This window comes from Heterodontus francisci, chromosome 1 (genome assembly GCF_036365525.1).
Source record: "Heterodontus francisci isolate sHetFra1 chromosome 1, sHetFra1.hap1, whole genome shotgun sequence".
NCBI lineage: Eukaryota > Metazoa > Chordata > Chondrichthyes > Heterodontiformes > Heterodontidae > Heterodontus > Heterodontus francisci.
The window spans coordinates 18,468,919-18,613,097 of NC_090371.1; the positions used below are offsets into that span (position 1 = coordinate 18,468,919).

The 144,179-nt window shown below is 44.5% G+C and overlaps 1 protein-coding gene across 1 annotated transcript; it reads right to left on the reverse strand.

The window, feature by feature from the left end:
* Positions 1-22,966: 22,966 nt before the first annotated feature.
* tlx2 (T cell leukemia homeobox 2) lies at positions 22,967-87,405 on the reverse strand. Its single transcript, XM_068040813.1, has 3 exons — positions 86,952-87,405; positions 31,127-31,364; positions 22,967-23,186 (listed from the first exon to the last, which is right to left on the reverse strand). Exons 1-3 carry the CDS (start codon positions 87,403-87,405, stop codon positions 22,967-22,969), a joined length of 912 nt encoding a protein of 303 aa, XP_067896914.1.
* Between the last annotated feature and the right edge of the window lie 56,774 nt (positions 87,406-144,179).

Consider the following 144,179-nt stretch of genomic DNA (forward strand, 5'->3'; position numbering starts at 1 on the left):
ATCTCAAGCGCCGCTGGCTCAGTAGGGTCTATATGCTGGGGATGTTGGCTGCCTCAAGGACTTCTGTGTTGGAGATATGGTCCTGCCACCTGATGCCAAGGATTCTCCGGAGACAGTGAAGATGGAATGCGTTAGACGTCGCTCTTGGCTGACATATGTTGTCCAGGCCTCGCTGCCGTAGAGCAAGGTATTGAGGACACAGGCTTGAAACATTTTTGTGTTCCGTGTCAGTGCGCCATTTTCCCACACCCTCTTGGCCAGTCTGGATATAGGAGCGATGCCTTTCCATGCGCTTGTTGATTTCTGTATCGAGAGACAGGTTGCTGATGATGGTTGTGCCCAGATAGGTGAACGCCTGAACCACTTCCAGAGTGTGGTCGCCAATATTGATGGATGGAGCATTTCTGACGTCCTGTCCCATGATGTTCATTTTCTTGAAACTGATGGTTGGGCCAAATTCATTGCAGGCAGCCGCATGCCTGTCGATGAGTCTCTACAGACACTCTTCTGTGTGGGATGTTAATGCAGCATTGTCAGCAAAGAGGAGTTCCCTGATTAGGACTTTCCGTACTTTGGTCTTCACGCTACATACAAGATTCTGAAGGGGCTTGACAGGGTAGACACAGAAGTTGTTTCCCCCGGATGGGGAATCTAGAACACGGGGACACAGTCTCAGGATAAGGAATCAATCATTTAGAACTGAGATGAGGAGAAACATCTTCACTCAAAGGCTTGTGAATCTTTGGAATTCTCTACCCCAGAGGGTTGTGGATGCTCCAACCTTGAGTATATGTAAGCTTGAGATAGACACATGTTAGGTTCATGGATCTGGGGAGTGGGCAGGAAGGTGGAGTTGAGGCAGAAGATCAGCCATGAACATATTGAATAGCGGAGCAGGCTCGAGGGGCTGTATAGTCTACCCCTGCTCCTATCCCTTATGTTTCTAACATCCCAAGGTTCTTCATTGGACCCTTATCAGAAAATATTTGACACAAGAGACAGGGTTGATATTTCAGGTCAATGATCTTACATTAGAAGCATTAGGACAGTGCTGAAGTAACAGAGAAGGTTGATCAAGCTAAATAGACTATATTTATATAGCACCTTTCAAGAGACTGCAAAGCATTTTACAGCCAAGGTAGCACTTTTGAAGTGTGGTCACTGTTGTAATTTAGCAAGCTTCCACAGACAGCAATGTAACAATGACCGGATAATCTGTTTTTGTGATGTTGATTAAGGGATAAAGATTGACTAGGACACCAGAGATAACTACCCTGTTCTTCTTCAAAATAGTGCCGTAGGACCTTTTACATCGACCTGTGAGGGTAGACAGGGCCTTGGTTTAACATCTCATCCAAAACAAAGCAGGACTTAAACACAAAAATCTTCTGATTCAGAGGTAAGAGTTCTACCAACTGAGCCATGGCTGAAAGCAGTATAGTCATTATAAGCATATGGACCTTTGGGGGCATTCAACATGAGACTTATGAAGAAGACAGAAGTCCATGCAATTTAGCAACTAAATAGATGTGAAATTGGCTCAGTGACAGGAAGCGATATATGGTGGCGAATGGATGATTTCTTTTTATTCGTTACATGGGATGTGGGCATCGCTGGCAGGGCCAGCATTTGTTGCCCATCTCTAATTGCACTTGAGAAGGTGGTGGTGAGCTGCCTTATTGAAACACTGCAGTCTATCTGGTGCGGGCACATCGCAGTGCTGTTGACAGGCAGTTCCATGATTTTGATCCAGCGACAGTAAAGGAACAGAAATATAGTTTAATTGTACACAACTGTTGCCACTGTGCGTCGGTGGTGGAGTGAGTGAAAGTTTAAGGTGGTGGATGACGTGCCAATCAAGCGGCTTCATGAGTGTTGTTGGTGCTGCACTCATCCAGGTATGCTCCTGACTTGTGCCTTGTAGATGGTAGACAGGCTTTGGGGAGCCAGATGATGGGTTACTGGCTGCAGAATTCCCATCCTCTGACCTACTCCAGTTCAGTTTCTGGTCAATGGTAACCCCCAGGATGTTAGTGGGGGATTCAGCAATGGTAATGCCGTTGAATGGCAAGGGGAGATGGTTAGATGGTTAGGGAAATGGTCATTGCCTGGCATTTGTGTGGCGCGAATGTTACTTGCCACTTAGCAACCCAAGCCTGAATGTTGTCCAGGTCTTGCTGCATACGAATACTTCAGTATCTGAGGAGTTGCAAATGGTACTGAACATCGTACAATCACCAGCGGACTCCCTTCTGACTTTATGATAGAGGGAAGGTCATTTTCAGAGGTGGTTTGCAGTGGTGTCCCCAAGGTTAAGCTTTGGGTCCATTACTCTTTTCAATTTTTGATAAAGGACTTAGACTAAATTGCGCCATTTTGAAAAGTGTGTCTGAGCAGAGAGACCTTGATGTCCACATACACAAATCCTTACAGGTGACAGCGGAAGTTGATAAGATTTTTAATAAAGCATATGGGCACTTGGGTTTATAAATAGAGGAATTAGAATATAAAGGAGGGGAGATGAGGAGAATTTCTTTATGCAGAGAGTTATCAGGACCTGGAACATTCTACCTAAAAAAAGGAGTGGAAGAAGATTCTATAAATACTTTGAAAGGGGAGTTGGACAGGCACTTGAGGCTGAGGAACTTGCAGGATTACGGACAAAAAGCAGGGACTTAGCATGACTGCTCTTTTTGAGAGCCAGTACAGGCATGATGGGCTGAATGGCCTGCTTCTGTGCTGTAAGTTTTTATGCTTCTTTGATTCAAGATGACCAAAAACTTGGTAAAAAAGAAATGACTTAAAGGTCAAGTGACAGCTAGAAATGTTTAGGGAGGGAATTCCAGAGAGTCTAGGCAGTTGAAGTACGACTGCCAATGGTGGAGCGATTAAAATGCGGAAAAATGTGAAATTGTCCATATTGGCAGGAAGAATAAAAAAGAAGCATATTATCTAAATGTTGAGAGATTGCAGAGCTCTGAGATGCAGAGGGATCTGGGTGTCCTAGTGCATGAATCGCAAAAGGTTAGTATGCAGGTACTGCAAGTAATTAGAAGAACTAATAAAATGTTATCGTTTGTTGTGAGGGGAATTGAATACAAAAGTATGGAGATTATGCTTCAGTTATACAGGGCATTGGTGAGATCACATCTGGAGTACGGTGTACAGTACTGGTCTCCTTATTTAAGGAAGGATGTAAATGCATTGGAAGCAGTTCAAAGAAGGTTTACTGGACTAATATCTGGAATGGGAGGGTTGTCTTATGAGGAAAGGTTGGGCAGGCTAGACTTGTACCTGCTGGAGTTTAGAAGAGTAAGAGGCAACTTGATTGAAACATATAAGATCCTGATGGGTCTTGAGAGGGTTGATATGGCCTTCGCCTGTGTTGTACAATTTTATGATATCCAATTCCTTTTTGAAACTTACTATTGAATCTGCTACCGTCACCCTTTCTGGGAATGCATTCCAGATTTACTGTGACTGCTCCAATTTCACACTAGGTGGCAGTCTCTTCCACAAATTAACAGCTTGGTAATTTTCATGGTCCAATAAAGTCATTTGAATTTGCTTTGCTTACTTTTCATTGTACTGTATTAACTGCTGAAACACAAGACAGGATTTTCCTTCACCTTTCTGCTGGGATAGACATAGTATTCTAGTGAGGTGGATTGGAGAATGGGGGTCTGTGCCATTCCCAGCGCATTTTACGGTGTTGACTCTGCCAAAGATACCTCAGCAACACTGGGTGCTCGGTATCTGATGTTCCAAGCTGATGGGATGAGGTGGTTAAATAGCCACAGTTAGACCTCAGTTGGAGTATTATATCCAATTCTGGGCACCAAACTTTAGGAAGGATATCAAGGTCTTGGAGAGGGTGTAAAGGAGATTCCCGAGAATGGTACCAGGTATAAGAACACAAGAAATAGGAGCAGGAGTAGACCATATGGCCCATCGAGCCTGCTCTGCCATTTAAAATGATTATGGCTGATCAAATCCACTTTCCTGCCCACTCTCCATATCAAAAATCTGTCTATTCCAGCCTTAAATGTATTCAACGATGGAGCACCCACAACCCTCTTGGGTAGAGAATTCCAAAGATTCACAACCTTTTGAGTGAAGTAATTTCTCCTCATCTCAGTCCTAAATGATCGGCCTCTTATCCTGAGACTGTGCTTTAGATTCCCTGACCAGCGGAAATAATTTCTCAGTATCTACCCTATCCAGCCCTTTTAGAATCTTGTTTATTTCGATGAGATTACCTCTCATTCTTCTAAACGCCAAAGAATACAGGTTCAATTTATTCAGCCTCTCAACATAGGACAACCACCTCATCTCAGGGACCAATCTAGTGAACCTTCTCTGCACTGCCTCCAATACAAGTATATCCTTTCTTAAATGTGTAGACCAAAACTGCACAGAGTACTCCAAATGTGGTGTCACCCAACCCTGTACACTTGTAGCAAAACTTCCTTATTCCTATACTCCAATCCCCAGGCAATAAAGGTCAACATGCCATTTGCCTGCCTAATTGCTTGCTGTAGCTATATGTTAACTTTCTATGTTCCTTGTACAAGCACACCCAAGTCTCTTGGAACATCGACACTTACAAGTTTCACACCTTTTAAAAAATATTCTGCTTTTCTATTTCTTACAACCAAAGTGAATAACTTCACACTTCTCTACATTATACTCCATCTGCCATCTTGTTGCCCTCTCAGTTAACCTGTCTATATCTCTTTGCAGCCTCTCTATGTCCTCCCTGTAGCTTGCCTTTCCACCTACCTTTGTATCATCAGAAAACTTAGGTACATTACTCTCTGTCGCTTCATTTAAGTCATTAATATAGATTGTAAATAGCTGAGTCCCCAGCATTGATCCTTGTGGCATTCCACTATTTATTGGCTGACAATTTGAAAATGCCCTGTTTATGCCCACTCGTTGCTTCCTGTCTGTTAACCAATCCTCTATCCAGGCTAATATATTACACCCAACACCATGAGCCCTTATCTTGCCCATTAACCTTTTGTGTGGCACCTTATCGAATGCCTTTTGGAAATCCAGGTATACTACATCTACTGTTTCCCTTTATTTACCCTACTAGTTATATCCTCAAAAAACTCTAATATATTTGTCAAACAAAATTTCCCTTTAGTAAATCAATGCTAACTTATTCTAATCATACTGTGCTTTTCTAAGTGCATTGTTAAGACTTCCTTAATAATAGATTCCAGCATTTTCCCAATGACTGATGTTAGGCTAACTGGCCTGTAGTTCCCTGTTTTCTCTCTCTCTCCTTTCTTGAAAAGCGTTGTAACATTTGCCAACTTCCAATCTGATGGGATTATTCCTGAATATAAGGAATTTTGGAAAATCATAGCTAGCGCATCTACTATCTCTTTTAGAACCCGAGGGTGTAGGCTATCAGGTCCTGGAGCTTGTTAGATTTTAGTCCCTGAAGTTTCTCCAATACCTTTTCTCTGCTGATATTAATTTCCTTAATTTCCTCACTCTTTCTAGCCCCTGGGTTACTGTCTATTTCTGGTATGTGTCTTCTACTGTGAAGACAAACACAAAATATTTGTTCAATGCCTCTGCCATTGGACTGAATTTTGTTGAGCTCCCAATGTCAGGCTCCTTGGCGGGGGTGGGGTGTGGTGGGGTGATGGTGCCAGAAGATCGCAGCAGCAGTGACCTGCCATGGAGCCCGACGCCAGGATTGCTGGGCCCAATCTTCCCGACCGGGGCGAGGCTCCAAAGCGACCACCCCACCGCTCGACGACGGGACCTGACTTTAAATATTTAAATAACCAGCATGAATACATTTAAATCCAATTCCCTACGATTTTACCGTCAGAGCCGGATCTTCAGTGTGACGGTCGGCACTTACGCACCTTCACTTTCCCGTCCAGGGAAAGTTGGCGCCACCAAGTTGGGGAAGGGGGGATTAGAGCATTTTTAGTGTAGTGGGGAAAGGGGTGACCTTTGCACTTTGTGCAGTTGCGGGCAGAGTGGATCAACTCTGTGATTTCAGTCTATTGGGGGGGCGGAGCGGGCCAAACATTTATCTTAAGTGCAGTTGTGGGGGGAGGGGACGGGGGCAACTCTGCATTCTTTGAGCACGGCTGGCAGACCTTTAAAAATGGCGGTGTCACCAAGGCCACCGGCCACCCCCACCATGCGACTGGGGGTGGTCGGGTGGTCGCCCTGCACATTTAAATGAGCCGCCCCCTGGAAGATTTGGCCCGGCAATCCCGGCGTGGGAAAAAGAATCCAGCCCGTTGTTCAGTTACAGTTTTTCCTGTCAGTCTTTGTTTCCATTTTACCCCGGCTAGATCCCCTCTCTTCCCATTGAAGTTAGCCCTCTTCCAATCTAGAAGTCCTACTTCAGAAAGTTCCTTGCTCTTCTCCATTACTAATCTAACCTTATGGTATGATGATCACTCTAAGACACTTGGTTCACTTGGCCACATCATTCCCCAGCACCAGATCCAGCAATGCCTCCTCCCTAGTTGGACCAAGAACATATTGATCAAGGAAGTTCTCCTGAACACATTTCAGAAATTCTTCCCCCTTCTTACCTTTTGCTCTAATAAATCTCAACTGATAGTTGGGTAATTAAGGTCTCCCAATATCACCACTCTATCCTTCTTGCAGATCTCTGTGATTGCCCTGCTCATTTGCTCCTTTATCTCTCACTATTTGGAGGCCTTTCGAATACCCCCAGCCACGTGATCATACCCTTTTTGCTTCTCAACGCTAACCAAATAGATTCTACTTCTTCCCCTCTCTTTCCAACACTGTAATGACTTCCCTAATCAGTACTGCCACCCCACCTCCCTCTTGTCCTTCCCTATCTTTACTGAAAGCTTTGTATCCTTGACTATTAAGTGCTCAGTCCTCATCATTTTTAAACCATGTTTCCGTTATTGCCACTGTATCATATTCCCACAGGGATATTTGTGCTTGTACTTGTAGTCCATATCCTAACTCACAGCAAGTTTTGTTCATCTATCACCCCTGTGCTCAATAACCTACATTGGGTCCTGGTCCAGCAATGGCTCAATTTTAAAATTCACATCCTTGTTTGCAAAGCCGTCCATGGCCTCGCCTCTCCCTATCTCTGTAACCTCCTCCAGTTCTCAACGTCCGAGATCCCTGCACTCTTCGAGTTCTACCTTCATGCGTAACCCTTCTTTTAATCATTCCACCATTGCTAGCTGTGGTTTCACTGCCCAGGCTGTAAACTCTACAATTCCTACCGAAACCTCTTTGCCTCTCTACTTCTGTCTCCTCTTTAAGAAGCTCCTGAAAGGTGGAACTCACTACCACATGGAGTAGTGTGGTGCAGGCGGTAGCGTAGTGGTATTATCACTGGACTCGTAGCCCAGAGACCCAGGGTATTTCTCTGGGGACATGGGTTCGAATCCCACCACAGCAGAAGGTGGAATTTGAATTTAATTAATAAATATGGAATTAAAAGCTAGTCAAATGATGGCCATGAAACCATTGTCGATTGTTGTAAAGTCCCATCTAGTTCACTAATGTCCTTTAGGGAAGGAAATCTGCTGTCCTTACCTGTTCTGGCCTACGTGTGACTCCTGACCCACAGCAATGTGGTTAACTCTTACATGCCCTCTGAAATGGCCTAGCAAGCCACTCAGTTGTACCTAACCGCTACAAAGTCAATAAAAAGGAATGAAACTGCATGGACAACCTGGCATCGACCTAGGCAACGGAAACGACCACGGCAAACCCACCCATGTTGACCCTGCAAAGTCCTCCTTACTAACATCTAGGGGCTTGTGCCAAAGTTGGGAGAGCTGTCCCACAGACTAGTCAAGCAACAGCCTGACATAGTCATACTCACGGAATCATACCTTACAATGTCCCAGACACTGCCATCACCATCCCCGGGTATGTCCTGTCCCACCGGCAGGACAGACCCAGCAGAGGTGGTGGCACAGTGGTATACAGTAGAGAGGGAGTTGCCCTGGGAGTCCTCAACATTGACTCCGGATCCCATGAAGTCTCATGGCATCAGGTCAAACATGGGCAAGGTAACCTCCTACTGATTACCACCTACTGCCCTTCCTCAGCTGATGACTCAGTACTCCTCCATGTTGAACACCACTTGGAGGAAGCACTGAGGGTGGCAAGGGCACAAAATGTACTCTGGGTGGAGGACTTCAATGTCCATCACCAAGAGTGGCTTGGTAACACCACTACTGACTGAGCTGGCCGAGTCCTAAAGGGCATAGCTGCTAGACTGGGTCTGCGGCAGGTGGTGGGGGAACCAACACAAGGGAAAAACATACTTGACCTCGTCCTCACCAATCTGCCTGCCGCAGATGCTTCTGTCCATGACTGTATTGGGAGGAGTGACCACCGCACAGTTTTTGTGGAGATGAAGTCCCGCCTTCAAATTGAGGATACCGTCCATCGTGTTGTGTGACACTATCACCGTGCTAAATGGGATAGATTTCGAACAGATCTAGCAATGCAAAACTGGGCATGCATGAGGCGCTGTGGGCCATCAGCAGCAGCAGAATTGTACTCAACCACAATCTGTGACCTCATGGCCTGGCATATCCCCCACTCTACCATTACCATCAAGCCAGGAGACCAACCCTGGTTCAATGAAGCGTGCAGGAGGGCATGCCAGGAGCAGCATCAGGCATACCTCAAAATGAGGTGTCGACCTGGTGAAGCTACAACACAGGACTATCTGCGTGCCAAACTGCGTAAGCAGCATGCGACAGACAGAGCTAAGCGATCCCATAACCAACAGATCAGATCTAAGCTCTGCAGTCCTACCACATCCAGCCGTGAATGGTGGTGGACAATTAAAGAACTAACTGGAGGAGGTGGCTCCACAAATATCCCCATCCTCAATGATGGGGAAACCAGCACATCAGTGCGAAAGATAAGGCTGAAGCATTTGCAACAATCTTCAGCCAGAAACGCCGAGTTGATGATCCATCTCGGCCTCCTCCTGAAGTCCCCAGCATCACAGATGCTAGACTTCAGCCAATTCGATTCACTCCGTGTGATATCAAGAAACGACTGAAGGCACTGGATACTGCAAAAGCTATGGTTCCTGACAATATTCCTGCAATAGTACTGAAGATCTGTACTGCAGAACTTGCCGCGCCTCTAGCCAAGCTGTTCCAGTACAGCTACAACACTGGCATCTACCCTGCAATGTGGAAAATTGCCCAGGTATGTCCCGTACACAAAAAGCAGGACAAGTCCAACCCAGACAATTATCGCCCCATCAGCCTACACTTAATCATTAGTAAAGTAATGGAAGGTGTCATCAACAGTGCCATCAAGCAGCACTTGCTTAGCAATAACCTGCCCAATGACGCTCAGTTTGGGTTCCGCCATGGACACTCAGCTCCTGACCGCATTACAGCCTTGGTTCAAACATGGACAAAAGAGCTGAACTCAAGAGGTGAGGTGAGAGTGACTGTCCTTGATATCAAGGAAGCATTTGACCAAGTATGGCATCAAGGAGCCCTAGCAAAACTGAGATCAATGGGAATCGGGGGAAAACCCTCCGCTGGCTGGAGTCATACCTAGCACAAAGGAAGATGGTTGTGGTTGTTGGAGGTCAATCATCTGAGCTCCAGGACATCACTGCAAGAGTTCCTCAGGGTAGTGTCCTGGGCCCAACCATCTTCAGCTACTTCATCAATTACCTTCCTTCAATTATAAGGTCAGAAGTGGGGATGTTCGCTGATGATTGCACAATGTTCAGCACCATTCGTGACTCCTCAGATACTGAAGCAGTCTGTGTAGAAATGCAGCAATATCTGGACAATATCCAGGCTTGGGCTGATAAGTGGCAAGTATCATTCGCGCCACACAAGTGCCAGGCAAAGACCATCTCCAACAAGAGCGGCACAGTGGTGCAGTGGTTAGCACCGCAGCCTCACAGCTCCAGCGACCCAGGTTCAGTTCTGGGTGCTGCCTGTGCGGAGTTTGCAAGTTCTCCCTGTGACTGCGTGGATTTCTGCCGGGTGCTTCGGTTTTCTCCCACAGCCAAAGACTTGCAGGTTGATAGGTAAATTGGCCATTGTAAATTGCCCCTAGTGTAGGTCGGTGATAGGAGAATTGAGGGGGGGGGGGGGGATGTGGTAGTGAATATGAGATTAATGCAGGATTAGTATAAATGGGTGGTTGTTGGTCGGCACTGTATCTCTAAAAAAATAAATAAGAGAGAATCTAACCATCTCCCCTTGACATTCAACGGCATTACCATCGGTGAATCCCCCACTATCAACATCCTCGGGACTACCATTGACCAGAAACTGAACTGGAGTAGCCATATAAATACCGTGGCTACAAGAGCAGGTCAGAGGCGAGGAATCTTGAGGCGAGTAACTCAACTCCTGACTCCCCAAAGCCTGTCCACCATCTAGAAGGCACAAGTCAGGAGTGTGATGGAATACTCTCCACTTACCTGGATGGGTGCAGCTCCAACAACACTCAAGAAGCTCAACACCATCCAGGACAAAGCAGCCCGCTTGATTGGCACCCCATCTACAAACATTCACTCCCTCCACCACTGACACACAGTGGCAGCAGTGTGTACCATCTAGAACAAAGAACAGTACAGCACAGGAACAGGCCATTCGGCCCTCCAAGCCTGTGACGATCTTGTTGCCTGCCTAAACTAACACCTTCTGCACTTCCGGGGCCCATATCCCTCTATTCCCTTCCTATTCATGTATTTGTCAAGATGTCTCTTAAACGTCGCTATCATATCTGCTTCCACCACCTCCCCTGGCAGCAGGTTCCAGGCACTCACCACCCTCTGTGTAAAGAACTTGCCTCACACATCCCCTCTAAACTTTGCCCTTCGCACCTTAAACCTATGTCCCCTAGTAACTGACTCTTACACCCTAGGAAAAAGCTTCTGACTATCCACTCTGTCCATGCCGCTCATAACTTTGTAAACCTCTATCATGTCACCCCTCCACCTCCGTCGTTCCAGTGAAAACAATCTGAGTTTTTCCAACCTCTCCTCATAGCTAATGCCCTCCAGACCAGGCAACATCCTGGTAAACCTCCTCTGTAGCCTCTCCAAAGCCTCCACGTCCATCTGGTAGTGTGGCAACCAGAATTGCACGCAATATTCTAAGTGTGGCCTAACTAAGGTTCTGTACAGCTGCAACATGACTTGCCAATTTTTATACTCTATGCCCCGACCGATGAAGGCAAGCATGCCGTATGCCTTCTTGACTGCCTTATCCACCTGCGTTGCCACTTTCAGTGACCTGTGGACCTGTATGCCCAGATCTCTCTGCCTGTCAATTATCCTAAGGGTTCTGCCATTTACTGTATACCTCCCACCTGCATTAGACCTTCCAAAATGTATTACCTCACATTTGACCGGATTAAACTCCATCTGCCATTTCTCCGCCCAAGTCTCCAACCGATCTATATCCTGCTGTATCCTCTGACAATCCTCATCATTATCTGCAACTCCACCAACCTTTTTTGTCGTCCGCAAACTTACTAATCAGACCAGCTACATTTTCCTCCAAATCATTTATATATACGACAAACAGCAAAGGTCCTGGCACTGATCCCTGCGGAACACCACTAGTCACATCCCTCCATTCAGAAAAACACCCATCCACTGTTACCCTCTGTCTTTTATGACCGAGCCAGTTCTGTATCCATCTTGCCAACTCACTTCCGATCCCGTGTGACTTCACCTTTTGTACCAGTCTGCCATGCGGGACCTTGTCAAAGGCTTTACTGAAGTCCATATAGATAACATCCACCGCCCTTCCTTCATCAATCATCATCGTCACTTCCTCAAAAAACTCAATCAAATTAGTAAGACATGACCTCCCCTTCACAAAACCATGCTGTCTCTCGCTAATAAGTTTGTTTGTTTCCAAATGGGAGTAAATCCTCCCGAATAATCCTCTCTAATATTTTCCCTACCACTGACGTAAGGCTCACCGGCCCATAATTTCCTGGATTATCCTTGCCACCCTTCTTGAACAAAGGAACAACATTGGCTATTCTCCAGTCCTCTGGGACCTCACCTGTAGCCAATGAGGGATGCAAAGATTTCTGTCAAGACCCCAGCAACTTTCTCCCTTGCCTCCCTCAGTATTCTAGGGTAGATCCCATCAGGCCCTGAGGATTTATCTACCTTACTGCTTTGCAAGACACCCAACACCACCTCCTTTTTGATAATGAGATGACTGAGACTATCTGCACTCCCTTCCCTAAGCTCATCATCCACCAAGTCCTTCTCCTTGGTGAATACTGATGCAAAGTACTCATTTAGCACCTCACCCATTTCCTCTGGCTCCACACATAGATTCCCATCTCTGTCCTTGAGTGGGCCAACCCTTTCCCTAGTTACCATCTTGCTCTTTATATATGTATAAAAAAGCCTTGGGATTTTCCTTAATCCTGTTTGCCAATGACTTTTCATGACCCCTTTTATCCCTCCTAACTCCTTGCTCAAGTTCCTTCCTACTATCTTTATATTCCTCAAGTGCTTCATCTGTTCCTAGCCTTCCAGCCCTTACAAATGCTTCCTTTTTATTTTTGACTAGGCTCACAATATCCCGTGTTATCCAAGCTTCCCGAAACTTGCCAAACTTGTCTTTCTTCCTCACAGGAACATGCTGGTCCTGGATTCTAATCAGCTGATGTTTGAAAGACTCCCACATGTACAAGATGCACTGCACCAAGGCTCCTTAGACAGAACCTTGCAAACCTGCGACCTCTACCAGTTAGAAGAACAAGGGCAGCAAATACATGGGAACACCACCATGTGCAAGTTCCTCTCCAAGTCACACACCATCCTGACTTGGAACTATATCACCGTTCCTTCACTGTCGCTGGGTCAAAATCCTGGAACTCCCTTCTTAACAGCACTGTGGGTGTACCTACCCCAAATGGACTGCAGCGGTTCAAGAAGGCAGCTCACCACCATCTTCTCAAGGGCAATTAGGGATGGACAATAAATGCTGGCCTGGCCAGCGATGCCCACATCCCATGAACGAATAAAAAAAAGGTGAATAACATAGATGCATTTAAGGGGAAGCGAGATACACATGAAGAAGAGAGGAATAGAGGAATGTGTTGATAGAAGTGGCTGAAGACAGGTGTCGTGTTGAGGGTAGACACCAGCATAAACCTGAAGGGCTGAATGGCCTGTTTCTGTGCTGTAAGTATTTTGTAATACTGTACAAAGAATGTCTATAACCAGAGGATGCAGATTTAGGTTAATTGGTGGAAGAATCAGAAGGGAGATAAAGAGAATTTGTTTTACGCAGCGAGTTGTTATGATCTGGAATGCACATCCCTGATTAAATAGTAACTTTTAAAAGGGAATTGGATACACAATAATGAAGAGGGAAAAAAATTGCAGGATATTTAGATCCTTGAGCCTGTTCCGTCATTGAATGAGATCATGGCTGATCTGTGACCTAGACCATACACCAGGCTTTGCCTCAAATCCCTTAATACCTTTGGCTAACAAAAATCTATCAATCTCAGTTTTAAGATTAACAATTGATCGAGCCATTGATCTACAACAATGATAACTTATATTTATATAGTACCATTAATGTCGTAAAATGTCCAAGGGTGCTTCACAGGAGCATTATAAAACAAGTTAGTTGTTAGTTGTTGTAGCCATTGATCTAGGACAATGCGGAAAGAGCAGGGGAGTGGACCTAATTGGATAGTTCTGTCAAAGAGCTGGCACAGCCATGATGGGCTGAGTAGCCTCTCTTTGTGCTGTACCACTCTAAGCTTCTACGATAATATTTGATTCTGGTCACTATGAAGTGGCTGTTGTGGAAAGTGTGTGGACAAGATTGGATTTGCAATATCAATAGCCTGGCAACATCCACTATCTTCAACTCACTTTGAAGAATGTTCCTGCACTTATTTATTTGATTCGCCAATGCATTTGTAAGACAACACTGCCCCTTTAATAGTCATCACTGCATTCCCCTACTCATGCTCTTTTGCTTACCTCAGATGTCTCTGTGATGATTGGATGTTTAAGGAATTTCAATAACATTTCCCCACAGCCTAGCTACCTGCTTTGTTTGTTCAGTTGCAAATACTTCATGGTTCACCAACATCTTCTCAACGACCTGCCCCTCTCCAGCTGTAAACATCCAGCCTGCATTTCCTCCCCGACACACATCATTCTTTGATGTCCTCAACAGCCCTGTATCATAACACAACTGATCCTTTTCCATTGAATTCCTCAAAGCTCTGTTCTGATGTATTAGACACATTCTTAACTATTTGTTTCATTGACAAGTGGCTGAAGGATTGTTTCAGAGCAGGTAGACATTCTAGATCAAAGTAAACACAAGCTTCCAAATAACTTGAATCACTCCGAATAAACATGTGCCTGATCCAAACCTACATTTCCAATGGACCAAACTACTTCCCATGTACTTCCATATTCACTCCCATTACATAGAATTCCAATAGACCCCTTCCCATTCACTTCTGTTATATAGAATCCCAATGGACTAAACCCCTTTACATAGACACCCGTGTACATTTCCAATGGGCAAAAAACCTTCACATTAATTTTTATTCTATACAATCCTAATTCCCTTGTGTGTAATATCAATTTAAAAAAAACATTATTCAGTCACAGGATGTGTTCATCACTTGCAAGGCTAGCATTTATTGCCCATCTCTAATTGCCCTTGAAAAGTTGGTGTTGAGCTGCCTTCGTAGCTTGTTAGGCCATTTCACAGGCCATGAGTCGACCATTTTGATGTCGGTCTTGAGTTACATATGGACGAGACTGGTTAGGTTTTCTTCCCTAAGGATCTATAGAGAACCAGTTGGGTTTTTATAACAGTTCAGTAGTTTCATGGTCACCGTTACTGATGCTAACCTTTTAATTCCAGATTTACTTAATTAAATGAATTTAATTCACAAACTGCCATGGTGGGATTTGAAACCACATCTCCAGATTAGTAGTCTAGTTCGCTGGATCACTAGTCTAATATAACCATTATGCTACCATACCCGTAACAGGACTGGGTTCCAATTCTTCTTCATATTCAGATGCATTGTATAGACTTTCTGTATGAAATCTCTTCCCATTCACTCCCATTGTACAGAATTGTAATTCAGCATTTTTCTTTCTGCCCAATGTGTAAATTTTCAGTGGATGCTCAATGATTGGGATGCAGCTCCAATGCTCCAGTTGCATTTTGGTGAGGGCTCCTAATTTACATATTCCCTGAAAACTTAATGAGTCTTTTGAACAGTTGTTGTGCTATCTCCCAATGCTCTATGCAATGTGGGTGGCTGCATTTAGGGTCACCTTTGGCCACCATCCCCAATGTTATGTTGCATTACTTCATGGGCCCCATTGGCACTCCACAACAAACGCTACAGCACAGCAATAAAATGTTACTCAGGTGTCAGGAATAGTTCTATTTCTGGGATTTCAATTCTAAGTAAGTACTTAAACTCAATTTTAATGCAAATACATATTTTCTGCTTTCTTCACAGAATCTTACAACACAGAAGGGGCCATCTGGCTCTTTGAAAGACCAGTCTAATTTAGTCCCACACCTGTGAGAATAGCAAGGATAAAGCAGTGGCGAAGAGAGAGAGAGAGACAGACAGAGCGAGAGAGCACTGCGAGAACAGAGGAAGGTCCGAGAGCACAGTGGGGATAATGCAGCAGCAGAGAGACAGAGCACTGTGAGAACAGTGGAAGGTCCGAGAGCACAGCAGGGATAAAGCAGTGGGGGAGAGACAGCGGAGGAACTCCAGGACACGTCATGTGTCTTGGATGACCACATGTGTAGGAAATGTGTCCAGCTGCTTCAGTTTGAACTCAGGATGTCCGAGCTTGTGGGGAAGCTAAAGTCACTGCAGAGCGTAGACTATCAGGACTATTTCCTGGTTCCTACTTTCCAGGAGGCAGTCACCCCACTGGCAGTAAGAGTTCAGCATACTAGTTGGGTAGCCATCTGAAAGACTAGCAAGAGGCAGGAGTCTTTGGGATGTGTGCCACTCTCAAACAGGTACTCAGCATTGGAGACTGCTGGGAGTGACAATGCCGTGAAAGAGTGCAGTCCAGACCATGGCACCAATGGGCTGTACAGGAGGAAGCAGCAGTGTAGAAATGCAGTTGTTATAGGAGATTCCATGGTCAGGGGGACAGAAAGGCATTTCTATGACCGTCATCGTGAATCCTGCATGGTGTGTTACCTCCTCGCGGAGAGGGTGCAGGATATTCCGCTGGGGGAAGGGAGTAAGCCAGAAGTTGTGGTACACGTTGGTACCAGTGATATATCAAGGGCAGTTATTGAGGTGCTATGGCCAGATTCTCAGAAGCTAGGGAAGAAATTAAAGAGTAGGACCTCAAAGATAGTAATCTTTGGATTACTCCCAGTGCCATGTGATAGTGACAGCAGAAATAGGAAGATAGCAATGATCAATACTTGGCTTGAAGCATGGTGCAGGATGGAAGACTTAAGATTCTTGGGGCATTGGGACCAGTTCTGGGGTAGAAGGCACCTATTCAAAAGGGATGGGTTGCACCTCAACAGGACTGGGATCAATGTCTTTGTAGGGAGGTTCACTGGTGTGGTTGTGGAGGGTTTAAAATAAATATGCAGGGGGATGGGTACCAGCATATGGAAGTAGAAAAGAGGAATAAGGTGCATGACGTGAGAGTGTTGGACAATACAGGAGAAGGGAGTAGTTCCATATTAGATAGGAGCAGGCTGAGAAGGGCTACAAAGAATGCAAAGACAGTATTACACTGCATGTATGTAAATGCACAAAGTGTAATAAATAAGGTTGATGAGCTACAAGCACAAATAGCCGTGAGGGAATATGATGTAGTGGCAATAACAGAATCGTGGCTTAAAAATGGTGAGGACTGGACACTTAATATCCAAGGATATAAAGTTTTAGGAGAAGATAGAGAAGGGAAAAAGGGAGGTGGGATGGCAGTACTGATTAGAGAAGACATTGTAGTGTTGGAAAGAGGGTATGTCTTTGAGAGGGCAAGAATAGATTCCATTTAGTTAGAGTTGAGAAGCAAAAAAGGTATGACCACACTGCTAGGGGTATTCTATAGGCCTCCAAATCGTGAGTGAGTGAGAGAGAGGAGCAAATCAGCAGGGACATCACAGAGATGTGCAAGAATATCAATAGAGTCATGGTATTTGGGACTTTAATTAACCAAATATTGGGATAATTGTGTAGGAAAAGGTAAGGAGGGGGAGGAATTTTTGGATTGTGTTCAGGAGAACTTCGTTGATCAGTATGTTCTCAGTCCAACTAGAAAGGAAGCATTGCTGGATCTGGTGCTGGGAAATGAGGTGGGACAAGTGGACCAAGTGGCTGTAGGTGAGCACTTGGGTAATATTGATCATCGTACCATAAGATTTAGACTAGTAATGCAGAAAAACAAGGAATGATATAAGGTAGAATGGCTAGATTGGAAGAGGGCGATGAGAAGGGATCTAGCCAGGATAAAATGGAACCAAAGACTGACAGGAAAAACTGTAATAGAACAATGGGTTATCTTTAAGGAAGAGATTCTTCAGGTACAGGCTAGATACATTCCAACAAGGGCGAAAGGTAAGGGAACCAAAAACAGGGCTCCTTGGATGACGAGTGAAATAGGCCAAATACAATAAGTTGAGAGGGGAGGTGAAGAGGAAAATAAGACCGGCAAAGAGAGAATATGAGAATAGAATGGCAGTCAACAAAAAAGGGAACCCAAAAATCTTCGACTGGAATGTAAATAGTAAGCAGGTAGAAAGAGGTCGAGTGGGTCTATTAGGGACAAAGAGGATAATAATTGCTTAGAGGCATAGGGCAAGGCTAGAATACTTAATGAGTATTTTTATTCTGTGTTTACTAAGGAAGAGGAATCTGACAAAATATTTTTAGAAGCAGAGAGAGCAGAGGCAATGGATAGGGTAACAATTGAGAGTGAGGAGATACTGGAAAGGCTGGCTATGCTTAGACTAAATAAGTCACCTGATCCGGATGACTTGCATCCCAGGTTGCTAAAGGAATTGGAGTTGGAGATAATGGATGGTTTTGCCATAATCTTCCAACCTTCCCTAGATATAGGGGAGTTGCCAGAGTATTGGAGTGTGGCAAATGTGACACAAGAAAGGGTGTAAGGACAGTTCAAGTAACTGCAGGCCATTTAGTTTAACAACAGTGGCGGGTAAGGTTTTTAGAAACAATAACCAGGGAAAGAATCAACAGGCTCTTGGAGAATTATGAGCTAATTAAGGATAGCCAGCACAGATTTGTAAAAGGCAGATCATGCTTGACTAATCTAATTGATATTTTTGATGAACTAACAGTGAAGGTTGATGAAGGGAATGGGGTAGATGTTGTTTATATGGACTTTCAGAAAGTGTTTGATAAAGTCTCACATAAAAGGCTGGTTAACAAAATTGAAGCTCATGGAATAGGAGAATCCATTCCCAATTGGATAAAAATATTGGCTTAAAGACAGAAAACCGTGTGGTAAATGGTTGTTTTTCGGACTGGAGGATGATAGACACTGGTGTTCCCCAAAGGTCAGTGCTTTTTTTGCCATATATAAATGACTTGGATCTTGGAAGTACAGAGTACAATTTCAAAATTTGCCAATGATACCAAACTTGGAGATACGGCAAACAGTGAGGATGATGCCAATTAACTGCAACGCATCATAGATAGGCTAGCAGAATGAGCAGACAACTGGCAGATGGAATTTAATATAGACAAGTGTGTGGTGATGCATTTTGGTAGAAGGGATAGGATAAAGCAATATAGACCTAATGGTGCAGTTCTAAAGAGTGTACAGGAACAGAGGGACCTGGGAGTGCATGCGCATTGATCTTTGAAGGTGGCAGAACATATTGAGAGAGTGGTTCATAAAGCATATGGGATCTTGGGCTTCACAAAATCAGGGAAGTAATGCTGAATCTTTATAATGCTCTGGTTAGGCCTCAACTGGAGTATTGAATTCAGATCTGGTGACCACACTTTAGGAAGCATGAGAGGGTCTTTGAGAGGGTGCAGAAGAGACCCACCGATCCAGTCATCTACCTCTTCCAACTAAAAGCCTCAGGACCACCAAAGTCAGCTAGAAGCCAGCTGAATCACCAAACCCCACAGACTGTATACCCTTTTTTATGGACTCTAGCTCAACCAATCTACCTTTTGACCCTCTGTAACCTATTTGTGTGTGTAAACCTCCAAAGCCTGTGTGAGTGAAAGTTGACGTGCTGTTTATTATTTTCATTCGTTCGGTTTAGGTATAATAAAGTTAACCTCTTTCTTTGTTATCTCAAGAAAACCTGCCCGATTGGTTCTTGTTATGATCATGGCAAGTAAGTAATCAAACACCTATTGAATTGGTCAGTACATCCACTTTAAGAAAGAATTAAACCTGTTGTGGTCAAACAATGAGAGGGAAAAGAGGGAAGCCCTTCGACCTCTCCTCACTTGACCGTAACACAAGGTTAGTTTGGAAAAGCTGGGGTTGTTCTCCCTGAAACAAAGGAGACTAAGGGGAGATTTGATAGAAGTGTACAAGATTATGACAGGCTTAGATAAGTTAGACAAGGAAAACCTGTTCCTATTTGCTGATGGTACAAGGACTAGAGGACTCAGATAGAAGATTTTGGGAAGAGATGCCGGGAATGTGAGGAAGAACTTTTTTTACGTGGTGGATGGTAATGACGTGGAACTCGCTGCCCATGAGGGTGGTGGAAGTGGAGACAATCAATGTTTTCAAAAGGAAATTGGATGGCAACTTGAAAGAAATAAACTTGCAGGGATACGGGGATCCAGTGGGGGAGTGGGACTGACTGGGGCTCCATGGAGAGGTGGCATGGACTCGATGGGCCAAATGGCCTCCTTCTATGTGTAAATGTCTCTGTGACCTCAGCTTTCTCTCCATAACCATGCAAATTAGTCAATTCCATTTTGAAAGTCTCTATATAATCTGCTTCCACCACCCTTTCAGGTAGTGCATTCTGTGCCTGTGTGAAAAAGTTTCTCATTTTCCCTCTAGTTCTTTTGCCAATTATTTTAAATCCGTGTACTTTGGTTACTGACGCACTTGCTAGTTCATCCCGGCTAACGCTACTTATCTAAACATATGCTAACTCTATTAGGTGTCCCCTTAACCTTAGCTGCTGTAAGGAGAACAGTCCCAGCTTCTCCAAATAGTTTCATTCCTTATCTCTCTCTCTTTGATGACTTTTTTTTGCCTTACTTCCATCTGACATCCATCAATTGTGTTCTGCTCTATGGCAGGTTTTAATTCAAGTATTGCACGTGAGATTCCTGAGTCACTCACTAGGGAAAAGTAGCTGAAGCAGTTTCCTGCTGCCGTCATTATACACTTTATCTTTGGAGAACCTTCTCCTAGGTGGGCTGCAAGCAAGGTTAATAAACCCCACCTACCCTTTACAATTGAAGGGAGAATCCACCTGTACCCTGTGAATGTAGGAACCAAATATGCAGACCCAGTTCTCCAGTTTGTGCCCATCAAGGTTGTCTGGAGAGGGAACCAAGTCCCCCCACATATCCACCTAACATTCACCAACCAAATTCTAGTCTTAATTCGCTGGGATTGTCTGGACCATGGCTTGAAACCTTCATCTTCTGACGCAGAGACAGGTAATGCTGACACTAAGCCTAAAGCTTATTCCTTCTATGGGAGGTAAGCACATACTTGTCATGAGGTCACAGTGTCTCCCACATACATGTAGAATCTCATAGAAATAACAGCATAAAAACGAGGTCATTTTGACCCAACCAGTATCATTGTTCATCATCTATATGATCATTAGTCCTAATCCCAAGAGCCTGCCCTGTTCCCATAACTGTTCCTCCTTCCTTCAACTACATCTTTAAGCTATTCTTAAATGTTGAAATGAACTCTGTTTTAATCACAACAGCAATGACTTGTGTTTATACAGCACCTTTAACATGGGAAAACGTCTCATGGTTCATCAAAGGAGCATAATCAAAATAAACTTTGACACTGAGCCACAAGCAACATATCAGGATAGGCCACCAAAAGCTTGGTCAATGATGTAGGTCTTAAGGAGCAACTTAAATGAGGAGATGGAGAGGTAGGGAAACTGAAAGTTTTAGGGCAACTGAAGGCAGTCACTGCTGGTGGAGTGATTGAAATCAGGGACACAAGGGAGACCAGAATTTGGAGCAGCTGACTCACTAGCTGCGGTCGTACCCTTGACAGCCTTACCATCCTCTGTGTAAAAACACTTCTCCTGTCAGGAACTCAAAGCAGGTCTTAGAACTGCCAGTATGAATCTTACCTCCTGACTAGAGGAAACTCTGGTAAATAGCTGTAGTGATCCTGACATTCGTCCTGGGCATACGGATGAAAGACTTATCTTCTAGTAGCTGAATCCCTCTGAAGTTTCCCTCAGAATACCAGGTACTCATCTACACACAGTTTAATCCGGTAAAGTGAGTGATTAGAGGGCCGAATCGATCTCAACCTATTCTCAAACTATATTCTCCCAACTCTGAAGTGAATTGAGAAGCGATTCACTCCGAGTTCACAGGCTCTCGGCTGCCCAAAAGTGGCATCCATCTGAACATCTTGCAGGAGGTGTCAATGCAGAGATGAGGGACAGAGAGAGAGAGAGAGAGAGAGGGGAGCTTTTTTCCTTCTTCTGATGGAGGGAGGGGTTTCTGAACATTCCTGAATTGAGCAAGAACCCTGATCAGATCACAAATGAGAGAACTTCTGTAACAAGTTACTTCATTGTCAGTGCTGTCATTTTAACCCAAGCTAACCCCACATTTGGGCCACCAGGGGTTAACTGCAGAATGACAATGGGAGTTGCAACATCACAGGTTAGATCGAGAGAAACTATTTTCTCTGGTGGGGGAGTCCAGAACAAAGAGACTTAACGTTAACATTAGAGCCAGGCCTTTCAGGGGGTGATATCAGGAAGCACTACTTCACACAAAGGGGAGTGAAAATGTGGAACCCTCTTCCTGAAGAATGCTGTTGAGGCTTGGGGGAGGTGTGGTGGGGTGGGGGGTGTTTCAAACTGAGATTGAGAGAGTTTTGTCAGGCAGGGCTATTAAATATTACAGAACCAAGGTAGGTTGATAGATATATTAAGGTACAGAATGCCAATGATCTAATTGAATGGTGAAACAGGCATGAGGGGCTGAATGGCCTACTGCTATTCCCTCAATGCTTCCATCCGCCAGATCCTGAGGTCCACCCCGATACCAAGTCCGACCCTACGACCCCAAGCACAAAGGTTTCCAACCATTTACCTGTGGATCTCTACGCTGACACCTGGAGCATCTATCTTGTGCTGCCTTCCCTAGCCCAATATCCGGAGCTCCTACGACATCACCATTTGTGCGCTGGGTAGTAACCCTGCCCCAGGTGGGAGGGTGACCCAAGAATGAGCAGTCCCTGAATTTAACTCTCATGGTTTCCCCAGCCAAGTTGGTTGTCAGCAGTTAACATTATATAAGGTATTAAAGCTTTGAAATGAAGTTTGCTCGGGGGTATATTATCTCATAGTCATTGACTGAATTTGTGTAACTGAGTCATCTAGTTAACACTTGCCATGCGTTTCTCCTCTGCCAAGTGCCTCAGGATATTTTCTACTGGCCTATTATTTAAAGGCAAGTTGCTGTATCTGCTCGATTGACTCACTCATTTTCAAAACAGTGGAAATAAAGTTTGATTTAATGAGTCATTTTTTATTCCCTTTTTTGCATTGCAATAACCCTTTAGCAAGTATTTTTTTGTGTGATAACCTTATATTTTACATTTTAAAAAGAAAAGATTCCAGCCAGTAATATACAGTAATGCGCAGCACTATTTGGTAGCAGGAGTTTCAGCGTCTCTGCCAATGGGGGGAAAAAAACCCCAAAATGATTGTCAATTCATGGTTGCTCAGACCACCGAGGCCACTGAGGTCACGGAGGTGATTTTGCTGCTGTCGTCTGCCCAGGGCTGAAGGTTCTGCAGCGCGTAAAGTGAGGCATTGTGCAGGCACAAGGGGTCCTGCTGAATGGGCTGAGTCAGCGATTTCTGGAAGGCTTCCTGCTGAAGCTGGATCATCAGTCGGTTCGCCTGCTGTCGCTCAGCCTCCCGTTCCTCAGCCGTCTGCCTCCTGGTTTTTAAGATAACCACAGAAAAACTGTGCATTAGGGAAAGTGCTTACTCGTTCTCTTCCCAATACAATTGACATGCTTTTAAAACCCAAGCTTGGCGTGATCACATCGCTATACTTGATTATCTAACATTTTTCTGACTGTTACCAGTGTTAGTGGTGTCCTTCGTCAAGTGTCCTTCCTTATATATGTTTATCAGTCTCTGTATGAGAGTGTGTGAATTGTGTCTATGTGTGTGAATCAGTCTCTATATGTGAGTGCGTATATCAGTCTCTGTGTGTAAGTGTGTGTATCAGTCTCTGTGTTAGAGTGCGTGTATCAGTCTCTGTGTGTAAGTGTGTGTATCAGTCTCTGTGTTAGAGTGCGTGTATCAGTCTTTGTATGTGAGTGTGTGTATCAGTCTGTGTGTGTGTGTATATCAGTCTGTGTGTGTATCAGTCTCTGTATGTAAGTGTGTATCAGTCTCTGTGTGTGTATATCGGTCTCTATATGCTGTGTGTGTGTGTGTGTGTGTGTGTGTCAGGCTCTGTATGCTGTGTGTGTATCAGTCTCTGTATGCTGTGTGTGTGTATCTGTGTGTGTGTGTATGTATCAGTCTGTGTGTGTATCAGTCTGTGTATGTGAGTATGTGTATCAGTCTGTGTATGTGAGTGTGTGTATCTGTGTGTGTGTCAGGCTCTGTATGCAGTGTGGGTATCAGTCTGTGTGTGTGTGTTTGTGTGTGTGTGTGTCAGTCTCTGTATGCTGTGTGGGTATCAGTCTGTGTATGTGTGTGTGTATCTGTGTGTGTATCAGGCTCTGTATGTAAGTGAGTGTATCAGTCTGTGTGTGTGTGTGTGTGTATATCAGTCTCTGTATGTAAGTGAGTGTATCAGTCTGTGTGTGTGTGTGTATATCAGTCTTTGTATGTAAGTGTGTGTGTCAGGCTCTGTATGCTGTGTGTATATCAGTCCCTGTATGCAGTGTGTGTCTCAGTCTGTGTGCGTGTGTATCAGTCTGTGTGTGTGTATCAGTCTCTGTATGTAAGTGTGTGTATCAGTCTGTGTGTGTACATCAGTCTCTGCATGTGAGTGTGTGTATCAGTCTCTTTATGTCAGTGTGTGTATCAGGTTCTGTATGCTGTGTGTGTATCAGTCTGTGTGTGTGTGTATCAGTCTGTGTGTGTATCAGTCCCCATATGTGTGTGTGCACACATTTTTATTCCTTTTTTGCATTGCAATAACCCTTTAGCAAGTATTTGTTGTGTTATAACTTTATATTTTACATTTTAAAAAGAAAAGATTCCAGCCAGTAATATACAGTAATGCACAGAACTATTTGGTAGCAGGAGTTTCAGCATCTCTGCCTGTGGGAAAAAAAACCCAAAATGATTGTTGATTCATGGTTGCTCAGACCACCGAGGGCACTGAGGGGAGCAATGTATTAACATGGATAGAAGATTGGCTGGCTGGCAGAAAACAGAGAGTGTGCATAAATGGGTCCCTTTCTGATTGGCAGGATGTGACGAGTGGAGTCCCGCAGGGGTCTGTGCTGGGGCCTCAACCTTTTACAATTTATATCAATGACTTAGACGAGGGGAGCGATGGCATGGTAGTTAAATTTGCAGATGACAGAAAAATACGTAGGAAAGTATGTTGTGAAGAGGACATAAGGAGGTTGCAGACTGACATAGATAGGTTGAGTGAATGGGCAAAAATCTGGCAGATGGAGTATAATGTGGGAAAATGTGAAGTTATTCACTTTGGCAGGAAGATTAAAAAATCATAATCTTACTTAAAGGGAGAACAGCTGCAGAACTCTGAGGTGCAGAGGGATCAAGGTGTTCCAATGCATGAGTCATAAAAAGTTAGTATGCAGGTACAGCAGGTAATAAAGAAGGCTCATGGAATGCTATCCTTTATTATGAGAGGAATTGAAAATAAAAGTAAGGATGTGATGCTTCAGTTATACAGGGCATTGGTGAGACCACATCTCGAAAACTGTGTGCAGTTTTGGTCTCCTTATTTAAGGAAGGATGGAGGTTTCAGAGGAGGTTTACTTACTAGATTGATACCTGGAATGAGCAGGTTGTCTTATGAGGAAAGGTTGGACAGACTGGGCTTGTTTTCACTGGAGTTTAGAAGAGTGAGGGGAGATTCGATTGATGTATATAAGATCCTGAACGGTCTTGACAAGGTGAATGTGGAAAGGATGTTTTCTCTTGTGGGTGAGTCCAGAACTAGGGGTCACTGTTTTAAAATTAGGGGTCGCCCTTTTAGGACAGAGATGAGGTGAAATTTTTTCTCTCAGAGGGTTGTGCGACTTTGCAACTCTCTGCCTCAGAAGGTGGTGGAGGCGGGGTCATTGAATAATTTTAAGGCGAAGGTAGATAGTTCTTTTTGGGTAAGGGAATCAAAGGGTTAGATGGGAGTGTGGAATTCAAGTCAGAAACAGATCAGCCATGATCTTATTGAATGGCGGAGTAGGCTCATGGGGCATAATGGCCTACACCTGCTCCTAATTCATATGTTCGTATCAGTCTCTGTATGTGAGTGCATGTATCAGTCTCTGTATGTCTGTGTGTATCAGTCTCTGTCTTTGTGTGTGAGCATTAGCCTATGTATGTGTGTGTGTGTACCAGTCTCTGTCTGTGTGTGTGTATCAGTCTGTGTGTGTGTGTGTGTGCATTAGCCTCTGTATGTGTGTGTGTGCCAGTTTCTGTATGTGTGTGTGTGTGTATTAGCCTCTGTATGTGTGTGCTTGTATCAGTTTCTGTATGTACGTGTGTGTGTATCAGTCTCTGTCTTTGTGTGTGAGCATTAGCCTATGTATGTGTGTGTGTTTGTGTATCAGTCTCTGTATGTGACTGCGTGTCTCAGTCTGTGTATGTATGTGTGCATCAGTCTCTGTATCTGTGTGCGTGTATCAGTCTCTGTATGACAAAATTAATATGCCTCATTCTTGGCAGGTGGGGGGTCTGCATGACACTAGAGCTAAGATGAAGAAGGGTGAGATTTTCTCTCGTGCTGATTTTCTTTGCATAATCTCAAGCATGTTTAGAATTTCCTGAGAAATACCAAGCAACAATAACGTGCATTTATATAGCACCTTTCATGTAATAAAATGCCCCAAGGCTTTTCACTGGACTGACTATCAACCAAAATTTGCCATTGAACTGCATAAGGACATAGGCTTGGTCAAAGAGGTGTTTTAAGGAGCAGAGAGAGGTAGAGAGGCAGAAGGGTTTAGGGAGGGAAATCCAGAGAACATAAGAAATAGGAGGAGGAGTAGACGAGACAGCCCATTGAGCTTGCTCCGCCATTCAACAGGATCATGGCTGATCTTCTGCTTCAACTTCACTTTCCACCCGCTCCCCATATCCCTTGATTCCCTGAGGGACTACATATCCATCTCAGCCTTAAATATACGCAATGATGGAGTATCCACAACCCTCTGGGGTAGAGAATTCCAAAGATTCACAACCCTTTGAGTGAAAAAACGTCTCATCATCTCAGTCCTAAATAATCAATGGAGCAATAAAAATCAGGGATGAGCAAGAGGCCAAGAATTGGAATAGCACAGAGAGCTCGGAGGGATTTAGGGCTGGAGGAGGTTACAAAGATATGAAGGCTACGGAGGGATTTGAAAACAGGATTGAGAATTTCAAAATCGAGAAACTGCTGTACCTAAGCTGCAGATGATGTTTCTGCAAATGCACAGAGTGTCGCTAAGCATGAAAACATACTTCTTGCCAAATGCACAAACATTTGCATTGCATAGTGTGCAGAGGAATCTAGTACATATTTGTAAGTGAGCAGCACCAGTCGGGAAAATAAATTCTACAGCAACCCAGAGAAGAAAGGAGCTCAGAAGGTGGAAATGACTACAAGACAGAGAGGTGGATAGAATCACAGCGTGATACAGCACAGGCGCCGGCTATTTATCCAATTGTGCCTGTGCCAGCTCTTTGAAAAAGCTATCCAATTAGTCTAACTCCTTTACGCTTTCCCCATAGCCCTGCAAATTCATCCCCTTCAAGTAATTATCAAATTCTTTTTTGAGAGTTATTATTGACTGTGCTTCTTTTGTCATTTCAGGCAATGCATTCCAGATCACACCAACGTGCTTTTAAAAAAAAATATCAGTCACGATTGTATTGAATAGTGGACCAGGCTCGGGGAGCCGAATGGTCTACTCCTGTTCCTATTTCTTATGTTGCTATGTTACCTGCCAATGGAAACAGTTTCTCCTTATCAAAATATCTCAAAATCTTGAACGCCTTTATTAAATCTCCCTTTCACCTCCACCGCTTCAAGAGGCTGGAGGTTAAAGGTTCACAAACTTGTATCGGGATGGACCTGAATGAGGGAGGGAGTTGGATTCGCTCTTTGTCTTTCAATTATTCTTACATTCTTATGAAATTATCCTATTCATATTTCTTACATGTGCGGCATGGTTGAACACGTCAGCTACTAGCCAGTGGCAAAGTGAGCTGTACTTTACCGCACAAATACTAGTAATTGCTATTTCCTCAGGGATAGTATCAGATTCTATGTCAGTGACAGGCAATTAGACTGGTGAAGCCAGTCCTGAATAGTGAAGATCACACACACACCTTTCCACTGAACCTACAGTGCAAAAAACTAACATAGGGAGGGGTAAATGACTGAGTAAGATTTCCATGCTTTAACTGACAGTCTTCTGGCCTCAACATTGAGTTCAGCAATTCCAGATCAAAAGCACCGCTCCCATTTTCTCCGGACGACAGGTGTTATTAATGGTCTGCTGTAATCATTTACAACTCCTCCAGACCTATAACTTTCTTCTTTTTACTTGTCCCATTACCATTCATCTCTTTTGTTGTTTAATCACTCCTGCCCTCCATCTAACACCCTTCGTTCTTTACTCCCTCCCTCTCCCACCCCCATCCTTTTAAACACCTTTTCCTTGGCTCTGTACTTGCTGTTGAACTGTTACATCTCTAACTTCTAGTTCTGGTGAAAGGTCTTAGCCCAGGAATGTAGGAGGGTAATTCTAGCCTAACCCACCCATCGAGAAACTGAGAGGTCGGATGCAATGCTGGTTTCACACCTGCCCGGGTTTACTCTACTGAAGTTAAGGAGATTAAAATGAGTGTGGTCTATTCCAGTGTTCCACCCGATTCCGTTGGTTTCTTGCTGCAATTATACAAGGCCTTGGTGAGACCACATCTGGAATATTGTGCGCAGTTTTGGTCTCCTTATCTGAGGAAGGATGTTCTTGCTATGGAGGGAGTGCAGCGAAGGTTCACCAGACTGATTCCTGGGATGGCAGGACTGATGTATGAAGAAAGATTGGGTCAATTAGCCTTGTATTTGCTAGAGTTTAGCAGAATGAGAGGGGATCTCATAGAAATCTACAAAATTCTAACAGAATTGGACAGACTAGATGCAGGAAGGATGTTCCCGATGGCGGGGGAGTCCAGGACCAGGGGTCATAGACTAAGGATAAGGGGTAAGCCATTTAGGACTGAGATGAGGAGGGATTTCTTCACCCAGGGTGGTGAACCTGTGGAATTCTCTACCACAGAAAGTAGTTGAGGCCAAATCATTAAATATATTCAAGAAAGAGTTAGATAAAGGGATCAAGGGATACGGGGAGAAAGCGGGAACAGGGTACGGAGCTTGGATGATCAGCCATGATCGTATTGAATGGCGGTGCAGGCTCGAAGGGCCGAATGGCCTACTCCTGCTCCTATTTTCTATGTTTCTATGTCTATGTTTCCAGATTGGCAGGTTAGATTAAAATTACCCCCCTCCCCCCAACCCCAATTAACTCTGTTTCTGTCTTGCAAATGCTGCCTGACCTGCTAAGCATTTCCAGCATTTTCTATTTTTATTTCAGATTTCTAGTATCCACGGTATTTTGGGTTTGTGCTGCCATGCTTAGATCCCGATTCCTGTCTGCCTTGCCTTTGGAGCATAACTCTCAACCTCTTCCCTCTACAGAGATATATCTGATTACCATTGAAATCACTCAGCAATGTAAATTTTGTGCTGCCCTTCATGCTGCTTCCTAAAAGGTACATAAAATCTATAGCTCAGAGACAGGCCATTTGGCCCAACTGGTCTATGCCAGTGGTTATACTCCACACAAGGTGCCGCCCACTCTAATTATATTTGCTACCCTGCCCCCATGTTTCTCTATGCCCTTCTGCTTCATGTATGCCTGAAGCTTGCCCTTTAATACGTCAATGCTATCTGCCTCAACCATTCCATATGACAGCGAGCTCCACATTTTAATTTTTTGAAGAGGAGAAGAGAGTTCAGGAAGAATGGCTAAAAGAAAAAAGATGGAACTTGCATTTCTATTGTATCTTTCATTCAGGACATCCCAAAGCGCTTTACAGCCAATGAAGTACTTTTGAAGTGTAGTCACTGTTGTAAGAAAAACAGCATTCAATTTGCACACAGCAAGCTCCCACAACCATGCAATGACATCAATGACCAGATAACCTGCTTTTAGTGATGTGGTTGAGGATAAATATTGGCTAGGCTAAAGGGGAGAACTCCCTTAATCATCTTCAAAATAATGCTTTTACATCCACCTGAGAGGGCAGACAAGTCCTCAGTTTAACTTCTCATCTGAAAGACGGTACCTCCAACCATGCTTCACTCTCTTAGTCCTGAACTGGAGTGTCAGCACTCAAGTTTCTGGTGTAGGATTTCAGCGTCAACAATCTGCATTAATATAAATACCTTTAAAATAATAAAATGTCCTCAATTAGACAAAATCTGAACCCATGACCTTCTGACTCAGAGGTGAGAGTGCGAGCTAGGGTTGTCACCCTACAGTAGAGAAAGAAGACCAACAGAAAAAGGGAGTTTATAGGAGAGGAGAGCTCCAAGGGTACATTTACCAGGCTTGTATTCCTTGAAATAGAAAAGTTTAAGGGAAGATTTTTAAAAGGAATTATTTATTTATTTAGAGATACAGCACTGAAACAGGCCCTTCGGCCCACCGAGTCTGTGCCGACCAACAACCACCCATTTATACTAACTCTACAGTAATCCCATGTTCCCTACCACCTACCTACACTAGGGGCAATTTACAATGGCCAATTTACCTATCACCTGCAAGTCTTTGGCGGTGGGAGGAAACTGGAGCACCCGGCGGAAACCCACGCGGTCACAGGGAGAACTTGCAAACTCCGCACAGGCAGTACCCAGAATCAAACCCGGGTCCCTGGGGCTGTGAGGCTGTGGTGCTAACCACTGCGCCACTGTGCAGAGAGAAACATTTCTCGCTGGTGGGGCAGTCTAGGACAAGGGGACATAACCTCAAAATCAGAGCCTGGCTATTCAGGAGAAAAGTTAGAAAACATTGCTTCATGCAAAAGATGGTCCCACAAAAGGCAGTAGATGCTAGCTCAATTAATAATTTTAAAACAGAGATCAATCAATTTTTGCTAGCCAAGGGTACAAAAGTGCCAAGGTGGTTGGACGCAGCTAAGAAAGAGATCAGCCACGATGAGAACCTAGGAACATATAAGAGCGGGAGTAGGCCATACAAGCCCTTGAGCCTGTTTTGTGATTCAATAAGATCATGGCTGAGTTTCTACCTCAACTCCACTTTTCCACCCTATCCCCATATTCCTTGATTCCCATAGTGCCCAAAAAGTCTAACGCTCAATCTTGATAATACTCAATGACTGAGCATCCACAGACCTCTGTGGTGGAGAATTCTAAAGATTCATAACTCTTTGAGTGAAGAAATTCTCCTTTCAATCTTAAATAGCTGACCCCTTATCCTGACACTGTGACCCTTAGTTCTGGACTCTATAGCCAGGAGAAACAGCCTCTCGGCATCTACTCTGTCAAGCCCTCTAAGAATTTTTATACATTTCAATGAGATACATTGAATGGCAGAACAGGCTCGAGGGGCTGATTGGCCTCCAACTGCTTCTTATGATGGGTATTACCTCCACTTGGTCCTTCTGTTCTGGAACCAGGTCTTGACTTGGGCGTCAGTCATCTTGAGGGCCTTGGCCAGTGTTGCCCTCTCGGCTGAGGCCAGGTACTTCTGCCGGTGGAAGCGCTTCTCCAGCTCACAGATCTGCAGACGGCTGAACGACGTCCTGGGCTTCTTCCGCTTAGGAGGGGTGCGGTTCTGGTACGGGTGGCCAATCCTCCTGGCTACAGTGAAGGGGGACAGGGCAGCTGGTGAGAGCAGAGTGGGAGAAGTCAGCCATAGGTAGAAAGAAAATACACACTGTCACAACAAGGGATCGGGTGGGGTGGGTTTCAAGGGGCCTTTTTGGGCACAAAGGGAATCGAGGGATATTGGGATAGTGCATGGAAGTGAAGTTGATGCAAAAGCTCAGCAATGATCTCATTGAATGGCTGAGCAGGCTCGAGGATCTGAATGGCCTACTGTGCTCCTATTTCTTATGTTCTTATTGGATGTGAGGTTGCCTTCTGGCTCAGCTTGTGGGAGACCACTAGCTCACTGTCATTTTATTGTAATTTAAGTTTAATTTAATTTTTTTAATTCTACTTTATTCCCCTGCGAATTTTTCACAGGTCTTTATTTGCTTCCTTTTTCTCCCTGCCCTCTCCTGACTGTCGCTGGGCTACTGAGAGAGCTAATTGCAGCAGGGTGGCTCGACCATTTCCCTGCCTGACTGTATTAGCTTCGCAGGCGAGTCCAGACTGCGACTGTTGGACCATAAAGGGCATCACAGTCGAGCTGCTCTTGTCCTCATTTGGCAGGTAAGTTGCGAGCACTCCTCAGAAATCAGGGAGCAGGAATCCCGCCTCAACCTTTCCCACTGTACTGTTACCCAAGTGATACCCCAGCTAAGACCAACTAACGCAGAACAGGGATCTTGCTGATCTATGTGTCCTCTGCTCCTCCTGGCCTCATGAGGAAAGTAAGAAAACCTTTAAAGACGTACGTCTTTGAACCTTTTCTGGCCATGGCTCCGCTACCCTCTAGCATTTAAAATGAAAAGTTCTCATCCTTGTGTTCAAAGCCCTCTATGGCCACAGCCCTCCCTATCTCTGTAACCTCCTCCAACCCTCTGAGATCTCTGCACTCATCCAATTCTGGCCTCTTGCACCTTCAGCTGCCAAGGTCTGAAGCTCTGGAATCCCCTCCCTAAACCTCTACGCCTCTCTACTTCTTCCTCCTTCAAGGCACTCCTTAAATCCTTCCTCTTTGATCAAGCTTTGGCCACCTGTCCTAATATCTCCTTACGTGGCTCAGTGTCAAGTTTTGTTTGATAACGTTGCTATGAAACACCTTGGGATGTTTCACGATGTTAAAGGCACCATATGGGCTGAATTTTGTGCTGCCAGCAGGGCCCCCAGTGCCAAGCCGAAAAGGCGAGTGGTACCCCGTCACGGTCTTTCGGATCCCCCGCCACGATCTAATGGTGCTCAGGGATTTAAGTACGTGGCGCCAGGATCCCCATCCCTTTAAAGATGGGGATCCCGCCTCCAAGAGCTGCTGGCCAATCAGAAGGCAGGCAGCTCAGAAGTATCGGCAGCACCACTGGGAGTGGTGGCCATTACTGGTACTGCAGATGCCTTGGACCCAGACCCAGCGCTGAAGCCCGGACCCAAGGTAAGTGAGGCGGGGTTGCCTGGGCCAATCAGCAGGCTCTGGCGAAGGCGGGGTGGGGAGGGTGAGAATTTAGTGCAGGGAAAGAGGGGTTTAACGTAGGTGGAGTGTTTCCCAGTGGGGGCTCTCCATGGGCCATGGACTGCCCATGGAGGAGGGCTCCGCACCAAGCACACAGCGAGGTCGTTTTGTTTTACTGGGCGAACTCCCCCGATGGCGATGGACCCCCCTGCACCACCCCCCCTCCCGCCCCCAGTGCTGGTTAAATCCCAGCAGTGGTAGCAAGAGGCCCTTAAGTGGCTGGTAATAAATCTGTTAAGGGCCTCAACTGGCCTCTGAGCAGGAAGGCCATAGTCAGCCTATCCCACCCCTGACTAAATTCCGGTGTGACGGGGAGGTGATGGGCCTTCCGTCTCCCTGCCCCGCTGTTGCAATTCAATGGGCTCCCCCGTCTCCCAACCCAACTCCAGAGGACCCATTAAATTCAGCCCGATAAATGCAAGTTGTTGTTGTTCTAGCTTCACCCAGCGGGAAAGCTATAACATCTTTCCCACGCCAGTTAAAATAGTGGTCAGGCCCCAATGATGTTATCTGAGCCCAAACTGCATATTTAAATGAGGACACCAACGGAGTCAGGCAGGCATTTTTGCCACCTACACAGAAGAATGAGTTAAAATTGGAGACTGCTGGAAGGGAGCATTACATTGGCAGGTAAGTCTCTGAGCAGGCTTAAACTGCCTGCCCTCCAGCCTGGGTTCTGCCACACAGGCAGGCCTCACCTCTGCAGAGTTGCCTGGAATAGAAAGATTTCCTGGCAGGACAGATGGAAGAGCTGGGAGATGCAGAACTGAGGCACTACAGCGCCATCATTAGCAGGAAGGTGTCATTACACCGTGACAAGATTACATAGGCACATTCTATTATAAACATGGATATAGGGATCTATAATGGCAAAAAGAATACATGAAAGTGTGATAGAAATCTGACAACAGGGAGCAATGTTTTGTAGAAAGGAAGTGAGTGTGAACAAAATGATTTTTAATATATGTGTATTATATATTAATATGTATGTAATATATTTAGGGTACATTTTCCAAGGTTCTGTACCCAGCATAGCCTTTCTTGACTGGGAACATTAAAAAAAAAACTTGCATTTACAGCTAATGAAGCATTTTTGAAATGTATTTACCTTTATAGGGTTGGGAAAATGCAGCAGCCAATTAGCGCACAGCAAGGCCCCACAAAGAGCAATGTGATAATGACCCACTTTAGTGATGTTGGTGGAGGGAAACGGCCAGGACACCGGGGAGAACTCCACCATGGGATCTTTTATGTGCACGTGAGAGGGCAGACCGGGCACCCGCAACAGTGCAGCACCCCCTCAGTTCTGCACTGGGAGTGTCAGCCTAGAATTTATGCCCAGGTGACGAGAATGGGGACTTGATTCCAATGTCTGTAAGGCACTTTGGGACATTCTGAGTTCATGAAAGGCACTCTATGGGCTGAAGTTAGTGAGGCCGTTTGGAGTGGGAATGGAAGTGTGGGGGGCCGGAGAATAGTGTCAGACGCTTCCGCAACAAGGAGGCATTGCTGCCCAGACATGACAGGAGTGCAATTTCAATCGTTATTTAAATACATAGATAGTTATATTACATTTGCATGCAATTGATAGCGATTCAAAAGGATGGGCTTGGAATTAAGTGGCCAGTGGGCGGCCCTCACATTCTTTTGGATCCCAGGCCGATGAAAGGTGGCGGCACCGAGGTGAGGGAAGGCAGCCATGGGGAGCATTGGATCGGGGAAGGGAGGGGAGAGAAGGCCATTGTCGTCATGCAGTGCTGTGCATGTGTGCGCTAGGTCTCGGGTGAGAGGGTCCATGGGCATAGTATGGGGTCACTCTGCACAGATGGGGATTGTACTGGGTGCAAGAGTTTGATGGGCTATATCTTTGGTGCCCCACAATCAGCACCTCAAAGCCCGACCCCTCATACAATAAAACGGGCCCCTTGCCTCCATTATGTAAAGTGGTCGCCCACCGTGTATGGTGGGTCAGCCAGTTGCACGGGTCACAGGCAGCAAAGGTACCCACTTCCATGGTGTAAGCATGTTCCTCTCCCCTCCCCCGCACCATGGTGTGAGCATGTTCCCCTCACTATCCCTCCCCCGCACCATAGTGGAAGCATGTTCCCCTCACTGTCCCTTTCCCTGCACCATGGTGTAAGCATGTTCCTCTCCCCTCCCCCGCACCATAGTGTAAGCATGTTCCCCTCACTGTCCCTTTCCCTGCACCATGGTGTAAGCATGTTCCTCTCCCCTCCCCCACACCATAGTGGAAGCATGTTCCCCTCACTGTCCCTTTCCCTGCACCATGGTGTAAGCATGTTCCTCTCCCCTCCCCCGCACCATAGTGTAAGCATGTTCCCCTCACTATCCCTCCCCCGCACCATGGTGTAAGCATGTCTCCCTCACTATCTCTCCCCCGGACCATGGTGTAAGCATGTTCCTCTCCCCTCCCCCGCACCATAGTGTAAGCATATTCCCCTCACTGTCCCTTTCCCTGCACCATAGTGTAAGCATGTTGCCCTCACTATCCCTCCCCCACACCATGGTGTAAGCATGTTCCTCAACCCTCCCCTGCACCATAGTGTAAGCATATTCCCCTCACTATCTCTCCCCTGCACCATAGTGCAAGCATGTTCCTCTCCCCTCCCCCGCACCATAGTGTAAGCATGTTCCTCTCCCCTCCCCCGCACCATAGTGTAAGCATGTTCCTCTCCCCTCCCCCGCACCATAGTGTAAGCATGTTCCCCTCACTATTTCTCCCCTGCACCATAGTGTAAGCATGTTCCCCTCACTATCCCTCCCCCGCACCATGGTGTAAACATGTTCCTCTAACTGTCGCCCCTCCCCAACACCACAACTTTACAATTGTGCTTTTCTCCTCTCAGTTACCCAAATGGTGCATTCTGGTCAGACTGTGGAGAACAGAAGAAGAGAGCGATGATGAACATACACTGTCACTTGATTTCACACTCGCAACCACCAGCCCAGATACTGACACTCCATATATCTTAGAGGATAGATTTAGAGGCAGGATCTGGATGTCCTAAGACACGAGTGGGCTGCAACCAGGGCAGGGGCAAGGACAGCACAGGTTCCAGGCCCCCGAAGGGTGAGGTTGCACATGTGATCCACTGCAGAGGATTCAAGTAAGCACTTTGATGGGGCAGCCTAATCAGAATGCTGATCGGTATGCACAACAAAATGATTGGTGCATTGGGAAGCCTGCGTTCAATGTCAAGGAACATGGAGAGTCCCAGTCCCAACTTGGCACAGGGCTTTTCCCAGAGCTTGGATCCCATCCTTTCCATCATGGAAGTGGTGGCCAACTCCGTTCGCACACTTACAGACCCAGACACGATGCAACGTCTGATGGCCAATGTTACAGCTTCCATTGCAGCACAAGCAGCAGCCACCCAACGTCTGAGTGCTGCCGTGCAAGCTCGGACTGCTGCCATGACAGCTGTGGATTATAGTGTGCAGAGGTGCTTGCCAGGTCTCACAGCATTCCAGCAACTTGTCTTCCAAAGGATTACGAGGATTGCTGAGGCACTGCTCTGGGGACGTGGCAGTAGCTCCATGAAGCACAAACCAGCTGAAGACATCATTCATCTTCCCACCGCTGCCACTCCTCTTGTTGTTGCCTGTCAACCAGCCAGCCCAGACTGCTATCACCCATGCCGAGATGGTGCAGTGCACAGCCGGGCCTTCTAGGTCCAGAGCTGCTTGAGGTCATCCTCCAAGGCCATCTGTAATCTCCCCCAGGTGGAAGTCAGCAGCCTTCCACCAGTTATGCTGCAGCCACTGGGGTAGTACTAGGAAAGGCAATGGCACATGGAAGATAGGCACTAGGGTGATTATTGATTTTTATATGCAATATGGCCTGGTTTGATTTATAAATTTGGTTTGAAATGTTTATTTTGTGATAAATTTCATTTTTGCATTGGGGCCAAGCGGACACTGTGACAGTCAGTAACAGAGGGAAGGTAAGGTGTGGGACTGTCGGTAAATGGGTTGCAGTTACTGGTATGGCACTCGGATGAATTCTTCACAGACAGCAGGCAGAAAGGAGCCCTCTTGGTTGCCTCTTCCTTTTTCTTCTTCTACTTCCTCCTCCTCCTCTTGCTTCTAGATTCTAGACTCCTAGATTCGGGGAAGGTTCTGTTAGATTGGAAAAAAGCGAATGTGACTCCTTTATTCAAAAAGGGACGGAGACAGAAAGCAGGAAACTACAGGCCAGTTAGCTTAACATCTTAGGGAAAATGTTAGAAGCTATTATTAAAGATGTTATAGCAGGGCACTTAGAAAAATTCAAGGTAATCAGGCAGAGTCAACATGGTTTTGTGAAAGGGAAATCATGTTTAACCAATTTATTGGAGTTCTTTGAGGGAGTTACACGTGCTGTGGATAAAGGGGATGTATTGTACTTAGATTTCCAGAAGGCATTTGATAAGGTGCCACATCAAAGGTTATTGCAGAAAACAAAAGCTCATGATATAGGGGGTAACGTATTGGCATGGATAGAAAATTGGCTAGCTTGCAGGAAACAGAGAGTAGACATAAATGGATCATTTTCTGGTTGGCAAGATGTAACAAGTGGTGTGCCACAGGGATCAGTGCTGGGCCTCATCTTTTTACAATTTATATAAATGAATTAGATAAAGGGACCGAAGGTATGGTTGCTAAATTTGCTGATGACACAAAGATAGGTAGGAAAGCAAGGTGCGAAGAGGACATAAGGAAGCTACAAAGGGATATAGATAGATTAAGTGAATGGAGTATAATGTGGCAAATAACCTGGCAAATGGAGTATAATGTGGGAAAGTGTGAAATTGTCCATATTGGCAGGAAAAATAAAAAAGAAGCATATTATCTAAATGGTAAGAGATTGCAGAGCTCTGAGATGCAGAGGGATCTGAGTGTCCTAGTGCATGAATGGCAAAAGTTTAGTATGCAGGTATAGCACGTAATTAGGAAAGCTAATAGAATATTATTGTTTATTGCAAGGAGGTTGTGCTTCAGCTATACAGGGCATTGGTGAGACCACATCTGGAGTACTGTGTACAGTATTGGTCTCCTTATTTAAGGAAGGATGTAAATGCGTTGGAAGCAGTTCAGAGAAGGTTTACTAGACTAATACCTGGAATGGAAGGGGTGGGCTGTCTTATGAAGAAAGATTGAACAGGCTAGGCTTGTATCTGCTGGAATTTAGAAGAATAAGAGGCAACTTGATTGAAACATATAAGATCCTCAGGGGTCTGGACAGGGTGGATGTGGAAAGGATGTTTCCCCTTGTGAGAGAATCTAGAACTAGGGGTTATTGCTTAAAAATAAGGGGTCACCCGTTTAAGACAGAGATGAGGAGAAATTTTTTCTCTCAGAAGGTCGTGAATCTTTGGAATTCTCTTCCTCAAAAGATGGTGGAAACAGAGTCTTAATATTTTTAAGGCAGAGGTAGATAGATTCTTGATAAGCAAGGGGGTGAAAGGTTATCGGGGGTAGGTGGAAATATGGAGTAATCAGTTCAGTCATGAACTTATTGAATGGCAGAGCAGGCTTGAGGGGCCGAGTGGCCTACTCCTGCTCCTAATTCGTATGTTTGTATGTTCTGCTTCTCCATCTTCTCATGTTCCTGCTTGCCATATAGCTTGTGGCAAGCGCTGTCCCCTGATGATGGTGAGATGTTAACATGCAGCAGACCATCACAAATCTTGACACCTGCTCAGCCTAGTACTGCAGGGCTCTTCCAAAGCGGTCCAGGCATAGGAAGCATTGTTTCAAAATGCCAGTGGTCTTCTCTATCAAACTTCACGTGGCGGCATAGTTTTCATTGTATGCTTACAGTGCACATGCGTGTGGATTGCACACCGGAGTCACCAGCCATGTGGTCAGAGGATAGTCCTTGCCGCCCAGGAGGTGGCTGAAATGTAGCTGGCACAGCCGACTGCTGCAGAATGAAGGCATCGTGGTCGCTGCCCAAATACCAGGCACTGACCTGCATGATTCGCTGCCTGTGCAATCACTGGCACCCTTTACCACAGGGAAGCTTGCAAAACTAGCGAAGCCATATGCTTGCTCTGCCTGCTTGCCTCCAGCTAGAGGGAATGAAATGTAATTAGCTTTCATTGACAGCAAACTGCGAGATTTTACAAATATCTTCAGCTCCAGCCTGGAGGGAGCAATATGCGTAAAAGTTCATGAACACCTTCACAGCCACTGGCAATGTGGCCCTTTCCCTGCTTTGCAGTTGTGGCTGCAGCAGGTGATAGGTTTCAGTGAGGACGTCCTTACTGAAGGGCAGACATCTCACATATTGTTCATCACTGAAGAGCAGGTAGGGAAATTGCTCCCTGAATACACTGGGCTGATATGGCCTTCTACTGATAGCCCTTCCCTGCCTTCTCCTCCTCCCACTTCCAGTCAATTGTCCTGCTCTGCGTGGCCTCTGTTCATTCTCCAAGTCATGCAGTATTGCAAGGGGGATGCCTACTAGTGCAGCCATGTCTAGGAGCAACAGGTTTGTGCAGCATCAGCGAAACGCTCTTCAGCACCAGCCTCCCCCCCCCACCCCCCAACCCCGTGTAGACATTGCAACTTAAAACAACTATAGAAAGCACGAATTACTTGCAGAATCAAAACAACAGCCAGAAGAAATCAACCAACAGCTAACATGTAAATAGCTGCTGACCCTTCAAATTGCACTGCTCAGGTAGTCCTTCATCCTGCTGAGCACTTGCTCAGTGTGCGAGGTTAAAAGAGCATGATGGCTGGAGCATTAATATCCACAAGACCACTGCTCCATCAATCAAATCAGCATGCACAGCATGATCTGTCTGCATACTGTTATTTGCATACTTCTGGCAGACATTCATTGCACTAATGGTCTCACCAATATAGTGGCCACCATAATTTGTACCACAAATGTGCATGCACACTGGGAGCACCATTTTGGAGCCCTAAGGGCACTCGTAGCACTCAAAAAATAGGTGCAAATGAGACCAATTTCTCACCATCACTGCCTAGGTTATGCTAGCGCACATGGAACTGCATTCCTGCAGGAGTCAGTGCCTACAGCAAATCGAGAGAGAAAAATGAAATGCAAAGAAAAGCAAAGGAAACTGCAGGACTAACATCACAAATTGTTAATCCTTCAGTGTGGATGTAAAACATCAGGGATAGGGTGGATCAGTAACAGCGCAAAACCGCACCCGTGCCTGAAGAAATCTGTGGTGTAAAAGTTTCTGAGTCATTGGACTGAGTGCTGGGTAGAACTAACCTAAGCCTTCAGAGCAATGTTTAATCTCAAATTCTTTTCTTCATCAGTTTGTGACACCATATGAATCTCAAGGTTTGCTCCCCATTTGCCACAGTACCAACACAGGCAGGTGTACATTGAGCATGGACTATATCCTCTCTCCTCTCTCTGTCCTGCACACACTCTGGCTTTCTTGTTCTGCTTAATTGTTTGTCTCTTGCTCAATTTCCATTTGACTTGCTCACTTTCACTTTCTTGCTTTTGCTCTCCCATGGTTCCCACCCCCTCTTATAACTGTGTATGTTTCTGCCTCTTTCACTGTCTATTTGTGGTGAAGAAGGCATATGGAATGCTTTCCTTTATTGGCCAAGGTATAGAATTCAAAAGCAGGGATGCAATGCTGGAACTGTACAAAATGCTAGTTTGGCCACAGTTGGAGTATTGCGTACAGTTCTGGTCACCAAATTACAGAAAGGACATAAAAGCAAAATACTGCGGATGCTGGAAATCTGAAATAAAAACGAGAAATGCTGAAAATACTCAGCAGGTCTGGCAGCATCTGTGGAGAGAGAAGCAGAGTTAATGTTTCAGGTCAGTGACCCTTTTAACAGGCAAATATTAGAAATGTAAAAGGTAATATGCAAGTAAAGCAGGGGTGGGGCAAGAGATAACAAAGGAGAACGTGTAGATAGGACAAGGTCACAGAATAGCTGACCAGAAGGTCGAGGAGACTACATTGTGAGCAGCGAATACAGTATACTACATTGAAAGAAGTATAAGTAAATCGCTGCTTCACCTGAAAAGAGTGTTTGGGGTCTGATATCCCAATTACTTGTACTTCTTTCAATATACTATACTGTATTCGCTGCACCCAATGTGGTCTCCTCTACATTGGGGAGACCAAACGCAGACTGGGTGACCGCTTTGCGGAACACTTCCGCTCAGTTCGCAAGCAGGACCCCGAGCTTCCAGTTGCTTGCCATTTCAACACTCCCCCCTGCTCTCATGCTCACATCTCTGTCCTGGGATTGCTGCAGTGTTCCAGTGAACATCAACGCAAGCTCAAGGAACAGCATCTCATTTGCCGATTAGGCACACTACAGCCTGCCGGACTGAACATTGAGTTCAATAATTTCAGAGCATGACAGCCCCCCATTTTACTTTTATTTTTAGTTTTTTTTTCTTTTCCCTTCAAAAACATTTTTTTTTGTTTATTTTATTTTATTTCATCCTAGTTTGTTCAGTATGCTTACCCATTTTTTTTTCATATTTGTACTTGTGGCTGTTCAATTTTCAGTCGTTAACACCCTATCTGTACTAACGCTTTGTCTTTCAACACACCACTGACACATTGTCTTTGCTCCACGACCTTCTGGTCAGCTATTCTGTGACCTTGTCCTATCTACACTTTCTCCTTTGTTATCTCTTGCCCCACCCCTGCTTTACTTGCTTATAACCTTTTACATTTCTAATATTTGCCAGTTCTGAAGAAGGGTCACTGACCTGAAACATTAACTCTGTTTCTCTCTCCACAGATGTTGCCAGACCTGCTGAGTATTTCCAGCATTTCTTGTTTTTATTACAGAAAGGACATAGTTGCTCTGGAGAAAGTGCAGAGGCGATTTACAAGAATTTTACCAAAATTTGAAAGTTGTAGCTATGAGGAAAGATTGGATAGGCTAGGGTTGTTTTCCTTAGAATAGAGGAGGTTCAGGGGTGACTTAATAAAGGTATACAAAATTATGAGGGGCCTAGATAGAGTAGACAGGAAGGACCTGTTTCCCTAAGCGGAGAGGTCAATTACCAGAGGACACAGATTTAAAGTGATTGGTAGAAGGATGAGAGGGGACATGAGGAAAAACTTTTTCACCCAGATGGGTGTTTGGAATTCACTGCCAGGAAGGGTGATGGAGGCAGAGACCCTCAATTCTTTTAAAAGGTACCTGGACATGCACCTGAAGTGCTGTAACCTGCAAGGCTATGGACCAGGTGCTGGAAGGTGGGATTAGACTGGGTGGCTAGTTTTCGGCCGGCATGGACATGACGGGATGAGTGGCCTTCTTCTGTGCTGCAATTTGTCTATGGTTCTATGGTTCTATTTACGTCACTGCTTTGTTTCTGTCTCACTTTGTCACTTTGACTCTTGTTTTGCCTCTGTCTATCGTGCTCTGTCTCTGTCCTTGTATGTCTTTCTCTTCCACATATGGGACTTGGAGGGGGTGCAGTGTAGATTCACCAGAATGATACCGGGGCTAAAAGGGGTGATGCCAGGAAGCACTTCTTTATACAAATCTGGAACTCTTTCCCCCAAGAAGATGTTGAGGCTGTGGGGTCAATTGAAATATTCAAAATTAACATTGATAGATTTTGTTAGGCAAGGATATTAAAGAATATGGAATCAAGGTAAATGGATTTAAGGTACAAATCGGACACAATCTAATTTAAAGGTGAAAGAGACTCAAGGAGTTGACTGTTTCTATGCTTCTCTGGCTTGCTCTGAGTGTGTGTGTGTCTCTCTGTCTCTGTCTTGCTCACTGTCTACGTGACTCATGCTGAACTCATTTATATCTGTGTGTCTCTCTCTCTCTGTCCATTTGTGTCTCTCTTTCTATCTCTTCCTATCTTACTGACTATGGGGGTGGGGGGGGAGGGATTTTACATTTTCCCCTGCACCAGGTTTGGAAGCGTGGATAGCATAAAATTGGGTGAGATGGTGATGGGTGGAGGAGCGGGGGGGGAGGTTCCTGCCACCATCCCATCTCTGCCAAAATTTAGCCGGCCCCACCGCCAATTGAGGCCTTTAACTCGTAATTAAAGGCCCCTTCCCACTGCAGCCACAATTAACCATACGGCAGGGGGCCCTGTAGCCGCATCGAAAGCGTGGCACGAGAAACCATGCGGGTTGTTCCCCGATTCCGGGGGTTGGAGTGGGGAACCTCGTTAAAAGGCACTTAGTGCCTGAACAAGGGACCCAGCATCAGGAAGTAGGGGAGGTGGGGGGCTGTTGAGAACCACCCCCCAATCCTTGCTGCCCTCCACCTCCACCCCCCTCCGACCTCCACCCCTTGAGACCCCTCCTGCCCTGCCCTACCTGAGGCCTGGCTCCAGCGACACTCGTCGGCTTCCAGCAGGTGCACCTCCAGCAGCAGCTACTGACTCCGGAGTGGCGCTGCAGCTTCCGGCCTCTGATTGGCCGTCAGCTCTCCAAGGGCGGCAGCTCTGGAGATGGGGTCCTTGATCCTGCGGAAGGCCCGCCGCTGTCCACTTAAGTGCCTGACTGGCACTAAATTCGGCGGGCCTTCCGGAGAAGAGGTGACACAGGGATCTCGGCATTGCTTTTTCCAAATGTCGAGACCCCTGCTGCCAGAATAAAATTCCCCCTATGTCTCCATGTGACTCAAGTATATAAATATTTCTGAGTCTCCCTCTGATGAATAAAATATAAAAATTAAATGATTTCTCCTGGGCTGAATTTTTGACTGCTGTGATTAATCTTTTCGCCCATCTCGTGCTATAGATGAGTTGATTTGCTCAATATGTCATGGCAATTTTTAAAATAGCTAACATTTATACCTCTTCAAAGACTGCTAAAACAGATTATGTGGTCGTTATCATATTACTGTTTGTGGGAGGTTGCTGTGTTTCTTCTTCTTTCTTTTGGGCCTCCTTATCTCGAAAGACAATGGATACGCGCCTGGAGGTGGTCAGTGGTTTGTGAAGCAGCGACTGGCGTGGCTATAAAGGCCAATTCTAGAGTGACAGGCTCTTCCACAGGTGCTGCAGAGAAATTTGTTTGTCGGGGCTGTTACACAGTTGGCTCTCCCCTTGCGCCTCTGTCTTTTTTCCTGCCAGCTACTAAGTCTCTTTGACTAGCCACACTTTAGCCCCGTCTTTATGGCTGCCCGCCAGCTCTGGCGAACGCTGGCAACTGACTACCACGACTTGTGATCAATGTCACAGGATTTCATGTCGCGTTTGTAGACGTCTTTAAAGCGGAGACATGGACGGCCGGTGGGTCTGATACCAGTGGCGAGCTCGCTGTACAATGTGTCTTTGGGGATCCTGCCATCTTCCATGCGGCTCACATGGCCAAGCCATCTCAAGCACCGCTGACTCAGTAATGTGTATAAGCTGGGGATGTTGGCCGCCTCGAGGACTTCTGTGTTGGAGATACGGTCCTGCCACCTGATGCCAAGTATTCTCCGGAGGCAGCGAAGATGGAATGAATTGAGACGTCGCTCTTGGCTGACATACGTTGTCCAGGCCTCGCTGCCATAGAGCAAGGTACTGAGGACACAGGCCTGATACACTCGGACTTTTGTGTTCCGTGTCAGTGCGCCATTTTCCCACACTCTCTTGGCCAGTCTGGACATAGCAGTGGAAGCCTTTCCCATGCGCTTGTTGATTTCTGCATCTAGAGACAGGTTACTGGTGATAGTTGAGCCTAGGTAGGTGAACTCTTGAACCACTTCCAATATTGATGGATGGAGCATTTCTGATGTCCTGCCCCATGATATTCATTTTCTTGAGACTGATGGTTAGGCCAAATCCATTGCAGGCAGCCGCAAACCTGTCGATGAGACTCTGCAGGCACTCTTCAGTGTGAGATGTTAAAGCAGCATTGTCAGCAAAGAGGAGTTCCCTGATGAGGACTTTCCGTACTTTGGACTTCGCTGTTAGATGGGCAAGGTTGAATAACCTGCCCCCTGATCTTGTGTGGAGGAAAATTCCTTCTTCAGAGGACTTGAACGCATGTGAAAGCAGCAGGGAGAAAAAAATCCCAAAAAGTGTGGGTGCGAGAACACAGCCCTGTTTCTCGCCACTCAGGATATGATGTGAGCCGCGTGGAAGATGGCAGGATCCCCAAAGACACATTGTACAGCGAGCTCGCCACTGGTATCAGACCCACCGGCCGTCCATGTCTCCGCTTTAAAGACGTCTACAAACGCGACATGAAATCCTGTGACATTGATCACAAGTCGTGGGAGTCAGTTGCCAGCGTTCGCCAGAGCTGGCGGGCAGCCATAAAGAGGGGGCTAAAGTGTGGCAAGTCAAAGAGACTTAGTAGTTGGCACGAAAAAAGACAGAGGCGCAAGGGGAGAGCCAACTGTGTAACAGCCCCGACAAACAAATTTCTCTGCAGCACCTGTGGAAGAGCCTGTCACTCTAGAATTGGCCTTTATAGCCACTCCAGGCGCTGCTCCACACACTACTGACCACCTCCAGGCGCTTATCCATTGTCTTTCGAGATAAGGAGGCCAAAGAAGAAGAAGATGGAACATATGAGCAGGAGTAGGCCATTCAGCCCATTGAGCTTGCTCCGCCATTCAACTAGATCATGGTTGATCATCTACTTAAAAGCCACTTTCGGCACTGTCCCTATATCCCTTGATACCATTAGTATCCAGGTATCTATCGATTTCTGTCTTGAACAGGTTCAATGATTGAGCTTCTATGGGGTAGAGAATTCCAAAGATTCACCACTCTCTGAGTGAAGAAATTCCTCCTCATCTCAGTTTTTAATGTTCTGCCCCTTTATTCTGAGACTGTGTCCCCTTGTTCTAGACTCACCAGCCAGAGGAAACATCATATCCACATCCACCCTGTCTCGCCTTGTAAGAACTTTGTAAGTTTCAATGAGATCACCTCTCGTTCTTCGAAACTCTAGAGAATACAGGCCCGGTTTTCTCAATCTCTCCTCATAAGACAATTCTGCCATCCCAGGGATTAGTCTGGTGAACCTCTGCTGCACTCCCTCTATGGCAAGTATACCCTTCTTTAGATGAGGAGACCAAATCTGTACACAATACTCCAGGTGCGGTTTTCCCAAGGATATGCAATTGCAGCAAGACATCGTTACTCCTGTACTCAAATCCCTTTGCAATGAAGACCAGCATACCATTTGCCTTCCTAATTGCTTGCTGCACCTGCATGCTAGCTTTTAGTGATTCATGAACCCAGGTCCCTTTGGACATGAACACTTCCCAACCTCTCACCACTTCAGAAATACTCTGTCTTTCTCTTTTTTTCTACCAAAGTGGATAACTTCACACTTGTTCACATTATATTCTATCTGCCATGTTCTTGCCCATTCACTTAGCTGCTCCAAGTCCCCTTGAAGCCTCCTTGCATCCTCCTCACAACTCACATTCCCAGCTAGTTTTGTGTCGTCAGCAAATTTAGAAATATTCCATTTGGTCTCCACATCCAAATCATTTATATAGATTGTGAACAGCTGTGGCCCAAGCACTGATCTGTGCTGTACCCCACTAGTAACAGCCTGCCACCCTGAGAATGACCCTTTTATTCAAACTTTGTGTTTTCTGACTGCTTTCCAATTCTCAATCCATACCAGTATATTCCCCCACCAACCCCCCCCTACCCCCGATCCCATGTGTTCTAATTTTGTTTACTAACCTCCTGTGTGGGACCTTAGCAAAAGCCTTCTGCAAATCCAAGAACATTTCGGATGCTAACTTGTTTATTTCGGGTTGGCTAATGAAAGTTCATCTAAACTACAGCCAACTGACATTTCTGGCACTTTAGAATTGTCAGATATTACGGCATAGAAGGAAGCCATTCAGCCCATCATGCCTGTGCTGGCTCTTTGGTAGAGCTATCCAATTAATTCTATTCCTCTTCTCTTTGCCCTACCCCTGCATTTATTTTGCTTTCAAGTATTTCAAGTACCCGGGCCCTGATAATCTTCCCTCCGAAGCCCTGGTTACTCAGTCCTACTTGCATTGAGATCTTTTTACTCGGTGAATTGTCCAAATTTGGACTGTGGGTCAGCTGAGATTCAGTTGGTAGCACCCTCATCTGAACATGACACTGAGCACATAACATGCTGGATTTAATAGGCACCCCTGAGACGGTCTAGGAGGCAGCCATAGATTTGCAATGGAGGCAGGGAGTGTAGGATCCGTCACACTGCAATTTAATCAGGGACGGGATAGGCTGACGATAGCCCACCCAGAGGCTAATTGAGTCCCTTAAGAGGCTTATTATCAGCCAGTTAAGGGCCTCTTCCCACCATCACTGGAATTAAGCCAGGGGCAGGGGACCTCCACAAGGTGACCTCCCTGTGGGTTTTTTTGGGGGGGGTGGGTGGGTGGACGTTTCTCTGTAAGCCCCCAGCAGAAAACAACCCACCTCCATGAAACCCCTTGCCCTGCACTCAATGCCTACCCTCCTCCCATCACTCGGGCCTGCCGACTGGGCCTGGCGACCTCGCCTCACTTGCCTTGGGTTCAGGCCTTCAGCACTGGGCCTAGTTCCCTGGCCTCTTGTAGTACCAGCAGTGGCCACCACTCCCAATGGTGCTGCTGAGACTACTGAGCTGCCTGTCCTCTGATTGGCCAGCAGCTCTTGGAGGCAGGATCCCTGTCTTTAAAGGGATGGAGATCCCGGCGCTGGGCTGTTAATTGCCTGAGCGCCATTAAACAGAGCCAGGGGAAGCTCCGAATGGCTGAGGCAGGGTTCCCACAGCCTTTTTGGTCCAACAGCTCTACTAAATCCTGCCCAATGTAAGCACAATCCCAGGTCAGTACTGAGGGAGTGCTGCACTGTCAGAAGTGTCGGCTTTCAGGTGAGATGTTAAACCAAGATCCTGTCTGCCCTCTCAGGTGGACATAAAAAGTATACCTTAGGGAAATGTTGCCATGCAACCATTCAATATGCTTATGATATCATGAAGAGCTGTGATCTGATTTCTGTTCCGAACAATGGCTGTAAGTCAAGGGTAGCCTGACCCGCTGAAAGGAGGGACTTTTGACATCTTACTGCACTGTTAGCGTATGGTCTGAACCTGGTTTATTTTTATTTGCTCGTGCAATGTGGGGATCCTTGCCTTGTTAACCCATATTACCACTTGCAATGATTTGTGAATCTGTACCCCTCAATCTCTTTGCGCATCTACCTTATTTAGTCTCTTATTTTCCAAGAAGTATGCGGCTGTCTGATTTCTCTTACTTCGCTGTGGTTCAATGGGTAGCTTTCTGGCCTGAGTCATAAGGTTCTCAATTCAAGACCCATACCAGGGCTTAAGCATAAAAATCAAGGCTGTCACTGCAGTGCAGTACTGAGAAGTGCTGCACTTACTGGAGGAGGTGTTGTTTGGATGAGATGTTAAACTGAGGCCCCAGCTGCTCTCTCATGTGAATGTAAAAGTTTGAAGAACGGCAGGGGAAGTATCCCTCAGTGTCTTGGCCAATGTTTATCCCCAATTGTGAAAGGTGCTATATGAATGCAAGTCTTTCTTGCAAATGTGCCACTTGACAGTTGATAAATTTACTGCCACAATACTAATACACAGGGAGTGATGCACTATCGCGATTTGCTCCATGTTAGCTATTTGATCAGCCCTCCTCTTGCTTTTTTTCCATTCTTTAACTTTTGGCTGGAGTCGTGTAATATACATTGATCAAGAGAAAACAGAATGTGGGGATAGAGGGAATGTACTCCAATTACCTAGATATGACAAGTAGTCTTTCCCAATTGGGCCTCAGCCTTTCTCCACGTATATCAACGACTCAGGTAAGGAATAGAGAGTTGGATATCTAAGATTGCAGATCTCACTATGCTGGGAGTAAGTTGTATAGATGAGAGCAAAAAGTTACAGAGCAGCATAGACTAAATGATTGGGCAAAACTGAGGCAGATGGAGTTTATGGTGGGAAAGTGTGAGGACATTCACATTGGATTAAGAAAGACAAATTGGGATATTTTCTAAAATGATGAGAAACTAGGAACTATAGAGGAGCAAAGAGATTTAAGTATCCATGTAAACAAATCACTAAAAGCTGGTAAACAGGTGCAAAGAGCGATCAAAAAGGCTAATGGAATGATGGCCTTTATCTCAAGGGCAATGGAGTACAAAGGAATGGAAGTGTTGCTTCAGTTGTATAAAGCTCTGGTCAGATCACATCTGGAGCATTGTGTTCAGTTTTCAGGACCGAATCTCAGACAAGATGTTTAGGCCATGCAACAGATGCACCAGTATGACACCAGGGCTTAAAGGGTTAAGTTATGGGGGCAGGTTGCATAAACTTGGCTTGTATTCACTTGAGTTTAGAGGGTTAAGGGGTGATCTAATTGATGTGTTTAAAATTACATCAGGATTCACTTGGGTAAACGGAGAGAAACTATTTCTTCTGGAGGGGGTTCTAGAAAAAGGAGAACAACCTAAGGAATGGGTAATAAACTCTGGCCTAGCCAGCGACACTCACATCCCATGAACGAATAAAAAATATTAGAGCTAGGCTATTTGGGAATGAAATCAGGAAGAACTTTTTCGAACAAAAGGTACTGCTACTCCTAACACTACTTACTACAGCAACACAGCAACTTGCACCAGTAATGCAGTATCATGTCCTAAGGTGCTTCACAAGAACATAATCAGACAAAACTTCACAACGAGCTAAAGAATTCCTTAGTTAGAACATTAGGATAGGTGGTCAATGCTTGGTCAAAGAGGTAATTTTTAAGGAGAGTCTTAAACGGGAGAGGCAGAGAGGTTTAGGGTATAAATTCCAGAGATTAGGGACTGGATGGCTGAACCAATTGTCGGATGAATGTTGTGGGATGAGCTGAAGTTTACAGAAGGTGCAAGGTGGGAGACTGGCCAGGAGAGAATTGGATTGATGCGACAAAACATGGATGAGAGTTTCACCAGCAGATGGGGTGAGGCAGGGATGGAGGTGGGTAATGTTACAGAGTTGGAAGTGGGCATTTTTGGTGTTGGAGAGGATATGGGGTCAGAACCTCAGCTGAGGGTCAAATAGGACGCTGAGGTTGTGAAGTGTGTGCTTGTGGCCAGAGAGAGGGTAGCAAGGGAGCAGGGCTTGTGGCGGGGGCTAAAAAAATTGGCTTTGGTCTTCCCTCTGTATAATTGGAGCAAATTGGCTCATCCAGTATTGGATGAAGGAGAAGCAGCAGGACAAATCAGAGGCAGTGGAGGAGTTGAGAAAGGTAGCAATGAGGTGGAGCTGAGTGTTGTCATAGTACATGTGGGATCTGTCATCATGACAAAAGACAGCATATATACATGAGAAACAGGATGGGGCCAAGGATAGATTACCTGGGGATTAATGGTGCAGAGAAGGAAAGAAATGTTATTGCAGATGGTTCTTTAACTATGACAATAGGTAAGAATGGAATGAAGTGTGTGCAGTAATATTCAGCTGGACAATGGAGGAGAGGCATTCAAGGAGGATGATGTGGTCAACCATGTCAAAGGTTGCAGAATGGTCGAGAAGGATGAGGTGGGATATATGTGCCATAATCACAATCACAGAGGATGTCATTTCGAGACTTTGATAAGGGCCATTTCAGCACTGGGGCAGAAATCTGATTGGAGAGGTTCAAATTTTGGGAGTTGTAGAAATGTAAGCGCGCGTTTGGGAAACAGAAACACATTCAAGGAACCAAAGCGAAACACAGCAGATACTGGAAATCTTAAATAAAAACAGAAAATGCTGGAAATACTCAACAATTCAGGCAGCATCTGCGAAGAGAGAAACAGAGTTAACATTTCAGGTCGATGGCCTTTCAACAGAACACATGTTCAAGGACTTTGGAGAGGAAAGCGAGATTGGAGATTGGGCTAGTAGTTTGCCAGGACAGAGAAGACAAGGATGTTTTTTTGAGCGAGGTGATAATGATGACAGATTTGAAGGGGAGGGGGACAGTACCTAAGGAAAGGTCATCATTTACAATATCTGCTAACATGGGGCCAGGAAAGGAAGCTAGGTGGCTAGCAGTTCAGTGAAGCGTCTTGGTTCGATGCTTTAGTTTCTCATCAACAAAAAGGACTAGCTTCTCACAGAGTTCCTGTAGGATTCTCTGAAGAGAAATTCCAGGTTAGATTTCATTCTGACTTTTCAAAGATGTAGCAAGGAACTTTGTACGCTGTCTAACTAATGGCCGAACAACCTCACCAGCATTTCTGACAGTGAAGTGTTGTTTTATGTTAGCTCCAATCTTGTATGTTCAATGTTATACTGTGTGCAGAGAATAAAAATTAAATCATAGAAATAAATCAGATATATAAATCTGAGAAAGCAGTGGATGAGAACAGAGATGGACTGTCTTCATGTAAAAAATGTCATTTATATTCAATAAGGGAGCTTCATTGTCAGTCACATATCTCTGTGAATATTTGTGTAATTCAATAAATGGGTCTTAAACTGTCAGATTATAGATAGAAACAGATCGTCTCCAGTGGGTGCTACATCTAATCAAATATCCAATACTGTACAATGACACTACTGCTATTGCAACAGTAGGAAATCCCCTGTGGATAGGTGAGTACCGGCCAGAGAAAACCTCTGGTGTAACTCACTGGTTTGGGACTGGTCAATCTGGTTTCTCTCTCCCGTTTGAGGCTGGTCAGTCTGATCTATCTGTCTGGTTTGGGATTGGTCAGTCTGGTGCATCTCTCTGGTTTGGGACTAGTCAGTCTGGTGTATCTCTCCTTTTTGGGGCTGGTCCCTCTGATGCACCTCTCCGGTCTGGGGCTGGTCACTCTGCTGTAACTATCTGGTTTGTGACTGGTCAGTCTGGTGTATTTCTCCAGTCTGGGACTGATCACTGGTGTATTTCGCTGGTTTGTGACTGACAAGTATCCCATATGCCTTCCTAACCACCTTATCAACCTGTGCTGCTGCCTTCAGTGATCTATGACAAGTACACCAAGGTCCCTCTGATCCTCCATACTTCCCAGGGTCCTACCATCCATTGTATATTCTCTTGCCTTGTTAGTTCTCCCAAAATGCATCACCTCACACTTCTCAGCATTAAATTCCATTTGCCACAGCTCCACCCATCCTACCAGCCCATCTATATCGTCATAGAATCACAGAGTTATACAGCACAGAAGCAGGCCCTTCAGCCCATCATGTCTGTGCTGGCCATCAAGCACCTAACTATTCTAATCCCATTTTCCAGCACTTGGACCGTAGCCTTGTATGCTATGGCGTTTCAAGTGCACATCTAAATACTTCTTAAATGTTGTGAGGGTTCCTGCCTCTACCACCCCTTCAGGCAGTGCGTTCCAAATTCCAACCACCCTCTGGGTAAAATTTGTTTTACCTCAAATCCCCTCTAAACCTCCTGCCCTTTGCCTTAAATTTATGCCCCCTAGTTCTTGACTCCTCTGCTCAGGGAAAAAGTTTCTTCCTATCTAACCTATCAATGCCCCTCATAATTTTGTATACCTCAATCATGTCCCCCCTCAGCCTTCTCTGCTCTAAGGAAAACAACCCTTGCCTATCCAGTCTCTCTACATCCAGTCAGACTACATCAACTGCTTTACCCTCATCTACACATCTAGTCACCTCCACAAAAAATTAAATCAAGTTAGTTAGACATGATCTTCCCCTGACAAAGCCATGCTGACTATTCCTGATTAATCCCTGCCTCTCCAAGTGGAGATTAATCCTGTCCCTCAGAATTTTTTCCAATAGTTTCCCAACCACTGATGTTAGACTCACCGACCTAAAATTACCTGGTTTATCCCTGCTACCCTTCTTGAATAATGGTACCACATTCCCTGTCCTCCAGTCCTCTGGTACCTCTCCTGTGGCCAGATAGGATTTGAAAATTTGTGTCAGAGCCCCTGCAATCTCCTCTCTTGCCTCATATAACAGCCTGTGATTCATCTCATCTGGGCCTGGGGATTTATCCACTTTTAAGCCCGCTAAAACTGCTAATACTTCCTCCCTTTCAATGTTAATATGTTCAAGTATATCACAGTCCCCTCCCTGATCTCTACACCTACATCGTCCTTCTCCATAGTGAACACAGATGAAAAGTAATTATTTAAAACCTCACCTATGTCCTCCGGCTCCACACACACATTGCCATTTTGTTCCCTAATGGGCCCTACTCTTTCCCTGGTTATCCTCTTGCCCTTAATATACTTAGAAAACGCCTTAGGATTTTCCTTTAGCATGCCCACCAGTGTTTCTTTATGTCCCCTCTTCGCTCTCCTAATTACTTTTTAAGTACCCCCCTACACTTTCTATACTCCTCTAGTGCCTCTGCTGTTTTCAGCACTCTGAATCTGCCATAAACCTCCTTTTTTTCCCTGATTCAATCCTCTATATCCCTTGACATCCAGGGTTCCCTGGATTTTTGGTCCTACCTTAATGGGTACATGTTGGCTCTGAACTCTCACTATTTCCTCTTTGAATGACTGCCACTGGTCTGATGTAGACTTTCCTACAAGTAGCTGCTCCCAGTCCACTTTGGCCAGATCCTGTTTTATCAAATTGAAATCGGTTTTCCACCAATTCAGTATCTTTATTTCCAGTCCATTTTTGTCCTTTTCCATAACTACCTCAAATCTTATAGAGTTATGGTCATTATCCCCAAAATGTTCCCCCACTGACAGTTCTACCACTTGTCCGGCTTCATTCCCTAGGATTAGGTCCAGTACTGCCCCTTCTCTTGTAGGACTTTCTACGTACTGTCTCAAAAAGCTCTCCTGTATGCATTTTAAGAATTCCGCCCCCTTTAAGCCTTTTGCACTAAGACTATCCCAGTAGATATCGGGGAAGTTGAAATCCCCTACTATTATTACCCTATTATTTTTACACCTCTCTGAGATTTGCCTACATATCTGCTCCTCTATCTCTCCCTGACTGTTTGGAGGCCTGTACACTCCCAGCCAAATGATTGCCCCCTTTTTGTTTTTAAGTTCTACCCGTATGGCCTCATTTGAGGAACCTTCTAAGATATCTTCCCCCCTACTGCAGTAATTGACTCCTTGATGAACAGTGCAATACCACCTCCTCTTTTATCCCCGCCCCTGTCACGCCTGAAGATTCTATACCCTGGAATATTGAGGTGCCAATCCTGCCCTTCCCTCAACCATGTCTCTGTGACAGCAATGATATAATTCCATGTGTTAATCAGTGACCTCAATTCATCTGCCTTAATTGTAAGACTCCTTGTTTTAAAATAGATGCAATCCAGCCTTGCATTATTCGCTTGTGCCGTAAGAGGTCTATATTTGCTCTGCCTTCTATATTTGACTGTGTATCCCCGCCTAGTGTACCTCCACTTTGTATCCCATCCCCCTGCCAAATTAGTTTAAACCCCCCCCAACGGCACTAGCAAACCTCCCAGCAAGGATGTTGGTCCCGTTCTGGTTCAGGTGCAACCCGTCCAACTTGTACAGGACCCACCTCTGCCAGAAACAGACCCAGCGATCCAGGAAACTAAAGCCCTCCCTCCTGCACCATCTCCTCAGCCAAGTATTCATCTGCTCTATCCTCCTATTCTTAAACTCACGAGCACGTGGCACCAGGAGTAATCCAGAGATTAACCTCTCTGGTTTGTGGCTGGTCAGTCTGATGTATCTCTCCAGTTTGGGACGGGTCACTCTGGTTTATCTCTCCGGGCTAGGACTGGTCAGTGTGGTGTATCTCTGCAATTTGGGACTGATAGTTGGGTTTATCTCTCCAGTCTGGGACTATTCAATTGGATTTATCTCTCTGATTTGGGACTGGTCACTCTGGTTTATCTCTCCGGTCTGTGACTGGTCAGTGTGGTGTATCTCTGCAATTTGGGACTGATAGTTGGGTTTATCTCTCCAGTCTGGGACTATTCAATTGGGTTTATCTCTCTGATTTGGGACTGGTCACTCTGGTTTATCTCTCTGGTCTGTGACTGGTCAGTGTGGTGTATCTCTGCAATTTGGGACTGATAGTTGGGTTTATCTCTCCAGTCTGGGACTATTCAATTGGATTTATCTCTCTGATTTGGGACTGGTCACTCTGGTTTATCTCTCCGGTCTGTGACTGGTCAGTCTGGTGTATCTCTGCAATTTGGGACTGATCAGTCGGGTTTATCTCTCCAGTCTGGGATTGTTCGATTGGGTGTATCTCTCCATTTGGGACAGGTCACTCTGATGTAACTCTCTGATTTGGGACTGGTCAGACTGGCGCATCTCTCCAGTTGGGACTGGTCAATCTGGGATATCTCTCTGCTGTGTTACTGGTCAGTCGGTCTATCTCTCAGGTCTGGGACTGGTCAGCCAGGTGTATCTCTCTGGATTGGGACTGGTCAGTCTGGTGTATCTCTCTGGATTGGGACTGGTCAGTCTTGTGTATCTTTCTAGTTTGTGACTGGTCAGTCTGATGTATCTCTCACGTTTGAACGTGGTCAGTTTGGTTTATCTCTCCAGTTTGGGACTAGTCATTCTGATGTAGCTCTCCGATTTGTGACTGGTCAGTCTGGTGTATCTCTCCAGTTTGGGACTGATCAGTCAGGTTTAGCTCCTCGGTCTGGGACTGTTCAATCGGGCGTATCTCTCCGTTTGGGATTGGTCATGCTGGTATATCTCTCTGGTTTGGGACTAGTCAGTCTGCTGTACCTCTCCAGTTGTTACTGGTCAATCTGGGATATCTCTCTGGTTTGTTACCGGTCAGTTGGTTTGTCTCTCCGGTCTGGGACTGGTCAGTCGGATGTATCTCTCTTGTTTGGGAGTGGTCAGTTTGTTGTGTCTCTCCAGTTTGGGACTGGTCAGTCTGGTGTATCTCTCTCTGGTCTGGGACTGGTCAGTGAGGTATATGACTCCGGTTTGGGACTGGTAAATCTGGTGTATCTCTCTGGTTTGAGACTAGTCAGTTGCTGTATCTCTCCAGTTGTTACTGGTCAATCTGGTGTATCTCTCTGGTTTGTTACCGGTCAGTTGGTTTATCTCTCTGGTTTGGGACTGGTCACTCTGGTATATCTCTCCAGTTTGGGATTAGTCAGTCTGGTGTATCTCGCCAGTTGTTACAGGTCAATCTGGGATATCTCTCTGATTTGTTACCGGTCAGTTGGTTCATCTCTCCGCTCTGGGACTGGTCAGTTTGGTGTATCTCTCTTGTTTGGGAGTGGTCAGTTTGGTGTATCTCTTTGGTTTGGGGACTGGTCAGTCTGCTGCACCACTCCTGTTTGGGACTGGTCAGTCAGGTGTATCTCTCCAGTTTGGGACTGGTCAGTTTGGTGTATCTCTCTGGTTTGGGTCTGGTCAGTTTGGTGTATCTCTCTTGTTTGGGAGTGGTCAGTTTGGTGTATCTCTTTGGTTTGGGGACTGGTCAGTCTGCTGCACCACTCCTGTTTGGGACTGGTCAGTCAGGTGTATCTCTCCAGTTTGGGACTGGTCAGTTTGGTGTATCTCTCTGGTTTGGGACTGGTCAGTCTGCTGCACCTCTCCAGTTTGGGACTGGTCAATCTGGGATATATCTCTGGATTGTGACAGGTCAGTTTGATGAACCTCTCTTGTTTGGGACAGGTTAGTCCTGTACCTCGCTGTTTTGGGACTGGTCAGTCTGGTGCATCTCTCCTGTTTGGAAGTGGGCAGTATGGTGTATCTCCCCAGTTTGGGACTGGTCAGTCTGGTTACCCTCTCCTGCTCGTGGCTGGTCAGTTTGATGTATCTCCCCAGTTTGGGACTGGTCAGTCTGGTGTATCTCCCGTTTGAGATGGCTCAGTCTGGTTCATCTCACTGGTCTGGGACTAGTCACTCTGATGTAACTTTCCAATTTGGGAATGGTCAATCTGGCGTATTTCTCTGGTTTGGGACTGTTCAATAGGGTCTATCTTTCCATTTGGGACGGTCACTCTGATGTTACTCTCTGATTTGGGACTGTTCAGTCTGCTCTATCTCTCCCGGTCTCGGACTGGTCGTTCTGGTATATCTCTCCAGTTGGGACTGGTCTGTCTGCTGTACCTCTCCAGTTGGGACTGGTCAGTCTGAGATATCTCTCTGGTTTGGGACTGGTCAGTTGGTTTATCTCTCCGGTCTGGGTCTGGTCAGTTTGGTATATATCTCTGGTTTGTTACTGGTCAGTTTTTTTCTTCTTTTTTTTATTATATGTCGAGGGGGCCTTTATTCCTCAGGCCCCCTTTATATACATACTTATATTTTTAAAATAACTTTATTAAAAACAGAAAAAAACAAAAACTCAAATTAAAATGCCATTCTCGGCATCGACAATGCACTCCAGTCCCTGCGGTGCCCACCGGTCGCGGGAGGCCTCAAGCGTACCGGTAGACACCGCACGCTCCTTCTCCAGGGACACCCGGGCACAAACGTAACCGCGGAAGAGGGGCAGGCAATCGGGGAGGACAGAACCCCTGATGGCCCGCAGCCTGGACCTGTGAATTGCCACCTTGGACAGGTCCAGGAGCAGACCGACGAGGAGATCCTCCTCCCGGCTCCGCCAGCACCCACAGGACCAGCAGATAGGGAATTACACAGATTGGCCTCTGGGTCGGGCACATCCCGGGCGGAGTGGCAGGCTGTTGGGAGGACGGCCCCTCACAGGTCTCTCTCTCACATTTCTCCCGTGGGGTCCACAGATTCCCCTACCAAGGGCGGGCCCCCCACCTCAGGAGTTGACAAGATCACAGGGGCATCTCCCACACCTGCAGGGGATGGGAACAATCGAAATGTGGAGCTTATTCAAGGAGCAGCTACTGCGTGTCCTTGATAAGTATGTACCTGTGAGGCAGGGAGGAAGTTGTCGAGCGAGGGAGCCGTGGTTGACTAAAGAAGTTGAAGCGCTTGTCAAGAGGAAGAAGAAGGCTTATGTTAGGATGAGACGTGAAGACTCAGTTAGGGCGCTTGAGAGTTACAAGCTAGCCAGGAAGGATCTAAAGGGAGAGCTAAGAAGAGCAAGGAGAGGACACGAGAAGTCATTGGCGGATAGGATCAGGGAAAACCCTAAGGCTTTCGATAGGTATATCAGGAATAAAAGAATGACTAGAGTTAGATTAGGGCCAATCAAGTGGGAAGTTGTGTGTGGAATCAGAGGAGGTAGGGGAAGTGTTAAGTGAATATTTTGCGTCAGTATTTACAGTAGAGAAAGAAAATGTTGTCGAGGAGAATACTGAGATTCAGGCTACTAGGCTAGATGGGATTGAGGTTCACAAGGAGGAGGTGTTATCAATTTTGGAAAGTGTGAAAATAGATAAGTCCCCTGGGCCAGATGGGATTTATCCTAGGATTCTCTGGGAAGCCAGGGAGGAGATTGCAGAGCTTTTGTCCTTGATCTTTATGTCGTCATTGTCAACAGGAATAGTGCCGGAAGACTGGAGGATAGCAAATGTTGTCCCCTTGTTCAAGAAGGGGAGTAGAGACAGCCCTGGTAATTATAGACCTGTGAGCCTTACTTCGGTTGTGGGTAAAATGTTGGAAAAGGTTATAAGAGACAGGATTTATAATCATCTTGAAAAGAATAAGTTCATTAGCGATAGTCAGCACGGTTTTGTGACGGGTAGGTCGTGCCTCACAAACCTTATTAAGTTTTTCGAGAAGGTGACCAAACAGGTGGATGAGGGTAAAGCAGTGGATGTGGTGTATGTGGATTTCAGTAAGGCGTTTGATAAGGTTCCCCATGGTAGGCTATTGCAGAAAATACGGAAGTATGGGGTTGAAGGTGATTTAGAGCTTTGGATCAGAAATTGGCTAGCTGAAAGAAGACAGAGGGTGGTGGTTGATGGCAAATGTTCATCCTGGAGTTTAGTTACTAGTGGTGTACCGCAAGGTTCTGTTTTGGGGCCACTGCTGTTTGTCATTTTTATAAATGACCTGGATGAGGGTGTAGAAGGGTGGGTTAGTAAATTTGCGGATGACACTAAGGTCGGTGGAGTTGTGGATAGTGCCGAAGGATGTTGTCGGGTACAGAGGGACATAGATAGGCTGCAGAGCTGGGCTGAGAGATGGCAAATGGAGTTTAATGCGGAAAAGTGCGAGGTGATTCACTTTGGAAGGAGTAACAGCAATGCAGAGTACTGGGCTAATGGGAAGATTCTTGGTAGTGTAGATGAACAGAGAGATCTTGGTGTCCAGGTGCATAAATCCCTGAAGGTTGCTACCCAGGTTAATTGGGCTGTTAAGAAGGCATATGGTGTGTTAGCTTTTATTAGTAGGGGGATCGAGTTTAGGAGCCACGAGGTCATGCTGCAGCTGTACAAAACTCTGGTGAGACCGCACCTGGAGTATTGCGTGCAGTTCTGGTCACCGCATTATAGGAAGGATGTGGAAGCTTTGGAAAGGGTGCAGAGGAGATTTACTAGGATGTTGCCTGGTATGGAGGGAAGGTCTTACGAGGAAAGGCTGAGGGACTTGAGGTTGTTTTCGTTGGAGAGAAGGAGGAGGAGAGGTGACTTAATAGAGACATATAAGATAATCAGAGGGTTAGATAGGGTGGATAGTGAGAGTCTTTTTCCTCGGATGGTGATGGCAAACACGAGGGGACATAGCTTTAAGTTGAGGGGTGATAGATATAGGACAGATGTCAGAGGTAGTTTCTTTACTCAGAGAGTAGCAGGGGCGTGGAACGCCCTGCCTGCAACAGTAGTAGACTCGCCAACTTTAAGGGCATTTAAGTAGTCATTGGATAGACATATGGATGAAAATGGAATAGTGTAGGTCAGATGGTTTCACAGGTCGGCGCAACATCGAGGGCCGAAGGGCCTGTACTGCGCTGTAATGTTCTAATTCTAATACCTCCGTTCCGAGGGGTGGAGGGCTCCCGCCCAGGGCTTGAGGCCCTGACTGTGCTGGTGCAGGGGAAGCCTGAGGACCCATGCCAGGAGATGGACCCCGTGGTACAGGGCCTTCTTCAGAGGAGGGACGTCTCCTCCTCTTATTTCGGGAGGGGCGCAGAGGCTCCGAGTATTCCATGTCTTCAGGGGCCTCTGCCTCCGCACCCACCTTTTGCCTGGTTACCCTGGGCCTGAGCCCAGCCCTGGGGCAGGTGGATTCCCCGGGAACGGGCCTTGGGCTGAGCTCAGACTCGGGTAGTGTCACGGTGTTCAGGGGACGTGCCTCTCAATGTTTATTTTTCCTCCGCACCTTCCTTCCACTTAGACGGGCACCCCCATCCTCGCTGAAGGCCGTGAAAACTACAGCCTCTGGCACCGACTGAACGGTATCTGGTGGAGGTGTGGGGGGTGGTGGGGGGGTGAGAGGAGGTGCAGTGGCGGCACCCTGGGCTGCCGAGGTGGAGTTGGCAGCCGGGCGATTGGGACAGTTTTTACGAACATGCCCCACCCCCTTGCAGACATGGCACCGCGCTCCGTCCACGGTCCAGAAGATGCGGTAGGCCGTCCCCTGGAACTCTGCATCAAAATGGCCCTCCAAGACCTCCTCCCATGCCAGCTGCATAAATAGCTGGCGGCGGAAGGAGTAGACATGTCGGAAGCTGTGCTCCCGAAGACCGAGCGGGATTGGAGTGATCCCTGACCTTACCTGCCCCAGATGGTGCAGGTGGGGGAGGAGGAGCTCACTGGGAATGAAGGGCAGGACATTTGATAATATTATCCGCTGCGCAGTGGCCCCCAGAGGGTCCACCAGCAGGAAAGTCCCACCCACAGTGAGCCCTTTATTTAGGGCCAGGGACACGGCCCGCTCAGTCTTCAGGAAGAACACAGCCTTCCCATACATTTTTGAGGCTGCCACAATGGCCGAGGGGCTGACAACCTCAGCCATTGCCTTTACACAGGCCTCGATAGACATATTGGGGTGGGAATAGCTCTTTACCCCATGGCTCGATGCAATTAATTTAAAGGGTGACGGGGTCACACGGGCGGCCATAGAGGCTACAGCCGCATAGGTATGAGAGGGCCCCGCCACCGGTGATGATGGGCTTGCCATGGGTTCAAGAGCCAAACCCACCCCGAGTTGTAGGCAAACAAACAAAAAAAAACAAACAAACAAACGTTTCCAAGAAAAAGCAGTTAGTAGGTTTGGGGAGAGGATGAGGGTATACAGGAAAGGGGAAAGACAGGCTGCGAGCGATGACTTTGCTTTCTTTCCTTAAAGGGTGGTACTCTAAGCACTCTAACCACTTCTGGTCTTGTGGTTGTGGGAGGGGTCTTCACCTGGGTCAGCCGAAAGATGCCCAGGCACTAGCTAGTTCCTTCTGTCTCTATAGCCTGGCAGCTTCAGCTGACCCAGGCTGGGCAATTAGGGTGGGGAGGGAGCTTCCTTGTGTAGTCAAATGCAATTGCACAGCTCCCTGCAGAAATATACAGCCCCCACCCCTTGTTGTTCCGGCCTCTTCCACCTCCCACAACAGTCCAAATGAAATAAAAGTCTGGTGCTCGAAATACAGCCTTATTCCCAAAGTCTTTCCCCCTCTGCAGCAAAGGTTGTTCAAAGTTTTTGCAGTTCTCTCCTCAGCTCTCCCTCTCCAGCAACTGACTGCAGCACTGTCAGCTGCACCTCATTGAGGCACTCAGCACTCAGGCTTCCCAATCAGAGAGCAGCCAACCCCATTTTTTTTTGCCAGCAGCCAACCCCGTTTCTTTTTAACAAGTCATTTCTTTATTACATCACTGCAGTGCCCAGTAACCAATCTCCTTGAGATCTGCTCTTTATGGACTGGGAGTGTTTTATGGGACAGTGTAGAGGGAGCTTTACTCTGTATTTAACCTGTTTTCTTTCCCTTTATATACATATTTACATTTTTAAAATAACTTTATTAAAAACAGATAAATAAACCAAAAACTCAAATTAAAATGCCATTCTCGGCGTCGACAATGCACTCCAGTCCCTGCGGTGCCCACTGGTCGCGGAAGGCCTCAAGCGTACCGGCGGACAACGCATGCTCCTTCTCCAGGGACACCCGGGCGTGAACGTAACCGCGGAAGAGGGGCAGGCAATCGGGAAGGATGGACCTCCCGACGGCCTGCAACCTGGACCCGTGAATTGTCACCTTGGCCAGGCCCAGGAGCAGACCGACAAGGAGATCCTCCTCTCGGTCCACGCCCCTCCTCACTGGGTGCCCAAAGGTCAGGAGCATGGGACTGAAGTGCAGCCAGAACTTGAGGAGCAGCCCCTTCAAATACGCAAAGAGGGGCTGCAACCTCGCACACTCCATATATATGTGAAACATGGACTTGTCCAGACCCCGTGCTGTATCTGTCCTGGGAGTGTTTGATGGGACAGTGTAGAGGGAGGGAGCTTTACTCTGTATCTAACTCTGTGCTGAAAAGGCCTGCTCAGGTCAGGGAACAAAAACCCAACCCGAACCCGACAGAACCAAATCAGACCCGAGCCCGAGCCGGCCCGAGTCCCTCCATTTCTTTCCCGAGCCCGACCCGACCACCGGAATGTTCCCTTTACCTACTTTGTGACCCCGAATCTGCAGGAAACTGCAGCATGAGCGTGATGGCGTCATAGAGAAGCTCACTCGCTCACTGCGCAGACTCAGAGCTTCCCTCCGTGATGTCCCGGACTCCCAGCTCAGGTAGGTTTTTTTACTTTTAGCACTAACCAGCAGAACAAAATGTAATTTTAACCTTGTGTGCCCGACCCGGACCCGGCCTGACCTAACCCGAGCCCGAAAGCCGGACCTGCAAGTGCGACCCAACCCGAACCCGACGCGTGTCATTGGGTCCCGTTGCGTTTGGGTCAGGTAGCAGGCCTTTACCGTGCTGTACCTGCCCTGGGAGTGTTTGATGGAACAGTATACAGGGAGCTTTACTTTATCTAAACCATGCTGTACCTGCCCTAACACTTCCATGTTTCTTTTCTTGCCCTGTTCAGCACAAAATTCACAAAAAGAGTTAAAGAGAAAAGGGATTAAAAACAAGAAATGCTGGAAATACTCAGCAGGTCTGGCAGCATCTGTGGAGAGAGAAGCAGAGTTAACGTTTCAGATCAGTGACCCTTCTAGTTCTGATGAAGGGTCACTGACCTGAAACGTTAACTCTGCTTCTCTCTCCACAGATGCTGCCAGACCTGCTGAGTATTTCCAGCATTCCTTGTTTTTATTTCAGATTTCCAGCATCCGCAGTATTTCGCTTTCATTAAAGAGAAAAGGGAATGCAGTGACACTAAAACAACATGAGAAGTTTATTGTTTCGTTGGATACTATGGTTTCTATTGGCAACCACATCATACTGTTTCAATGATTCACTGGCTGTAAGTGCCTTGAGGAAGATATTAACCTAGATTTCTCTTTGCATGGGAAGCTTTGATTTTTTGGTTTAATCACCAATATTTCATACCGGCATTTTATGAATGGACTGGATGAAAATGAACAAGATCTTTTACAAGGTATAATAAAAAAATCATTTTCAGTGGCACTGGCCATTCTGGCATTAATTGCCCATTCTTACTTGTTCTAAAGCAGTTTAATGGAACTGAGTTGAACTGAGAACCAATCACATTGGTGTAGGACTGGAATCACAGAGTCACAATAGTCCAGATCGGGTAAGGACAGCAGGTTTCCTTGTCTAGAGGACATCAGTGAACCAGCTGGGTTTTTATGACAATCCGACAGCTTCATGGTCACTTACTTTATTCACTTCTGTCAGGCGAGGGTTATGGACCCAAAGTGGGTAGATGATACTAAGAGACAGATCAGCCATAATCCAACTGAACCAGGCCTACCCCTATTCCTGTGCTCCTTTGAATGGTGGAATAGTCCCTATGGGCTGAATGACCAGCTCCTGTTCCGATATGTCAATGTCCCTAGAGCAGAGGTCTGCAACTTTAATAACAAGAAGAGCCATGTTTTAAAATGTCGTCAAGAATGCAATATCTTGAGCCGCAAAGCTGTTACCCAAGCATCAATAATAACGAAAAACAAGATTGAGACACAATTATGGATTTCTATGCAACATGGGTTTTTGATGTTCATAAAGGTGCATGTCATGCTAGGCCCTCACCAGCCAATAATGAAGCACATTAATTTTGTCATGAACATTGATTTTAGACTGTTACTGGAGTGAGGAAAGGGCTTGTTAAACAGATCAGCCGTCGCTGGAAAAGATATTTGCATATTAACAGGCAATGTTTGGAAGGACAAAGCAGCCATTTCCTGACACATTCAAACCAGAATGGACTTTAAAAAAAAATGTATTCATACATGGGATGTGGGCATCGCTGGCCAGGCCAGCATTTATTGCCCATCCCAAATTGCCCTTGAGAAGGTGGTGGTGAGATGCCTTCTCGAACCGCTGCAGTCCATGGGAGGTGGGTACACCCACCGTGCTGTTTGGAAGGGAGTTCCAGGATTTTGACCCAGCGACAGTGAAGGAACGGAGATATAGTTCCAAGTCAGGATGGTGTGTGACTTGGAGGGAAACTTGCAGGTGGTGATGTTCCCATGCATTTGCTGCCCTTCTCCTTCTAGTTGGTAGAGGTCGCGGGTTTAGAAGGTGCTGTCTGAGGAGCCTTGGTGCATTGCTGCAGTGCATCTTGTAGATGGTACACGCTGCTGCCACTGTGCGTCGGTGGTGGAGGGAGTGAATGTTTGTGGATGGGGTGCCAATCAAGCGGGCTGCTTTGTCCTGGATGGTGTCGAGCTTCTTGAGTGTTGTTGGAACTGCACCCATCCAGACGTTGAAGGTGGGGGAGCTCGCATTCCAGGTTGACTGCTAAGATGGCCGAATATACAAACGGACATGGTCAAACCAGCTAGTCACATGACTAACCTGCTGGGCAACCTGATTTTTTTGAATTTGTACAAACAGTTTGGGCAGAAAGCTGTTTTGCTCCTGGACTGAGAAGATCTCTCCTGTCTGCTCCCATCTCTTTCTCACAAGCCTCTGAATCTACTGAAGACACATGAACCCCAAGAGAGAAAAGTCTCCTACAGTGAACAAGGTTTAAGAAGAATACTGGGCCCCAACGAAAATCAAGATCTACCTACAATCAAGGACTCAACAGTGAGCTCGAGGAACCGTAACAAAAACTCATCAGATATTGCTTCAAACTTTTCCACTTTATTTTTCTTCTGCTATTTTCTGTCTCTATTTGCATGTGTGTATCGCATATACATGCTAGCGTGGGTGCGTTGTGCATTCATAGGCGTCAACCAAATTAGAATTTAAGTTTAATAAATTTCAACTTTTCTTCTTTAAGACTAAGAAAACCTGATTTTGCTGGTTTCTTTGCCTTATAATTGGAAAGCAGTGAACAAGGATTTCACCCATGAGGAGCTAAAAACCACAGTGTGTTTAAAATTAAACCCTGTTACGGTAAGGCCAGGGAAGGCTGAAAGGGAACCTTCGACACCTTTCTCACTGGGTCATGACATGTATTAATATCAATGAAAGATCATCAAAAAGCATTTTAAAAGTTTTGACAAAATGTTGTGAATTGAGTGATGCTTTCCCACAAGCACAATGTTAATAAAAGGTAATGGAGGGAGGGGGAAATGGAGAGCGGGGGAATTGTAGCCTCTAAAAATGTCTTCAAGACAAAAGGGAAAAAAATAAAGGCGGAATCACTTGTGTATGGAGGGAGAGTTGTAATTGCACAATGCTCAAGGACAATTCTGATGTGCAGTGTGGAAGTACAAGTGCTAAATTAATCTTTGCATTCTTTTTGTGTTCACTCGGGCAAATGAACAGAAAACGCTGCTGTGTTTCATTTTTGATGGTTATTCGCAAAAAAGAAAAAAAAATTTCAGTTGCTACCACATATTGTGGGAGCTTTCGTGCTTGGGAGGTGCACATCAGACCCCATGGAGAAGCAGGCTGCCGAACTCTACATCAGTGGATTACTAGTCCAGAAACATAACCAATATGTTGCCATACCCCACACACTGAACGCAGAAATTTCCCCACTTAAGGGAATGTGTCAGATAGGCCAGCAGTTTCCCGACTCAGCCTCTGGTCTACACTGGATTTAATGGATCTCAGCTTGTTTGCAACAGGAGTGTGACAATTGGCCTAAATGCCACTGAGCTAGAGACAGTAAAGATCAGAGTTCCAGCTCTTGATCATTATCCAGTGACAGCTGCTTAAAGTATGCCTGTGTATGCGTTACAGCAGTAGCTACACTTTAAAAGATCTTCATTGTCTAACTTGGTTCAGTGAGTAGCACCCTTCCCAATGACTCAGAAGCTCCATAGGCTGAAGTTCCACTCCAGAGACTTGAGAATGTAATCTAGACTAACACTCCCAGTGCGGTACTGAGGGGGTGCTATACTGCCAGACGTGTCATCTTTTGGATGAGACCATAAACTGAGGCCCAGTTGCTCGCTGCCTTCTGGATTCAACGTACCTGGGATGCTTCTGAGATGCAAACAGGCACTATATAAATATATATATAAGTATCTCAGGGAATCGTGGGATATGAGGACAGGGCGGCAAAGTGGAATTGAGGTGGAAGATCAGTCATGATCTTATTGAATGGCGGAGCAGGATTAAGGGGTTGTGTGACCCACTCCTGCTCCTGTCTCTTGTGCAAGTTCATTCTTGTGAAACTGTAAATGTGTTTGTTTATAATGTATCAGCCACAGGTGCTCAACCTTTGGCACCATGGCCAATGGGTGATCCCTCATATGTGAAAGAGAGTGAGTGCAGACAGGGCTTTGCAACACGAGGGGCAGCATACCCAAACAGGACCTGAACTGATGTCCACAAGCACATACAATCCCGCAGGGCCAGTGGCTGGGAAGTAGGAGCAGGGAATCTGCCTGACAGTTCCCGTCATAAGCAAGAGGAAAGAAAAACTTGCATTTATATGACGCCGTTTGTGGTTTCTATCCTGTGTTCTTCATTATAAAGCCATTCCAAAGAGCTTTACAGCCAATTAAGAACCTTTCTGAAATGTCGTCACTTTTTAAATGTTGGAAATGTGGCAGACAATTGCAAGATTCCACTAAAAAAAGGAGGACTTGCATTTATATAGCATTTTTCATGACCACTGGACATCCCAATGAAGTGCTATTTTGAAGTGTCGTCACTTTTTCATGTCGGAAAACATGGCAGCTAACTTGCACACAGCAAATACCCATAAACAGCAATGTGATAATGACCAGATAAACTGTTTTTTTGTGATGTCGATTGAGGGTTAATCATTGGTCAGGACACCGGGGAGAATTCCCCTGCTCTTCTTCAAAATAGTATCATGTGATCTTTTACATTCACCTGAGAGGGCCTTGCATCCAAAAGACAGCATCTCAGACAGTGCAGCACTCCTTCAGTAGTTCACTGGAGTGTCAGCTTGGATTTTGTGCTCTCAACCCACAACCATCTGATTCAGTTGCAGTGCTGTAATTGCTGTGCCCATCAGCATCCTATAACCACTTCTTGTCCTGAAAAGAACAATAGAATCATACAGAACAGAAGGGGGCCTTTGGGCTCCTTGAAAAGGCTGTATAATTAGTCCCACTTGCTACTCTTCCCATAGTGCAGCAAATTATTCCTCTTCATATATTTAGCCAATTCCATTTTGAAAGTTACTATCGAAGCTACTTCCACCACCCCTCGGGGCAGTGCATTCCAGATCATAACAACTCACTACATTAAAAAAATTCTCATCTTCTCCCCACTGGTTCTTTTACCAATTACTTTAAATCTTTATTCTCTGGGTACTGACACTTCTGCCAATAGAAACAGTTTCTCCTTTTTCACTCTATCAAAATTCTTCATAATTTTGAACACCTTGATTAAATCTCACCTTAACCTTCTCTACTTTGGAGAACAACCCCCAGCTTCTCTGGTCTCTCCACGTAAATGAATTCCCTCATCTGCGGTAAATCGCCAAGGACTCATACTCACACTGTTCCTTCACTGTCACTGGGTCAAAAACCTGGAACTCTCTTCCTAACAGCACGGTTGGTGTACCTACACTACATGGACTGCAGCGGTTCAAGAAGGCAGCTCACCATCATGTTCTTAAGGGCAATTAGGAATGGACAACAAATGCTGGCCTTGCCAGTGACACTCACATCCCATGAACGAATAAAAAAACACACTCAATCAAACTCATAGAATGGTTACAGCACAGAAGGAGGCCATTTGGCCCATTGTGTCTGTGCCAGCTCCCTGCAAGAGTAATTTAGCTTGTCCCATTCCCCCACCCTTTCCTCATAGCCCTGCAAATGTTTTCTCTTTGGGTACTTATCCAATTCCCTTTTGAAAGCCATGATTGAGTCTGCTTTCATTTCGTCATAACATTCAAGGCTATGAGCCAAGTGCTGGCAAATGGGATTAGGTAGACAGGTCAGGTGTCTGTAATGCATCGGTGCAGACTCGATGGGCCGAAGGGCCTCTTCTGCACTGTATTATTCTGTGATTCTGTGATTCTGCTTCCACCACATTTTCAGGCCATATATTCCAGATCCTAACCACTTAGGTTTCCTGCTGCTACTTGCCAGCCACTGGCCCCTGTGGGATTGTATGTGCTTGTGGACATCAGTTCAGGTCCAGTTCAGGTATGCTGCCCATCATGATGCTGAGTAAAAAAAGTTTTTCTTCATGTTGCCTTTGCTTCTTTTGCCAAACACCTTAAATTGGGGTCCTCTGGCTCTCGACCCTTACGCCAATGGGTACAGTTTTTCTCTGCCTACTCTGTTTAGACTTTGCAAACTTTTCTTCTCTATGGAGAACAACCCCAGCTTCACCAATCTATCTACGTAACTAAAATCCCACATCCCTGGAACTATTCCAGTAAATCTTTAATGCATCCTCTCTAAAGCCTTCACATCCTCCCTAAAGTGTGTTTCCCAGAACTGGCAACAATAAAGGTTTAGGAGAATTTCCTTGTTTTTGTACTGTACTTATAAAGACAAGTTGTTTTTTTCACAACCCTTATTGGCTTCTCCTGCCACCTTCTGTGTGTGTGCTGATCTGCCTCTATCTCCCCATTTGTCTACATCCCCTTTAAAAGTTTACCATTCCATGAGAAAGATTTCACAGTTGACAGATCTACCCTGCCCTATAAAACCTGTTTCAAACTGCAAGTTGGTGAGTGTCATTGCCGGGAGCTGTTAAGACTTGTGCATGCTCAGACCTCCTTGGCACTGACTAGTAACTTGTAGAAGCAAGAAGGTGGGAAATGAAATTCAAAGGGAAGAGCAGAGAATAAAACAAAATCAATGAATAAATAACCTAGCCAGAAATTAGAGTGACATGTATCATTCTGCCAGCTGCCTTCCTTCACTATTCAATTTGATGCACAGACTCATTGATATGTGGTGAAGTTTAACACAACTGGAGTCAAAGTAAACTGGAGGAGATGAGAAGGATATCACCTTTCCAAACTGTATATTGTAGCTGCTGTCAGCTACTGCTTCTTCTTTCTAAGTATTCAACTAATCTGTTGGAGCTCAAAATCTCATTTTATATTGGGAAATTGATACTTTATGTTCGAATTTAAAAGAATCCTTCTTTTCAAGGCCACGCCTCCCCATATCTCCGTAACCTCCTCCAATCCTGTAACCCTCCGAGATTTCTGTATTCCAGTTCTGGCCTCTTGAGCATCCCTGATTTTAATCAGTCAACAATTGGTAGCCATGCCTTCAGTAGCTTTGATCATAAGCTCTGGAATTTTGTCTCGAAAGGAGGAAGATACAAAAATCCCCCAGGAATACAACAGAACCAAGGGGCGAGTGAGAATGAGGAACTGAAAGAAATTAGCATTAGTAAAAAGGTAGTACTGTAGAAATTAATGAGACTGAATGTTCATAAATCCCCTGGACCTTATGATCTACACCCCAGAGTATTATTGAAAGAGGTGGATGTGTTGGTGGTCACCTTCCAAAATTCTATAGATTCTGAACGGTTCCTGCAGATTGGAAAGTAGCAAATGTAACCCCACTATTTAAGAAAGGAGGGAGAAAGAAAACAGGGAATGGCAGACCTGTTAGCCTGATATCAGTAGTAAGGAAAATGCTAGACTCTGTTATGTGGTTGACATCCTTCCATGTACAAAAGATGATGGACACGTAGCAAACAAAATCCTGGAACTCCCTGCCTAACAGCAATGTGTATGTACCTACACCACATGGATTGCAACACTTTCTCAAGGGAAATTCGGGATGGGCAGTAAGTACTGGCCTAGCCAACAACACCCACATCCCATGAAAGAATAAAGAAAAATAATCTGTTTAGGTGGGGTGTCTTCTCTTGGTGCACCTTTGCTGATGGCTGTAAAGGCCAATTCTTGAGAGGCAGGTTCTGCCACAAGTGCTGCACCTGAAGTTGCCAAATGATGCTGTGAGTTGTTCTTTTTGACATTGTGAAGTGATTCATTTTGGTAGGAAGAACATGGAGGGACAATATAAAATAAATGGTACAATTCTAAAGGGGATGCAAGAGCAGAGGGACCTGGGTGTATATGTGGATAAGTCATTGAAGGTGGCAGGAAAGGTTGCGAGAGCAGTTAATAAAGCATCCTGGGCTTTATTAATAGGGGATAGAATACAAGAGCAATGAGGTTATTTTAAACTTATATAAGACACTAGTTCGGCCTCGGCTACAGTATTTCATCCAGTTCTGGGCACCGCACTTTAGGAAAGATGTGAATGCATTGGGGAGAGTACAGAAAAGATTCACGAGAATGGTTCCAGGGATGAGGAACTTCAGGTATGAAGACAGATTAGAGAAGTTGGGACTGTTTTCCTAGGAGAAGAGAAGGCTGAGAGGAGATTTGATAGAGATATTCAAAATCATGAGGGGTCTGGACAGAGTGGATAATGAACCACAGACAGCGAAGATGGAAATTATTGAGCTTCTTTTCCTGGTAGCTGTAAGTCACCCATGTTTCACAGCCACACATCAAAGTGCTGAGAACACAGGCCTTATAAACCATCAGCTTGGCCCTAATCTATTATAAAGGATTTGATAACTGGACACTTCGAAAATAATGGTAGAATTGGGCAGAGTCAACATGGATTTATAAAAGGGAAATAATGTTTGACAAGGAGGAACAAGTGGGTGTGGTGTATTTAGATTTTCAGAAGGCTTTCGATAAGGTCCTACACAGGAGGTTAGTAAACAAAATTAGAGCACATGGGATTGGGGGTAATATACTGGCATGGATTGAGAACTGGTTAATGGACAGAAAACAGAGAGTAGGAATAAATGGGTCATTCTCAGGATGGCAGGCTGTGACTAGTAGGATACCACAAGGATCAGTGCTGGGTCCCCAGCTGTTCACAATCTGTGTCAATGACTTGGATGTGGGGACCAAATGTAATATTTCCAAGTTTGCTGATGACACAAAACTAGGTGGGAATGTGAGTTGTGAGGAGGATGCAGAGGCTTCAAGGGGAGTTAGACAAGCTAACTGAATGGTCAAAAACATGTCAGATGGAATATATTTTTTATATTTTATTTTTTTAACCAGTCTGCCATGTGGGACCTTGTCAAAAGCCTTGCTAAAATCCATTGTAGACCACATCAACTGCAGTACCCTCATCAATCCTCCTTGTTACTTATTCAAAAAATTTAATCAAGTCAGTCAGACATGGCCTTCCCTCAACAAATCCACGCTGACTATCCTTGATTAATCCATGCCTTTCTAAGTGACAGTTTATCCTGTCTCTCAGAATTGATTCCAATAATTTGCCACTACTGAGATTAGAATGACTGGCCTGTAATTATTCGGTCTATCCCTCGCTCCCTTTTTAAACAGGGGTACAACGTGAGCTGTCCTCCAATCCTCTTGCCCCACACCTGTATCCAGTGAGGACTGGAAAATGATGGTCAGACCTTCCACTATTTCTTCCCTGGCTTTTTTAACCAGCCTGGGGAACATTTCATCCAGCCCTGGTGATTTATCCACTTTCAAGGATGCTAATCCCCTTAATACCTCTTCTTTCCCTATATTTATCACATCCTTAACTGCAATGTCTGCATCGAACCCTCTTTTGTGAAGACATATGCAAAGTATTCCAAAAGGCATTTGATACAGTGCCGCATAACAAACTTGTGAGTAAAATTATAGCTCATGGAATAAAAGGGACAGTAGCAACATGGATACGACATTAGTTGAGTGACAGGAAAACAGAATAGTAGTTAATGGATGTTCTTTGGGCTGCAGGAAGGTTTGTAGTGGAGTTTCCCAGGGATCAGTGTTGGGACCCTTGCTCTTCCTGATATATATTAATGACCGAGACCTTGGTGTACAGGGCACAATTTCAAAATTTATGGATGATACGAAACTTGGAAGCATTGTGAAATATGAGAAGGATAGACAAGTTGGTGGAATGCGTGAAAAGGTGGCAGACAATGCGGAGAAATGTGAAGTGATTCATTTTGGTAGGAAGAACATGGAGGGACAATATAAAATAAATGGTACAATTCTAAAGGGGATGCAAGAGCAGAGGGACCTGGGTGTATATGTGGATAAGTCATTGAAGGTGGCAGGAAAGGTTGCGAGAGCAGTTAATAAAGCATCCTGGGCTTTATTAATAGGGGATAGAATACAAGAGCAATGAGGTTATTTTAAACTTATATAAGACACTAGTTCGGCCTCGGCTACAGTATTTCATCCAGTTCTGGGCACCGCACTTTAGGAAAGATGTGAATGCATTGGGGAGAGTACAGAAAAGATTCACGAGAATGGTTCCAGGGATGAGGAACTTCAGGTATGAAGACAGATTAGAGAAGTTGGGACTGTTTTCCTAGGAGAAGAGAAGGCTGAGAGGAGATTTGATAGAGATATTCAAAATCATGAGGGGTCTGGACAGAGTGGATAGGGAAAAATTGTTCCCACTCGTGAAAGGATGGAGAACGAGAGGGCACAGATTTAAAGTGAAAGGAAAAAGAAGTAAAAGTGACATGAGGAAAAACTTCTTCACACAGTGAGTGGTTAGGATCTGGAATGCACTGCCTGAGAGCGTGGTGGAGGCAGGTTCAATCGAGGCATTCAAAAGGGAATGAGATTGTTAGTTGAAAAGGAAAAATGTGCAGGCCTGTGAGGAGAAGGAGGGGAATGGCACTGGGTGAATTGCTGACTCAGAGAGCCAGTGCACACACCATGGGCTGAATGGCCTCCTTCTGTGCTGTAACAATTCTGTGATTCTGTATTCATTAAGAACCATACCTACATCTCCGCCTATACACATAGGTTACCTTTTCTTTGTCGACTTTACACAAACCTGTCATAATCTTGTACACCTCTACCAAATCTCCCCACAATTTCCTTTGCTTCAAGGAGAACAACCCCCGCTTCTCCAACCTAACGTAGCTATAATCCCTCATCCCTGGAACCATTCTGGTAAATCTCCTCTGCATCCTCTCAAGGACCCTCACATCCTTCCTAAAGAGCGGTAACCAGAACTTGACACAATGCTCTAGTTGGGGCCTAACCAGGGCATTATAAAGGTTCAGAATAATTCCCTGTTTTTGTACTCAATGCCTCTGTTTATTAAGCCCAAGATTCCATATGCTTTACTAACCATTCTCTCAATATGTTCTGCCACCTTCAAAGATGTGTGCATATGAACCGCCAGGTCCCTCTGTCCTGCACATTCGCTAGTACTATGCCATTAAGTCTACATTGCCTCCCCCTATCCCTTCTGCCAAAATGCATCACCTCACACTTCTCTGCATTAAATTTCATCTGCCACTTGTCTGCTCGTTCTGCTAGCCTATGTCCTGTTGCAAATCTATTTGTATCATCCTCACTGTTTGCCACTCCACCAATCTGAAAAACCATTTATCATGACTCGCTGTTGCAAGCCAACCCGATCAGATGACTTACCCAGTTTAAGCATTGCCAGCCTTTCCAGTATATTCTGCCTATCAATTTTCACCCCATCCATTATCTCTACCATCTGCATATCTACCGATATTTTGTCAGCATCCTCTTCCTTAGTAAACACTGAAACAAAGTATTCATTAAGTATTCTAGCCCTGCCTTCCACCTCCAAGCATATATCACCCTCTTTGACCCTAATAGGACCCATACTCTTACTACCAACTTACTATTTACATGCCAGTAGAAGATTTCACTAGAATGGTTCCAGAGATGAGGGATTACATGGATAGACTGGAGAAGCTGGGCTTGTTCTCCTAACAGCAGAGAATGTTAGGAGAAAATTCAATAGAAATGTTTGAAGTCAAGAAGGGTTTGGGTAGATTAAGTAGAGAAAGCATTTCCAGTACCTGAAGATAACCAGAGGGCACAGATTTAGGGTGATTGGCAAAAGAACCCGAGGAGATATGAGGGAGAACATTTTTAGGTAACAAATGATTAGGTTCTGGAATGCACTGCCTGATAGGTGGTGATTCAATAGATTCAATAGAAGCCTTTAAAAGGAAACTGGATAAATACTTGAAGGAGAAAATAATTGCAGAGAATGGGGAAAATGCCACGGAGTAGGACTAACTGATTTGCTCTGTGAAAGATCCAATGCAGCCTTGATTGACTGAATGGCCTTTTTCTGTGCTGTACCACTGTATAATTCAACTACACAACTTTCAGGGTGGGATTTGAGTTCTCCCTTTCTGGGTTGCCAGTCTAGCCCAACAACCACTAGGCGACTGTAACACAACTAGAGGAGTGCAGGCTAAGTTCTTAGACATGGTTTTAAGAAAGATTGAACAGGCTGGAGCTCTTTTCGACCCTTAGTTTTGGAATCACCCACAAGTGGAAACATATTCTCTGTGCATGCTCTATCAAACCTGTTCATAATTTTAAAGCCCTCTATCAGATCACCCACAGCATTCCCTTTTCTAGAGAAAAGAGCTCCAGCCTGTTCAATCTTTCTTAAAACCATGTCTAAGAACTTAGCCTGCACTCTAAGGGTCATAAATATAAATATTCTAAATATTAATAATAATTCAAATGGGGAAGTCAGAAGAAATTTATTTACTCAGAGTGTGGTGAGAATGTGGAACAAGGTGTGATTGAGATGAATTGTTTAGATGCATTTAAGGGGAAGCTAGATAAGTACTTGAGGGAGAAAGGAATAGAAGGATAAATTATTAGGGTTGGATGAAGTTAGGTGTGAGGAGATTCATGTGGAGCATAAATGATTTGGATGCAGGGGTTAGAAGTAATATTTCCAAGTTTGCAGATGGCACAAAACTAGGTGGAGGTGTGAGTTGTGAGGAGGATGCAAAGTCACTTCAAGGGGATTTGCAGAGGCCAAGCGGGTGGGCAAAAATTTGGTAGATTGAATACAATGTGGAGAAATGTGAGGTTATCCACTTTGGTAGGAAAAAAGGAATAGAGTATTTCTTAAATGGTGAGAGGCTGGGAGCTGTTGAACTTAGTCGCTAACATGTAGGTACAACAAGTAATTAAGAAGGCAAATGGTATGTTGGCTTTTATTACAAGTGGATTTGCGCATAGAAGTAAAGATGTTTTGTTGCAATTATATAGAGCCTTGGTGATTGTGTACAGTTTTGGTCTCCTTACCTCAGGAAAGATATACTTGCCATAGAGGGAATGCAACAAAGATTCGGCCATTTAATTCCTGGGATGGTGGGATTGTCCTATGGGGAAAAATTAAATAGACTGGGCCTTTATTCTCTGGAGTTTAGAAGAATGAGAGGTGATCTCATTCAAACATACAAAATTCTTACAGGGCTTGACAGGGTAGATGCAGGAAGGATGTTTCCCCTGGCTGTGGGGTGGGGGGGGGGGGGGGGGTGCAGTGTCAAGAACCAGGGGAACACAGTCTCAGGATAAGGTCCAGGCCATTTAGGACTGAGATGAGGAGGAATTTCTTCACTCAGAGGGTGGTGAACCTTTGGAATTCTCTGCCCCAGAGGGCTGTGGAGGCTCAGTCATTGAGTATGTTCAAGACAGAGATTGATAGATTTCTACATATTAAAAACATCAAGGGATATGGGGATAGTGCAGGAAAATAGTGTTGAAGTAGATCAGCCATGATCTCATTGAATGGCGGAGTGGGCTCGGAGGGCTGAATTACCTACTTCTGCTCCTATTTTTTATGTTCTTATTTTCTTAAATACCAACATGGACTTGTTCGGCCAGATGGCATGTTTCTGTGTTCAGTGAGACCAAAAAGAGTGGGAAAGCTGAGGAAGTGGTACTTAGACTGATGTCAATCCTAGATTTTCAAAGTTGATTAGAGAGATGAAGGCGCCAGGAAAGAATTGGAGAACTTGTCAGTTGTAAGGATGTCACCATTCACTCCTTTTCTCACCGATCGATATTATCTCCCTGTTCAGCAACACCCCAAATTTAAAATTCTCAATATCATGTTTAAAGCCCTCCATATCTTGCCCTTCGCTATCTCCAATTAAATGGAGAGAGATTGAACAACGGTGGTACAAAGGGATATCCTGGTGCATGAATCACAAGAAGTTAGTACGCAGGTACAGCAAGTGATTAGGAAGGCAAATGGAATGTTGACATTTATTGCAAAGGGAATGGAATATAAAAGTAGGGAAGTTTTACTGCAGCTGTACAGGATCACATCTGGAGTACTGTGTACATTTTTGGTGTCCTTATTTGAAAAAAATTGCATCAGCAGCAGTTCAGAGAAGGTTCATTCGATTAATTCCAGGGATGAAGGGCTTATTGTATGAAGAAAGGTTGAATAGCTTGGGCCTATACCCACTGGAGTTTAGAAGAGGTAATCTTATTTAAACATGTCGGATCCTGAGGGGCCTTGATAGAGTGGATACCCGGAAGATGTTTCTTCTTGTGAAGGAAACTAAAACTATGGGACACAGTTAGATAGAAACATAGAAAATAGGAGCAGGAGTAGGCCATTCGGCCCTTTGAGCCTACTCCTCTATTCATTATGATCATGGCTGATCGTCCAACTCAGTAGCCTGTTCCTGCTTTCGCCCCATACCCTTTGATACCTTTAGACCCAAGAGCTATATCTAACTCCTTCTTAAAAACATACAATGTTTTGGCCTCAACTGCTTTCTGTGGTAGCGAATTCCACAAGCTCACCACTCTCTGGGTGAAGAAATTTCTCCTCATCTCAGTCCTGAAAGTTTTACCCCGTATCCTTAGACTATGACCCCTGGTTCTGGACTCCCCCACCATCGGGAACATCTTTCCTGCATCTACCCTGTCAAGTCCTGTAGGAATTTTATAGGTTTCTATGAGATTCCCCCCTCACACTTCTGAACACCAGCGAATATTTTCCTAACCGACTCAATCGCTCCTCATACGTCAGTCCCACCATCCCAGGAATCAGTCTGGTAAACGTTTGCTGCACTCCCTCGATAGCAAGAACATCCTTCATCAGATAAGGAGACCAAAACTGCACACAATATTCCAGGGCCTCACCAAGGCCCTGTATAAGTGTAGCAAGACATCCCTGCTTCTGTACTCGAATCCTCTTGCTATGAAGGCCAACATACCATTTGCCTTTTTTACCGCGTGTTGCACCTGCATGCAGTGACTGGTGTACGTGAACATCCAGGTCTCGCTGCATATTCCCCTCTCTCAGTTTATAGCCATTCAAATAATAATCTGCCTTCCTATTTTTGCTACCAAGGTGGATAGCCTCACATTTATCCACATTATACTGCATCTGCCATGCATTAGCCCACTCACTCAACTTGTCCAAATCACCCTGAAGCCTCTCTGCATCCTCCTCACAACTCACCCTCCCACCCAGTTTTGTGTCATCTGCAAATTTGGAGATATTACATTTAGTTCCCTCATCTAAATCATTAATATTATTGTGAATAGCTGGGGTCCTAGCACCGATCCCTGCGGTACCCCACTAGTCACTACCTGCCATTCGGAAAAAGACCCATCTTTGTTTCCTGTTTGCCAACCAATTTTCTATCCGTCACAATACACTACCCCCAATCCCATGCGCTTTAATTTTACATGCTAATCTCTTATGTGGGACTTTGTCAAAAGTTTTCTGAAAGTCCAAATAAACCACATCCACTGGCTCCCCCTCATCAACTCTACTAGTTACATCCTCAAAGAATTCTAGTAGATTTGTCAAGCGCGATTTCCCTTTTGTAAATCCATGCTGACTCTGCCCGATTCTACCACAGTTCTCTAAGTGCTCTGCTATAAAATCTTTGATAATGGACTCTAGAATTTTCCCCACTACCGACGTCAGGCTGACTGGTCTATAATTCCCTTCTTTCTCTCTACCTCCCTTTTTAAATAGTGGGGTTACATTAGCTACCCTCCAATCTGTAGGAACTGTTCCAGAGTCTATAGAATCTTGGAAGATGACCACCAATGCATCCACTATTTCTAGGGCCATTTCCTTAAATACTCTGGGATGCAGACCATCAAGCCCCAGGGATTTATTGGCCTTCAATCCCATCAATTTCCCCAACACCATTTCTCTACTAATACTGATTTCTTTCAGTTCCTTTCTGTCTGTGTTCCCCAACATTTCGGTAAGAATAAGAGGTCTCCCTTTTAGAATGGAGATGAGGAGAATTTTTTTCTCTCAGAGGGTCGTTTGTCTGTTGAATTCTCTTCCCCAGAAAGTAGTGGAGGCTGAATTATTGAATTTATACAAGGCTGAGTTAGATAGATTTTTGGTAGACAAGTGTGTCAAGGATTATGGGGGTGGGGGCTGATGGCAGACAGGAAAGTGGAGTTGAGACCACAATCCTATCAGCCATTATCTTATTGAATGGTGGAGCAGGCTCAAAGAGCCAAAGGTCTACTTCTGCTTCTAAATCTGATGCTCCTATGTAACCCTCTCCAGCCCTACAACTCTCTAAACACTCTGCAATCTTGTGCATCCCCCAGTCCCTTCTCCCACCATTGGTGGCTGTGCCTTCAAACAACTAGGCCTACTAACCATCTCTTCTAACCTTCTCAAGCTCAGTGTTGTTCAGTGTCTGATTAGTGTCTGATTACACTTTGAAGTGCCTTGGGACGTTTTCTATGTTAAAGATGATCTATGGATGTGAGTTGTCATTGTTATCTGTTATTTATATTGAGCCTTTAACATAATAAAGTACCTCAAGGTGCTTCACAGGAACTTGATAAAACCAAATATGACACTGAGCCACAAAAGGAGATATTAGGGCAGATGACCAAAAGCTTGGTCAAAGTGGTAGGCTGTAAGGAATGTCTTAAAGGAGGAAAGAGAAGTAGAGAGGTGGAGTGGTTTAGGAAGCGAATTCCAGAACTTGGGGTCTAGCTTACTGAAGGCATGGCCATTAATGGTGGAGCGATTAAAAGCGGGGATGCTCAAGAGACTGGAATTATAGGAGTGCAGATATCTTGGAGGGTTGTGCAGCTGGAGCATATTACAGAGCTAGGGAGGGGCAAGGCCAAGGAAGGATTTGAAAACAAGGGCGAGAATTTTAAAACTTAGGTGTTGCTTAACTGGGAGCCAGTTAACAGTGTAGGCCATTGAGCACAGGGGTGATGGGTGAATAGGATTTGGTGTGAGTTAGGACACAGTCAGCAGAGTTTTGGATGACCTTAAGCCTACAGAGGGTAGAATGTACAGAGGCTGGCTAGCAGTGCATTGGAATAGTCAAGTCTAGAGGTAACAAAGGCTTGAATGAGGGTTTCAGCAGAGAAACTGATACATGGACAGAGACGGGTGATGTTACAGAGTGGAAATAGGCAGTCTCGTGACAGCGCGGATATGTGGTTGAAAGCTCATCTCAAATATGACAGTAAGTTGGAAACAATCTGGTTCAGGGTCTCACAGTTGCCAGGGAGAGTGATGAAGTCAGTGGTGGGAGAGCAGAGTTTGTGGCAGGGACTGAAGACAATGGCTTCAGTCTTCCCATACTTAATTGGAGGAAATTTCTGCTCATCCAGTACTAGATGCTGGACAAGCAGTCTGACAATGTAGAGACAGTGGAGCGGTTGAGCGAAGTGGTGAAGAGGTAAAGCTGGGTGTAAAAGAGAGAAAACATATGTATGTAACATCTATGCATACAATCACATAGATATATACATATGTAATGTACAGAGAGAGAGAACAGTTTCTCTACATGCGCACAACATATATACACACACATAGTTATATATATATAGACAGTTATGCACGAGAACTGAACTGAGTTTCATAGCCTTCCGTCTAATCCCAATTTGTCAAACATTTTCTGTAAAAAAAATTATAACATTAAAATACAAGATCAAGTTTAGGGAGAGCACATTATCAAATACAAGCATTGGAAAAAAGGGTGATTAGCGGGGTTGGAGAGATGGATTTTAGCAAACGACTATGTTGATCGAAAGAGAAACATTTATAGACGAGAAAAGAAACGGCGAGGTCTGTTGGTGAGTTATAATGTATACACACCCATACAAAACCTCTACGTGTATATAATGTGCCGTTTACGTGTTTCTAGAATATTTATAGAACAGGTAAACTATTTCTCACACACCATACTGTTCATTTGGCCCAGAACATATAGTATAATGCAAAAGGACAATTACTGAGTTGTGATATTTATCGAGACATTGGTCTCAGTAATTGTTTTATTTAATATTATATTTCGCTTTGTTTCCTCTCCCAGGTTGTGGGTGAGAAACCGGCGACCTGTGTGTGCACATACGGACATTAGAAATCATCTATAGACTTGCCATTTATTTTGTCGATAAAGTATTATTTTGTGTGTTTCTATGAACTTAATTGTTTTCTAAAAATCCATTTTTCCAGGGTGTTTCGTTGTGCTTTTTATAATCTTGGTTTTATTTAATAAATATAAATAATTACATACAGAAAGGGATTGATGAATTGGGATTAGGCGGGACGCAGATTCTGTGAAACTTCCGATAACTTCAGAGACGGATTCCCAGATAAATCTTTACACTCAGTCCAGTGTCAGGGAAGGGAGGTAATATAACAAAATTAACAGGTGAGTACAGGGGGGAAAGGGACAGAAGGGTATGCTCGATCACACATTATACATTCATTATTACAATGTAGTAAACATATATCTTTGAGTTCAAAGATCGTAGATTATTTTATCTTTTATATTTACGCTATACATAGTAAATCATATACACAATTTGACATGCTGTTTGTATTTATAAAGTCTTATATTCTTTGGCCTCCTTATCTCGAGAGACAATGGATAAGCACCTGGAGGTGGTCAGTGGTTTGTGGAGCAGCGCCTGGAGTGGCTATAAAGGCCAATTCTAGAGTGACAGACTCTTCCACAGGTGCTGCAGAGAAATTTGTTTGTCGGGGCTGTTACACAGTTGGCTCTCCCCTTGCGCCTCTGTCTTTTTTCCTGCCAACTACTAATTAATGATTTATATTATATATAGAACAGCCTTAGCCACTATGCAATGTATTTCATGCTTATTCAAGAAATGCAGCATATTTGTGCCCAATATATTTCCTGTCGTGATTGTTCTGGTAAAGCTGTAGATGGATGATTTATTTATAAAGTAATGGTGGTGGACTGGGAACTGTTTGGAACAGCTGTTACATTTGGGGTTTCTGAACATAAGTTCATGGGCCTATAGTGCGGGCACTAGACAGATTGAGAGAGTCGACAAATCACGAATTTTAAGGGTTTTAAAGAGCCCAATGGGTCAAACGAATTTTAAAAGCCTGTAGATTGTACGAGTTTCAGGTTTATGTCTACCTCAGCTTCGAAATGCAACCTGCTGTCATTATTTTTATTCTCTCCATATTAAAGCATCATTCACGGCAATTAATTTCTGGCTTTAAAGAATCATTCTCATAAAAAGAAAGATTTGCATTTATACAGCGCCTTTCACGGCCTCATGACGTTCCAAAGCACTTTACAGCCAATGAAGTACTTTTGAAATGAAGTCACTGTGGTAATATAGGAAACTGCAGCTAATTTGTGCACAGCGAGCTCCCACCAACAGCATTGTGATAATGAGCAGAAATTTGCTTAAATTATTGATGTTGGTTGAGGGATAAATATTAGACCATGTCCCCCCGGGAGAACTCTCCCACTCTTCTTCAAATAGTACCATAAGATTTCTTTTACATGCATCTGAGGGGACAGATGGGGACCTGGTTTAATGTCTCGCCCAAAAGACAGCACCTCCAACAGTGCAGCACTCCCTCAGTACTGCGCTCAACTCCCAACCTGGATGTAAGTGCATAAGTCTCTAGAGTGGGACTGGAACCCAAAGCCTTCTGACTCACTGATCCAAGGTTGATAAATTCTACAGTCCTGACCTATTGAGTCCTGTCATTGAATTATCAAATCATATAGCCCAGAAGGAGGCCATTCAGTCTATCATGCCTGTGTCAGCTCTTTGAAAGAGTTATCTAATTAGTCCCACTCCTCTGTGGTTTCCCTGTAGCATTCTTCCTGTTTCAAGTATACAGCCAATACTCTTTTGAAAGTTATGATTGCATCATATTCCGCCATGCTTTCAGTCAGTTCATTGCAGATCAGAACAAATCGCCATGAAAAAATTCTCCTAATCTGTCCCCCGTTTTTGTTGCAGGGTAACGACAATTGGTGAGGTGGGGAAATGAATGCGGTCTCTCTCTGATCCTGTGTTTGAATATTAAGCAGGTGCATGGGCCTCTTTCTGTGTTCCTTCAGATATCACTGTGCCTTTGGTTGTGTGCTATATGGCGTTTCCACCCCTAATACATCCCTACCCCCAAAAAAAAACAAAAGGTGCCCGTTCCACAAATTAATTTCAACAAGATTACTGAGGGAAGGATTGCACCCAATGTCTATTAATCTGGGAGGGGAGATGAGGAGATTGTTTTTTACACAGCAAGTTGTTATGATCTGAAATGCGCTGCCCAGCAGTTTCAATAGGAACTTTCAAACGGGAATTGGATAAATACTTGAAATGGGAAAAAAAAAACGTTGCAGGGCTCTGGAGAAAGAGCAGGGCGAGTGGGCCTAATTGTCTGTACGTGTGAGCCGGCACAGGCACGATGGGCCGAATGCCCTGTGCTGTAAGATTCTAAATAGATTTCAGATTTCTAACACAAAGCTCCACATTCAGGTGGAACAAAGCAAATCACTGGGATGCGGGGTTGCATCCGAAAATAAAGGGAGATGGGGGTGTCGCCAATGGCTAGAGAGACAGGCCAGTGTTAGTCCCTCACTCACAGAATGAGGTCAGAAGTTACTAATTTAATTTCCAGAGTACGACTGCAAATGGATATTTTTTTTTTTGCCGAGCGGCCAGGGCAGAAGGAGAGATCAGTGAGCAGTGGAGGTGACGGGGAGCCGCGGTTGAATCCGAGCTGATTCGAGAGGCACTTGATAAACCTGAACCAGTCCAGGCTTTACTGAGATGAGCTATTTCATATGGGTGCTTATCTGCAACAACCTGAGCGCTCACACATACAGACAGACCGAAGCTAATGATTTTATATCATGTCAGGAGAAGTATCTTTGAGAATGTTGCTGGATGTACATCGAATCTTACAAAACGGACCAGCGGTGAAAATTGCTCATTTCTACAAAACCGGGTGGAAATATCAATTCGTAAAATAAAAGGCGGCATTGACGACAAATAAAATCTTTATCTCCATATATTCCCGCTTTCCATCTCACATTCTCTCTCTACTCCTCTCTTCCTCTTGCTCACTCCCCTTTTCATTTCCCTTTTTCATTATTTGCTGTTTTTTCTCTTCATCTTTCCCCTTTATCTTTCCCTTCTCCTTCCGTTTCTTTTTCTTTCTATCTCCCTTTCCTCCCATCCCCTTTATCTCCTTTTTCTCTCTTTCTGTCCAGCCCTCTGCTTCTCTTTCCCTATCTCTTCATTTTGGATCTCCCCCTCTCGCTTTCCCTATTTTAAAAAAATCTCTCCCTTAACTCTTTTTCCTGTTTGTTGCGAAATAGAAAAGAATAAGACACCGCTCACGGCGGCTTCTGAAACAGCCCCTAGCTTGGGCTGATTTACAGGGGGTATTAATAGAGCTCATCCGCGGGGACCAGCAGTGAAGTGAACCCGGGCAAATGCCCTCACACTCGGCGCCTCCTCACGGGTTGCGTTGTTGCAATTTTGCGACCGGCTGCCTTTCCATACTTGTGGATTAATACAGATCATTCAGATTGTTCTACTATTAATGCAATCTGCGTGTGCGAGTAATGTCTGCGATTTGGTCACAAAATTAATCGAAAGTCCGTTGAGAACAAAAACTGAAACTGCTGAAGATGTTTAAGGTTCGCAGCAGAGCTAGAAAGTTGTTAAAGAGCGGCCTCTTGAAATTATACAACGCGTATACAATGCTACAGATAAAGCCAAGAATGCAAATAACCTTCATTTATATGGCTCATTCCCAGGCCCTTTACAAGCAATAAAATAGTTCTGAAGTGTGGTCATTCCTATCATGCACGGAAACGGGGTAATGAAAGATTCTACAATGTGAGCGGAATCAGATCATCTGTTTTGTTTGAGAGATAAATATTTCCTCGGACACAAGAGTGTTCTATCTTACTCATCCTAAATCCTGGGACATTTTACGTTCATCTCAGAGGGCAGACAGGGCCTTGCTTTCAAATCTTCATCCCAACCAGTACTTAAAGCTTCGAAGATCAGATGTAACTAGATGTCAGGGAAACATACATTTCATTCAGGAAGGTGAAGATGTGATAGGATAATGTTTGGCGTGAAATCACCTGCAAGTTCCCCTCCAAGTCACACACCATCCTGACTTGGCCATAAGTTCCTTCATTGTCGCTGGGTTAAAATCCTGGAACTGCCTCCGTAACAGCACTGTAGGTGTACCTACACCCCCCCCCCCCCCCCATTAATTTCATCGGTTCAAGAAGGCGGCTTATCACCACCTTCTCAAAGGCTATTAGGGATGGGCAATAAATAATGGCCTAGCCAGTGACGCCCACATCCTCAAAAATTGTCCCCCCCCCCCCCCCGCCAAAAGTATTAGTTCTGATCTGTCTTTGGGGCCCGTCGAAAATTTCCAGAATTTTCTGCCTGTATTTGCAGAATTCCAATGTTCTCAATTTTTCTCTTTATTAAAATCATCACTTACAAAGGCTGTCCAATTCATTTAATGCAGTCACACGTACCATATGCACCATATGTTCAAATGTACCATAATCATACAGATATTAATAGATACAGCGAGCGAGATGTGCGTCTCCAGGTACCCCAAAAGTGAATAAACTGAATGTTAAACCCACATGTGTGCAATATTACTTATTAAATGCGGTGAATGCATATACAGATGTTTATGAAGAGACAGATGAGGAGTGCGCATTTATTTATAAATAAAACTTCGTAATAAAAATATATGCTTCCCCTGTCAGAGCAAGAAAGCGTATTAATTTGCAATGTATCGCTGAGGGCTTAATCTTCAGTCGGTTAAAACCCAACAAAGCCCGACCCTCAGTTCTGCACGGACTGTCGCAACAGCAGGAAGTTGGTGTTTCGAAAATACTTTAAAAGTTCATCTCTCCAGTACACGCATGTTCTCATTACAGCATCTAAACTGTCCCTTAAATAACCCCCAATATTGTTTTCTCAAATCACTTTTGGAGTTAAGACTGAGCTCGGTCACATGCCATGAATTTATACAGTCGCCAATTTTCTGTGCTTACTTTCAAATAATGATCGGTGTTCCTTACCTATACTCAGGAATAATCGTTTAATAGTTTATGGCTTTCCATTAATATTTTAAATATTTTAAAAGAGGCAAATTACAAGAGTTCAAAGTCAGAAGCTTGTGTTTTAAAAATAATAATTGAATGGCTTAACATCTGTAACATTTACATATGTATGTGTGTATTGGAACAGATCGCGTATAGACAAAATAACAAATTATATTACAGCACTAAATGAACATTGTAATTTAAAATAGTAATTAAAAATTCATGTTTTGTTCCCCAAGCAATGCAGATTATCGCTGGGAAAGGCAGAAAGCTTTGCAGGCATCGCCTTGAAATCTTTCAACACTCTTCGTGCGGTTAATGAATTTAGGAGAGCGATCACCGTTTTGTGGGTTTATTACTTATCAGTTCTTTTCAAAATCATACAACTCTGAATATAATGTGCGTGGTGTTGGGAAGCTTCTAGTTCGCCTTTAGACGGAACCTGGGGAAACCCAGAGCTGGATAGACCCAGCAAGAAAACGAGAATGAGTAACGGCAGATTGGGAAATGGGGCGGGATATATATATAAATGGACACCCAGCAGCAGCTAATAAAACTGACAAAATAAATAAACAGTGTCAGAGCAAACACAACCATCTTAATGCCACGGCAAGTAACATCAATAGTATTAATGTGTCTGTCTTCAAAACGCGACCTCAGATACAAGTGAAATTATTACGCAGAAAACACATTCTTCATCGCCGTCATCTATACTCAGCAAGACTACTATAAAGCTTGAATAAACATCATTCAAGTCACGGTCTGTCTCTGAGGGAGACCCGATTGATAAATTCACACCAAACATTTTAAATGATGCATGCGTTTATGGAGACATATACTCCCAAATAAAGGATTAAACGAATTGCTAAAGACATTCCTAACACTGGCAATAAAATATATATGTATGTTATTCTGTTGTTCTGCCTTTTAGGGCGTTAGTGTGGTGTTTAATTATAGATAATTAAAACGGTACAGGGCCAAAACCATTACTGAAACACGTCACGCTAAACATCCCTTAAATCGATAGAATGATTCCAAACGGTGGAAAATACCTCAAGGTCTCCACTCCAGCACCGAATGGACAATTTGTCCTTGTTTTGTTCCAAGCGTGATTTATTTTTTTTCCCCCAATTTCAAATAGAATAAATTTTTCTGCTACACGATTTGCTTTCCAAAACTTTCTTTCTCGCCATCCTGTCAATATGTTTTTAAATGATCACTTTCTTCATTCTGCAAATGTTTTTTTAAATGTTTTCTATATTATGAGTTAACTTTCAATCAGACGTCTTATTAATTTCCACCTTTTCATTCTGCACTTTCTAAACTTTTATATTCCCTGCCCACTCTCACTGAGATCTCTAACTGAGTTTGTCTGTCCCATTTTAGATGTAGCTTATTTAAAAAAATATCCTTTCTTCATTCAGGCTATTTGGTTCTCCCCTCCCCCGCTCTCGTCTCCCGTTGCTCTATAGCAAAGAATCGCCGAATAATAACCATTCGGCCCATCGTGCCCTTTGAAAGAGTAATCTAGTTAGTCCCCCCCCCCCCTGCTCTCGCCCCCATAGCCCTGCATTTCTTAAAATAATAATTAAAAAAAATACAGTTATATCAAACATTCACCCAACACCCACACAAATGCAAGACCTCACCTGTTAATCTGTCTTTGGCAAAACGCCTGCTGCTCTCCATCCAGGGAAAAGTAAAACTAGATAAGTTTGCCATGTTGCCCATGCTGGGGAGACAGGGCACGGTTGGCATCCCGGCCGAGAGAGGTGGAGGAGGCATTGGTCTGTGCGCGGGCACTCGGATCACCCCGGCCCTGCTGTTCATATTAAGATTCATATTCATACTTACATTCATATTCATAGACATGTTAACATTATAGGATCCCGGTAATCCGGCCATACTGCAGTCGTTATTGTAAGCATTACTGTAGCCATCGGAGTGAGAGTTGTACATGTTGGTTGCGATCTGGCAATCCGATTCAGCAACTCTGTTAGAGTGCATACAACTCCCTTGGTCCGAATTGTTCAGGATTTGATCAATTCCAAAGTTTATAGGTTCATGATGTGAATGCGTTTGCTCAATTGCAGCATGATCCATGTTTTCGAACAATATTTTTGTCGCAATTTTCCAAATCTTTTTTTTTTCCTCTCTTCCCCAAAATGTTTTTTTTTTGGTTGTAAAATGAATGAGAAAAGCAAAATAATCCACACGGTCCACGATGAACTGCTCTGGATTATTATTTGTTTCTTCCTCCTCCTGAATTGGGTGAATTTAATAAATAAAATAAAAAATATGTAATAATTTACAAAAAAATTAGGAGCGCATTTCCTCTCCTGTCGAGTTACATCCGAGTTTCTGCAGGTAGCTGCGCCAGTGCGCCGAAAATCCCGGGGTTCTGTGTCCTCATTGGTCGCCGTCCATGATTGACAGCTCAATTCCTTTGCCCCACCTCCGCTTGCCATTGGCTCAGTCCTGCTGTGATTGACAGTCGAGCTACCCTATCAAGCCTCAGCCGCTGGGGAGCCTCTCAACGATGATTGCAGCAACTGGCAGCAAATTATCGGTTTCCATTGATAATTTAGGCTCTTCCTTCTCTCCCCGCCTCCAATCCAGGGGCTTGGATTCTGATTGGTTATTCCAGATTGATTGATGGGCGGCTCTCAGGCGCACGCCGTGCTTTGCAGCAAAAACGAGGAGGTCAACAGCAATGAAAAATGATTTGCAATAAAGACTGGAAAAAGGATAAAATGATCCTAACATTTAAAAAAACACGAATTTAGATCATTATCCCAATTGTTATTAAGAAATAGCAAATATAAAGGGATGAAAAATCTATCAGCTTTTTTTCAAAAATTCTCCCGAATTCGTTATCGATGCACTTTTTTTTGGATCTTGCTTTAATATTTGCAGGGACAATGCACGGCCTAATGTAACGTTACCAAATTAGGTTTAAATTATTTAGTTTCAGCAGACCTAAGCTGCTTCACCGCTGCAAATGCGCTGGGACGCCTTGACTGGGGGAATTTGACATTGGAAGCAAACTATTCCCGCAAACTGTTACGAATGCAAAAACAAAGCACTTGTGTAAAACTGCAAACGCTATTACGGTCACCCATTCGCGACCTTCCAGGATGTCTCCTTGGTGAGTATTTATCTCACTCACATTGTGTTTTCAGGGTTTTATTTTTGTTGGAGGAAATATCCCACTGCCTGTCACACACTCGTTTCATGTTCTTAATGTGGGAAGTATTCCCAGCAATCAGAATGTATCGTATTATTCATGAATCTCTATACATATCCACAAAACTGGTAATTACAAAAAGGTTGACAACTGCAGGAGGGTTTTATTGAACTCCTTTGTTGAGTAATTCGACGTTTAATCTATGAGTATGCAGTTTTTATTTTGAAGTACAAGGTCCGAGTTTGGTAATTGTCAAATTGCATTTTGATTCACTAAACCAATAATTTAATTTCCAGGAAGTATCAAAATGAATTTTGAATCGAAACAAATATGATACAATATATAATATATATAAAATAATATTCATAATATATAACATTTGTATTATCAATTACATACATTGTAATATACATTAACAATAAAATGAATTCTGCACAAATTGCAAAATATATTACTACTAACTGCTCAACTTTATAATATATTTAATTACAACATATAGCTTATACATTGCGGTCAAATTACAGGAACTTTTCACTGTGTTTCTGTTTGGAATACTTGTACTTACTTTTCGGATGGGGAGAGAGATTGAGACGCATTATTTGGGACCCTAACATTCCACCAGCTATTGTTGTTTTGAATTCGTTTTTATTTTTCTTTCATTTTATAAATATCAAACACTGGAACCGGACAAGGCGGTAATTGCCATAAAGGAACCAGACAATGAGACAAGTGAGAGATTAATTCGAGCCAGATCTAGTGCAAAATATATTCTGCCTGGTAATTATCATTAATTAATTTGTCATAGAAAATCCCTTTCCCACACTTACTATAACAAATTAAATGAATGGTAATTCTTAGACAGGCATTGCAGTGCAGAATATATTTTACACTACATATTACATAAATACAAATGTTCATTGTCTAGAAACATAGATTTATAAACTGGTGTTTAGAGATCTCTCTTGTAAGGTTCTTCTTAATTCCCATATATTTAAAGGATTGGTTGTGTTTGACCACCCGATTTCTCTACCAGCCGAAGGGATATTTATAGATAGAGTGGATGCATGCAGTTAACAGTAAATGTGTCAATACTGTTGTTTTATATAATGTTCCCTTTGCCTACATTGCAAGTTGGTGGATTGCAAAGTAATTCGTTATATGTGACGCGATTTGGAACTTTCTGAGAGACTTGATCATTCTTTATATAAATAGGAATTTTCTTTCCGACTTCTCCCGTTCGGCCTTATTGATGTATTACTAAGAATGACGCTTTTTATTACTGGTACCTGCGCGGGAGACTGTAGAGATTAATAAGATCAGATCCATTTAGTACAATGCGGTAATGTCATCATTTATTGATGCATTTATTTATGAATTAGTGCCGGGTTCTCGTTCTTTGCCTCCCCCCCTTTCCACTTCATTGGTTTCAGCGAATGGTACAACACAGAAGGAGGCCATTTGGCCTATCGTGTCTGCGCCGGCTCTTTGAAAGAATTCTCCATTTAGTCCCACTCAGCCCTTAGCCCTGTAATCCACCCCCCCCCCCCCCTCTTCAATTATTTATCCAATTCCCTTTGAAAAGTTACTGCAATTGTACAGGGCATTGGTGAGACCACACCTAGAGTACTGTGTACAGTTTTGGTCTCCTTACTTAAGGAGCCATATACTTGCATTGGAAGCAGTTCAGAGAAGGTTCACTAGACTGATTCCTGGGATGTCGGAGTTGTTTTATGGGGAAGGGCTGAGCAGGTTGGGCCTATGCTCATTGGAGTTTAGAAGAATGAGAGATGATCCTTATTGAAACATTTAAGATTCTGAGGGAACTTGACAGGATAGATACTGAGAGGATGTTTCCGGTCCTGGAGGAATCCAGAACCAGGGGTACAGTTTCAAAATAAGGGATTTCCCTGTTAAAACGGAGATGAGGGGGAATTTCTTCACTCAGAGGGTGGTTAGTCTGTGGAATTCTCTTTCCCAGAGAGCAATGGAAGCTGAGTCATTGAATTTATTCAAGGCTGAGTTGACAGATTTTTGATCTACAAGGAATTCAGGGATTATGGGGACAGACAGGAAAGTGGAGTTAAGGTCACAATCAGATCAGCCATGATCTTGTTAAATGGCAGAGCCACTCGAGGGGCCGAATGGCCTACTCCTGCTCCTATTTCTCATGTTCTTATTGAATCTAATGCCACCATCCTTTTAGGCAATGAATTGAGGATGATAACGCCAACTCTGGCACCTCTTCAGCTTTGTTTTAAAACGTCAAAACTTATGTATATAATTTTAAAATCTCGGAATGTACTGGTGATCAGGGCCTAAACCATTGTTTTTTTTTTCGCTCTTGGACTATAGCCAACCTGCCCCATTCGGCACTAACTATAACAGAAGTGAGCCCTTGTCTAGGAATATTAAATCCACATTTAATCCCTGTTAGATGACCAGGGAGTCAGACGGCAAAAGAGCCCGCATTTCCATCAGTTCCAAATTGTGTAATTTGAAGGCTGCCGCCTTCATATATAAGAGGGACTGATCAACCAATCCCAGAAATAAGATTTATTAAGCAAAAGGTGATCATAATCTAACAAAGTTTTCAGTGATTCTTTGATATGTATTAGGACAAGGAAATGTCTGAAAGTGAGTTAGCATCTTCACCGTGATCTCTGAAATGCTGATAGTTTCGGCGCGGTGCTGACAGAATGGCGGGGAGACCCGGTCAGTTCAACAAAAACTCCAACTTAAGCATTCTCTCTAAAATTAAAAAAATGCTGGATTTAAAATAAAATTCTATTTACATCAGGTATCCCCGATTTGAGGTCACGGCTTCACTCACCGTTCTCCAATAACAGTGAATTATGAGCTTTTTTTTTTGGCTAAACCTTCAATTAAAAGAATTTTTACATTAAACATTTCTTACGAATGACGCTAGAATAATTTCCAGTTAAAGTGCCCCCCCCCACAGATACAGACAGTAAGGAGGTTTTCATTAGTTATTAACACTTTATTAAATCAAAAAATCATTTGCAATAATTATTTTAAAGATCATAAAAAAGCTTAAGCTTCAAGTAATGACACTATAATTATTATCACAATTGTTTGTATTATTCTAAAATATTATGGCAATAATTCGTTTTTGTGATTAATATAATTATAAATTCAATAATGATTTTTTTTTCAGGTATTCATGTTAACTAATTTGTGCAATTAATTTCCCCGATTGCTGAACGGACAGCTAAACTTGTTCCCACTTACACTTTTCTGTGGTTACGACCGCGGTTTTAATTATCCTTTTATTAAATTTCTAACTGCTGATCCTATCCAGGGGTAAAGTTGCATGTACGTTAGGCTGTAATTTCAACCGGGAGAATTAACCCTCGCTCGCCGTCTCAGGCATTAACGCTAACCCCCAAATATTCTTTTATACAATAAGCTCCTGTGGAGGTCCCCAAAACGCAGCCACTGGCGCTCTCTGCATTTCCAATTTACCCTACATGGCCGAAAAAGATAGTTTCTTTTTTAAGCTTTTATTTTTTTAAACCAGATGAGTGAGGTAAGTGAATGCGGGCTCCAGTATTAATGAAGGATGTGTACCGGACAGAGAACTGTTTATTTGCATCCGAGTTTATTCGTTCATGAGACGGAAAGATTCACAGACAGATAGAAAAGAGCAGTTCAATGCTATATATATAAATAGACACAAATAGATGGATGTATAGATAGATACAAATAGCTAGATAGAATAGAGATATATATAGTAGCTGTAGATAGAAATGTGAACACTACTGGAGGGTTGTAGGTAGAAAATGAATTGGTGGCGCTCCTGTTAATCATAGGACAATGGGCTAGTTTAACAAAGGGGAATGTATCTTCTCTCCTCGCTGTTTCTCTGTCGCCTTCTCTCTCATCCATTGCTTTTCGTCTTTCGTTTTTTTTCTATTGTTTTGCATAGTTTTATTTACTCGTTCACTTTGTTCTCTCTTTCTCCCATCTCACGGGTTATGTTTGTGGTTTGTTCTTTTTTAAAAAAAATCTAATATTGTCCTTTTCCTCCACCCTATCGCCCGCTCCATTCTCTACTACGAATTAGCTTTACGTTAGTTGCAAAATCCAGCGCAATTTTAGCACCAGATTCGCGATGTGCCCGGAAATTCCAAGCCACATGGTCTAACGCCTCTCGCCCAAGTCTCTTTCTCTTTTCGAAGTACTGCAAATGCGGAGAAAGTGCTTTTGACAGGATTGTCACTCTGAACTTGTCCATGTGTCCGGCCCAATTCTACCCGTTCATTAATACTTGGTAAAACAGCCACGTTCGGGCTGGTGCAAAGGTCCAACTCTTTAGAAAAAAGACTCGCTCCAACTTGCAGAAAGGGCGAATTGCAGCTCGCAGACACCTCATGGGCTGTTTAGAACACAATCCTTATTAAATTACATTGAATGCAATCTCACCGCGATAATTAAAATGCTGCCTGACAACTCCTTGCTACATGAGATATCCCTTTCAGTCACCGATTCAATTTAAAGCACACTGCACATTAATTAGAATCATGCTAAGATGTAATGAACACGCGAGTACATGGATTGGAAATTTTACAGGACACTGAAACCTTTTCCCATATGAAAGGTTTAAAATAAATAAAGGATGCGATGCAATAATTATACCGTTACAGCGGTAGCCCAGTATTTATCGCTCGGCGTTTCCATTGACCCACAGGTATGTGAAATCTGAATGACTGGCGGATCGGACAGCGGGTGTGGGCTGGAGGAATGAAACTGAACGAACACAGAGGCGATTCTGAGGTTAAAGAAGGAGAGGGTGAAAATTAAACTGAAGATTGGACATTTCTCGTCCGGAAAGGGAACCAAGCAATACATTGTGAAACGGCAAGACCAGCAACGAATTGAGACCGGATATGTATTGATTTAAAATCGAAGATTTGAGAAAAAAAAAGAAAATAGCCAAGGAGAATAACGAAATAAAAATAAAACACAACGAAAAGCGGTTTCTTTTTAAAAATGGACCTCTAATATATTATAATATAAAATCATTTCATAGTATATTGTATTGTAATTATTTTATGATCCTATGTTCTTCTAAATTATATGCCATTTATGTTTTGATATAAATATCATGTGATACATTGTGATAGAGTCCACCACTGTCTCAGCTCATCTGCTGAGGAAACCCTCATCCATGCCTTTGTTACACCGAGACCAGTCTGTTCTGACAGACTCCTGGCTGGCCTCCCACTCTTTACCCTCCTAAACGTGAGGTCATCCAAAACTCTACTGCCCATATCGAACTCTCACCAAGTCTGGTTCACCTATCTCCCCTGTGCGGACTAACTTACATTGTCTCGGTTTAAACAATGCCTCGATTTCAAAACTTCCTTCCTCGTGTTCAAATCCCTCCGTGGCCTCGCCCGCTCCCCATCTCTGTAATCTCCTCCAGCCCCACAACCCTCCTGCTCTCATCTAATTCTGGCCTCTTGTGCATCCCCAATTTTAATTGCTCCACCACTGGTGGCAATGCTTTCAGCTGCCTTGGCCCCAGGCCCAAGAATTCCCTCTCCCTGCTCCTCTCTAGCTTGCTTTCCTGCTATAAAAGGCACTCCTTAAAACCTACCTCTGTGACCAAGGCTTTTGGTCACCTGCTCTAATATGTGGTTGTGTGTCACATTTTGCCAGAACATGGTGCTGGAAACCTCTTGGGAAGTTTTAATATGTTAAAGGCACTATATAAATAACAGGTGTTGCTGATAATATATTCTTATAATATGTTATAATAGTTTACTATAGAATTTTACATTATAACAACGCATTTAATCATTAAGTTGCAATAAGTCTGTTATATTCTGTTATAACAGATAGCCACTTATATTATTTATTTTATTATGTATATAAACATGCGGAGGATATAGTATATTATTTGATTATATCATTCTTGAATTCTAATGGTATATTGTACATTATGGTATTATGTTTGATAGTCTACTGTATGATTGCACTATCATACTATTGCAGTGTATTATGAGAGCATATTTTATTAAAATACATTCAGCTGGTGAAACATTGCAGGGTTTCATTTCAGTCACCTGCTAAAGAGGACTCAAAGTAGAGCCCAAGGCAACAGCATTTCTCACTAATCCTGCCTTAAACGCCGCTTCTTGCCGTAGCTCCCTTCGAGTTTGATAAAAATGGACATGAACCGAACTGGGGACATCTCCCTGTCTGTGCAGGAGCTGCCAGGGTTAATTCACCAGTGTTAGGAATATACTGCAGAAATAAACGGATTATATTTTCAGTAGCGCCTGCTCCGTTTAGGAGGACAGAGTCTTGATTAAAACAAAACATGCTTGGGAAATAATTTGTTTAATGCTCATTTTTAAAACAACCCACTGTCCTTATTCCAGTCTTTAATACTCCTAATGTCCCCGCATTTACTAGTTCCATACAATTCCCAGGCTTTGAGTAAAGAAGTTCCACCTGATATCTGTTTGAAATTATGTCCTGCTTTCCTGTTTCATCTTGAAGTTTTTTTTTTAACGGGAAAAGTAAATACCTATTGAAGAAAGCAGAAGTTTACCGGGAGAGTTCAAGCCGGTGGGATTCATTCTGTGTTGCTCAGCACGTAGCTGGCACAGACCCAATGGGCCAAATGGTCTCCTTCTACAACAGAAGGTAAGCTTCGACAACATAATAGCGCAACCTCTCTAAATTTGGGATTGATCTTGTTATCCATCTCTGCAGTTATATATACATCTTGTGATCCGGTATGCAGAGCAGAGCAGAAATGCCTTGTAAAACTCCAACACGACCGTAAAAGATTCACACTTCTGATTTATATATCGTAATATTCTGCTTTCTCTTTTACCTGTTTTATAAAATTGACTACATATTGAAAGTGATGAGTCAACAATCACTCCCTTTCTAAATCTCCCTCAACCAATTCATTCTGTACTTGGAATGTGAATGCTTATGACAGGTGCACTTATCTGTGCTGTATTTCATCTTTATTATCCCAGTACAAATCTTATCTGAATTCTCCATAACATAAAGATGTCAAAGCTTTGCGGAGGATGCAGAGGAGAGTTACTAGAAAGATACCAGGAATGAGGGACTTCAGTTACTCGGAGGGACCAGAGTAGCTGGAATAAAAACAAGAAATGCTGAAAATACTCAGCAGGTCTGACAGCATCTGTGGAGAGAGAAGCAGAGTTAAAGTTTCAGGTCAGTGACCCTTCATCAGACCTGCTGAGTATTTCCAGCATTTCTTGTTTTTATTTCAGATTTCCAGTATCTGCAGTATTTTGCTTTTATACCAGAGTAGCTGGGGCTGTTCTTAGAGCAGAGAAGGTTAAGGGAAGATTTGATTGATGTATTCAAAATGGTGACGGGTTTGAATAAATTGTTTCTAGTGGCAGGAGGATTGGCAGAAGAACTGGAGGGGAAGTGAGGAAATGTTTTTTACTCAATGAGCTGTTACGATCTGGAATGCATTGCCTGAAAAGTGGAAGCAGATTCAACCGTAACTTTCAAATTGGTTTAATATTGGAAGGAGAAATATTTGCAGAAAGGGAAAGGGCAGGGGAATTGAACTAATTGGCTAGTTCTTTCAAAAATCTGACACAGGCAAGATGGGTTGAATAGCCTACTCCTGTCCTGTTTAATCCTATGATTCTATCAACTAATTAGCTACAACCTCTGTTCCTATTTTGTTCTCCCTATTTTGGTCTCGTCAGCAAAACAAATAAGTTTACATTTAGTTTTAATATTTGGTTATTCACATGGACAAGAATCAGCACTGGCCTCTATAGATCCTCACTCAGCATTTCCCCCCATTCCAACATTATTTTCAGCTTTAATAAAAATAAAAAGTGCTGGAAATGCTCAGCAGGTCTGGCAGCATCTGTGGAGAGAGAACTTCTGATGAAAGGTCACAGACCTGGAACGTTTAACTGCTTCTCTCTCCACGGATGTTGCCAGACCTGCTGAGCATTTCCAGCACTTCTTGTTTTTATTTCAGATTTCCAGCATCTGCAGCATTTTGCCATTAATTTCAGCTTCCTATTCAGTAATCAATTTCTGACCCAGTTCTACCCTAAATATAAGCAGTTTTTTTTTGTTTAATTAAAAACTCGTCAAGCAACACTTTGTCAAAAGCCTTCTGAAATTACAGATTAACTATAGTACATCTATCTTATCTCAAGCAGTGTAAAATAATTTTGCTAGCTGAAATTAATACTTTGTACTATTTTATCATCATGTACAGTCTTTGCATTACTCACTGTAATGATTCATAGTACAATGGTTTATATGTGCCAAATAATGAAGACATGAAATTAAACACTGAGATCTGTTGTTGCTCTCATTTTGAGTCGGAGATGGGGCTGTAGAGATTAACAACAAGAGCTTGCATTTATATAGCACCTTTAATGTAGTAAAAATACCAAGGTGCTTCATAGGACCATTATCAAACAAAATTGCATAAAACGACACCAAGTCATATCGGGAGCTATTACAACAAATGGCCAAAATCTTGGTCAAAGAGGTCAAACATTAAGGCCACTGATTTACAGTGACTGAATAAGCGCAATTGATTTTCTATTAAATGGTGAGCTGGGAAGTTTGCTGATGCTTTGGGATTGAATTGTGTGAAAACCATGGTGACTTGGCCAGGAATGTCAAACAGGCATAATGGCATTGGCCATCCTCAGCTGTCCATGTCCTAACTTGCTCCAAGTTCAGTTCATTCATCATCTCTGTGCTTACTGACCTACATTGGCTACCTGTTAAATGAACACCTTGATTTTAAAATTCTCATCCTCATTTTCAAATGCTGAGGGAAAGAAAAGGCAGCAGCAGGCAGGGAGGGGCCATCCAGCTTTTCCTGCACTGTTTGTAATTTTTCAAGGATGTTTGAGCATTTGTGATTGGGTCCTGGAAGTGTCCCTCCTTCTTTCTTTTTCTCTCTGCCCCTTCCTTTTCTGTTTCCATCTCCCCCATTCATATTCTGTGTCTCACTAATTCGAATGACTGACTCCTGTTTCTATGTTCTTACAATTATGGGCTTTTCTCTTTCAGCAATCAACTCACTTGTTTTTCATAGAAGAACTCAAATTAAAATAAGGAAAGACACTTTGCCTCTTTTTGTCTGATTATTTCTTTCATTTTCTCTGTCAGTAATTATTATGTTCTAGTTTTCTAACTAGCAACAAAAATGATAATTGCAGGTGCTGCTGGCTTCAAAATGCAACATTTGAAAAAAAAATAGACTGAATGAAGAATGAGGAAATACACTTTGCCTGTCTTTGTGTATGTATTACTTTTTGTTTAATATGCCTTCTGTAGTTTGTAAAGTATTTATAATTGGAAACCAACAGAAATGAGGCATATATGTAATAGGTACAGTTTACCTTCTCTTTCTTTGGGCTGAAAGCTTCAAAAGTGGCTCATGTGCAAGAAGTACTTGTGGAGCTGCCGCGATATTTAGTGTGGCGGGCCAACTGCTTCCACCATGACATGGAGGAGGTGGGCACTTTGTCCCCGGCAACGGTGTCCGGCGCCACTGCAGGCACCGGCACCATTTTCAAAGGGCTTCCAGACCTTCAGTTTAATTTAAATTTTTAAATTTTTAAAGCAACAGGACCTGAAAAATTAAAATGAAAAATTTAATAAACGTTTCAATCCCCTCTCCCAACCCCTCAATGAGTAAACAGTTTATTAGTTGCTGTCTCCCCCCCCCCCCACAAATAAACTGACGTTACGATCCCTACCATCCCCCCCACCCCCCCAAAGTTTATTAATTCTGACCTTTACCCCTTCCCACCACCCCCTATACCAATCAGGAAGGTTTCACCCCGCTCCCCCCAACTGCCCCGCCCTGAAAACTTAACTCCTCCTGCCTCCCCACCAGTGTTCTGCCTCAGATCTCCGAATGGAGATCCGAAGGGGCGGGCTTTCTGGCAACCAGCCAGAATATCGCAGTGGGATGGCCGGCGAGATAAGTTAAGTATTTATTCATTAATTAAAATAAATTTACATATTTAAATGAAGTTGCCATCACCAGGTGGAGGGAGGGCCGCCATGAAGCCTCACTGCCCATGGCAATATGGGACGGAGCCTTCCCGCATTGAGGCCCGTGGCGGGTCTCTCCCAGAGGTATTTTCTGGGCCCCCCCGCCACAACCCCTTACGTCAGGGGGCTGATAAAATCCAGCCCTGTACCTCTCCCACACATGGGTCGGAATTTATTCTGCCTCGGCCCTCCACTGGACGCACATTGCTATTTCATGGCGGGCAACCAGCAGCTCTGGTTCCGAAGAAGGGTCACTGACCCGAAACGTTAACTCTGCTTCTCTTTCCACAGATGCTGCCAGACCTGCTGAGTGGTTCCAGCATTTCTTGTTTTTATTTCAGATTTCCAGCATCCGCAGTATTTTGCTTTTATAACCAGCAGCTCTGCATTACTGGCAGCGTCATAGGGGAGTGGTGGCCACTGCCGGTACTGCAGGAGGCCCTGCAGAGTAGAATAGTGATGAAGATCGGGGAGAGGTAATTGGAGTTATGGGGCCATTCAGGCAGGCTGTAGTGATGGTGTGGCAGTGAGGGTTGGAAGGATCTCCCCAGGAGTGGGATGGTAGCCATCGCATAGCTCCTGTGCAAAAATACACATATTATCCCTCCCTCCTTTTAAAAAATGCTCCAATAAATTTTGTTCTGAGCTTTATTTTATTTAGAGATACAGCACTGAAACAGGTCCTTTGGCCCACCGAGTCTGTACTGACCAACAACCATCCATTTACACTAATCCTACATTAATCCCATATTCCCTACCACATCCCCACCATTCTCCTACCACCTACCTACGCTAGGAGCAATTTACAATGGCCAATTTACCTATTAACCTGCAAGTCTTTGGCTGTGGGAGGAAAGTGGAACACCCGACGAAAACCCACGCAGACACAGGGACAACTTGCAAAGTCTGTACAGGCAGTACCCAGAACTGAACCCAGGTCACTGGAGCTATAAGACTGCAGTGCTAACCACTGCACCACCCAGATATTTTGCAATATAACAAACTTGATATTGTCAGACAATAATTTTATTAATTGTTTGGCTTAAAAGCCACTGATGTACTGTAGTGCAGCATTGAGGGAGTTCTGCATTGTTGGAAACATTAAATGAGCCATTAAACTGAGGTCTTGTCTGCCCTCCTAGGTGGATGTAAAATATTCCATGGCAATGTTCTGAAGAAGAACAGGTCCTGGTCCTGGTCAATGTTTATTCCTTAACCAATAGCAACTGGATTATCTGGTCATGATTACATTACTGTTTGTGGGACCTTGCTGTGTGAAAATTGTCTGCTGTGTTTCTCAACTGGGAGCCAATGTAGGTCAGTGACTGCACTTCAAAAGGACTTCTTGGCTGTAAAGCACTTTGGGATGTCCTGAGGTGAAAGGCGCTATATAACTGCAAGTCTATCTTTCTTTCTTCCATTTTTTTCTTTCTCTCTCTCTCTTCAGGAAATTATAGGCTGGTGAGCCTTACATCAGTGGTAGGGAAATTATTGGAGAGGATTCTTCGGGACAGGATTTACTCCCATTTGGAAACAAACAAACTTACTAATGAGAGGCAGCATGGTTTTGTGAAGGGGAGGTTGTGTCTCACTAATTTGATTGAGATTTTTGAGGAAGTGACAAAGATGATTGATAAAGGAAGGGCAGTGGATGTTATCTATATGGACTTCAGTAAAGCCTTTGACAAGGTCCCTCATGGCAGACTGGTACAAAAGGTGAAGTCACACGGGATCAGAGGTGAGCTGGCAAGATGGATACAGAACTGGCTCGGTCATAGAAGACAGAGGGTAGCAATGGAAGGGTGCTTTTCTGAATGGAGGGATGTGACTAGTGGTGTTCCGCAGGGGTCAGTTCTGGGACCTTTGCTGATGGCAGTATAAATAAATGATTTGGAGGAAAATGTAGCTGGTCTGATTAGTAAGTTTGCGGACAACACAAAGGTTGGTGGAGTTGCGGATAGTGATGAGGATTGTCAGAGGATACAGCAGGATATAGATCAGTTGGAGACTTGGGCGGAGAAATGGAAGATGGAGTTTAATCCGGACAAATGTGAGGTAATGCATTTTGGAAGGTCTAATGCAGATGGGGAGTATACAGTAAATGGCAGAACCCTTAGGAGTATTGACAGGCAGAGATCTGGGCGTACAGGTCCACAGGTCACTGAAAGTGGCAACGCAGGTGGATAAGGTAGTCAAGAAGGCATACGGCATGTTTGCCTTCATCGGTCGGGGCATAGAGTATAAAAATTGGCAAGTCATTCTGCAGCTGTACAGAACTTTAGTTAGGCCACACTTAGAATGGTGCAGGGGTTAGCACCGCAGCCTCACAGCTCCAGGGACCCGGGTTCGATTCTGGGTACTGCATGTACGGAGTTTGCAAGTTCTCCGTGTCTGCGTAGGTTTTCGCCGGGTGTTCCGGTTTCCTCCCACATCCAAAAGACTTGCAGGTGATAGGTAAATTGGCCGTTGTAAATTGCTCCTAGTATAGGTAGGGGATAGGGAATATGGGATTACTGTAGGGTTAGTATAAATGGGTTGGTCGGCACAGACTCGGTGGGCCAAAGGGCCTGTTTCAGTGCTGTATCTCTAAATAAAATAAATAAATATTGCGTGCAATTCTAGTCGCCACACTACCAGAAGGGCGTGGAGGCTTCGGAGAGGGTACAGAAGAGGTTTACCAGGATGTTGCCTGGTCTGGAGGGCATTAGGTATGAGGAGAGGTTGGATAAACCCGGATTGTTTTCACTGGAACGACGGAGGTGGAGGGGCGACATGAGAGAGGTTTACAAAGTTATGAGTGGCATGGACAGAGTGGATAGTCAGAAGCTTTTTCCCAGGGTGGAAGAGTCAGTTACTAGGGGACATAGGTTTAAGGTGAGAGGGGCAAAGTTTAGAGGGGATGTGTGAGGCAAGTTCTTTACACAGAGGGTGGTGAGTGCCTGGAACTTGCTGCCGGGGGAGGTGGTGGAAGCAGGTACGATAGCGACGTTTAAGAGGCATCTTGACAAATACATGAATAGTATGGGAATGGAGGGATATGGTCCCCGGAAGTGCAGAAGGTTTTAGTTTAGGCAGGCATCAAGATCGGCGCAGGCTTGGAGGGCCGAATGGCCTGTTCCTGTGCTGTACTGTTTTTGTTCTTTCTCTGTCTCTCTCTCTGTCTGTCTGTCTCTCTCTCTTCCATGTATTGTGCCTTCAGTTAATGGAATCACTATGGCTAAAAATAGCCTGCATGACCCCTTGGAATAGTGGAACTCTATGTAACTGCATAATGAAGATGGTTACGTTACTGGAGAAATGCTGGCAGCTGTTGAATTGAAATCCAACAACATTGTTCAGGAGTCAAAAGGAAAGATTGGGAAAATAATAGTGAAACAATGCCTTGTTCTTTCTCTTTGATGCTGTTGATCCAAACTGGGAACTCAACCAAAGATAGGTTGCGTTGAAAGATAGTGGTAAGACACCTTCTTGAAGCACACAGTAATGGGTTTGATACACTTTAGAGGGCTGCTAAGAGTTAATCACCTTGCCCCACAACTAGGGATGGGGCAATAAATACTGGGTCACTCAAGATCTAAATCTAATTTCATGTGTGGTTACCCTTTAAATCAGAGGTGATCACTTTTACATAAGGGATTGCCGTAGAATTATACAGCACAAAATGAGGCCATTTGGCCCATTGTGCCTTTTCCAGCTCTTTCAAAGACCTATCCAATTAATCCCACTCCCCACTATTTCCATGTCGCACTGCAATGATTTCCTTTCTAAATATGTGTCAAATTCTCTTTTTGAAAATTACTATTGAATCCAGTTCTATCACTCTTTCAAGCAGTGCATTCCAACTCGCTAAGTGAAAACAATCCACCTCATCTCCCTCCTGGGCTTTTTCACCAATAATCTCAATCATTTAAATCGCCAAATCAGGGTTGGGCACCTTCGAAGCATGGACACCCTTAAATCAGAGGTGGGCACCTTTCATATTGGAGTGGGCAATAACTCAGAGCGGAAACCTTGAAATCATGGGTGGGAACCCTTAATTCAGGGGTGAGCACCTTTAAATCTTTCAGGGGTGGGCACCCTTAAATTAGCCATAGCCACCCTTATAAATGGCCTGGGCATCTCACTGTGTGGTCACCTGTAAATAGGCAATAAATGCCAGATTTGTTAGCAATGCCTACAACCCAGGAATAAATAAAATAAACATATCTCTCAATTTTTAATGTGAAAAGTACATCCCTTTAAATAAGGAAAAGTCAACGGTCTATGTCAAAGGACCAATTAACTAAAAATAAATTTAGTTTTAGGGGTGAGTGCCCTAAAATCAAAACTTTCTGAGATTGTGATTCAATTTGCTAGAATTCCATTGTTATAAAGCTAGTAAATTTTCTATTGACATATTACTCATCAATATTATAAAAATTAGAGGCTAATGGTGTTTAACTGTAACATGACAAAACAGAGTTTATGGGGTGGGAATCTTGAAAAAACGAGTTGTAATGTTTCACTTCAATCTCTTATTATCAATCACAATTCTAGGTTTAAGACCTTGCTCAATAACATGGAACAAAAGGAGGGAACAAGAAAAGTCGATATTGTTCACTAAAAATAATTAATTCAGTTTTAAGGGCCAGTAACTTTAAATCAAAATGTTCTGATTGTGTTTCCATTTGTTAGAGTCCCTTTGTTTTAAACCTGATTGATTTATGCTTATTATATGATTAATTGAAAATTTCCAATGTAGTTTCAAGTGTACCAGAGAGGATTTTTTCCGTAAAATCTGCAGCTACAGTCAAGGGAGAGTTGTAGAATTTGTGACAAATTTCATGTACCAGTTCGTGTTACTTTAACAGCTCTTCAGCTGTCGTTCCAGCACAATGTTTGATCCAGGGATAAGGTTCAAACACCATGATTTACCCATCACCAGGAATGCTCAGTTCCTCCTTTAGCTGCTCCTCAATCGCAGCTTCCCCGACCTCCAAAACCCTTATCAAAGTTCATCCTGGTGATACCCCTTATGGCATTGCCCCACTGTCTCAGTAACCTCATCCCACCTTGTACCCTGTTCCACACCCTTCACTCCTCTTATTCAGGCCTTTTCTACAACCCTACAATTGGCCGTGGAGCCTTTGACTGACTGTCCCTATTCTCTGGAGCACCACCCTAAAATCCAGCGTCCTCTCTCTCAACCTCTCAAAATCTTCTCAAAACTTACTTTTTTCCCTCTCCGCCCCTTCTCCCTCCTCCATGACAGAACACCCATTCCATTATCAATATACCATGTGAAGCAATTTGGGCCATTTTTTATGTTAAAGGCTCCACGTAAATGCAAATTGTGTCCCAGATCAAATTAATCAATAATGTCCTGGGTCGCCTATTTGGAGGGTGGTGGGGGAAGTGGGTGTGGGGATGATAGTGAAGGTGGAAAACTAACGCCTTTCTCCTTGGTGAGACTGAGGTGACTGTTAGCTGAGATAATGGTTTGTATGATTTCATACTTCCCTGGTTCTTCTCTTCTGTTAGTCTTCTTCCTCCTGTAATATTTCTTCTCTGTTTCCTTCTCTCTTTCTCTCAATATTAGCATGGCCAATTCCGCTTTGAACTTTTCTCTTTCCATTCTTCCTAAGTTCCGAAGACATTGCCCAACATGTCCATCCTCTTTCCTGCATCCTCTCTGCAGCAAAATCAAAATTCATTGCACAGCCTCTTACTTCAACTCCTCAGGACCTCAAAACCATTGAACACCCTAGCCGACTCTGCCTTCAGCCGGAAAAGTCTATGGATTTAGAACAAATCTTTGGCAGCTATAATAGAGAATGATGCAACCCATTATCTTATTTTGGCCAGTTTAATTATATCTATTCATGATATAATGTGGCTTTTCCTGACTTGCTATCATCATAATTTCATAAGACTCTGAATGCACATTTCGCGCAGGACCTACACGTTAACTTCATTATCCCAATCCTTCCACCACACAGAACGGATAAAAACCAATTTGAATTTCATTTTAAAAATAAACTTCATAATAACATCAGAGCCTTTTTAGTGCAAGCTCTCTTATGTTGCTTGTAGCCTGCTGGCAGAACTCATGATGAAAGATGTCCTGGGGGCTAAGATCCGCAAGGTTAATGAGTACCAGTAAGCGAGACAAATTAGAATTTGTTACAGTTTGCTTGCTGCATTGTGTATTCCTGCTGCTTATGCCCTTGTTTAGCTGAGCACAAGGATCAAAAGTTCCTTACCATATGCTCACAAAGAGCGAAGAATCTTATCCTGCTTAGATCATCCTTCATCTCGGGACCCATCCTAATCTCATGTCAATGTAGGAATAGACAGAATTGGAAAACCTCGTGTTATTTCGGGAATACATAGATTATACAGCACAGAAACAGGCTATTCGCCCCTGCTGGTCTATGCTGACATTTCAAAATTTGCGGATGATACAAAACTTGGAAGCATAGTGAACTGTGAGGAGGATGGTGTAGAACTTCAAAATGACATAGATAGGTTGGTGGAATGGGCGGACAAGTGGCAGATGAAATTTAATGCAGAGAAATGTGATGTGATTAATTTTGGTAGGAAGAACGCAAAGAGGCAATGTAAAGTAACGGGTGAAAATCTAAATGGAGTTGAGGAGCAGAGGGACCTGGGTGTATATGTGCATAAATCATTGAAGGTGGCAGGACAGGTTGAGAGTGCGGTTAATAGAGTATACAGTATCCTGGGCTTTATTAATAGGGGCATAGAGTACAAAAGCAAGGAAGTTATGTTGAACTTGTATAGAACACTGGTTCAGCCTCAACTGGATTATTGTACCCAGTTCTGGGCACCACACCTTTGGAAAGATGTGAGGACGTTGGAGAGAGTGCAGAAAAGGTTCATGGGAATGGTTCCAGGGATGAGAAACTTCAGTTACGTGGATAGATTGGAGAAGTTGGGACTGCTTTCCTTGGAGAAGAGAAGGTTGAGAGGAGATTTGATAGAGGTATTCAAAATCATCCAGGATCTGGACAGGGTAGAGAGGGAAAAGCTGTTCTAATTTGTGGAAGATCGAGAAGAAGAGGGCACAGATTTAAGGTAATTGGCAAAAGAAGCAGTGGCTGACATGAGGAAAAACGTTTTCACATGGTGAGTGGTTAGGATCTGGAATGCACTACCTGAGAATGCAGTGCTGGCAGATTCAATCGAGGCCTTCAAGAGGGAATTGGATTGTTATCTGAAAAGAAAGAATGTGCAGGGCAGTGGGAAGAAGGCCAGGGAGTGGCATTAGGTAAATTGCTCTTTTGGAGAGTCAGCGCAGACATGACGGGCTGAATGGCCTCCTTCTGTGCTGTAACAATTGTGCGATTATGTGATTAAAGATTGTATTGGCTGGGGTTGTTTCCCTTGGAACAGAGGAGGCTGAGGGGAGATTTAATTGAGGTGCATAAAGTTACGAAGGGCCCAGATAAAGTGGAAAGGAATGATCTATTTCCCTTAGCAGAGAGGTCAATAACTGGGGGCATAGATTTAAAGTAATTGGTAGACGGATTAGAGGGAAGTTGAGGAGAATTTTTTTTCACCCAGAGGATGTTGGGGTTCTGGAGCTCATTGCCTGAAAGGGTGGTCGAGGCAGAAATCCTCACCACATTTAAAAAACACACTTGGATATGTACTTGAACTGCCCTAACCTATGGGTTATGGATTAAGAGCTGGGAGATGGGACTAGGTTGGATCACTTTTTTTCTGCCAGCACAGACACGATGAGACAAATGGCCTCCTCCTTGTGCTGTAAATTTTCTATGTTTTTATGTTTATTCTCCACACGAGTCTCATCCCGCACCTTTTCATTTGACTAGGACTGCAGTGGTTAAAGGAAAAGGCCCACTGCCACCACCTTCGCAGACAACTAGGGATGGTCAATAAATGCCAGCCTTGCCAAGATCATCCACATCCCAGGAACAATTTTTAAAAATGGATGAGACCTCCATAGTCCATCTGGCAGGTTACTGTGAATAGGAAAGATCACAGTCCTACAAAGCCTTTTATAATCCTTTATGAATCATAGAATCATAGCATAATACAGCACAGAAGGAGGCCATTCAGCACATTGGGTCTGTGCCTTCTCTTTCTTAATGCAATCTAGTTAGAAGCTGGCCGAGCGCGTCTACCCTGAGGCACAGTGTGGCTTTCGTGCAGAGAGATCGACTATTGACATGCTGTTCTCCCTTCGTCAGATACAGGAGAAATGCCGTGAACAACAGATGCCCCTCTACATTGCTTTCATTGATCTCACCAAAGCCTTTGACCTCGTCAGCAGACGTGGTCTCTTCAGACTACTAGAAAAGATCGGATGTCCACCAAAGCTACTAAGTATCATCACCTCATTCCATGACAATATGAAAGGCACAATTCAACATGGTGGCTCCTCATCAGAGCCCTTTCCTATCCTGAGTGGTGTGAAACAGGGCTGTGTTCTCGCACCCACACTTTTTGGGATTTTCTTCTCCCTGCTGCTTTCACATGCGTTCAAATCCTCTGAAGAAGGAATTTTCCTCCACACAAGATCAGGGGGCAGGTTGTTCAACCTTGCCCGTCTAAGAGCGAAGTCCAAAGTACGGAAAGTCCTCATCAGAGAACTCCTCTTTGCTGACGATGCTGCTTTAACATCTCACACTGAAGAATGCCTGCAGAGTCTCATCGACAGGTTTGCGTCTGCCTGCAATGAATTTGGCCTAACCATCAGCCCCAAGAAAACGAACATCATGGGGCAGGATGTCAGAAATGCTCCATCCATCAATATTGGCGACCACGCTCTGGAAGTGGTTCAAGAGTTCACCTACCTAGGCTCAACTATCACCAGTAACCTGTCTCTAGATGCAGAAATCAACAAGCGCATGGGTAAGGCTTCCACTGCTATGTCCAGACTGGCCAAGAGAGTGTGGGAAAATGGCGCACTGACACGGAACACAAAAGTCCGAGTGTATCAGGCCTGTGTCCTCAGTACCTTGCTCTACGGCAGCGAGGCCTGGACAACGTATGCCAGCCAAGAGCGACGTCTCAATTCATTCCATCTTCGCTGCCTTCGGAGAATACTTGGCATCAGGTGGCAGGACTATATCTCCAACACAGAAGTCCTTGAAGCGGCCAACACCCCCAGCTTATACACACTACTGAGTCAGCGGCGCTTGAGATGGCTTGGCCATGTGAGCCGCATGGAAGATGGCAGGATCCCCAAAGACACATTGTACAGCGAGCTCGCCACTGGTATCAGACCCACCGGCCGTCCATGTCTCCGTTATAAAGACGTCTGCAAACGCGACATGAAATCGTGTGACATTGATCACAAGTCGTGGGAGTCAGTTGCCAGCATTCGCCAGAGCTGGCGGGCAGCCATAAAGACAGGGCTAAATTGTGGCGAGTCGAAGAGACTTAGTAGTTGGCAGGAAAAAAGACAGAGGCGCAAGGGGAGAGCCAACTGTGCAACAGCCCCAACAAACAAATTTCTCTGCAGCACCTGTGGAAGAGCCTGTCACTCCAGAATTGGCCTTTATAGCCACTCCAGGCGCTGCTTCACAAACCACTGACCACCTCCAGGCGCGTATCCATTGTCTCTCGAGATAAGGAGGCCCAAAAGAATAAAAGAAAAGAGAAAGAGTTAGATTCACTCTCCTGCTCCTTCTCTGAAATTTATTCTCCTTCAAGTACTTAACCAAATCTCTCCTGAATATGTTATGACTGAGGCAGGGGGAGTGCACTGTCAATTCAGTCCCACTTCTCCACAGGTCACAGCATGTCAATAAATTTTCCCACCTACCGAAACAGCCAATTATATACTCTATTTGTCCCTGGAATATATCACACCAACCAATGTTTCTTTAATAAACAACAAAATTATCTGTTTATTATAAAACCACGTCTTAACTAATAATGAAGTAAATATATATGCGAATTGAAATACTAAAGCCCCGTATTTTTTATATAGTTGTTGGGTAGTACGGAATTTGAGTATTGCTGAAAATACAAACATGCTATCAAAGCTTTTCAACTTGCACTCATCAGGACAATGCACAAGAATACCAATGTAAGGGACAGCAACAACTTTACACTATATGAGAAGAAAGTGCTGATTGGTTGACAAGTGAACTCTGATTGGCAGAGGCATTGCCATGGAGAATGCACCAGTTTATGGTGACTGACAGTTAACTGCCAAGCTTTGTTTGAAATTTAAACCAGGCAGCTTGACTCTGAGTAGTCAAGGCCTGGGAATGAACCAGCAAACGACTGTGACTTATTTTGTTTAGCTGAAACAAGTGCAATGTGTGCACATGTTCTTTCTGTTTGCAAAGAACAGGGCTCTGTGTATTAATATATGTAGCTTCCAGTATGCACAAATGCGCCACACTGCAAGCCCAACTGACAATCTTAAATTGGTTGTCAGCGTAATTCTTAGCACACTGAGGATTATTCAGCAAATGCTGTCCAATCACGGAATCACATATAAGGTTGGACACTGTGTTTTGAGTTTTGCAAGCATGGGCTGGTTGGGTACGGCCTGTACCTTGCCTGTTGTGAACAGCAGAAGGGACATGTTATTTGATGCGATCCGCCTGTCTTTGGGATGTACGGACTATATACCTAGCATCACACTGGCATTGAAATTCATATATCACATTACTCATTTGCGTGATAGGCAGTCTTTTTCGCTTGACGGCAGCGTCCTGTTAGTGGCAAACACCACACGTGTTGTTACTGCATAGTAGCAGCGTGAAACAGCTAGCTTCACCTGTTGCTCAAATCTTTGGGATACATTACCCTTCCAGTATAATTTGAGGTAGACTGGGCACTTTTCAGGGCTGAAAATGGCGGCCTTAGACCTGTTCATAAGTTTGCGTGACATACAGCATTGTCATGGAGGATGCCTTTGATTCACTCTCTTTCAGCATCAAGCTTGCATGGTGAGCAAATAGCTTGGGCTCTATTTATGAAGGTTGCCGATAAGGCCAATCTTATAGAGTAATGTGTAAGGTTCATTCCTCAGGAAAATGCCTTGACCAATCAGAGTCAAGCTGCCTGGTTTAAATTTCAAACAAAGCTTGGCAATTAACCAGTCACCAATCAGAGTTCACTTGTCAACCAATCACCACTCCCTTCTCATACAGTATAAAGTTGTTGCTTTCCCTTATGGTATTCTTCCAGATTGCCCTGATGAGTGCAAGATGAAAAGCTTTGACAACATGTCTCTATATATCAGCAATATTTTTGATATTCTAGCCCTCACATACATCCAAAAATCGGTTAACCGGGAAAAAAAGCATTTTTGATCACAGCTGTTACAAAGGAATAGAAGCCTGTTTTGGGTAGGCGTTCAAAGAAATTCAACTGCAGAAGGCTTCACATATGTCTTACAGCAGGTCTGCAGCAACAGAAGTTTTAGTCTTCACTAATTTGATGCAAAGTTCATTTGAAGATGCAAGGTTTTTTGCAAATATTCAGGTTTTCTTAAAAATTCAGGAGGCAAGAGTATCACTTTATATAGTATTTTGCTTTTCAATAGTAGGGATTCTTCAAAGAGAGGCAATAGCTTTCTTCTGAACTCCTGGCAGGTCCATGTCAAATTCCAATTGCCTGATTTAGTCCAAACCCACTGGCGTTTTAACAGTTCAAAATGAAACTTTCCAAGCAAGTTTCATGTTCATCATAAATTCTCTCTTGTCACAACAAATGATAGCTTTTAAGTCAACCCCCCCTCCCCCCACCGCCCGTGGTGCTTACTCGAAACCACCTGGTGTTGAATTTAATGAGGCCTTTGACGTTAGGGGTCATCGCAGGGCTCCCTGGAAAATTCTTCCGGGAGAGGCTCGCCACGACCGCCGACGCTGAGAAGGCCCCGTCGCATTTTACCGATGGCGGCGAGGCCTCGGTGTGGACCCCCTCCCCCCTGCTGCCACGCGGTGTGGCCTTCATTTAAATATGTTAATAAAGGTTAATACATGAAAATAAATGTACCTGGTCCCAACGGCCGTCCCACACCAACATTCCATCTGCCGGCCACAACTCACGCACCTTTGAAACTCCGCTCGGCGTTCCGAGGCGTGACACCTGTGGGAGGTGGGAGGAGTGAAAATTTCAGGGCGTGGAGGAGGGGGGGAGCAGTGAAAACTGCTCCGATTGGTTGAGGGGATGGTGGGAAGGGGTTTAGGGTCAAAGGGAATAAAGTTCGGGGGGGTAGGTCGTGAGTGAAAACTCACATTTTTGGGAGGATAGGACAAAAATAAAATCACCTGATTATTCATGGGGTTGGGGGAGGGGTGATTGGGAGAGGGGATTGGAAATGTCAATAAAATGTTATTTCACTTTTTCACAACCCTGTCTCTTTAAACAATTAAACGGCACTAAAGGGCTTGAAGCCCTTTAAAAATGGCGCCAGCGCCTGTGCGGTGACCCCGGACGCTGTTGCTGGGGATGGAATGGCTTCCCCCTCTACGTCATCGGGGGCGGCCGCTCTGCCCCCTCCATTTAAATGAGTCCCTGCGCAAAATATTACGGGAAGTCAGCGGCGGCACTTCCGTGCCTGAAGGCCGCCGACTTCAAAATGTGCTGCCGCGATGTGCAGCGCACTAATAAAATTCAGCCGCTGATGTCCAGTATTTGTTTACTGGTCAAAACCAGGAACCTCTTGTTGACCTTCCTCTTTTATTAAGAAAGGCATCCATAAAATTCAGCTATCTCCAGACGCTTCAATGTCCATGAAATCTTTCTCTTTTGAGTTTAAAAAAAAATATAGAATGCTAAGCTTTTAATGCAAAAAAAACCCAGAAATTACTTAACACCTCATTTTTGAATGCATTTCATTATGTGACGGAAACCACACCTGCTATATGAAAACATATTAATTTGGAACACTAATTAATATGGAACACTATTTGAACTGTTATTGGACCTTGAACATAACTTGTTTCAAAAGACCACAGAGCAGTGGCTGAAAACATGGCTGCACATTTGCATTCTGAGAGACAGTTGCCCAGAGAGACAATGGGAGTGCTCCCTGATTCAAACGGCCAGATGGGATTTGTCATTAGTGATGAACAAAAGACATTGAGAGCCATTGTCTGTGTAAGAACCAGCATTCCACCACCAACTCCCTCCCCACCCCACTGTGTGTGTCTAGTAAGCTTTGAAGAATCAACAAACATCGCAGGCCTGCTGGTCAACCTGGGAATTGATTGAATTATGCATCACAGTAAAGTTTTGGGGCAGACTGCAATTTGAAGACACAAGAGAAGCAAAGCCTTTCTCTCTCTCTCTCTCTCTCTCTCTCTCTTTCTCTCTCTTTCTCTCACACAAAGTTCCAAGGACTCATGGAAGTAATTTAAGCCTCAAGACAGAAGATCCCTGCAGCCTTCTGGTACCAGTGAAACAAGTTTGAAAGTGGGCACTGGGCCCCAACGAGAACTGTAGAGACTTAGCTTCAATCAAAGACTTTACATCCAACCCAAAACCAGTAACTGAATTCCATCCACTATGTCAAGCCTTCCCCCTTTAATTCTTTCTCCTCCTCTGAATCTATTTCTGTGTGTTTATCGCATATGCATGCTAGCATGGTTGTGTCAGATTTTTAATCTTAATTGAGGTAGAGTGTTAAGGTTAATAAACTTACACCTTTCTTGTTTAAACCTGAGAAAGACTGTCTGGTTGATTCCTTTACAATTACAATTAGAGAGCAGTGAGAAAGGACTCACTGAGGGGAAGCTGAAAACACTGCTTTAAAAGTTAAACCTTGTGACGGCCAAACCAGAAAAAGGGCAAGAGGGGAGACTGAGACTCCCTACTCACCTGGTCGCAACAGAAATTTGGGGGCTAGCATCCGAAACTGGACTCACAGACAAATGAGAAATTGGAAGTGGGAAGTCAAATTGATCCAATCAAAAAGAGAAAAGATTTCAAAACAGGTTTTCTTGTGGTCGTGTGTGCTAGAATACCAACATGTTTGCAGCGAAGCCAGTAATTCCCCAAGCCAAAGTGAAGTAACTTGGGATAAATTAAAGGTACTATCTATGGAGGAGTTGAGAAATATGGCTGAGCAGTATCGGATCACTTTCCGTGCCAAGGCTAGGAAGTCCGAACTCTTAAGACTAGTGGGCAACCATTTTTCCATCGAATCTGAAGAATCAGAAACAGGGTTAGAAATAGACTCCGACAGGGTATTGCTAGAAAAGGTACAACTGGAACAGAGGAAGCTTGAATTAGAAGACGGGGAAAGGGAGAGACAGGAAAGAGAAAAAGAGAGAGAAGAGCAAGAGAGAAAGAAAGGCAGGGGACAGAGGGAGAATGACATTTCCAGAAGGAATGGGAGGAAAGAGAGCTGAGGCAGCTTGAGTTAACTAGGGGGTGACAGAGTAACCCCAGTGAAAGCATGTGGTGCAGGGCTATGTACAGAATTTTTACAATTTTTCCAACTGATTCCAAAATTCAATGAGGGAGACGTGGAAGTAATTTGTACCTTTTGAGAAACTTGCAACTTGCAAGGCTGAGGGTTGGACCCATGAGGTTTCTTCCCTGTTGCCAGATGAAAGTTCATCAAATTATGAACTGACAAAAAATGCTATCCTCGGTGTAAGAGCTAGCACCGGAAGCCTATCACCAGAAGTTCCGAACCCTCAGGAAACAGACTGCTCAAACTTACTTGGAGTTTGAGAGAAGTAAGCAGGTGACTTTTGACCAGTGATTGAGGGCTCTTAGAGTGCAACCCAGCTCTGAAAATCTCAGAGATAATTCTCCTCGAGGTATTTAAAAGCTCTCTCCATAAAGACCCATGTGGAGGAACTAAAAGTACATAGAGTGAGGCAAGCCACAGTTTTGGCTGATGAGTTTGCTCTAATATGCAAGTCGGTTCTCCAGGGGAAAACCTTTCCTAGTCACCCCCACAAATCCGAAAAGAAAAAAGGGTGGGAAGGTTTTTGGCGCCCAGGCAGTCCTAGGAGAGAAAGAAAAGCAGGACACACAAGGGGCCTTCCTCCAGACAAAAAGGATAGTGCTGTGAGCTAGAGTGAGACCCAGAGGCCTGTGTGGTTTCATTGTAATAAAGCAGGTCATCTAAGAACTGACTGCTGGAAACTAGGGGGAAAGCCTGCAGGGTTAATCAGGGCATACCCGCTTAGTGAAGGAGATAGGACCCTGATGGAAAGAGCAGCTGAACAAGCTGTGGCTTTAACCACAGCAGTAGTAAGGCTCAGAAAATGTACTGCTGTGGGTGCAGAAAATTTTAATAGAATACCTGAAGGTTATCAGGATTTTGTATCTAAAGGGAGAGTAAACCTTACCTCTCGAGTGGGGCAAGCAAGCCCAGAGTAATCCTCAGGGACACAGGGGCTACTAGATCCCTTTTACTGGGAAAAGACCTGACCTTTTCCCCAGAGAGTGCAGTAAATAACAGAATGATAGTGAATGGTATTGGAGGGCAGTGTACCCCTGTACCTGTACCCAAGGGGAACTTGGAGTGCGACCTAGCTTCAGGATCAGTGACCGCAGGGATTGTCCCTAGTTTGCCTGTGGACAGGGTTGACCTGGTGGGGGCGAAAATGGTAGCTTCCCCAGCAGTGAAAGAGAGAGTGCAGGAGCTCAGAGACAGGGCAGTGGCAGGAGACGGCCCCCTGCAGTTCCCCTGAATGTATAGTGAGCCATGACCAAACCAACTCCCCCAGAGGAGACTGAATTGGCACGGCAGGCAGATGACCAAACTTTCTTTGGAAAGTTAGAGGACCGAGGGAATGGATTAAATGGATCTTCCCTAGCTGATGCTCAGAGAGCTGACCCAGTACTGTCAGAGTTAGCACAGACTGCCCAGTCTGAAATGAAGTGGAGGGAGTCCAATGACTGCTACTATTTAAAGAATGAAGTATTGATGATGAAGTGGAGTTCTCCTCACAGACCTGAGGACATAGAGTGGACAGTGGTTCATCAGTTAGTGGTGCCGCAGAGGTACTGGAGGGAAATATTAAGAATGGCCCATGAGACTACAGTGGCTGTACTTGTTGGTATACGAAAAACCAAAGCCCGAAAAAGACAGCAGTTTCACTGGCCAAAGCTCCACAAAGACGTGGTGGAGTACTGTAGGAGTTGCCACATGTGCCAGGTTGAGGAGAAACTCCAACCTACAATGAAATCTGCACCCCTAAGTCCTGTATCAGCTTTTGGGAAATCCCCCAGCAGAGGGTTGGTGAATTGTAAGAGACCACTGCTGAGAACAAATGGGAATAGACAGGCACAGAGCTGGAAAAAAGTTAGAGCAGGAGGAGAAAAAGGGATCAAAGAGGACAGGTTAACGGAAGTCTGGGAGTATTCCCAAATAAAAACCCCTACTGTCTGGTCAGCGAACCCCAAAATATTTGAAAAATCAAACTCCACATCCTCCTTTTTTTGAATTTGTCATGTGAGGGAACCGTGGTTGACAAGAGAGGTTGAGAGTCTTGTTAGGAAGAAGAAGGATGCGTATATAAAGTTGAGGAAAAAGGGCACAGGCATAGCTCTGGAGGGATACAAGATGGCCAGGAAGGATCTGAAGAAAGGGATTAGGAGAGCTAAGAGAGGGCATGAAAAATGCTTGGCGGGTAGGATAAAAGAAAACCCCAAGGCCTTTTACGCGTATGTCAGAAATATGAGGATGACTAGGGGGACCGTAGGTCCGGTCAAGGACAATAGCGGGAGACTGTGTGTTGAGCCGGAAGAGATAAGTGAGGTTTTGAATGAGTACTTCTCTTCGGTATTTACGAATGAGAAGGGGTGTATTACTGAAGAGGACGGTGTGAAACAGACTGGTAAGCTCGAGGAAGTGCTCGTTAGGAGGGAAGATGTGTTGGGGTTTTTGAATAACTTGAAGATAGACAAGTCTCCCGGGCCTGACGGGGTATATCCAAGGATGTTATGGGAAGCAAGGGATGAAATTGCAGAGCCGCTGGCAATGATCTTTTCATCTTCTCTGCTGACGGGGGTGGTACCAGGTGATTGGAGGGTGGCAAATGTTGTGCCCCTGTTCAAGAAAGGGAATAGGAACAACCCTGGGAATTACAGGCCAGTTAGTCTTACTTCGGTGGTAGGCAAGTTGATGGAAAAGGTGCTGAGGGATAGGATTTCTGAGCATCTGGAAAGACACTGCTTGATTCGGGACAGTCAGCACGGTTTTGTGAGGGGTAGGTCTTGCCTCACAAGCCTGATTGCATTCTTTGAGCAGGTGACCAAGCAAGTGGATGAGGGTAAACCAGTGGATGTGGTGTACATGGATTTTAGTAAGGCATTTGATAAGGTCCCCCATGGTAGACTTATGGAGAAAGTCAGGAGGCATGGGATAGTGGGGAATGTGGCCAGTTGGATTAAGAATTGGCTAACTGATAGAAGGCAGAGAGTGGTCTTAGATGGTAAATACTCAGCCTGGAGCCCAGTTACCAGTGGCGTGCCGCAGGGATCAGTTCTGGGTCCTCTCCTGTTTGTGATTTTTATTAACGACTTGGATGAGGAAGTCGAAGGGTGGGTCAGTAAATTTGCAGATGATACAAAGGTTGGTGGAGTTGTGGATACCGAGGAGGGCTATTGTCGTCTGCAAAGGGACTTGGATAGGTTGCAGTGCTGGGCTGAAAAGTGGCAGATGGAGTTTAACCCTGAAAAGTGTGAGGTCGTCCATTTTGGAAGGACAAACACGAATGCAAAATACTGGGTTAACGGTAGGGTTCTTGGGCATGTGGAGGAGCAGAGAGACCTTGGGGTCTATGTGCATAGATCGTTGAAAGTTGCAACTCAAGTGGATAGGGCTGTGAAGAAGGCATATGGGGTGTTAGCGTTCATTAGCAGAGGGATTGAATTTAAGAGCCGTGAGGTGATGATGCAGCTGTACAGGACCTTGGTAAGGCCTCATTTGGAGTACTGTGTGCAGTTCTGGTCGCCTCATTTTAGGAAGGATGTGGAAGCCTTGGAGAGGGTGCAGAGGAGATTTACCAGGATGTTGCCTGGAATGGAGAATAAGTCTTACGAGGAAAGGCTGAACATTCTAGGCCTCTTCTCATTAGAACGGAGAAGGATGAGGGGTGACATGATAGAGGTTTATAAGATGATCAGGGGAATAGATAGGGTAGACAGTCAGAAACTTTTTCCCCGGGTGGAGCAAAGCGTTACAAGGGGTCATAAATTTAAGGTGAAGGGTGGGAGATATAAGGGGGATGTCAGGGGAAGGTTCTTTACCCAGAGAGTGGTCGGGGCATGGAATGCCTTGCCTGGGGAAGTTGTTGAGTCAGAAACTTTAGGGACTTTCAAACGGCTTTTAGATAGGTATATGGATAAAGGAGAATGATGGGGTATAGATTAAATTGTCCTTGACAGAGGACAAAGGATCGGCACAACGTCGTGGGCCGAAGGGCCTGTTCTGTGCTGTATTTTTCTATGTTCTATCTATGTTCTATGTTTATGGGACGTGGGTGTCGCTGGCTAGGCCAGCATTTATTGCCCATCCCTAATTGCCCTTGAGAAGGTGGTGGTGAGCTGCCTTCTTGAACTGCTGCAGTCCATGTGGGGTAGGTACACCCACAGTGCTGATAGGAAGGGAGTTCCAAGATTTTGACCCAGCGACAGTGAAGGAACGACGATATAGTTCCAAGTCAGGATGCTGTGTGACTTGCAGGGGAACGTGCAGGTGGTGGTTCTCCCATGCATTTGCTGCCCTTGTTCTTCTAGTTGGTAGAGGTCGTGGGTTTGGAAGGTCCTGTCGAAGGAGCCTTGGTGTGTCGCTGCAGTGCATCTTGTAGATGGTACACACTGCTGCCACTGTGCGTCGGTGGTGGAGGGAGTGAATGTTTGTAGATGGGGTGCCAATCAAGCGGGCTGCCTTGTCCTGGATGGTGTCGAGCCTCTTAAGTGTTGTTGGAGCTGCACCCATCCAGGCAAGTGGAGAGTATTCCATCACACTCCTGACTTGTGCCTTGTAGATAGTGGACAGGCTTTGGGGAGTCAGGAGATGAGTTACACACTGCAGGATTCCTAGCTTCTGAACTGCTCTTGTATCCATGGTATTTATATGGCTACTCCAATTCAGTTTCTATTCAATGGTAGCCCCTAGGATGTTGATAGTGGGGGATTCAGCGATCGTAATGCAATTGAATGTCAAGGGGAGATAGTTAGATTCTCTCTTGTTGGAGATGGTCATTGCCGGGCACTTTTGTGGCGCCAATGTTACTTGCCACTTATCAGCCTAAGCCTGGATATTGTCCAGGTCTTGTTGCATTTCTACACGGACTGCTTCAGGATCTGAGGAGTCGCGAATGGTGCTGAACATTGTGCGATCATCAGCGAACAACCCCACTTCTGACTTTATGATTGAAGGAAGGTCATTGATGAAGCAGCAGAAGATGGTTGGGCCTAGGAAACTACCCTGAGGAACTCCTGCAGTGATGTCCTGGAGCTCAGATGATTGACCTCCAACAACCACAACCATCCTCCTTTGCGCTAGGCATGACTCCAACCAGCAGAGAGCTTCCCCCTGATTCCCATTGACCTCAGTTTTGCTAGGGCATCTTGAAGCCATACTCGGTCAAATGCTGCCTTGATGTCAAGGGCAGTCACTCTCACCTCACCTCTTGAGTTCAACTCTTTTGTCCATGTTGGAACCAAGGGTATAATGAGGTCAGGAGCTGAGTGGCCCTGGCGGTACCCAAACTGAGCGTCACTGAGCAAGTTATTGCTAAGCAGGTGCTGCTTGATAGCACTGTTGATGACACCTTCCATCACTTTCCTGATGATTGAGAGTAGACTGATGGGGTGGTAATTGGCCGGGTTGGACTTATCCTGCTTTTTGTGCACAGAACATACCTGGGCAATTTTCCATGTTGCCGGGTAGATGCCAGTGTTGTAGCTGTACTGGAACAGCTTGGCTAGGGTTGCAGCAAGTTCTGGAGCACAGGTCTTCAGTACTATTGTCGGAATATTGTCAGGGCCCATAGCTTTTGCAGTATCCAGTGCCTTCAGTCGTTTCTTGATATCACGCAGGGTGCATCGAATTGGCTGAAGTCTGGCATCTGTGATGCTGGGGACTTCAGGAGGAGGCCGAGATGGATTATCAACTCAGCACTTCTGGCTGAATATTGTTGCAAATGCTTCAGCCTTATCTTTCACACTGATGTGCTGGGCTCCCCCATCATTGAGGATGGGGATATTTGCGGAGCCACCTCCTCCAGTTAGTTGTTTAATTGTCCACTACCATTCACGGCTGGATGTGGCAGGATTGCAGAGCTTAGATTTGATCCATTGGTTATGGGATCACTTAGCTCTGTCTATCACATGCTGCTTATACAGTTTGGCACGCAGATAGTCCTGTGTTGTAGCTTCACCAGGTTGACACCTCATTTTGAGGTATGCCTGGTGCTGCTCCTGGCATGCCCTCCTGCACTCTTCATTGAACTCTTCATTAGGCAGGAACTGAAGAATTTAGATTGGGGTGGCTGTTTGAGTGTAAATCAACATCTGACATGTGAGAGTCTTTCAAACGTCAGCTGATTAGAATCCAGGTCCAGCATGTTCCTGTGAGGAAGAAAGACAAGTTTGGCAAGTTTCGGGAAGCTTGGATAACACGGGATATTGTGAGCCTAGTCAAAAAGAAAAAGGAAGCATTTGTAAGGGCTGGAAGGCTAGGAACAGATGAAGCCCTTGAGGAATATAAAGACAGTAGGAAGGAACTTAAGCAAGGAGTTAGGAGGGCTAAAAGGGGTCATGAAAAGTCATTGGCATACAGGATTAAGGAAAATCCCAAGGCTTTTTATACAAAGAGCAAGAGGGTAACCAGGGAAAGGGTTAGCCCACTCAAGGACAGAGATGGGAATCTATGCGTGGAGCCAGAGGAAAGGGGTGAGGTGCTAAATGAGTACTTTGCATCAGTATTCACCAAGGAGAAGGACTTGGTGGATGATGAGCTTAGGGAAGGGAGTGCAGATAGTCTCAGTCATCTCATTATCAAAAAGGAGGAGGTGTTGGGTGTCTTGCAAAGCATTAAGGTAGATAAGTCCCCAGGGCCTGATGGGATCTACCCTAGAATACTGAGGGAGGCAAGGGAAGAAATTGCTGGAGCCTTGACAGAAATCTTTGCATCCTCATTGGCTACAGGTGAGGTCCCAGAGGACTGGAGAATAGCCAATGTTGTTCCTTTGTTTAAGAAGGGTGGTAAGGATAATCCAGGAAATTATAGGCCGGTGAGCCTTACGTCAGTGGTAGGGAAATTATTAGAGAGGATTCTTCGGGACAGGATTGACTCCCATTTGGAAACAAACAAACTTATTAGCGAGAGACAGCATGGTTTTGTGAAGGGGAGGTCGTGTCTTACGAATTTGATTGAGATTTTTGAGGAAGTGACGAAGATGATCGATGAGGGAAGGGCGGTGGATGCTGTCTATATGGACTTTAGTAAAGCCTTTGACAAGGTCCCGCATGGCAGACTGGTACAAAAGGTGAAGTCACACGGGATCAGAGGTGAGCTGGCAAGATGGATACAGAACTGGCTCAGTCACAGAAGACAGAGGGTAACAGTGGATGGGTGTTTTTCTGAATGGAGGGATGTGACTAGTGGTGTTCCGCAGGGATCAGTGCTGGGACATTTGCTGTTTGTAGTAAATATAAATGATTTGAAGGAAAATGTAGCTGGTCTGATTAGTAAATTTGCGGACGACACAAAGGTTGGTGGGATTGTCAGAGGATACAGCAGGATATAGATCGGTTGGAGATGGGCGGAGAAATAGCAGATGGAGTTTAATCCGAACAAATGTGAGGTAATGCATTTTGGAAGGTCTAATGCAGGTGGGAGGTATGCAGTAAATGGCAGAACCCTTAGGAGTATTGACAGGCAGAGAGATCTGGGCGTACAGGTCCACAGGTCACTGAAAGTGGCAACGCAGGTGGATAAGGTAGTCAAGAAGGCATACGGCATGCTTGCCTTCATCGGTCGGGGCATAGAGTATAAAAATTGGCAAGTCATGTTGCAGCTGTACAGAACCTTAGTTAGGCCACACTTAGAATATTGCGTAATCCTGGTCGTCACACTACCAGAAGGACGTGAAGGCTTTGGAGAGGGTACAGAGGAGGTTTACCAGGATGATGCCTGGTCTGGAGGGCATTAGCTATGAGGAGAGGTTGGAACAACTCGGATTGTTTTCACTGGAACGACGGAGGTGGAGGGGCGACATGATAGAGGTTTACAAAGTTATGAGCGGCATGGACAGAGTGGATAGTCAGAAGCTTTTTCCCAGGGTGGAAGAGTCAGTTACTAGGGGACATAGGTTTAAGGTGCGAGGGGCAAAGTTTAGAGGGGATGTGCGAGGCAAATTTTTTACACAGAGGGTGGTGAGTGCCTGGAACTTGCTGCCAGGGGAGGTGGTGGAAGCAGATACGATAGCAACATTTAAGAGACATCTTGACAAATATATGAATAGGAAGGGAATGGAGGGATATGGGCCCCAGAAGTGCAGAAGGTGTTAGTTTCGGCAGGCATCAAGATCGGCGCAGGCTTGGAGGGCTGAATGGCCTGTTCCTGTGCTGTACTGTACTTCTTTGTTCTTCTTTGAACCAGGATTGGTTTCCTGGCTTGATGGTAATGGTAGAGTGGGGTACATGCCGGGCCATGAGGTTACAGATTGTGGTTGAATACAATTCTGCTGCTGCTGATGGCCCACAGTGCCTCATGGATGCCCAGTTTTGCATTGCTCAATCTGTTCGAAATCTATCCCATTTAGCATGGTGATAGTGCCACACAACACGATGGAGGGTATCCTCAATGTGAAGACAGGACTTCGTCTCCTCAAGGACTGTGCGGTGGTCACTCTTACCAATACTGTCATGGACAGATGCATCTGGAGCAGACGAATTGGTGAGGACGAGGGCAAGTATGTTTTTCCTTCTTGTTGGTTCCCTCACCACCTGCCGCAGACCCAGTCTAGCAGCTATGTCGTTTAGGACTCGGCCAGCTCAATCAGTAGTGGTGCTACTGAGCCACTCTTGGTAAATGCAGACATCAGAAGCACCCCAACAGGGTTGCTAACAGCATTGACATAAATGTACAGGGACAACGAAAGTCCTCAAGAGGGCAAAGAAACTGTGAGGGTGATTCCTCACCTAGTTGAAGTGCCTCAGGGGAGTGTAGTAGAATCTGGACAAATACCTGCAAGCAGGAATGTCCCAGAGGACAAAGGGAAGATTAGCAAAGAATCCTGTCCCACAGTCAGGAGAAAAGGGAACCAACCATCCCCTAAAGTTAAAAGCATTTGCATGAAAGTGATTTCAGAGTCGATTCCCATGATCAGAACTCCAAACCAGGGCTAATTAAAGCTAACCACCCCTCTGCAGACCTTCTTCTTTTCTTCTTCTTTTGGGCCTCCTTATCTCGAGAGACAATGGATACGCGCCTGGAGGTGGTCAGTGGTTTGTGAAGCAGCGCCTGGAGTGGCTATAAAGGCCAATTCTGGAGTGACAGGCTCTTCCACAGGTGCTGCAGAGAAATTTGTTTGTTGGGGCTGTTGCACAGTTGGCTCTCCCCTTGCGCCTCTGTCTTTTTTCCTGCCAACTACTAAGTCTCTTCGACTCGCCACAATTTAGCCCTGTCTTTCTGGCTGCCCGCCAGCTCTGGCGAATGCTGGCAACTGACTCCCACGACTTGTGGTCAATGTCACAGGATTTCATGTCGCGTTTGCAGACGTCTTTAAAGCGGAGACATGGACGGCCGGTGGGTCTGATACCAGTGGCGAGCTCGCTGTACAATGTGTCTTTGGGGATCCTGCCATCTTCCATGCGGCTCACATGGCCAAGCCATCTCAAGCGCCGCTGACTCAGTGGTGTGTATAAGCTGGGGGTGTTGGCCGCTTCAAGGACTTCTGTGTTGGAGATATAGTCCTGCCACCTGACGCCAAGTATTCTCCGAAGGCAGCGAAGATGGAATGAATTGAGACGTCGCTCTTGGCTGGCATACGTTGTCCAGGCCTCGCTGCCATAGAGCAAGGTACTGAGGACACAGGCCTGATACACTCGGACTTTTGTGTTCCGTGTCAGTGCGCCATTTTCCCACACTCTCTTGGCCAGTCTGGACATAGCAGTGGAAGCCTTACCCATGCGCTTGTTGATTTCTGCATCTAGAGACAGGTTACTGGTGATAGTTGAGCCGAGGTAGGTGATCTCTTGAACCACTTCCAGAGCGTGGTCACCAATATTGATGGATGGAGCATTTCTGACGTCCTGCCCCATGATCTTCGTTTTCTTGAGGCTGATGGTTAGGCCAAATTCATTGCAGGCAGCCGCAAACCTGTCGATGAGACTCTGCAGGCACTCTTCAGTGTGAGATGTTAAAGCAACATCGTCAGCAAAGAGGAGTTCTCTGATGAGGACTTTCCGTACTTTGGACTTCGCTCTTAGACGGGCAAGGTTGAACAACCTGCCCCCTGATCTTGTGTGGAGGAAAATTCCTTCTTCAGAGGATTTGAACGCATGTGAAAGCAGCAGGGAGAAGAAAATCCCAAAAAGTGTGGGTGCGAGAACACAGCCCTGTTTCACACCACTCAGGATAGGAAAGGGCTCTGATGAGGAGCCACCATGTTGAATTGTGCCTTTCATATTGTCATGGAATGAGGTGATGATACTTAGTAGCTTTGGTGGACATCCGATCTTTGCTAGTAGTCTGAAGAGACCACGTCTGCTGACGAGGTCAAAGGCTTTGGTGAGATCAATGAAAGCAATGTAGAGGGGCATCTGTTGTTCACGGTATTTCTCCTGTATCTGACGTAGGGAGAACAGCATGTCAATGGTCGATCTCTCTGCACGAAAGCCACACTGTGCCTCAGGGTAGACGCGCTCGGCCAGCTTCTGGAGCCTGTTCAGAGCGACTCGAGCAAAGACTTTCCCCGCTATGCTGAGCAGGGAGATTCCACGGTAGTTGTTGCAGTCACCGCGGTCACCTTTGTTTTTATAGAGGGTGATGATATTGGCATTGCGCATGTCCTGGGGTACTGCTCCCTTGTCCCAGCACAGGCATAGCATACATAAAGCTAACCACCCCTCTGCAGACCACAACAGGAACAAAGGCACCTTAAACAATCATGGAAATGTGCAAACTGCAAACCTCCCCAAAAATCACATCTTTATTGGAATGCCCATTCCCAACACATTGCAGGCTGATGGTGAAGAAACTTTAAACATCTTGGGCAACACATAACAATCTCAGACCCACCTCAAGAACATAGGGTCAGTCCAAAGCTGCACTGCTACAAAGGAATGACAGACTGTAACAATTTTAAGATTTTTGAATTGTCATGCAGGCACCCACCTGCCAAGAATGAGGCACATTGGTTTTGTCATATGAACATTTATTTTGAACTGTTGCTGAAGTGAGGAAATGACTTGTTGAACAAATCAACCGTGGCTGGAAAAGACATTTGCATACTAACAGACGGTGCTTGTGTAGACAAAGGACCATTCCCTGACACATTCAAACCACAATGGATGTTGATCACCGGGCAGTGAGGGGGTGGGGAAGTGCATTCCAGGGCCTGCTGCAATCCCCAGGGGCCAGGATTGGTTGGACCAGCTGTTTTTAAAAAATTCATTCATGGGATGTGGGCGTCGCTGGTCAGGCCAGCATTTATTGCCCATCCCTAATTGCCCTTGAGAAGGTGGTGGTGAGCTGCTTTCTTGAACCGCTGCAGTCCATGTGGGGTAGGTACACCCACAGTGCTGTTAGGAAGGGAGTTTCAGGATTTTGACCCAGCGACAGTGAAGGAATGGCGATATAGTTCCAAGTCAGGAAGGTGTGTGACTTGGAGGGGAACTTGCAGGTGGTGGTGTTCCCGTGTATTTGCTGCCCTTGTCCTTCTAGTTGGTAGAGGTCGCTTGTTTGGAAGGAGCTGTCTAAGGAGCCTTGGTGCACTGCTGCAGTGCATCTTGTAGATGGCACACATTGCTGCCACTGTGCGTCGGTGGTGGAGGGAGTGAATGTTTGTAGATGGGGTGCCAATCAAGCGGGCTGCTTTTTCCTGGATGGTGTTGAGCTTCTTGAGTGTTGTTGGAACTACACCCATCCAGGCAAGTGGAGAGTATTCCATTACACTCCTGACTTGTGCCTTCTAGATGGTGGACAGGCTTTGCGGAGTCAGGAGATGAGTTACTCGCCTCAGGATTCCTAGCCTCTGACCTGCTCTTGTAGCCACAGTATTTATATGGCTACTCCAATACAGTTTCTGGTCAATGGTAGCCCCTAGGATGTTGATAGTGGGGGATTCAGCGATGGTAATGCCGTTGAATGTCAAGAGGAGATGGTTAGATTCTCTCTTGTTGGAAATGGTCATTGCCTGGCACTTGTGTGGCACGAATGTTACTTGCCACTTATCAGCCCAAACCTGGATATTGTCCAGGTCTTGCTGCATTTCAACACGGACTGCTTCAATATCTGAGGAGTCACGATTGGTGCTGAACATTGTGCAATCATCAGCGAACATCCCCACTTCTGACCTTATGATTGAAGGAAGGTCATTGATGAAGCAGCTAAAGTTGGTTGGGCCTAGGACACGGCCCTGAGGAACTCTTGCAGTGATGTCCTGGAGCTCAGACATCACTGAGATGGCTCCAACAACCACAGCCATCTTCCTTTGCACGAGGTATGATTCCAGCCAGCAGAGGGTTTTCCCCCTGATTCCCATTGACCTCAGTTTTGTTAGGGCTCCTTGATGCCATACTCGGTCAAATGCTGCCTTGAGGTCAAGGGCAATCAGTCTCACACCTCTTGAGTTCAGCCCTTTGCTCCATGTTAGAACCAAGGCTGTAATGAGGTCAGGAGCTGAGTGGCCCTGGCGGAACCCAAACTGAGCGTCACTGAGCAGGTTATTGCTAAGCAAGTGCCGCGTGATGGCACTGTTGATGACACCTTCCATCACTTTACTGATGATTGAGCGTAGGCTGATTGGGCGGTAGTTGGCCGGGTTGGACTTGTCCTGCTTTTTGTGTACAGGACATACCTGGGCAATTTTCCACATTGCAGGGTAGATGCCAGTGTTGTAGCTGTACTGGAACAGCTTGGCTCGGGGCGCAGCAAGTTCTGGAGCACAGGTCTTCAGTACTATTTTCGGAATATTGTCAGGGCCCATAGCTTTTGCAGTATCCAGTGCCTTCAGTCGTTTCTTGACATCACGCGGGGTAAATCGAATTGGCTGAAGTCTGGCACCTGTGATGCTGGGGACTTCAGGAGGAGGCCGAAATGGATCATCAACTGGGCACTTCTGGCTGAAGATTATTGCAAATGCTTTAACCTTATCTTTCGCACTGATGTGCTGGGCTCCCCCATCATTGAGGATGGGGATATTTGTGGAGCCACCTCCTCCAGTTAGTTGTTTAATTGTCCACCGCCATTCTCGGCTGGACGTGGCAGGACTGCAGAGCTTCGATCTAATCCGTTGGGTATGGGATCGTTTAGCTCTGTCTATCGCATGCTGCTTATGCAGTTTGGCATGCAAGTAGTCCTGGGTTGTAGCTTCACCAGGTTGACATCTCATTTTGAGGTATGCCTGGTGCTGCTCCTGGCATGCCCTGCTGCACCCTTCATTGAACCAGGGTTGGCCTCCTGGCTTGATGGTAATGGTAGAGTGGGGGATATGCCAGGCCGTGAGGTTACAGATTGTGGTTGAGTACATTTCTGCTGCTGCTGATGGCCCACAGCACCTCATGGATGCCCAGTTTTGCATTGCTAGATCTGTTCAAAATCTGTCCCATTTAGCAAGTTGATAGTGCCACACAACACGATGGACGGTATTCTCAATGTGAAGGTGCGACGTTGTCTCCACAAGGACTGTGCGGTGGTCACTCCTACCAATACTGTCATGGACAGATGCATCTGTGGCAGGCAGATTGGTGAGGACAAGGTCAAGTATGTTCTTCCCTCATGTTGGTTCCTCCACATATGACTAACTGGCTGCTCCAGGGCTTTTTGAACTAGCCACAGAAATTTTGAACTGAGAAAGACTGTTTGCTGCTGGACTGAGAAGATCTCTCCTGTCTGCTCCCATCTCTTTCTCATAAGCCTCTGAATCCATTGAAGACACATGAACCCCAAGAGAGAAAAGTCTCCTCCAGCGAACAAGGTTTAAGAAGAATACTGGGCCCCAACGAAAAGCAAGATCTACCTACAATTAAGGACTCTATGGTGAGCTCGAACAACCATAACAAAAACTCTTCAGATATTGCCTCAAATGTTTCCACTTTATTTTTCTTCTGCTCTTTTATACGAACCTACGAACATATGAATTAGGAGCAGGAGTAGGCCACTCGAACCCTCGAGCCTGCTCCGCCATTCATGGCTGAACTGATTACTCCACATTTCCACCTACTCCCGATAACCTTTCACCCCCTTGCTTATCAAGAATCTATCTACCTCAGCCTTAAAAACATTCAAAGACTCTGCTTCCACCGCCTTTTGAGGAAGAGAATTCCAAAGACTCACGACCCTCAGAGAAAAAAGATCTCCTCATCTCTGTCTTAAATGGGCGACCCCTTATTTTTAAACAGTGACTCTTAGTTCGAGATTCTCCCACAAGGGGAAACATCCTTTCCACATCCACCATCAAGACCCCTCAGGATCTATATGTTTCAATCAAGTCGCCTTTTACTCTTCTAAGTTCCAGCGGATACATGCCTAGCTTGTCCAATCTTTCCTCATAAGAAAGCCCACCCATTCCAGGTATTAGTCTAGCAAACCTTCTCTGTATTGCCTCCACTGCATTTACATCCTTCCTTAAATAAAGAGACCATTACTGTACACAGTACTCCAGATATGGTCTTACCAATGCCCTAGTTTCTGACTCTATTTGCATGTGTATTGCATATGCGTGATAGTGTGGGCACGTCGTGTATCCGTTGGCGTCAACTGAATTGGAGTTTAAATTCAAATTTAATAAATTTCAACCTTTCTTCTTTAAACCTAAGAAGACCTATTTGTGCTGGTTTCTTTGCCTTATAATTGGAAAGCGGTGAACAAGGATTCACCAAGGGGGAGCTAAAACATGGGCCGGATTTTATGCCACCAGATGGTAGCGGGGTGGGGGTGGGGGGCTGGCCTAAATGGAGCGGGAGGCTCCGGGATGTCTTCCTGGTCTGCTGTCACCTCTGCGCCCCACTTTACGTGTCTTCAGTGGATTCAGAAGCTTGTGAGAAAGAGATGTGAGCAGAAAAGAGAGATCTTCTCAGTTCAGGAGCAAACAGTCTTTCTCAGTTCAAACTCTGTGGCTAGTTCAAAAAACCCTGGAACAGCCAGTTAGTCATGTTACCAGCCGGTCCAACCAGTCCTGACCCCTGGGGATTGCATCACCCCAGCAGGCCCTGGAATGCGCTTCCCCACCCCATTACTATCCGGTGATCAACACCCATTGTAGTTTGAATGTGTCAGGGAATGGTCCTTTGTCTACACAAGCACCGTCTGTTAGTATGCAAATGTCTTTTCCAGCCACGGCTGATTTGTTCAACAAGTCATTTCCTCGCTTCAGCAACAGTTCAAAATCAATGTTCAAATGACAAAACCAATGTGCCTCATTCTTGGCAGGTGGGGGCATGACAGAATGAATGAGAATGAATGAGAGAAATGCATGTGTGTTCTCCTGTACTTTCTCTTCCTTCTAATTTATAACGAAACACTCCGCCTAATGTCGTATTTCATTCAGCCGGATGTGTAGTTGTGACGCAAACCACACCTGTCAAATGGAAGCATATCAATTTCTTCATATGAAACACTATTTGAACTGTTATTGAACCTTGAACATAACTTGTTTAAAAAGACCATGGAGCAGTGGCTGAAAACATGGCTGCACATTTGCATTCTGAGAGACAGTTGCCTAAAGAGACAATGGGAGTGCTCCCTGATTCAATTGGCTATATGGGTTTTGTCAATGGTGATAATCAAAAGGTATTGAGAGTTATTGTCTGTGTAAGAGCCAGCATTCCACCACCAACTCCTTCCCCACCACACTGAGTGTGTCTAGTAAGCTTTGAAGAATCAACAAACTTCGCTGTTTCAAACAAAGAGCTAGTCACATGACTAACCTGTTGGCCAACCTGGGAATTGATTAAATTCTGCATCACAGTAAAGTTTTGGAGCAGACTGCAACTTGAAGACTAAAGAGAAGCAAGGTCTCTTTCTCTCTCTTTCTCTGTCTCTCTCTCACACAAAGTTCCAAGAACTCACGGAAGTAATTTAAGCCTCAAGACAGAAGATCCCTGCAGCCTTCTGGTACCAGTGAAACAAGTTTGAAAGTGGGCACTGGGCCTCAACGAGAACTGCAAGACTTAATTTCAATCAAAGGCTTTACATCCAACCCAAAACCAGCAACTGAATTCCATCTTCAAACCTTCCCCCTTTAATTCTTTCTCCTCCTCTGTATCTATTTGCGTGCGTGTTTATCGCCATTTACCTGCTAGCGTGTTTGCGTCGCACATTTTTAGTAGTTTTAACTGAGGTAGAGTGTTAAGGTTAATAAATTTACACCTTTCCTGTTTAAAATTAAACCTGAGAAAGCCTGCCTGGTTGATTTCATTATAATTACAATTAGAGAGCAGTGAGAAAGGACCCGCTGAGGGGAAGCTAAAAACACTGTATTTTAAAAGTTAATCCCTGTTACAGCCAAACCAGGAAAAGGGCGAGAGGGGAGACTGAGACCCCTTCCTCACCTGGTTGTAACAATTACAATGTATAAAACAGAAGTTGAAAACATTTTAAAACACATTTTCCACACCCATGCGCCCCCCCCCCCAATCACTCTATACTTGCAGTTAATACAATGTTGCTTTGTACTATCTTTACTCATACACTCAAACAAAGTTCGGGTCATGACAAAGCCCCTGCAATAACATTATTTTTGTCCAAAATGTGGACAATCTTCAAGTGATAGGACTGTAATGGTAAACTCCATCAGAATATTCTGGCATTCTGAGTTCTAAATCTTTTTACAAAGGTTATTCAAATCAGCCAATTGCAACCTTATAAACATAGCCTCCCAGTTATTTCATTTGTTCCTTCCAATTGTTACTGTATACCAGCACATCATCAAGATAAACTACACAGTTAGGAACACTGGCCACCACTTGATTCATTTGTCTCTGAGAAGTTTCTCGAGTACCCCCTAACCTGTATGGTATCACTTGACAGTGGAAAAGCCTGTCCAGTGTGACAAAAGTTGATTTTTTTTTTAGCCAGGGGTGTTAAAAGAACTTGTCAGTATTCTTTTAACAAATCTATCTTTGTAAGAAACATGGCACTGCCCACTCTGTCAATCCAAGCAAGAAATTGGGTAGAAGTCTATCTTTGTTACTGCATTAACTTTTCCGTAGTCTATGCAAAGTCTGGTTGACCCATCAGGTTTAAGCACTAATACTATTGGTGAGCTCCAGCTGTTTTGAGTAGATTCAATTAAGTTGTTTCCCAGCATGTATTGGATTTCTGCTTTTAATTGGGCCTGTTTGTCTGGACTTAAGTGGTAAGGATGCTGTTTTATAGGAACGGATTCCTCTACATCCACAGCATGTGTGGCTAAGGTTGTATATCCTGGCTTATCCCTACAGACTCTTAAATGCTGTGAGTTGCCTTCTTAGGTCTTCCTGTTGTTCTGCATCTAAATATGAAGGCATGGTGTCCAATCATCTTAGCAATTCCGTATTAGCTAACCAGATAGTAGGAGGTTCAATTTGAGAATTGTCTAGGTTTCTTTCTGTCTCATCCTCACTTTCTTCACAGTCCCTACTACCTGAAATACTTGTGCTTGCTTATCCTCCTCCCTGCGATAATATTGTTTTAAAATATTGATATGACACAGTTGACTCTTTTTCCAGTGATCTGGGGTGTCAATCAAATAATTTACCTTACCAATCCTTTTGACCACTTTATATGGACCACTGAACCGTGCTTCTAATGGTTCACCCTTTAAATGTTATAATGCTAACACTTCATCCCCTGGTTGAAATGTTCGGGTCTTTAGCATGCTTGTCTGCCCAACCTTTCATATTGGTTTGTGATGCTTTAAGGTGTTCCCGAGCCATATTTCAAGCTCTCATGAGCCGTTCCTGAAACATGGATACATGGTCTAGCACAGAAGATTCATCCTCTGTTCTAAAAACCTTTCTTTAATTAGTTAGAGGACCTCTTATCTCATGTCCATAAACTAATTCAAAAGGACTAAAACTTGTAGACTCATTAGGTGAATGTCTCGTGGCAAAGAAAAGAAATTCTAGCCCTTTATCCCAATCATGGGGATATTCATGACAGTATGCCCTGATCATTGTTTTGAGGGTCTGATGGTACCTTTCTAAAGCTGCTTTTGTCTGTGGGTGATATGCTGAAGATTTTAACTGTGTGATACCCAAATTACCCATAACTTCTTGAAATATTTTATAAAATTGGAACCTTGATCCGACTGAACCTCAATCGGTAATCCATATCTAGTAAAGAATTGGATTAACTTCTGTCCCACTACCTTAGCAGTAATTGTCCTCAAGGGAATTGTCTTTGGGAATTGAATAGCGAGTATATAGTGGTGTCCTGCTTTTGTTTTCGACAAGGGTTCTACGCTGTCTATGAATACCCTACTAAATGGTTTCCCAATAACTGGTATGAGAATTAGAGGTGCTGGTTTTATGGCTGGTTGTGGCTTTCCCACAATCTGGCACATATGGCATGTTTTACAAAACTGCACCATGTCCTTGATAAGACCTGGCCCGCAATAATGTTGACTTATACGTGATTTGGTCTTCTGGATCCCCATATGTCCTGCTACAGGAATTTCATCCACTAACCTCAATAATTCCCGGCGATACATAGGTGGTAACACTACCTGTCACACAACCGTCCATTCTTCGTTCGCAGGTCTGTGAGGCGGTCTCCATTTCCTCATCAGAACCCCATGTTTAACATAATAGCCTTCTGGAACTCCATTTGTCTCAGCTGATTGTACCATTTTATTTAACTCTGGATTAGCTTGCTGAGCTGTGATCAGAGACGATGTATTAAACATTTCATTTGGATAATATAAATCCCCAAAGTTTCAGATATTCGGCTATCTGTCTGTGGTGCCAATTTTAATCTGACAATGGAACTTCTTTAGCCATTGCTCAGGTTCCTACACACAAAGGAAAAATTCCTGGAAATTTTTCCTGTAACTGTTCTGTCTCTTTAACTTCACTTGATTTCTCTGTGACTACAGGAAAACCTAATACTTTTGCTCCGGCCAAATCATTCCCTAGCAGTAGGTCAACTCCATCTACTGGCAAACGATAGACAACTTAACTCCTTATCCCTCAGGTGAGGCAGGCAAACCTATAGTTATACTTAGGGATACAGGAGCAATCCAAACTCTTTTGTTGGGGAAAGGTATAATATTTCCATCAGAGAGTGCACTGTATGCTAAAGGTTTAGTGAATGGTATTAGCGGGGTATATATACCTGTACCTTTGTATCGAGTGCACCTCGAGTGTGACTTAATGTCTGGGACAGTAACAGTCAGAAGCAGACCAGAAAGACCCATCTAAATTTTGAAAAATGTTGGAAGATCAGTTAAGAGTCAAACTCAACTTCAAAATCCATTGACCCGAACTGATGGCCTATAGACAACAGGCCAAAGAATCAGTAGATGTTGAGAAAAAGGAAAAGATTGTGAATTCTCAGATGCAGAACTCTCCAGGAGAATAATGGAGCTGGCAATTACATTGCCTCCAATAGAGGTATTTCAAAAGGATTTGCTTAATAAGAAAAAAAGGATACAACATCGTCAGTGTACTTAATGATGGAAGAAAATAGCTGTCATAGCTGCGTGGAGGCAATATTTACAAGTGCTTGGAGGAGAAACAACCATAGGTGAGGTAGCCAATGCGTCTCAACAAGGCAAGGTGTGCAGCAACATAGGAACATAGGAGCAGGAGTAGGCCATTCAGCCTATCAAGACTATTCCGCCATTCAATTAGATCATGGCGGATCATCTACCTGAATGCCACTTTCCCGCGCTATTCCCATATCCATTGATCTCTGGGGTAGAGAATTCTGAAGATTCACCACCCTCTTAGTGGTGGAAGCGGAGATGATCAATGACTTTAAGAGGATGGCCACCTGAGAGAAATAGACTTGCAGGACTACGAGGATTAAGCAGGGGAGTGGGACTGACTGAATAACTCTGTGGAAAGCCGGTATGGGCTCAATGGGCCATTTGGTCTCCTTCTGTGCCGTAAATGACTCTATGCCTCTATGACACAATAGACAGAGCTAAGCAATCTCATAACCAATGGATCAGAGCAAAGCTCTGCAGTCCTGCTACATCCAGTCCTGCCACATCCAGTCATGAATGGTGGTGGACAATTAAGCAACTAACTAGGGAAGACTCCACAAATATCCCCATCCTCAATGATGGAGGAGCCCAGCACATCTGTACAAAATAAAAGCCTAAAGCATTTGCGACCATTTTCAGCCAGAAGTGCTGCGTGGATGATTCATCTCGGTGCCCTCCTGAAGTCCCCAGCATCACAGATGCCAGTCTTCAGCCAAATCAATTCAATCCATGTGAAATCAAGAAACGACCGAAGGCACCGGATACTGAAAAGGCTATGGGCCCTGACAACTTTCTGACAATAGTACTGAAGACTTGTGCTGCAGAACTAGCTGTACCCCTAGCAAAGTTGTTCAAGTACAGTTACAACTCTGGCATCTACTCGACAATATGGAAAATTGCCCAGGTATGTCCAGTCCTCAAAAAGCAGCACAAAACCAATCCGGCCAATTACCGCCCCATCAGTCTACTCTTGATCATAAGAACACAAGAACACAATAAATAGGAGCAGGAGTAGACCATATGGCCCATTGAACCTGCTCCGCCATTCAAAACAATCATGGCTGATTTTAGGATTTAACTCCACTTTGCCGCCCACTTGCCATATCCCTTAATTCCTTGAGAGTCCAAAAATCTGTCAATCCTAGACTTAAATGTATTTAATGATGGAGCATTCACAATCCTCTGGGGTAGAGAATTCCAAAGATTCACAACCCTTTGAGAGAAGTAATTTCTCATCATCTCAGTCCTAAATGATCAGCCATATCCTCCAACTGTGCCCCTGTGTTTTAGATTCCCTGACCAGCGGAAATAATTTCTCAGTGTCTACCCTATCCAGCCCCTTTAGAATCTTGTATGTTCCAATGAGATCACCTCTCATTCTTCTAAACTCCAGAGAATACAGCCCCAATATACTTAGCCTCTCATCATAGGACAACCCCCTCATCCCAGGGACTAATATCGTGAACCTTCGCTGCACCGCCTCCAATGCAAGTATATCATTTCTTAAATGTGGAGACCAAAACTGCATACATTACTCCAGATGTGGTCTCACCAAAACCTTGTACAATTCCTGTACTCCAATCCGCTTGCAATAAAGGTCAACATGCTATTTGCCTTTCTAATTGTTTGCTGTACCTGTATGCTAACTTTCTGCATTCCTTGTACAAGCACACCCAACTCTCTTTGAACATCAACACTTACAAGTTACACACCTTTTAAAAAATATTCTGCTTTTCTATTCTTACGACCAAAGTGAATAACTTAACACTTCCCTACATTATACTCCATCTGCCATCTTGTTGCCCACTCAGTTAATCTGTCTATATCACTTTGCAGCCTCCCTGTGTCCTCCCCACAGCTTATCTAAGCCTACCTTTGTATCAACAGAAAATGTAGATACATTACTCTCTGTCTCTTCATCTAAGTCATTAAAAAAGATTATAAATAGCTAAGGCCCCAGCACTGATCCTTGTGGCACTCCACTATTTACTGCCTGCCAACTTGAAAATGCCCCGTTTATGGGAAATCATGTTTGACAAACCTGTTGGAGTTTTTTGAGGATGTACTAACAGAATTGTTAAAGAGGAGTCAGTGGCCGTTTGGATTTTCAGAAGCCTTTTGATAAAGTCCTCCCACAGGAGGTTGGTTAGCAAAATTAAAGCACATGGGATAGGAGGTAATATACTGGCATGGATTAAGGATTGGTTAACAGGCAGAAAGCAGAGAGTAGGCAGGCTGTGACTAATGGAGTACTGCAGGGCCCCAGCTGTTCACAATATATATCAATGATTTGGATGTAGGGACCAGATGTAGCATTTCCAAGTCTGCAGATGACACAAAGCTAGTGTTGTGTGTTGTGAGGAAGATGCAAAGTGGCTTCAAGGGGATTTGGACAGACTTAGTGAGTGGATAAGAACATGGCAGATGCAATATAATGTGGAAAAATGTGAGGTTACCATTCGGTAGGAAGAATAGATGTGCAGAGTATTTCTTAAATGGTAAGGGAATAGAAAGTGTAGATGTACAAAGGGACCTGGGTGTCCTTGTCAATAAGTCACTGAAAGCTAACATGCAGGTGCGGCAAGCAATTAAGAAGGCTAATGGTATAGAACATAGAAAACAATACAGCACAGAGAGAGGCCATTCAGCCCATCATGTCCGGGCTGGCTGTATAAGCTATCCAAACTAATCCCACCTTCCTGGTCCATAGCCCCGTAGGTTACAGCACCTTAGGTGCATGTCCAGGTACCTTTTAAAATAATTGAGGGACTCTGCATCCACCACCGTTTCTGGCAGTGAATTCCAGACACCCACCACCCTCTGGGTGAAAAAGTTTCTCCTCATGTTCCCTCTAATCCTTCTACCAATCACTTTAAATCTGCGCCCCCTGTAACCGCCCTACCAGGGGAAACAGGTCCATTCTGTCTACTCTATCAAGGCACCTCATAAGTTTGTACACCTCAATCAAGTCACCTCTCAGCCTCCTCAATTCCAGGGAAAACAACCCCAACCTATCCAATCTTTCCTCAAAGCTGCAACTTTCAAGCCCTGGCAACATTTTTGTAAATCTCCTCTGTACTCTCTCCAGAGCAATTATGTCCTTTCTGTAATGTGGTGACCAGAACTGCACGCAATACTCCAATTGCGGCCTAACCAGTGCTCCCTATACAGCTCCAGCATCACATACCTGCTTTTGTACTCTATACCTCAGCTAATAAAGGAAAGCATTCCATATGCCTTCTTCATCACTCTATCTACCTGTCCTGCCACATTCAGGGACCTGTGGACATGCACTCCAAGGTCTCTCACTTCTTCTACACCTCTCAATATCCTCCCATTTATTGTATATTCCCTCGCTTTATTTGCTGACCCCAAATGTATTACCTCACACTTCTCAGGATTGAATTCCATTTGCCACTTTTTCGCCAACTCAACCAACCCATTGATATCATTCTGGAGTCCATGACTCTCCTCCTCACTGTTAACTCTACGGCCAATTTTTGTGTCATCATCAAATTTCCCAATCATGCCTCCCACATTTAAGTCCAAATCATTAATGTATACCACAAACAGCAAGGGACCCAGCACTGATTCCTGTGGAACACCACTGGAAACCGCTTTCCATTCACAAAAACATCCGTCGACTACTACCCTTTGTTTCCTGTCACTGAGCCAATTCTGGATCCAACCTGCCACCTTCCCCTGTATCCCATGGGCTTTCATTTTACTGACCAGTCTGCCATCTGGGACCTTGTCAAGTGTCTTACTAAAATCTATGTAACCCACATCCACTGCACTACCTTCATCAATCCTCCTTGTTACTTCCTCAAAAAACTCAGTCAAGTTAGTAAGACATGAAATTCCCTTAACAAATCCATGCTGACTATCCCTGATTAATCCGTACCTTTCTAAGTGACAGTTTACCTTGTTTCTCAGATTAGATTTTAACAATTTACCCACCACCGAGGTCAGACTGACTGGCCTATAATTACCTAGCTTATCCCTCGCATCCTTTTTAAACAATGGTACAACGTTCGTAGACCTTCAATCGTCTGGTACCTGACCTGTATCTAGTGAGGATTTGAAGATGATCCTCAGTGCATCCGCTATTTCCTCCCTGACTTCCTTTAACAGCCTGGGATGCAAAACATCCAGTCCTGGTGATTTATCCACTTTCAGGGATCTCAGACCCTCAAGCACTTCCTCTCTCATTATGCTTATCGTATCAAATATTCCACACAATGTCTAACTACAATGTCTGCATCAACCCTCTCCTTTGTGAAGACAGAGACAAAAAACTCATTAAGAACCCTGCCCACATCTTCTGCATCCACGCATAAATTCCCCTGTACATCTCTGATAGGCCCCACCCTTTCCTTAGCTATCCTCTTACTCTTAATGTACTGATAAAACATCTTCGGGTTTTCCTTGATTTTACCTGCCAATAATTTTTCATGTTGTCTCGTTGCTTTTCTAATTTCTATTTTTACTTCACCCCTGCACTTTCTATACTCCTCTAGGCTTTCTAATGTATTAAGATATTTGTGATCATTATAAGCTTTCTTTTTATTTTGCTTTAACTTACCCTGTAAGCTTCTAGATAACCAGGGGGCTCTAGATTTGGCAGTATCACCCTTTATCTTTGTGGGGACCTGCCTACACTGTGCCTGTAGTATCTTGCTCTTGAATGCCTCCCACTGGTTTGCCACTGATTTTCCTTCAAGTAGCTGTATCCAGTCCACCTTCGCCAGGTCACCTCTCAGTTTCGTAAAATTTGCCTTCCCCCAATTTAGAACCTTTGCTCCTGTTTTATCTTTGCCCTTTTCCATGATAATGCTAAAACTAACTGTATTATGGTCACTATCTCCAAAATGGTCACCCACTGTTATTTCATCCACTTGCCCAGCTTCGTTACCGAAAACTAAATCTAGAATTGCGCCACCTCTCATTGGGCTTGTTACGTCCTGGCTAAAAAAATTCTCTTGAATGCAGTTCAAGAATTTTTCCCCCTCTGTGCCCTTCACACTGTTTGTATCCCAGTCGATATTGGGGTAGCTGAAATCTCCAACCATCACCGCCCTAATATATCACCATGATATAATAACTGGTATGTTAGCCTTTAGTGCAAGAGGATTTGAGTACAGGAGTAGCGATGTCTCGCTTCAATTGTATAGAACCTTGGTGAGACTGCAACTTGAGTACTGTGTGCAGTTTTGGTTCCCTGACCTTAGTAACGATATTATTGGCATTGAGGGAGTGCGATGAATATTCACCAGATTTGTTCCCAGGATGGCGGGACTGTCCTGTGAAGACAGATTAGAGAAACTGGGCCTGTATTCTCTAGAGTTTCAAAGAATAAGAGGTGATTTAATTGAAACCCATAAAATATTTAAAGGGATGGACCGGGTGGGGAGTCTAGAACCAGGGGACACAATTTCAAAATAAGGGAGAAGCCACATAGGACAGAGATGAGAAGAAATTTCTTTACTCAGAGGGTTGTGAATCTTTGGAATTCTCTAACCCAGAGGGCTGTGGATGCTCAGTTATTGAGTATGTTTAAAGCAGAGATTGACAGATTTCTAAATACAAATGACATAAGGGGATATGAAGATCATGTGGGAAAAAGGCATTGAAGTGGAAGATCAGCCATGATCATATTGAATTGCGGGGCAGGCTCGATGGGCTGAAGGGCCTACTCCTATTCCTATGTTCCTATGCCCACTTGTTTTTTTCTGTCCATTAACAATCATCCATCCATGCTGATATATTACCCTCAACTCTATGAGCCCTTAGCTTGCCTATTAACCTTTTGTGTGGCACCTTATCAAAAGCCTTTACACATGACCTGGGAATTGTAGGTGTAGCCTGACAGAGTGAGTTGTGCTGAGATGTGGTTTGTGCATTAACTGTTTGTAGAAGTATGTTCCAGTTAAGTTATAATAAAAATCCGTGTTTTCTTTGGATATCGCTTGTAGTCCTGTAAGTCTTACAATAGTTCACATATCAAAGAAACAAGTAATATTATATGGTGGCAGCAGTGGGATATATTGTTTCTGAAGACTACCAAATATTACATGGTGGCAATGCTTGGGAGATATTATTTCTGAAGACCACCAAACATTACATTGTGGCAATGTTTGATTTTTTTCTGAAGAAAAAACTAAGAGAGAACAAAGAACAGCAGGTTGCTTACCTGGAGTGGCTGAAGATCTGGCAGTAGAGTAACTGGCAGGAGGACAAACAACATTGCAGTGTGCCAGGACCACAGACAGGACCCCAGGAGGTGTTGAAACTCTGTGAGTACAGCAGGAATTCACTGGGGGATCAGAGATTTCAGATGAAAGCAATACTGCAGATGCTGGAAGGCCAAAATAAAAACAGGAAGTGCTGGAAATACTCAGCAGGCCAGGCAGCATCTGTGGGGAGAGAAGCAGAGTTAACATTTCAGGTCTGTGACCTTTCATCAGAACTGGCAAAGGTTAGAAAAGAATTAGGTTTTAAGCAAGTGAAGAGGGGGGTGGGGGGGGGGGTGGCGTTGGGGGGGTTGGGGGAGGGTTTGTGGGGAACAGAACAAATGGGAAGGTTTGTGATAAGGCAGAGGGCAGGAGTGATTAATCCAGAGAGAGTGGTAATGGCAGAATAATGAGCATCTCTGTCTACATGAAAAGCAGGCATATGGTTAAAAAAACCCAAAGTAAAATAATAAAAAAGTTGAAAAATATAAAAAAGGCCAGTCATGCTCTGGAATTGTTGAACTCAGGGTTGAGTCCGCAAGGCTGCAGAGTGCCTAATTGAAAGATCAGGGGCTGCTCCTCTAGCTTGCATTGATGTTCACTGGAACACTGAAGCAGGCCAAGGACAGAAATGTGGGCATGAGAGCAGGGGGGTATGTTGAAATGGCAAGCATTTCAGATGGTCTGACAGTGGGTCGAAAAACTTGAAAAGCAGTAGCTGAAGCCACTATTCTTTTAGTTTTCCTGGAATTTTTGCTTTGTGCATGGGGCCTAAGCCATAAAGAGTGGGAAGAGCTCAACAGCACCACTGGAGGTCCGCAGTACAGTGAGAAAGCCGGTTGTGGCAGCTGCTAGTACAGCAGCTACAGCTGGCTGTCGAGAGAAAAAAATCTGTTGTTTAAAAAAAAGCTCACTGTTAAAAAAAAATGAACTACAATGTGTAAACAAAGAACTTCTCTCTAGTTTAAAAAGAAAACAATGTAGTCTCACTCTTTAAAGGGGCAGACCGGCAGAAAAGTAATCTGTCTAAAAAAGAAAAAAGAATTGTGGCTGTGAAAAAGAAAATCTGTAAAAATTCCTTTCTTTATAAAAAAGCAAGATCATCAAGACAATGGCTTTCAGATATCCGGTTATAGATTGGAAGGTGTCAGACATAGCGTCTGAATTTAGACTGCTTGATAGAGAATAGACCTATGTTTCCTGGATCAATAAGTGAGGGAACCAGAGAAACAAGCTATCAAGATTAAGATTGCACTTGGCAATGAGAACTTGCAATGGATCAATTCATCAGGATTGTCAGCTGAGGATCAGAAGGATCCTCGTACCTGTTAGCAAAGAAGAAAGGGGCACACTATAGATGCACTACTCAATGATGGAAGGAAATTTGAAGCCATCATGGCTAGGCAGCAACAGTTACAAGCCTTGGTGGCAGCTACAACAATGTGTATGGTAACACTTGCGGCAAATGTAGCCTGACTCACCCAATTCGCAGTTGTCCAGCATACCAGTGCAAAGCTTGTGCCTTGTAAGGGTATTGGGCAAGGCAGTGCAGAAGGCTGAGCTCAGATACTGTACACAGGAATGGTGGCAGATCACATGCAGAGAGAACATCTACAAGACAGGATGGCAAATGCAATAAAATGTATGCCAACAAACAACAAAAGCTCAACAGGTACATCAGGTCGGCAGAGAGACAGATTGTCAGGAGGACACCAATGAACAATGCGCTCGTGCGAACAGAGAGTAAGCATTTTACATAGTTAATTTGGATCAACATGTCACTGTTATTACGCAATCTGAGACATCACCATGATCAGGATCATATGTCTGGAGAAGAGTGGCAAGCATAAACTCAGAGGAAGAATTGACACCGGAGCAAGTGCAAATATTCTGCTTATCCGTATAGTGAAGGACATGTACTTAAAAATTGGGAATCTAAGGTATAACCCACCACGGCTAGGCTGACTGCCTACAATAGCTCTCCAATCAAGTGCATTGGAACAATAACCTTGCAGTGTAGCTATGGGAGCTCCAAATAGCCACCACAAATGTTTATATTGTAACTGTTGCAGGACTTCCAGTATGGCACGATGTATGAATTGTCACAATATATGAACTGCACTGAAGATAGTAGGAACTACCCAGGTCGAGCGCATCGAGTCGGTCCACGTAAAGGATGACACAAAGGCTGGGAGTCTTGACACGAAGAGGCGATATGACTGGGAGTCTCTCCTTGGGCTTCAGTTCATTGCAGCAAGTACCCAGAGACCAGAGGGATTCCCGATGATTGGTGGTGTCACTAATTATCATTTTTCTGAGCTTTCTAAACAAGGGAAATGAAGGCAGCATATGACAGGCAAGCAGGACCAGAATTAGCTTGATTGCGAGTAGGACAGAAGGTCAGAGTCCTCAATCATGCATTGGGAACTTGGTATCCTGCAGAGGTTGTGAAGATGTGCGACCAGCCCAGATCGTACAATGCCCAGACACCCATGGTGCGATTCTCAGATGGAACCGAAGTCAGCTAAGAGAGCTGCATGACACCACTACATGTGACAACCCTGTGGCATCGCGGACACGTTCAAAGTCGAAGTCTGAAGATGAATGTACAGAGGCTACGAGCACAGAGGAAGAACATGCTAACCAGAGTTCTAGGTCACCAGAGTCTCAGAGGAGTCATCAAGATGAGCTCAGCTCTGGGAAGAGGTTTATGATAACAAGATTGGGATGAATAAGCAAACCTCCTCTACATTTTAGAGAGTGTTAAACTTACTCACTTGTATACAATGTCTTTTTTTAATCATGTGTAGTTACTCCAAACAGCAACATTATTGTATATTGTACATATGTTTTATCTTTGGTAAAATGGGGGATGTTGTGGGACGACCTTAAGAGTGGACTACCTTAAGAAGCTGTAAGTGAAGGTTACCGGAGGAAGTGATGTCATGTCATACATGACCAGGGAGTTGTAGATGCGGCTCATGCAGTAACTGTTTGTATATATATATGTTCTAGTTAAAGTATAATAAAAACCCATATTTTCTTTGGATATTATTTGTAGTCCTGCGAGTCTTGCAATTGTTTACATATTAAAGGAATGTAATATTCCACCCAATGGAACAGAAAATTGTGCACATTAAAATCATAGAAAGCTTAAGGCACAGAAAGAGGCCACTTGGCCCATTGTGTCTGTGCTGGCCGAAAAACGATCCACCTATTCTAATCCCACCTTCCAGCATTTGGTCCGTAGCCCTGCAGCTTACGGTACTTGAGGTGCATATCCAGACTCCGTTTGAATGAGTTGAGGGTCTCTGCCTCAACTACCCTTTCAGGCAGTGCGTTCCAGACCATCACCACCCTCTGGGTGAAAAGGTTTTCCTCATCTCCCCTCTAATTTTTCCAAATCTATGGCCTCTATGCTAAGGTGAATAGACCTTCACTCTACCCAGGCCCCTCAAAATTTTGTATATTTCAATCAGATCTCCCCTCAGCCTTCTCTGTTCCAAGGAATACAAACCCAGCCTATCTAATCTTTCCTCATAGCTGCATTTTTCCAGTCCTGGCAACATCCTCATAAATCTCCTCTGTACCCTCTATAGTACAATTACATCGTTTCTGTAATGAGGCGACCAGAACTGCACACAGTACTCAAATTGTGGCCTAACCAATGAGTTATGCAGTTCCAGCGTAATCGCCCTGATCTTATATTCTATACCTTGGCTAATAAAGAACAAAGAACAGTACAGCACAGGAACAGGCCATTTGGCCCTCCAAGCCTGCGCCGATCTTGATGCCTGCCTAAATTAAAACCTTCTGCACTTCCGGGGACCATATCCCTCGATTCCCATCCTATTCATGTATTTGTCAAGATGCCTGACGTCATTATCGTCCCTGCTTCCACCATCTCCCCAGGCAGCAAGTTCCAGGCACTCACCACCCTCTGTGTAAAGAACTTACCTCACGCATCCCCTCTAAACTTTGCCCCTCTCATCTTAAACCTATGTCCCCTAGTAACTGACTCTTCCACCCTGGGAAAAAGCTTCTGACTATCCACTCTGTCCATGCCGCTCATAACTTTGTAAACCTCTATCATGTCACCCCTCCACCTCTATCGTTCCAGTGAAAACAATCTGAGTTTATCCAACCTCTCCTCATAGCTAATGCCCTCCAGACCAGGCAACATCCTGGTAAACCTCTTCTGTACCCTCTCCAAAAGCCTCCACATCCTTCTGGTAGTGTGGCGACCAGAATTGCACACAATATTCTAAGTGTGGCCTAACAAAGGTTCTGTACAGCTGCAGCATGACTTGCCAATTTTTATACTCTATGCCCCGACCGATGAAGGCAAGCATGCCGTATGCCTTATTGACTACCTTATCCACCTGCGTTGCCACTTTCAGTGAGCTGTGGACCTATATGCCCAGATCTCTCTGCCTGTCAATACTCCTAAGGGTTCTGCCATTTACTGTATACTTCCCACCTGCATTAGATCTTCCAAAATGCATTACCTCACATTTGTCCGGATTAAACTCCATCTGCTATTTCTCCGCCCAAGTCTCCAACTGATCTCTATCCTGCTGTATCCTCTGACAATCCTCATCACTATCCGCAACTCCACCAGCCTTTGTGTCGTCCGCAAACGTACTAATCAGACCAGCTACATTTTCCTCCAAATCATTTATATATACTACAAACAGCAAAGGTCCCAGCACTGATCCTTGCGGAACACCACGAGTCACATCCCTCCATTCAGAAAAGCATCCTTCTACTGCTACCCTCTGTCTTCTATGACAGAGCCAGTTCTGTATCCATCTTGTCAGGTCACCTCTGATCCCGTGTGACTTCACCTTTTGTACCAGTCTGCCATGAGGGACCTTGTCAAAGGCTTTACTGAAGTCCATATAGATAACATCCACTGCCTTTCCTTCATCAATCATCTTTGTCACTTCCTCAAAAAACTCAATCAAAGTAGTAAGACACGACCTCCCCTTCACAAAACCATGCTGCCTCTCGCTAATAAGTTTGTTTGTTTCCAAATGGGAGTAAATACTGTCCCGAAGAATCCTCTCTAATAATTTCCCTACCACTGATGTAAGGCTCACTGGCCTTTAATTTCCTGGATTATCCTTGCTACCCTTCATAAACAAATGAAAAACATTGGCTATTTTCCAGTCCTCTGGGACCTCACCTGTAGCCAATGAGGATGCAACGATTTCTGTCAAGGCCCCAGCAATTTCTTCCCTTGCCTCTCTTAGTATTCTGGGATAGATCCCATCAGGCTTAATAAAGGAACGGATTCCATATGCCTTCTTAACCACCTTATCTACCTGTTCTGCTACCTTCAGGGGTCTGTGGACATTCACTCCAAGGTCCTTTACGTCCTCTACACTTCTCAGAATTTTTCCATTAATCATGTATTCCTTTGCCTTGTTTGACCTCCCCAAATGCATCACCTCACGCTTCTCCAAGTTGAATTCCAGTTCCCACTTTTCTTCCCATCTGACCAGACCATCAATATCTTCCTGCAGCCTACAGCTATCCTCCTCACTATCTATC

What these genes read in the sequence shown, in the direction of transcription:
- tlx2 (XM_068040813.1), bottom strand. Translation starts at nt 87,405, where the DNA reads ATGGATCATGCTGCAATTGAGCAAACGCATTCACATCATGAACCTATA. An exon ending in TGCCAAAGACAGATTAACAG is followed by an intron (nt 31,365 to 86,951) that starts GTGAGGTCTTGC and finishes TGCTCTCACCAG; the next exon opens with CTGCCCTGTCCCCCTTCACT. An exon ending in AACAGAAGGACCAAGTGGAG is followed by an intron (nt 23,187 to 31,126) that starts GTAATACCCATC and finishes CTTAAAAACCAG; the next exon opens with GAGGCAGACGGCTGAGGAAC.